Source organism: Mytilus trossulus, chromosome 1 (assembly GCF_036588685.1).
Source record: "Mytilus trossulus isolate FHL-02 chromosome 1, PNRI_Mtr1.1.1.hap1, whole genome shotgun sequence".
NCBI lineage: Eukaryota > Metazoa > Mollusca > Bivalvia > Mytilida > Mytilidae > Mytilus > Mytilus trossulus.
Window position 1 is genome coordinate 88582037 of NC_086373.1, and position 101596 is coordinate 88683632.

The 101596-nt window shown below is 32.0% G+C and overlaps 2 protein-coding genes across 6 annotated transcripts; both read left to right on the forward strand.

Moving 5' to 3' along the window:
• Nucleotides 1–216: 216 nt before the first annotated feature.
• Nucleotides 217–66384, forward strand: LOC134688709 (calcium/calmodulin-dependent protein kinase type 1-like). The gene is made up of 10 exons (XM_063549449.1): nt 217–571; nt 24589–24723; nt 36603–36677; nt 39703–39841; nt 49075–49198; nt 49551–49626; nt 53346–53458; nt 57883–57961; nt 60066–60153; nt 60705–66384. Exons 1-10 carry the CDS (start codon nt 474–476, stop codon nt 60816–60818), a joined length of 1041 nt encoding a protein of 346 aa, XP_063405519.1. The 5' UTR covers nt 217–473; the 3' UTR covers nt 60819–66384.
• A 10884-nt stretch (nt 66385–77268) lies between these two features.
• On the forward strand, nt 77269–98694 carry LOC134688725 (pseudouridylate synthase 7 homolog). Of its 5 annotated transcripts, none has more exons than XM_063549451.1 (18): nt 77269–77357; nt 79356–79605; nt 80176–80275; nt 80514–80615; nt 81421–81553; nt 82573–82690; nt 84011–84088; nt 84492–84557; nt 84886–84948; nt 87662–87787; nt 88306–88367; nt 89260–89414; nt 89681–89828; nt 93071–93175; nt 93235–93264; nt 95186–95255; nt 95821–95972; nt 98565–98694. In XM_063549451.1, the coding sequence occupies exons 2-18, from the start codon at nt 79367–79369 to the stop codon at nt 98690–98692; spliced, it is 1875 nt and encodes a 624-aa protein (XP_063405521.1). In that variant the 5' UTR covers nt 77269–77357; nt 79356–79366; the 3' UTR covers nt 98693–98694. The 5 variants fall into 5 exon arrangements, with proteins under 5 accessions (XP_063405521.1, XP_063405520.1, XP_063405525.1 ...); XM_063549450.1 differs by having other exon boundaries at nt 77296–77357; nt 79350–79605; XM_063549455.1 differs by lacking the exon at nt 93235–93264 and adding an exon at nt 93471–93500 and having other exon boundaries at nt 77296–77357; nt 79350–79605.
• The last annotated feature ends 2902 nt before the right edge of the window (nt 98695–101596 follow it).

Here is a 101596-nt window from a genome sequence, read left to right on the forward strand (position 1 = left end):
TTATGTCAACTCGTTCTTGTACACCGTGTCACCGTGTATTTTCCATTTTACTCATGGAAATTGCGCATATTTAGCACCAATTGAAAATTAAATGTATACAATAATTTCCAACCTGGCTGGCCATCTACCAAAGTGACTACTGTCGTACTGGCTAGCCGTAGAAACGGTAGTAAATGATATGGCTGATTAAGTTAATAAAGTTTAAAATACAAAGAATGCAGATGAAAATCTTTAAATAGAGAAAACATATTGTAGATTGAACAAATAGGACTGATCTCAAACTCGTATAATTACATAATGACAACTGACAATATTATTGATTTTCTTTTATAACATATGCAAACTCGCCTTCCATATTGTGACGTCACGTGATACAGTGAGAAAAGTGTTGAATGAGAAAAGCCTTACAAATACACAAATGACTTGAGAGGGACATACAAATTTCTGTTGACAATTTTTTCCGTAGGGACATAATGCCGTTATTCGGAAAGAAGAATGACGGTGAAAAGAAACACCCAGGGAAAGAATCGGACATTAAAAGGAGATACGAGTTTAAGAAAAAGCTCGGAACGTAAGTCATTACTGAACAGACTCTTTCAATTACACACATCCACCCATGAAAATAATAAACGATAGAAACTATTACACTTAAAATAATTGAAAATTCAACTAATTTTGTGCCTTAATTATTCATTTCAATAATGAAAGTTAAAGTAATTTATTATAAATTGGTGGATAAATATCGTGTAAACGAGCACCTGTTTTCCTGCTCATTGAACCGGAAAATATGTAAACATTTAGACTAGATACAGTATGATGTTTCAGCTCAGTATTTCAACTTGAAAATTGATTTGGATTGATCACTTTTAATGTATCATATAATATTTACATTATATTAAAAAAAATACCCACCACTGTGAAGAATCATATTTAATTTGTCCAGTGATCCAAAATATTACCAAGAATGTGTTTAGTCTTACTATACATATCCTTGATATTTATACAGATGACTGCATTTGTAAAACTCAATAAATGTAAAGGAATGCCGCTATTTTCTCAAAAACTTGCATCATTTTTTTTAATTTATTTCATTTATAACCATATATGTCTGAGTCCCTGTTGAAACATTCCACACTTACTATTTATAAATAAATAATCGTAGGAATTATTGTGTAAAAAGTTGCAACCTCACAAATTGAATAAGGACTTGGTAATAAACTGCCAGTATTAATCATGTATGTGTATGGTCTCAGAAATATAAAGATATTCTCACTATAGGGTAAAAAATGAGAAGGGATGTTAATGATTTTGACCATTGCATGTTCTAGCATTGTCATACATGTATGTTATTATCCCCTAAGGCACATTATATTAACAACTTCATTGATCTTCATTGGTTTCCCTTTTCAAAAGATATTTAAATTTAGGTTTGATCCCTGGTGAGGTCAAACCAAAGTCTTAACATTTTTTGGTTTGATGGACACACCCAAATACAATGTATCATGATCATGAAGTACGAGCCATACCTGCCAACTTTTAAAATGCCCATGGGGGTTTTATGTTCAAAATGGCTCCCATAGTCCCTCAAAACCTTCAAGGGGGCCTTCAAATATTTTAAATGTTGTTTGTTTGCCTTCTTCATACTTTTACAAGCCTGTAGCCATTGTAAAAATAATTGTTTTGTTTAAAATTGTGGACAAAATTGCTCTTTCAAAATTTCCATTTGGGAGCTTCCATGGGGGAAATTCCCCGGAAATAGTGACAGTTGGGCAGGTACATGTATGATATATTGAGCTTCCCTTCATATTTCGAAAGGCTACATGATAAACTGCAAACTTGCTTTCACTATGTAAATGGAAAAGGTTTCATTTCAAATTTTTAATTTAATTTCATTTATCAGTCCAAATTAAAAACAAAGTAAATATCACAAATTGCAAATCACTTATGAAAGAAAGAAGTTACAAGGAATAAGGGTGATATCATTATAGGTTATCACTACAACATTTCAGTACTACTAAGTTTCCTGGAAAGGATATAAGGTTGTATATAAGGATATAATTTTTAGGACTCAGGATATTGACTGTGAGAAAAGATTTTTAATGGTTGTGTTAACTATAATTGTAGTAGTGGTAATTCTAAGAATTTAAATAATAATCATAAATTTTGGTCAACCATGAATCCTATTTACAATTTAAGTTATACATAAAGTGCATGTATCACTTTAAATTTTAAAGGGTATTTCCTAAATGAGACGTTATAATACTTGTTTAGTTTTGTATTTCTGCATATGAGTATATTTGTTATATGATAATTTTAACAGAAAAGACTGTAAACAACAGAATATGAAGAAATCACTCTTCTTACTTCAAGTTATAATGATAACTCTTATTTCATGTAGAGCAAAATGGGGCATTTAGAAATAACTGCACGTTTCTGATAGAATGATCTCAGGCTGGCAGTAGTTTGGAAACTTGTATCAATATTTTGTTGTACATTTAACATGTTTAAGCAATGGAAACAAAAAGGGGCATGATAGTTCAGAGTCATCTTTACCTGACAATAACTCTATAGAAAATTTCCTCAGATGGAAATGTTACATAGATGTCATTTTTTTTGTATAGCTACTTTACATGCATGTCATAACATTTGTCATTGATTATAGGAAGATGTGGTGTGAGTGCCAATGAGACAACTCTCCATCCAAATAACAATTTATAAAAGTAAACCATTTAATATAGGTCAATGTCTTCAACACAGAGCCTTGGCTCACATCGAACAACAAGCTATAAAGGGCCCCACCATAGCAAGGGGCAATAATAAAAAATAGCAGGCGCTGATGAGTATTAATTCATCCAAACGTCGTAATATTGAATAAACAATAAAGGTTTAAACATGTGAAAGCTCTCTCACAGGCAAACAACCAATAACTAAAAATAGAAAGGCATACCAGTCTGCACCAAAAACTTTTTCAACTACTAGTCCAAAGACCAATATTATGACATTTTTTTCATTGGTCCATACAAAGTTTTGCAAAAAACTGACAAGTCCGATTGAAATTTTACTAGTAGTCTGGGGCATCGGACTCGTGGCTAACCATGCAGACTGGCATACACTACAAGCACGGGGACACATTCTACTGCATCCACACAGCACGAGAAACAAAACCTGCAGTAAATAGATAAAGGAAGATGTGGTGTGAGTGCCAATGAGACAACTGTTCATCCAAATAACAAAAAAGTATACATTAATAAGGCATAGTTTTTCATGTAGAATTGATTTTTGGACAAAATCAAAAAATGTTTAAACTGCATTACAAAATTTTGAATAATAAAGTAGAGAATGAAGAAAATGTGAATTGATTATAAAAGCTGTATGAAACAGTAAAGCCGTCCTGAACGTGCATGATATATTTGCCACTGGACATTAAACAACCAACATTCAATCAATCAATGAGACTGTAAAGTAGAATTAAATCTTTAATATAGAGCATTGGCATTGAATCAATTGTCTCAACAATCTGTTCTGACTGCTGTGACATCAGGGGAGTTTATAACCAATAAATGACCAAGATTTTCCTGTTCCAATAAAAGCAACATATAAAACGTGTATGAGATTAATCTACCAGGGACAGATTAAGAGAGAGTGGAAAGGTCTTCATGTAACTTTAATACGGGAGAATATATATACAATGTATAGTACCGTATAATTGGTTTTTAATTATGGATGGTTTTGAATTTTAAAAAAGAGTGACCCCAAAATTTTGTCTGTTTTTAAACAATTTAAAATTTCTATTTGATTTTTGTCGAGCCTTCGACTTTAGTCAAAAAAGCGAGACATAGCGATCCTACATTCCGTCTGCATCGGTGTCGGCGGCGTCCACAAATATCACTCTGTGGTTAAAGTTTTTGAAATTTTAATAACTTTCTTGAAATATCCTGGATTTCAACCAAACTTAGACAGAAGCTTTTTTATGTTCATAAGATAGTATCAAGGAGTAAATTTTGTAAAAATAAAATTCCATTTTTTCCGTATTTTACTTATAAATGGACTTAGTTTTTTCTGCCAGTAAACATTACATTCACTCTGTGGTTAAAGTTTTTAAAATTTTAATAACTCTCTTAAACTATGCTGGAATTGTACCGAACTTGGCCAGAAGCTTGTTTATGACCAGAAGATAGTATCCAGAAGTAAATTTTGTTAAAATAAAATACCATTTTCCCGTATTTTCATATAAATGGACTTTAGTTTTTCTTCCAGTTTACATTACACTTCCAGTCTGCAATTAAAGTTTTAAAAACATTTTTAAGATTCTTAAACTAGCCTGGATTTTTACCAAACTTGGACAGAAGCTTCTGACAACCAAACGATAGTATCAAAAAGAATAATTTTATTGATTTTAATCATCATTTTTGTTGAGTGTGTGATTACAAAAAAAGTAGGCGAGACACTGGGTTCTGCGGAACCCTTACAAATTTTTAATTAAAGGATGCTGATTAGTAAACAGTTAAAAAATTGTAACTTATATTCAAAATATGCCATGGTTGATATTGGATCCCTTTTCATTCAGTAATGGCAGTTAATTTAATTGGTAAATAAAGGCAACAGTAGTATACCGCTGTTCAAAACTCATAAATCCATGGACAAAAAACAAAATCGGGGCAACAAACCAAAACCGAGGGAAACGCATTAAATATAAGAGGAGAACAACGACACAACACCGAAACGCAACAGCACACAGAAACGGACCAAGCAACAGACAATACACTAAAATAAATTATGTAAAAATTGGACCAAAACTCAAATAATGAATAATAAAGAATAAGCATGCATAATTTCAGTCAGTTTTGAGTGCACTTTATAATTGTCATATATATATTTAGCTGATTATATAATTTATCTTCTTGATATCTGATTTTTTGGTAATCTTGTTACATGTATTATAATATTGATAGGATTGTTTAGGTATTTGTCACTGGTAATACAAATGTACATACAAAAGCATATAAATTAGTTATTTGTTTAAAATTAATTCTGACCTTTCATGTCCTTACAAAACAGTGTTTTTTAAAGATCATTGTTTTTCAGGAACGATTGTATTAAATTTTAACACTATGAAATATTGGTTCAACAAATGCTTAAAATTTATAAAAGTCATGTAAGAAATAGTATATAATAAAACATAAAATTGAGAATGGAGATGAAAATGGTGAATGTGTCAAAGAGACAACAACCCTACTAAAATGTATACAAGCATTTGAAGATGTGCTTCTTGTCATATATAGTGTTAAAACTTGAGGGGGAAGTTAATTAATTATTTTTTGAAATACTGAATTTAGTTTTACTGATAAACATACAGGTTCCTTTTTCTTGTAGCTTATACATCTGAAAGTGAATTCAAATATTTTGTTATGCCTATTATGGTTATCCCCTAATAGTATTTAAGACAGAAAATTTCAAACATTTTTGTAGGGTTGAGTCTTTTTGATCTTTGATACAGTTTGTTTACTGGTGTAAGTGAAACCTTTTGTTAAAGGGGGTCTCATTGGGGGGTTCCTATCCCGGATCCCGCTTACTGTTTTGTCAGATTCCTGTATCCCGCTTATACTATGTACCTAAGCAATTCTAAATATTTTTGTTATTTCCCGGGTCCCGCTAGACCTCATTTCCCGTTTTCACGACACAATAATTTGACTTTCACGCGTCACGCTTACAAAATATCGACAATCCCGCGTCACGCTTAGACCCCAATGAGACCCATGTTAAAGTCTAAAGGAAAGGGAGAACACATGAAGCTGATTCTATCCAACTTAACAAATATTTACACTTAATCCTGGTCGTATTTTAAATGAACAAATGTAGTTCTTGTGATGAAATTACCATCCTCTGTCAGATTGCACAAATGTTGCTTTTTCTCGTCCAAAGTGGTTTTAAATTCAATTTTGTCGCACACTAAATCTGATTATATGATGAATAAATCTTGTTCTTATTTGTGTTTATAATCAGGATTTGTTGAAGCTTATGTAGAAACAGGTCCACTTTGACACTGATCAATAATGGGGCATTCTTTATGTAATTTGTGACCATAGGGAAATTATAGTAATGAAAAATCAATGCTAATTACAAGGTACTTCTGACATTGGGAAAATTTACGTCCAGCTTTCTTATTGTTAATGCTTATATATTTGTAATCATACACTTTTCCTGCAGAATACATTTTGATCGGTATTTGTTTATTTCCGATAATCCAGTTTATACAATTCTTTGATGTATCCATTAAATCATGTTTTATACGACCATGTATTGAAAATGAACATGTATTGATACTGATATTGTTCAGTGATATCCATAATTTTGACGTGAAAAGGAAAACATTGGATAAGGTTGTAGATATCAGGAGTTTTGAAATGACATTTGCTATTATTTCATGCTGATTGCAGAAAATGGCTATAAATTTCAAATAATGTCAAATGTCTGACGCTAGTAATTCAAATTGTTTTCCTGATAGTCTTGGATATGCATGTTCTATATCTGACAATGTCTGATGGGAGAAATGGTTTGTTAAATATCTGATTTTAGTGAGTGCAGTAAAGCAGGAAAAAAAATCGTGTTTATTTTCAGGGTTTTGTTTAATTTGAATGCAGAAAAGAATAAAAGGATGAGCATTAATAAAATATAATAGAATTGAGAATAGAAACAGGGAATGAGTCAAACCCACCCAAAGTGCAGAAAACAGCTGAAGGCCATCAATTGGTTTTATTCTAATTCTTTTAACAAAATCATCATTATTGATGTGACAATAAAAGATCTTTGTTATACCCTGAATTGCTTTATATAGTCAAATCAAAGGTACATGTGTAAATTATTCAAAGTGTACTCCATAAAGATAATTAGTAAATAAATGGAAATAAAATAAAAAGATTATTGTTTTATTATTTATTTGACCACAGAGAATTACAGAAAGCACTATACATATACACTGGTATAGAAATAGACTGCTTTCACAGTGTTTGATGATCAAATGAATGAATAATAACTTAATGTTCTATGATCCAAGTATTGATTGAACAGAAACGCTTCTGTACAAGATTTGTTTAGACTCCAAAAGCATCTCCACACCATATGTCTCTTGTTTGCTGATGTGACACTCTTGCTTGCAGCATGATAATAGATTACTGTATGTAATTGCATACTTCATCTTGTAGGATCAACTTGAGTTTCTCATTGAAACACGCTTCTCTTTGTATTCTGACATTTATTTCCAAGAGTACTTTACCTTCAGACTTTACCCATTAAGTGTATAAACATTTCAATTTTTTGATCACTTGCATATGAAAAACAAACATTGGTTTGGTGCTTAGGAGTCAGAACTGTAGGGTTAACACATATTTTTAATCAATTTGAGAATACTGCCCTGAGTAGCTGTGGTACACCATTTTCTTATGTGGGTCATTCATTCCATCTGAAAACCAACAAGTTGTTAGTCTTTTGACTTTTTTTTTTAAATGCCTACAGATATTACTCTTTCTAATTTACAGATGGGCTGCTGCAATCATGTGTCTCCTTACCTATAAACACAAAATCATATTAAATTTATTTAATAAATCTTCAAACTGCAATCTTGCGGCTAGTCAAATATACATTCGTAGATGTTAAACTTATGTACACATCATTCATTTTAACATCTTATTGATACCCTTTCCCTATCATTCATTTTCAGTCAGATGATAAGTATATAACTTGCTTGATACTTAAGTTCAATATTTTATTGCCTCTACCTAATGATCCTTTTACAAATTATTGACATTCATTGGCCCTGAACAAAGTTGTAAACCTTGGAGCTGGTTTTTATTACTCAATTTCTCATTCTTCCATAAATGATGGTCTTTCCATAGAGATTATTTCCCTTATTAGGAGCATAAAATGAGAGTTATTTATGGCCAACTTGATTAACTCTGGGATGTTATAAGAGTATTTGGAATTATTTTAGTTAACAACCTTCTGTCATGACTGTGGGGGAAGACTTTTTGACATATCAAATGAATTTAGTGTCCACTGGTTTATTAAAGTGCATTTACACCAGATACACAAATACAATTCCACTCAATATTGGATTTATAATCACCATATAATTTGGTAAATTACTGGTAAACATGATTGTCTGTTGGTGTTAAAAACTATCATTAGCACCCATGGCTAAATTATATACATTGTGCAAGGAAACACAAAAGTCAGAACAAAACTTTAATTTAATTGTTTATTATAAGTCTGATACTGTGGATTCATTTATATTCGTGGGTATCAATTTTCGAGGATTGCTGAAAACTTGCATTTTCGAGGCTATTTGATTTCGTGGTTTTGCCTATCTCTGTATCAAAGCCTATTGCAAATATGTTATTCGTTGAACATTTTTATTCGTGGTTCACCTCTACCCTTGAAACCCATGAAAATTGGTATCCAACGAATAATAATGAATCCACAGTATGCCAAATTTTAGAAATATGTTGCTTGCTTTCCAAGGTACAGATTTATAACTCTTTCTACTATAATTAATTATATTGGTCCCCTGCATGGCCTACATAACCACCTTTGTCCTTCACAAGGCAAATGTAAAAACCAACCATCTTTTCTTTTTTTAAAATACTCAGATGAATGTTGAGTAAGAAATTGGTCAATAGGTCTTTTTCAGACTGAAATATATCTAAAATCAGTTTACTTCAGGTCTCTTGTCTTTAAATATTGTCCTGTTGTTCTGAAATAAAGGTCATTTAAGTTATACTTCAGATAATCTTGGTAGTTTCACATTGTATTGTCACATTTATGTGTCATATACATGTATCAGAAATATTCTAGGCTGAGATGAGGTCCTTGAAATATAAAGAGGGGAATCATGAGTTTTACTGTGTTACTTTTGAGTAGTATTTTTTCAAAATAACTAACTAAAAACTAAAAGTTTTGTAGAATCATTGATCAAATATGTTTTATTGTTAGTCTCTGTTGCATGAGATGTGCAATTGAAAGAAAATAGAATGACAGTCATAAATATTATATAAGAGTCTGCTGCAGAGATTTCCTGATACTAAAGCCTACCAAGGTTTGTTGTTTACTTTACAAAGAACAGCTTTACTAAAGCTTTGTAGACGTTAATCTAGACACTGATCCAAACAACCCTGTCTCTTCCGTGAGTTATAAATGACTAACAATTTACATTGCTATATCATAAAATGTGAGTGTGATGAAAAGTTGAGTGGCTCTGATCATATACTCTAAGGAGTATGAACCATTACTTAGTGAGAAAATCATTACTTTGTAGTGATCTTCATAGTTATAGACTGACAGAAATGTCACAATGTTTGCATGCTACTCATGTGAAATCTTCAAATTAGTCTGGCCGTACTCTCAAAATAAGATTAGAAAGTGATTTTTTTCTCTCTCCATAGTTATTAGTCTTATTTTCAGTGTATATTATTGAATAAGGAGAACTGGGATAAAAATCAATGAGACATCGCCCCAACAATAAAAGACATAAAACAAAAAAGACTATTGTGACACATTCTGTCATTGACATGCATGTGTTATGTCAAAAGTGATGAATTATGCCTTGTACATTGGAATCAGAAATGTGCATTTTATAGATAATGACATAGAAGGATATGAAATTGAATGTTCCATTTACTTTAGGGGCAACCATCAGTGGAAACCTTAAGAATACTTTGTAGTTAATGGATAACTTTTAAAAAATTTGATATCAACCTGCAAAAATATAAGAAATTTTATAAAACAATACAATATGTTTACAGTAGCATGCATAGTGCGCTTAAAAAAAACAACCAAATGGACAGCTTTTCATGTGAATGCATAATGTTTGTGGGGTACAGGAATTGTGGATTGTGATATCCCTCTAACCATTTAATAAAGTACCCAACAAAATGCAAATTACTTAAACACAGTATATGGTTATCTTACAAATCATTGATTTACACCCCAATAATTTGAAATTATTTTACAAACTACTATGGAAGAGAATAATTCACAGTTTAAACATGTGGAATCCATAAGCAGAAAAGGAAAATTTAAAATAATGATTTATGGTTTTATTTTAGGGGAGAGGGAAGTAACTTCAGTTTTAACATGAAAACAACCAAACATGGCAATTTGTGTTATAAATTTCTTCAGCAGCTAACAAATACAGTTTTCCAAAAACATATACTTGATATGTTTGGGTATTAATTGAATGTTCCTATATTTCATATATTTATAAAGGGAAACCTATTTTTGACAGACAAATAAATGTGAATTGCATTTAACTTGCTATTTCAAAACAAAATAAATTTTATGTTTGAAGAATTATCCTACCATATATTTGATTTCTTAAATGGAATGAAATTGAATCAGTAGTCTATTTATGGGTCAAAAAGCCTTCTTAACAACAACATTGAACAAATTAATCAATTAAGTAAACAGCTTGTGATCACTGAAGATTTGTTTGTCCAAACTCGCCATAGATATGTTATAAATTCTTTATGTATTTATATTAAAGTGTATGGGTACAAAAATATAAAAAGAAAATCTATTCAATGTGTAGTAAAACTAAGTACCTGAATATTGTTTTCCTTTCATAGAAATACTGAACATATATCTATTTATTATTATTAATCAAACTTAGAAGTGCTCGATTGTCATGGTCCTTGTGAATTATGAAATTCAATAAGATCTTAATAAAACTTAGTTAAATAAGAATCCTGGGTGGCTCAAATCAAAGATTAGTAATCAAGGTAATTGGTATGTGCTGCTCCTCTGCTAATACATTGCAAATATAAGTAAAATAAAAGACTGGCTCTGAGTGGAAATAATGTGTCTGGGTGTGAACTAGCATGTTGAAAATGCAGATCAGCATGTAGGTCTAGTGCAAACCCCCTCCCCAAGTTCCAATTTGAGTGGTATCACTTTAATTGTTTGCAAGTAAGGCTTTTATAACATTATATTCAAGCAGTGGCATCATCCATTATTTTGTTCAAATGTTGATATCGACATTACATTTTATATTATATATTCTGAAGTTATGGGATTTGACATATGAGAATCGTTTATAAATTACATTTTTAACTGCTTAACTTAAGCTTGCTATGACATTTGATATTTTAATCCAAATTTTGGTAGAGCGATGGCCTTGCTACCTGGTAAATTGTCTAGTCTCTTCCTTCAATATTTCTGGATATCAATTTATAACCAACATGAATGAAGATTCATATTAAGAATTGTGGTCTACCATTTTCCTTATTTCACAATGACTCGCCCCCTTATTTTCAATATTGTAAATGTCATTGCTATAGAAACATTGTCTTGGAAGAATCTCAACTTCAAACAAAAGAATCAAAATGATAAAAGAAATGAAGTTTATGTAGTAATTTAATTTAATAACTATTATTTAATGACAGAGATTAGTTATTACAGCTACACACCATGAATTATATGTAAGTACTTCCTAGTAAGCATCTGATACAGTATTGTAAAGGAGCCCAAGTGTGTTGAACTGTCATCATCTTGTTATTTGAAGCTGAAGGTCAATCTTCACTGTATGTATAGTCCATCTTCAGTGCCAAAGGTCATGGTTACAAACCCAACCTGGGTCTAAACAGACTTTGAAATTGTTATTTGTGTTTTCTCTAATAAGCACTCTGCAATTAGGAGTAAGAGCAAAAAGTGATCCTCTCTGATTCCAAATAAGGTGTCCAGGTAGGGTGACAAATTGTCTTCCTAAAGACTGTTACCTTATGAACTAGTATTTTAAAAATCAGTGTCAGCATGTCAGTCTCGTTTGAAGCAGGTTTATATTACATTAACATGTTCTTGACCAGAATATGCATTTAATTTGCCGCTGGATATTTAAAAGCCATCTAGCACCATCATGATCATTTGATAGGGAATCATACCATCACTTGTCAATGATCGATGGTCTCATACTTGATATTGCCTTATTATTTGGATCCCATGATTCAGTTAACAAGTTGTGTATATATCTATTACTATGTCCATGGGATCGACATCAGATCTGCTTAATAGGATTGTGTTTCTGTGGTGTAGGTATGCTCAGGGGCGGATCCAGCCATTTTAAAAAGGGGGTGCCCAACCCAGGATAAGGAGGGGGTTCCAACTATATGTCCCCATTCGAATGCATTGATGGGCCAAAAAAAGGGGGGTTCCAACCCCGGGAATCCCCCTCTGGATCCGCCACTGATGCTTTAACAAGCTGACTGTGCAAGGGCTGTATAGCCTGTTAAGGTCGTTAAAAACTTCCATATACAGATGCTTTAGTTATCTAGGTATCCAAGAATGGTTTTACATTGTCTTATCTGGGCCTTTTATAGCTGACTACACGGTATGTGCTTTGCTCATTGTTGAAGGCCATACGGTGATCTATAGTTGTTAATGTTTGTGTCATTTTGGTCTTTTTGTGGATAGTTGTCTCATTGGCAATCATACCACATGTTCTTTTTTATAATGAAACGCCACATCTTCTTAATCCTTACTGAGAGGATTGGTACCTATGTGGTCCAATTAAGTACCCATAAACATTATTCTAATAGGATGGATGCTTGATTGGTCTATGTTGCCCAGAAATTTAAGAAAATAAGAAGATGTTGTATGATTGCCAATGAGACAGCTCTCCTCTAGAGACCAAATGACATGAAAATTGTGAAGAAGATGTTAAGTAATCTCCCAGACATTTTAGTACAGAATTTATTTTATCATAGATTCGATTAGTTGTCAAAATATTTATTATGTTCTTCTAAACAAAATTTAAGATTGCATAAAGAAACTGCATGTTGGTTGCTTTTAATCTTTTAGTTAATGGACTGTCTATGACTTTGTATTGTTCACTTTGCATAGATAACTAGTATATATGTTCTGAAAAAAATTAAGATTGCATATAAAAACTGCATGTTAGTTTGTCTTTTAATCTTTTATTTAATGGACTGCCTATGACTTTGTAGCGTTTTCTTTGCATATTACACACAATTATTGTTGCTGATAATCATGATAATGTTCATGAAACCTGAATGCAGATTCATCTTTGGCTCCTCAATTTCGCCATAATGATTTTTTAAAGTCAGTTATGGAAGTACATTGTAACTGATCTGAGCATGATTGGAGCCAGTCTAAATAGTGAAATATTACTATCAGTACTATTCAATTCAGCTTAGCATAGATTACACGCTTTAAGGTTTAAATATACATCATATAGAAATCAAAATAAATTCTTTAACTTTTGATTTAAATTCATACTTATTGAAAGTACATCAAAGTATTAAATTAATTTATTGACATTATTGTGGAGTTAAGATTTTTAACAGTTCAATTGTTACTAGCTTTAGAAATTAAATGAAATCTGTCAAATGCAAATTTAAACTTTAAACATGGTTATTTAAATGAACATGTAGATACAGCTTAAAGTCACTTTTCATAGATAGAAAGAATTTGTTTAGTAATAAATTAATTATCAGTTAGATTACTGCTGTTATTTACAGTTTCAGGCATTAATCCAAGAAACCATGTTTGAGTTTTTAGTGCGAAATACTTACAAACCTTTTAAATTAGGGAAACAGGTTTTAATAAAAACAATAATTAAAGTGTGCAGTCTGATAAAAACACTAGTCTAATCTTCCGGTTTATCTATGTTTTTTGTAACAGCCCCATTTTTCTACAGCCCTATTTAGTGATCACAGTCTAAAGTAAGATGATTGTTGTCCACAAGTCTGTCCATCTAAACATTGCATTTACAATACAATTAGAATAAATATTTTCTGTAATCAAACTTTGAAATAATTTTGAATATTAGATGACATTATACACCTTCATTTTTTGTGATCATTTTTTTTTTATGAAAACATTGTTTTTTTTACTTAACCTATGCTTTTTTTGGGAGAATGAGAATATTGTTGTCAGTTAGACACACACAAGTTCAGTACTATTTGGGAAATGTCGGGAGGTACATTTTATCAATCTGGTTATAAATCTTCCACTCTACAGCGGCTTCTTAGAGCTTTCATTGGTTGGTCCTGTGGACTTAGCATTGGGACTCTAAATTTTCTTCTTTATCTGAAACTGTCTCAATTTAAAAAGCTTAGAAACATCATTCAATGAATAAGTGCAATTGACAAGTCAACAATTTTTGGAATATGAATTCAGTATGGCAAGTTGCTACAACATCAGATCAACTCATGAAGCATTTTATCTTCTACTCAGTCCTTTGTCCTTCAAACCAAAGGTTATATTATATTGACATATGCTGTAAGCTCTCATCAGACAATAGAAACTGCTTCAGGTAGAAAACATCCACATAGAGATTCAGTGATGTTGTCATTGAAACCTGAGCAAGATATTGTATTCCTGCAAATATATCAGACATGATAACGGCAACATCAATAATAAATCATCCTAGACCATAAAATATTAATACAGCTTGAAAAGACATAAATATCGTCAAGGATTGTCTTTCTCAATTCCATATAAGAGAGATTGTCTTTCTATATCACATAAAATATTTACATTAAAAAAATAAATGTTTTGAAAATTTGTATGAACCTGTCATGCCTATGAAAATTGAAATTTAGTAATATAGTTGTGTTGTTAAAATTAAATTGTATTTTCTTTTTTTTCATTGGAGCACCAACTTTTCCTAATTTGACAGATCTATTTTATCTCTAAATGATTATTCTTCATACTCTGCTGAAGTGAGCACAAACATGTTAAAAATTTTAATTTGTTGTTGTATAATTGTCTTGCTTGGTTCATCCATAGAATTTGAAATTTCCAGTATCTATATTCATAAGGGGGATCAAATAATTAGATAAATAAATATACAACTAGGTTAGATAAATAAATATACAGCTAGGTTAGATGAATAAATATACAGCTAGGTTAGATAAATAAATATACAGCTAGGTTAGATAAATAAATATACAGCTAGGTTCGTATGGCTGTGCCAGATTTATTACTGGATAGCAATGCCCAATATGGAGACTTTCCTTTAGAAGATACATGATTTATTGGAACTGACATACAAGTGGGAGGCTTTCATTCTGTAAAACCTTTCAACCCACTACCTTCATTCATAAAATACAAATATGGCAGTCGATCATCAATAACTTTTTCCATGACAATTGTTTGAAGAGATTTATTAAAAAAACTCACTGTGGATATATAAATATATGAACATAAATACCTTATATATACATTAAAGCTTATAAAGGTTATTACACTTCAATAGAAGTAGATGTGTGGGTATAGGTCAATTCAGCCCCCTAATATAACAAAAAGACATATAGAGGTTGTATCTTCTACAATAGGTATTGTAAAAGAGGGACAAAAGATACCAAAGGGACAGTCAAACTCATAAATCTAAAACAAACTGACAACATCATGGCTAAAAATGAAAAAGACAAACAGACAAACAACAGTACACATGACACAACATAGAAAACTAAAGAACAAACAACACAAACCCCACCAAAAACTAGGGGTGATCTCAGGTGCTCCTGAGGGGTAAGCAGATCCTGCTCCACATGTGGCACCCGTCGTGTTACTTATGTGATAACAAATCAGGTAAATAGTCTAATTCGGTAGGTCACATTAATGAAAGGGAAGGGGATTGTAGTTACAACGTAGGGAACATATCCAATATCATTTGTGAAACGGTTATTCAATAAAGGTCAACCAACTCATGATGGCGTCCATAAAATTTACAAAGGGATGATTTCAACTTCACCATTTGAAACTCTTGGTTTAATAGCTTCCTTGTGAGCAGCAACCCTCTATCAAGAAAATCATGATAGGAAATGCAAGCACGGGAATATTGTATCAATTGGGAGATATATACCCTGTATGCAGGTGCTGCTGGAATGTTGCTACTTAGAAATGGAAAGTTCACATTTGGAAAGCTGAAATCATCTCTGTTGTCGTAAAGTTTTGTTTTCAACCAACCCTGATTGTCAATTTCTAGATGTAAGTCAAAATATGAGGCCGACTTAACTGTATCTGTAGTATCCCTTATCTTTAGTTTGATGGGATAGAGTTCCACATAGTCACCAATTTTTGAATTATTAGTGAAAGAACATCATCTATATAGCGAAAGGTTGAGTTAAAGGATATTGCTAACTTCTTACCTTTCTTCCTAAGAAGTTTCTGCATAAAGTCAGCCTTATAATTTATAAAGAAACAAGTCGGCAAGTAGAGGGGCACAGTTTGTTCCCATTGGAATGACGACAGTCTGTAAAAAAACCACATCCTCCGAATGTAACAAATATGTTGTCAATCAAGAAATCAAGCATCTTGATAATATCTTGTTTTAATCAGAGTGATCCTTTACAAAGTAGAATGTATCCCTCCCTAAGACAAGATACTTGTATCTACGTTGGCCATTCTTTTTTATGAAGCAAAGCAATACTAACTCTTTCAATTTATCTTTTAGTTTGGAAAGTGAAATACTTGTGTAAAGAGTAGAAAAGTCAAATGTTTTAATACTGTTACAAGATGAAAAAGAGTTAGATTGTATGTACTCTAAAAGATCTTTGGAATTTTTGTCTCGCCTTGACGGAGTCAAAAAGCGAGACATAGGTATGCTGTTTCCGGCGTCGGCGACGGCGACAGCATCAACAATGTATTAGTTTGTGATTAGCTCAGTTTTATGGGGAACCACTAGTGGTATGTCAATAATAATTGGTATGCAGATGTATTACCATTGCCACATCTCATTGCCATGGAGATTATTTGGCTCCGCCCCCTCAGGCATGGTCTATTGACTTTGAATGGTTTGCTTACTTTACATGTATTAGTTTGTGATTAGGTCAGTTTATGGAGATCCACTTGTGGTACGTCAATGATAATTGGTATGCAGATGTATTACCATTGCCACATCTCATTGCCATGGAGATTTTTTGACTCCGCCCCTTCAGTCATGGTCTATTGACTTTGAATGGTTTGCTTACTTTACATGTATTACTTTGTGATTTTTATACGACCGCAAAATTTGAAAAAAATTTCGTCGTATATTGCTATCACGTTGGCGTTGTCGTCTGCGTCGTCGTCGTCGTCCGAATACTTTTAGTTTTCGCACTCTAACTTTAGTAAAAGTGAATAGAAATCTATGAAATTTTAACACAAGGTTTATGACCACAAAAGGAAGGTTGGTATTGATTTTGAGAGTTTTGGTCCCAACATTTTAGGAATTAGGGGCCAAAAAGGGCCCAAATAAGCATTTTCTTGGTTTTCGCACTATTACTTTAGTTTAAGTTAATAGAAATCTATGAAATTTTGACACAAGGTTTATGACCACAAAAGAAAGGTTGGGAGTTTTGGTTTCAACATTTTAGGAATTAGGGGCCAAAAAAGGGCCCAAATAAGCATTATTCTTGGTTTTCACACAATAACTTTAGTTAAGGTAAATAGAAATCAATGAAATTTAAACACAATGTTTATGACCACAAAAAGAAGGTTGGTATTGATTTTGGGAGTTAAGGTCCCAACAGTTTAGGAATAAGGGGCCTAAAAGGGACCCAAATAAGCATTTTTCTTGGTTTTCGCACCATAACGTCAGTATAAGTAAATAGAAATCTATGAAATTTAAACACAAGGTTTATGACCATAAAAGGAAGGTTGGTATTGATTTTGGGAGTTTTGGTCCCAACAGTTTAGGAATAAGGGGCCCAAAGGGTCCAAAATTAAACTTTGTTTGATTTCATCAAAATTGAATAATCATGGTTCTTTGATATGCCGAATCTAACTGTGTATGTAGATTCTTAACTTTTGGTCCCGTTTTCTTATTGGTCTACATTAAGGTCCAAAGGGTCCAAAATAAATCTTAGTTTGATTTTGACAAAAAATGAATTGGTTGGGTTCTTTGATATGCTGAATCTAAAAATGTACTTAGATTCTTGATTTTTGGCCCAGTTTTCATGTTGGTCCAAATCGGGGTCCAAAATTAAAACTTTGTTTGATTTCATCAAAAATTGAATAAATGGGGTTCTTTGATATGCCAAATCTAACTGTGTATGTAGATTCTTCATTTTTGGTCATGTTTTCAAATTGGTCTACATTAAAGTCCAAATGGTCCAAAACTAAACTTAGTTTGATTATAAAAAATGAAATCTTGGGGTTCTTTGATATGCTGAATCCAAACATGTACTTAGATTTTTGATTATGGGCCCAGTTTTCAAGTTGGTCCAAATCAGGATCTAAAATTATTATATTAAGTATTGTACAATAGCAAGTCTTTTCAATTGCAAAGTATTGCACAATGGCAAGAAATATCTTATTGCACAATATTGTGAAATAGCAAATTTTTTTTTTAATTAGAGTTATCTTTCTTTGTCCAGAATAGTAAGCAAGAACTATCTAATTGCAAAATATTGTGCAATAGCAAGATTTTTTTTTAATTAGAGTTATCTTTCTTTGTCCAGAATCAACTTAAATCTTTGTTATATACAATATACAATGTATGTTCACTTTTTACTACCAACTGATAAATTAAAATAATCTTTACCATTCAGTGATAACAAGCATTTTTTTTACATCTTAATATTTTATGATGCATTTAAATGAGTAGTTATTGTTGCAAACTCCATTAGAAATTTTAATTGAGATTAGTTTTGGAATAAGGGAAAGGGGGATGTGATTAAAAAAATTGGGTTCAATTTTTCTCATTTGAAATTTCATAAATAAAAAAGAAAATTTCTTCAAACATTTTTTTGAGAGGATTAATATTCAACAGCATAGTGAATTGCTCTAAGAGAAAACAAAAATTTTAAGTTCATTAGAACACATTCATTCTGTGTGAGAAACCTATGCTGTGTCAACTATTTAATCACAATCCATATTTAGAGTTGAACCAGCTTGAATGTTGTGTCCATACTTGCCCCAACCGTTCAGGGTTCAACCTCGGCGGTCGTATAAAGCTACGCCCTGCGAAGCATCTGGTTATAATAAGTCAATGGTATGTGGTATGCAGTTGTATTAGCATTGACACATCTGATTTACATGGAGATTGTTTAACCATGTAACTCAGTCATGGTTCATTGACTTTGAATATTTGCATAACTTGTGTAAGATGTTAAGGTATTGCTATTTTGATTTCAACATTTTCATAATCAAAATTACAAAAAGGCAAGACATATCTCTGCGATAACAGTTTATTAAGTATACACATCTGATTCACACCACCTCTAGAATAGGCAGTTTCACAATAACTTTAAAGCCTGTCTTTGATTGCTGATAAAATAGATGTTAATAATTTAGAAAAAGGTTTCGTGGAGCACTTGGAAGACCCAGCAATATACTGTTGTTTGTAAGGACACTTATGTAGTTTATGTATCCAATACAGTGATGGAAGAATACAGTTTTTCATCTTTGGTTGAAATTCCAAAATATATAAATGTATACTATGGTAATTTCTAATCACTCAGAGTTTAGAAAAGTAGGGACTATACCCAACTTTTGAATTTAACCACCAAAAAAAACATGCATTTAGATGTAACACCTGTGAGTGTTCTTTGTTAACTAGGAAAATATACTGTATGTTCAGAAATTACTGTGTTCATTATTACAAATCACTGATTACAGGTTAGAATGCAAACATTTATAAATGTGATTGCAAAAAAATTTAAAGGGAAGGCATTTCAGAAATAATAAATGGAAGTTTCTATTACATGTATTGTAAACCATATACTGTCTCATGTTTCGCATTACGGTAATAAAAGCATTGCAATAGTTTTAAATGTACAGTAATCCTTATTCATTCTTCAGATTATGCACTGTGTTTTAGACTTAAGCAGGTTCTTTATGAGTCTGCTATAGACTAGCCTTTTATGAGTGTCTTGCATGTTCATCTAAACTAGTTTTTACAAATTTTATGTTTAATGGGTAGTCTTTTTGTTGTGTTAATTTTTAAATGTAGGAAAGGAAATATAAGATGAGATAAATTCATCAACTTTACCAAAAATAAATCATGAATACATTGACATCTTTTTTTACTGTCAAATAACGACAAAAGGTGTGCATACCAATAGTATATTAAAGGATTCTATGTATTATGTAAGTTATTCCAGGTTATAATTTAACAGTGTATAAATACAGACCATTTGATAGACTCTTTACATCGATATTGTTCTGTAATGCTGAAAGAACTCCATTAACATTTAGTAAATGTTTTAAATTACTTTTTAAGTATATTCAGATCTTTTTGTAAAATTTTATGTTTTTTTATGTTTCGGTGTACTGATTTTATGAGAGGGAAAGCCTTTTTGAATACTTTTTGATGGGGTATAAAGTTTATTTATTGTATATGATATGTAAATAATAATCAAGGCTGACAAGCTTTAGCTTTATTGAATATATTTTCTATGTAAATTTGTATATGTCTGCCTCCCATAGCTTTTATCTAATTATTTTATCATGTAACACTAGGTATACTAAAATAGGTTTCAAAATAAAAACAGTTATCAGGATATGGTTTTTTACAAATCTTTAAAGTAATCATATAATTGTATTAGCGATTTATAAATATGTCAAAAGACTTAAATGCCACAATACATTTCCATATTAGTGTTTAAAACAGACATTTAATAATTGAAATGGTATTGTTGTGTTTTTATTAAAGTTAGCACGGAACCATAATTTTCGAAGAAGACCATGAACATTACCAATAATTACAGCACTAATAAGACAAAACTTCTTTCTTATTTAGATAACATGCTATTCAGAAATAAGAGAATGACTCATCCCCAAAATTTGTTAGTAGAAACCCTGTGACCTCTAACATAGATCAGAATGATTGGTTCTTTGTCTGGTCAGAACTAAGTCTTTTAACAAAATCTGATGAGACATGTATGTTAAATTGGTTACTTATTCACATGGAAGATAGCTATTGCAAACAAATCAGTGACGAGAAGTCTCAGAGATTGAAAAAAAAAAAGAATATAGAAATTTCAATTAGACATTCCATTTTAGAAACTCTGTATCTTGAAAAAATGTTTCTATTGTGTCTTAACTATAGATGTTATAAAATTAGGAGATGTGGTATGATTGCCAATAAGACAACTATACACCAAAGGTTTAATAATGTGGATGAAGGCAATCGCAGGCAACCATCGACAATGGGAAAAACCAATACTGTATAGATGGCTATAAAAGGCCCTGACTTAAAACAATTCAATTGAAAAAACCAATAGTCAATTTTATGACAAAAAGTTTAAGAAAAACAGACATGAACCAACAATAGCAACTGAACTTCAGGCTCCTGACTTTGCACAGGCACTTATAGAATGTGTCAGGGTTAAACATGTTTAAAAGTGTCTTCCATCCCCTAACCTAGGTCAGTGGTGCAATGGCACAACACAAAACAGCAATAAACTACAACGGCTCAATTACAGACTCCTGTCTTCAGATAATTAGCTGATTAAAATATTTGAAGGCCCAACCCTCTACTAACATAGTAAATGGTGAAAGTACAGTACACCATAAGAATAGTTTTTCTGTTCTACAGGCTTTTTAACATGTTCAAATCACTTATAAAATGACCTTTTTTTTCATTTCAAAAAGTAAATTTCAAATACCAGTAGTTATATGCGTGACAATAATTTACTGTTTTTAAATGTAATATTATAATTCTTGCTATGTATATATAAAGATTCAGTGATCTTACACAAAAAGTACTGTAAGCTTAAAATTTTCTCATATTGATTGAAAAAGATACATTTACACAAAAAATATGCTTCAAATTTAAATGTCACACATAATTCCATTTTGAATTCAAGTCAGAATAAGTAAGGTTTACATATAGGTTTGTAATTATATGACTGAATGAACATAAGTACTTTTCATCACAAAAAAATAAATATGATTTACACACAAATCTGCACGCAAGAAGACGTTACTAAGCCATCAAAATCTAATAAGAAATTTAATATAACATATTTGGACATGTACTTTTTAACACAAACTGAATGAGTATTAAAAAATTCAGGTTTAATACAAACTAAATGTATATAAAAAAAATCAATTTTATGAATAACAATTTATTTATACTGTTGAAAAAGTCATCCAAAGCTATATCAGTGGTTTTTTTTTACTCTCACTTCAAATACCAGTCTGGCATTTCTGCCTTTAATTAAAGATTAAAAATTAAAATTAATTAAAGAAGCATGGAGGACCATTATGCAGGTTAGGGGAGGGTTGGGATCCCGCTAACATGTTTAACCCCGCCACATTATTAATGAATGTGCCTTTCCCAAGTCAGGAGCCTCAGTAATTCAGTGGTTGTCATTTGTTTTTGTGTCACATATTTGTTTTTCGTTCATTCTTTTATATAATTAAGACTAGTTAGTTTTCTTGTTTGAATTGTTTTACATTGTCATATAGAAGCCTTTTATAGCTGACTATGAAGTATGGGCTTTGCTCATTGTTAAAGACTGTGCAGTGACCTATAGTTGTTAGTGTCCGTGTCATTTTGGTCTCTTGTGGACAGTTGTCTCATTGGCAATCATACCACATCTTCTTTTTCATATTAGGGTTCAACTTCTGCACTCATGATTAAGTTAGGTCAAAATTGAATATATATGATATCCTCGAGTGTATCACTAGGAACTATTGAAGGAGATTAAAGCCACTGATCTATGTGTTTTAGTGTTTTAATTGTATCTTTATGATATTCTTTTTTCAAGTAAATACCTAGTGGGTAATAAAAAATAAGGTTTATATATAAAAATAAGATGTGGTTTGAATGCCAATAAGACAACTCTCTACTAAAGACCAAATGGCGTAGAAGTTTACAACTATAAGTCACTGTACAGTCTTCAACAATGAGCAAAACCATACCGCAAAGTTTTTATAAACGACCCTGAATGATGTTCTATTGGATCATGATTGTGATTAATAAATAGATATGTGCAGTTACTAGATATGTCAAAATACAACTACTACCCAGGTTCATGACATTAGACATTCACATGAAATATTTACCCTTATACCTTAATGAAATAAAGTTATGATAAATAACAAAAAATACCAAGTTCAATTAAAACAATAATATACTGTATCAATTGTAAGACTGCTCTTGTAACGGAAAGAAAGCTCTTAGACGAGCTGATATGAAAGCATTTTCTGCACTGTTATGGAAATACACCCTTTTTAAAAATCGTGGTTGTGGATGTGCCCCTGAAATATACACCACAATGACCACATGTATATCTAAAAATTCAAAGATACAATTGTCCTTTGAAGTGAAATGTTTACAAGCTGCATGTTTGATCAGATTTGTTCTCACTCAGTACCAAGATTGCATGCAGACTGTCATATCTCTAGAATCCAAAGCTAAATTTACCATTGGTATTTCAAGCAGGTGGATTTTTTTCTGATCACATTTAGATATATTTGATTATCTAGACAATTATCAGGTTTTTTCAATGCCAAACTGAATTAAGGTCTTGGAGACAAATTTTCTATAAATAACATAATTGGTAACAGTTATTTTATATGTAAAATGTGAATGAAATATGTACTGATGTGCTGCAGAATAAATGATATCTATGTGATGTAACATATGGGCAAAAGAAAAAAATATAGTAGGTTTAATTAAAGATAAGGAATCTCTCATCACAAAATAACTTAACTTCAAAAGATGGCTATAATAGGAAGATTGTAGCTACATTTAGTCCATCGGTAATGGTATGATCAACATCATACAGTCAGTAGAAGACACTATTTGAAATTAAAATCAATACCAAGTTGTGAACTAGCGCGTGTTAAATTTCAAGGAAAGAAATGATCTCTCTTCTGGAATAATGGAGTAAAAGTTTAGTGATCCTTCCTCTGGGGACTCTTCTTTTCATTTCTGATCATATTCATGTTTCATGTATAAAATTTTCCATACTGATGCAGTCAACGGTAATATATGTAGGAGGAAATGAATAATTAGATTGAGCTTGACATCTTCTGTGGGTGTGGGGAATATTTCTAACTTGTTGCAAGTAGTTTTCACAAATTTGAAATATAATTTATAATTTTATTAGGCAGTATGTCCATTTAAGTTTTATGAGTAAAGTAACCTTCCCTATTGTGCTGTGTATACTGTCAGATGAGATTCTATATATGATTTCTTGTTTTCCTGCCCTAATGCAGTGGTCTCTGTCCACACAGGCTTCTCCTGACCATTAAAAATTGGCCATCATGCATGATATAGCAGTTTCCAGAACAGGCATTAAACATCAACAAACGGTCAATCAGTTGAATGTTCTGCTTCAGCATTTCTGATTGTCCAAAGCTGTTATAGTTTTCCTATAAAACATCAAAGGAATGTAGTGTAAAAAAAGAAAAAAGAGTTTGATGATATATGATTTTTAGGCTTTTATCATGTTTGTTATCTGGATTGTTTTCATGAAACATGGTCACATCACTGATATGTGTAAATGTTAAAGTCTGATATGGTAAGGATATTAAAAAGTGTTTAAAAAAGATACAACACAATGATAACATTTTGTACCACTTTAATTGAAATGTAATAAGTCATCTTTCATTATCATTCTTCTTCCTGTTTTTCAGTGGTGCCTTCTCAGAAGTATTCTTAGTAGAAGATAAAACTCACGCTGGAACGTTACAAGCCGTCAAATGTATTGATAGGAAAGGTTTACTGGGCAAAGAAGACTCACTGGAGAATGAAATCAGAGTTCTACAGAGGTATTGTATAGATTCTTACAAGTAACATGTGCCAATATTGGTTGATTATTGTCAGCTTAATGTCCAAAGGCAAATATTTCATTTATTGTAAGGATTTTAAATAGTACAAAAGCAATTCTTGTCCAAAATATGGAGTTGGCTTGAACACTTACGGTCATCATAATCAGCTAGAAAGGACAGAAGAATAAGATAGGGACAGTAAAGCGGAAGGTTTACAATAAATGCCCTTAAAATCTAAGAAAATTCAAAACTGTTATATCAGTACCACATTTTTACTTAATTTTATATATGTCTTACTGACACAGCATTACATTAAATTAGTAGTGAGGTTTCAGGTTTTTGCACAAATAGAACATCATAATTAAATGTTTGCTTCCGAATTATCCAAAATGAATAAGTACAATTTTTGTATGTATCTTACAATGGCAGATTTGCTTGGTACCAGCATAGCAGCAAACATTATCTAAAAGTAGATAGCCAAGATAAATACATAAAAATGATATTACCAGAATTATTATTTTTATTTGTATTATAATAATTAAGGTGTGTGAAAGACTCTAGGGGACATTTGTCACTGGGCTTCCATCTTTGTGCTGACACTTATCTATTATAACAGTCTTTCAGATGATTCAGTCTACCATGGCAAATATAATTACTTTCTGTCCAACTGGTAATTGCTGTTTATTTCAATTTGCTGAATAAACAGAGACCCTGTTGATCCCAGTTTGTGATAACATTGAACAGAGAGCTTTCTGGAAGCTATTACAAAAGTGGCAATCTTACAAGGAGTAGTAGAATCAAGCATTCACATAGTACTTCAGTTGTGACACTAAACTTTCAGTCAATAACTGCAAACTCAAGGTGAAAAAGGAAGTAATCAAACCATTAAGATTATAATGATGCATCATGCTTTTAAAATGAGGTAGAAATTAGTTGAGTTGAACTTAAACTATGTTGTTCTAGAACATACTGTCCAACTTGTTTTCCAATCCTCAGAGCTGATTTGCAGACTTAAAATCCTATTTCACATAACTAAATCATCCTTTGAAAAACATATCAAAGATGTTTTTATTTTAAAAGGTCTCCGTGGAATAAAACATGAAGCCATTACTGATATTACAGATGGGAAAAAATAATAAATATGACCATATCCAGAAATCAACGCCACTTTGCTTATTTTGCCCATATTTCAAGAAAAACAAACTCACGAAAACCTCAAAATATTCACTAAATTCACGTTCTGATTGTTTTGATTTTGACCCCCTGACAACTTGACAGAAATATCAGAGTGATTATAAACAAGGACTCTGTGATGGCAACTTTTAATATCCGTGTTTTAAAGATTTTAAGGATATCAAGCCAGTCCAGTTCAAACTATTATCACATGGTACAATTCTCATTTACATATTATGAATATGAATTTGCAAAAGTACAATGTCCTACTTATTTCTGGCTATGCTTAATTTGACAAGGAAAATAGGTATTATGGTTCTTTCCATTGAGAGTTTTCCCTGATAGTCAATTTTAATACCCCAGCTCTGAAAAAAGGATGTGTTCCTGTTTAACATCTGTCCCTTCATTCTTCTGTCAATCTGTTCACATCACATCTTTGTCATTTTTTTTTCTTCAGAAATAACTCTGGGCCTCCTTAAATTTGGTATTAAGCTTCATTTGAGCATGCTATACTCAATGATGCTTTTCACTTTCATCTCTTATCCACTTTCTGTTTACTGAATACTCATATATTCCACTATTGACACATGTTACTCATTCAAAAATCATTGATAAGGATACTTACAATATTGGATTGGTAGAATAAGAGTTATCTCTCTTCTCAACAATATTAGAAAAAAATATTGTGGCATTTACCATTCTTTCTTGAACAAAGAAGCATTTACAGCATGAGGAAGTAGAATTGTACAATTTATGTCATAAAACATTCATTTGTTTCTAAAACAAATTGAGACATCTATTTCAATTTCATCACTTGAATTTCTGAAATTGGTTTTCACAATATGATCCAAAGACAATCTACTAGTTAATGAACAAAATAACAAATTGAGAAAGAATTTTGTTAAATTATAAATTCTCCATGTTTTGAAGTTGTTTTCCAAAAAACTGGTAAAATTTTTTTTTTTTTCCCTCAGAAAGCTTTGTTTATCAATCAATAAAGTTGATTATTTCTTGTAAATATCATTTCCATTTTAATTTGTTTGCTCTGACAAAATACTGATTCTGAATAGTTCCTATTCTTTTCGAATTTAACAATTCATATAACTACTGTATTATATTTACATCAACAGTATTATACTGTGGATTCATTTTTATTCGTTGGATACCAATTTTCGTGGGTTTCGTGGGTACAGGTTAACCACGAAATCAAATGTTCAACGAATTACAAATATCATGTAGGCTTTGTATACTTTGTATACAGAGATTGCTAAACCACGAAATCTAATATCCACGAAACTGCAAATTTTCTTCAATCCATGAAAATTGATACCCACGAAAATAAATAAATCCACAGTACATAGATAATAGGTTATATGTTTTATCATTTATATTTCATATTAGTATTGTGTCATCCCCTTGCCTTTAGGTATACTATGTCTTCTATCAGAGTTATCAATATAAAAAAGAAGATGTGGTATGATTGTCACTGTATGGCCTTCAACAATGAGCAAAGCCCATACCGCATTGTCAGCTATAAAAGGCCCCCATAAGACAATTTAAAACAATTCAAATGAGAAAACTAACGGCCTTATTTATGTACAAAAAATGAACAAAAAACAAATATGTAACACATAAACAAAAGACAACCACTGAATTTACAGGCTCAAGTATATATTTGAATCTCATTTGTCCTAAATGCATAAAAAATCAGGTATAGAAAAGAGTTTCATCAAGTTTCTAAAACAATATAAAGAATTCATATTTATCGGTAATCATTTGCCTTTTATGTCAATAGTCTTTATAAGATAGTCGTAGTTATGTCTTTGTTTTGCAGATATCAATGATTACCAAGATGTTATTTACAGATTTGTTTATTCACATTTCAGTGTAATTGATCATTGTCAATACCTCGTCTAAAACTTAAGATTTGATGTGACAAAATCGTTGATTTGTACAGACTTCACGAAAAGTACTGGCAGTGCTTGTCAAAAAAAGTATTGACACAGATCATTCTCCTTTTGCTTATTTTGCCTATAACGTGTATTGATTAAAATTTTCTTTGCAATAAATAAGTCTAACACAAATAAGTCAGTCTATATTAAGGAGAAAAATACAGACATAGGACAAATGTAGTCACTCTAAAATATGAACAAAAAATATAAAAAACATCTAATAAATAGTTTTACCAGAATATGTATGTTCCATCCATGCAGAAGATTTTTTGTAAACAAAAGAAATAATACACCAGTTTACAAACATCTGATTTATGGAAGTGTTTGTTGCTTTGTAAAATTAAAGCTATTTATACTATATATTGTTGGATAATGGTACAGCTTTTTTTTTTTTGGACTGTAAAATTAATTTCCAAGTAACTTTACCATTTTAGGTGATATATCTATTCTCATTTAAAATTTAATAGATGTAATTGTTCCTAAATGAGAAGAAACATGTTTCCTATATTATGGATAGAAATTCCATAAAAAAAATTAACTACCATGTGTTTAGTATCCCCATGGAGACTAACTGTGCTCCCTTTACTGCCTATTTATAAGTAATATCACAGTTAATGGAAAAACTTCATTAAGACCATTTAGATTATATATTTTTTTAGCAGTAAAGATTTATTTCTGCATCTTCTAATAATGGCAATAAAATTTATCAATCTAAGCATACTCTCAGGGGCGGATCCAGCCATTTAAAAAAGGGGGGGGGGGGGGGGTTCCAACTATATGCTCCCATTCAAATGCATTGATTGTCTAAAAACAAGGGTGGGGTTCCGACCCCCAGGACCCCCTGGATCCACCACTGACTCTCACTAAATCAAACATAAACAGTGATACAGTGTTCTTTTTATCATACTTCTGCAACTCACACTGCAAAAAAATATGGTAATGATCTTCTTTCTCTCCGTCGGAAACATATCAATACTCAAAGACTGTTTTATATAAAGCTTTCATACTTGGTAGGATAATTTGTCATCTTATACTACTGACCTCAAAATTTGTCAGTTTGATTTGACAACTTTCTTAAGAGTTTAAGCCTTTGAATATTTTAGCATTCCTCTCAAACTATTCAAAATGTGGCAAAACTTAAAACGAAATATTTCAGTTGAACTAAGCAATTCAAAGATTGATTTGTTATGGGAGATTTTCAAATTCTGGGTAAATTAATTTTTGTAGGGTTTTCCTGAAACATATGTTATGACTTTTTCAATGGAATGACCTTTTCAACAAATATTATGAAATAAGGAAACAAGTTCTTTTGCTGACTCAACTCTGTATTCCATAGTGCATAGAATTGGATTGAAGTTTGATATTTCAATGATTTGACATTCACATTTTTACTTAATTTTATATTAATCTCCTCTACCCATGTCATGAAATCTTCCATGATATATGAGTTTTATCATCAAATGTAAAAATAAAATGGCCTTTACCTCCCTATTGGATCTAATATATCATTCACATTACTTTATGATTGGGTAGAGTTGTATTTAATTTATTAGTCCCGTAAACGGAAGGATGTTTGTTTGCCTTGGAAACCATTACTTCATGTGATATTTATTGAACAGGATGTGATCAAAACTTGATTTATCTGTAAACGAAATCTGAATTTAAAAAATTCATATAAAAAACTAATACTTTAAAAATACCAATTTGCTTCTCAATTGATGCATATATTTATGAATGATTGCCAAAATGATGAAAGATTTTTCCATAGTAGTCCAAAGAATAAGATAGTGAACAGATTTAGGACACTTTTAATCAGAGGAATATATCATTCCAAGCCACTCCAAAAGATGGGTGTATACTTGTTGACCTGTCAACTCCTTGTCTACAATACATTTCTGTTGCATTTTTAACTCAGTAGCTACAGGTAATAGGATTTCAATATATGGCTTCCAGCCTCATCTGATTATGTCATACACTTTGCCATGTCAGTCCTTCAATGTGTACTTCCTTTTGTGGAAAATTTGTATCTTTAAAAATGATTTTCAGTGTTTGACATAACTTTCAAACATAGCTAATTAATATATGGCAACTTCCTTTATCTGGTTATGCCATGCCATTGTTACAAATCATAGCTTATCAATATATGGCAACTACCTTCATCTGGTTATGCCATGCCATCACAACAATTCATAGCTGATTAATATATGGCAACAACCTTCATCTGGTTATGCCATGCCATCACAAAAAATCACAGCTTATCAATATATGGCAACTGCCTTCATCTGGTTATGCCATGTCATCACTACAAATCATAGCTTATCAATATATATTAACTACCTTCATCTGGTTATGCCATGCCATCACTACAAATCATAGCTTATCAATATATGGCAACTACCTTCATCTGGTTATGCCATGCCATCACTACAAATCATAGCTTATCAAAATATGACAACTACCTTCATCTGGTTATGCCATGCCATCACTACAACTCATAGCTTATCAATATATGGCAACTGCCTTTATCTGGTTATACCATGTCATCACTACAAATCATAGCTTATCATTATATGGCAAAGTTCTGCCTTCTTCTGGTTATGCCATGCCATCACAACAAATCATAGCTTATCAACAAATGGCAACTGCCTTCATCTGGTTATGCCATTTCATCACTACAAATCATAGCTTATCAACATATGGCAACTACCTTCATCTGGTTATGCCATGCCATCACTACAAATCATAGCTTATCAATATATGGCAACTACCTTCATCTGGTTATGCCATGCCATCACTACAAATCATAGCTTATCAAAATATGACAACTACCTTCATCTGGTTATGCCATGCCATCACTACAACTCATAGCTTATCAATATATGGCAACTGCCTTTATCTGGTTATACCATGTCATCACTACAAATCATAGCTTATCATTATATGGCAAAGTTCTGCCTTCTTCTGGTTATGCCATGCCATCACAACAAATCATAGCTTATCAACAAATGGCAACTGCCTTCATCTGGTTATGCCATTTCATCACTACAAATCATAGCTTATCAACATATGGCAACTACCTTCATCTGGTTATGCCATGCCATCACTACAAATCATACCTTATCAATATATGGCAACTACCTTCATCTGGTTATGCCATATCATCACTACAAATCATAGCTTATCAATATATGGCAACTGCCTTCATCTGGTTATGCCATTCCATCACTACAAATCATAGCTCATTAATATATGGCAACTGCCTTCATCTGGTTATGCCATGCCATCACAACAAATCATAGCTTATCAATATATGGCAACTACCTTCATCTGGTTATGCCATGCCATCACTACAAATCATAGCTTATTAATATATGGCAACTGCCTTCATCTGGTTATGCCATGCCATCACTACAAATCATAGCTTATCAATATATGGCAACTACCGTCATCTGGTTATGCCATGCCATCACTACAAATCATAGCTTATCAATATATGGCAACTACCTTCATCTGGTTATGCCATGCCATCACTACAAATCATAGCTTATCAATATATGGCAACTACCTTCATCTGGTTATGCCATGCCATCACTACAAATCATAGCTTATCAAAATATGACATCTACCTTCATCTGGTTATGCCATGCCATCACTACAAATCATAGTTATCAATATATGGCAACTGCCTTCATCTGGTTGGTTATGCCATTCCATGTAACATTTTTCAATTGTTTTGATGTTCGACTTCCTCATTGTCAAAAAGCCCCAAAAGGAAATTATCAAAGGAAATAAAGAGATTAGTGTCCATAATTCTATTTACATGTTCCAATACAAAAAGAATAATAACCATTTGGTGATGTAATGAAAAGAAAATTGGATCAAGAAAATCTTAAATATGAAGATCTTTAGCAACATTAAAGATATTAGTGAAAGTAACAGGGCCGAAAATTTATACACAACTTGTTCCACACATTTCAAGAGCATTTTATAAAACTGCATTTGATTAGGATTTCATTTGAATTCACCAATCAAACAACTTAAAAAGACTTGTAAATAATTGCTTCTTGTAATTGTGTTTTGCTAAAAACTTAAAACTTGCATCCAGATTAAAAATTCATTTTCTCTTTGTGAAACAATGTTTTGTTTCAATTTCAAGCACAAACTAGTGTTTGATTAGATTGTTTTTTCCTTGGGTTGAACAAATAAATTGATTGAAAATTCTCAAGGCCAGAGTAAAAGGAATGGGAAAACTAAAAATTAGATTATAATACATAACAGTTGACAATCAAGTGGAAATTCTCTTTTTTCTTTCATTTTCCATTAAGACAGAATTCTCATATTAAATGTTGGCTTCATTCCTGATCTTCAAAAGAAATTTGAAAATGTGTTAAGTTTAATATTCATTATATATTAATTTACACTGACTGGTTAAAACAGAACTAATGACAGTCATTGTTTGGTACTTTCTCAGTTTTTAGATGATTGTTAGAAATTATGGTACTTCTTTATAAGAAAATTAGATATGCTCTCTGCTGCTTGTGAAAAAGATGTAGTTAATAATAAAAAAATATGCAATATGCACCCAATATTAAAATAAGGAGTAGGAATGCAGTTTTCCTGCCACAGGTCAGTTGTTCTCTTCTCCAAAATCTGTTTCCTCCCATCAGTTAAAATTGACTGCCAGAATATTACCAATAGTACTGAAAGTGGCATTAAAACACCAGCAATCAATCAGTCAATCAACAAAGGACAAAACCCATACCATATGATAAGCTATATAGGCTCCTCCATGGCAAAATGTCAAACAATTCAAAAGAGAAAAACAATTTCATGATTTATTCTGAAACTAATACGTGGACAGCAACCAACCACATCTTCTGAATTAGTTACTGGCTACTAACTGTGTACAGACAATTAAAAAATGTGGTTTAAAATCAAGTTCTAATCAAGCTAATTTTAAAAGGGGCTTCTGACAATTTGTGCCAATTCAAAAACATTGATCATCGATGAGCTGTGAAGAAAGAATTAATTTTCTTTGTCTATCGTGATTATTAATATAAATCTCTATGCTAAGATTGTGTTTAGTTGTCTTTCGTGATTATTAATATAAATCTCTATGCTAAGATTGTGTTTAGTGGGTGTTGATATATAGGTCTCAAACTGTTGTTCCATCTGCTCTTTCATCACATATTTTCACATATTTTCTTATAAATTGTTTACACAGCTGTCCATACTATATACTGTTATAAGGTAGCACAGTAGTATTTGCATTCCAGAATTTAGGTTGCTCTTTTCTGTACCTTAGTTAATTCAATGTATCTGGACAGTGAGATTGGACAAAAAATATAGTAATTACTGAACATGCTTTCCAAAACTGAGGGATGAATCAGGTGGAGAAAAATATAAAATATAATTTTTGAGATTTTTTTTAAATTTTGTAATCCCTGCACGATAAAAGGCCTAAAAGTACTAGTGGCAGTAGGTTATTAAAATAGACAAAAAAAGTAAACGGTTATGCTACACATTCAAATACATTTCTGAATAGTAAAATGAAAGTATTTCAGTTAAGTGTGAATGAAGAATTTTTGTCAGTGTTAGAAAGCTATTATTATCCCTTATGGGCCAGGAAATACTACTGTACCACCTATAACTTATACTGTTTTTATTTGTAAACCTTTATGAGTAGCTGTAATATGTTTCTCAGCTGTGAAAATTTGATTCTGAGGAAAACCCAAAGTGAAGGGAAGGGTAGTACTGAATTTTAGTATATATTTAAACTCGTAGATGTTTGGGGCATATAAATGTTGTAAATATGCCACACAGCCTTATGTTTGACCTTTGAATAAAATAGTTACTCTTATCAACTTTCCGTTCTAGGATATAATTTTTTACGAATCTTCATAGTAAATAAAAGTGGCACAGTTTTAGCTTAGTTGTAAAGGTAGTTTCTATGGGGAATTGCATTGTCTATATTTACACAAGTGTGAACCTCTTACAAATTGACACTTTTCCATGATTATGTAAACTTTTTTGTGTGGTGTCTTTTTCATCCATTTAGGAGATAACTGTATTGTATTTTAAGCTCCGACAGCATCAATTGGGGATTTGATGGTCGCAAATTAAGTTTACTGGCGACGCGTTAGCGGAGACAGTAAACGGGTATTTGCGACCATCAAATCCCCAATTGATGCCGTCGGAGCTTAAAATACAATATTGTTATCTCCATTCTAATGAAACCGACAGAAAACAACGTTAAAACATGCATTTAAAATCTGTCATATACCATCTACGCATGCACGTACTTCCCATGGCATCCATTGTCAATTGATGCCATGTAAATAAGTGACGTTATCCAATCAAAATGAACGTAACAAACGTTGTTGCATTAGAATTCTTGTTTACCTAACCTAAAAATATGATGCTTGATGTCAGTGCACAGATAAAAGATATATTTTTGTTTTAAAAAATACCAATATTTGAGATATATTATTTAATGCTGTTTTTTGAATTTCTAAATTCAGATTTAAATAAGAATTGTCTAAGCTTATGACACACAATGTCACATAGTTTAAAACAAACTTTTGAAAGGAAGAAAGAAGAATAGAGAAATACAATGTTAGCAGTTTTAGTTGTGTTGGATAGGATTCTATACCACGCCTGAACAATGATTGTGTCAGATATTTTCCTGTAAATAATCATTGATAAAACCTAGTTAACTTAGTTACTCGCTGCATGAGAGGCTGTATGAGACGGATGTCAAAACTGTGTCAGACAGTGTTGTTCTAGTTTCTTCGGCAAAAAGCAATATTATCAAAATTATTTCAGGAAATGTATAAGGCTTTGACATTGTATCTAATTTACAAGACACAAGTATCAACAAAATTTATATAGTCAGCACAAATTGAAAATTTAATAATCAGTCAGAAAAGTCATTAGATCAATAATAATCTTATATGTTATATTTTCTCCAAATTGAATAAAAAAGAAGTTTTGTTTTATTAGAATTACAAAGATATTTTTTGTAACATGAAATCACTAATATCAAGTTAAAAGTGTCCAATCAGAAGTTAGATATATTGATTTATATGGCTTCTGTTGTGTTATTTTATAGGTCTTCTGAAGCTGATAATGAACTGGTATCTATTTTTCATTAGTCATTTTATGGAACCAGATAAAAAATTACTATTGTACTGGAATATAAATTAGCAAAACAATTATTTATTTGTTATGTGAGAAGAAAACAGATATTTGTTTGTGCTTTTGGTATTGATTAAAAGCAGTAGGACAATATAAAAACCATGAAAGAATTCTAAATAAATATGTGTACAATATTGAAGAAATATGGCCTAGCCAGTCCAATGTTTCTTCTGATTACTCTGTTAACCACTTTATGGACCCTGGCAAATAAATTTATTGTTTTATTTGTCCTTAGTTCATCCTTCATATTTTTGTGATATTTGCCACTGGGCATTAGATAAACAACAAGCAAAGAAACAAATATGTCATGCATTGTTTTGTGAGATATTACCCTAAATATATTTGAAAAATGTGCCACATGACATTGAACAAACAACAATCAATGAACCAAATATGTCATGCATTGTTTTGTTAGATATTACCCTAAATATATTTGAAATGTTTGCCACTGGACATTAAGTTAACTGCAATCAATTAGATAATTCAGTTTAAGTGTGATTTCTTCCTAATTACATTAGGCAAATAATCAATCATCTAAATACTTTATGTAATTTCTTGTGTTTCAAATTGGTAAATTCATATAATTTATGGATCAAAATTTACAGTAACTGTTGATAGAAATCATTCAAAAATACAGAAATATTATATAACAATGGAACCTGATACCATAAGTATCTTAAGTGGATACAGAGTCAAAATAACTCATTATAATTATATTTAATTGCACTGTAGGGAAATTGAATCCATTTGTATAAATGCTTCAATAATCAGTACTATATTGCACAGGATTAATGCACACAAATATTGAGTATTACTACCATAAATTCAGAAATTATTGCGATGTTTTTATTAACGTGATAAATGTGACAGTCTCAGGTCGTGTTGCATCATAATTTCAGTAGTGATTTTCCGTCACAAAATGTTTGCAATGGTATTAATTAGAACTTTCATATTACCAGTACTCAGTATTTCTCAATACTAAACGCATTAATTTCTGAATTTATAGTTTTATACTCATCTATATAAAAAAAAGAAAATGTGATATGATTTGCCAACTAGACAACTCTGCACAAGAGACCAAAATGACACAGAAATTAACAACTCTAGGTCACCAAACAGCCTTCAACAGTGAGCAAAGCCCATATCGCATAGTCAGCTATAAATGGGATTAAACATGTAATGTCAAAATTAAGGTTTTTTTAGTATCCATAGACATTATTGCAATAGGCTATTTTCAATATATTTTAAAATTGGTAAACTTAATAATATAGGGTTATTGCATGAATATTGGGGAATATTGTCCCAAGTAGAATTTTATATTGCATGAGCTTGCGAGTGCAATATATGTTCTACGAGGGACAATATTCCCCAATATTCATGCAATAACCCTTTTATTGTATAGCAATATAATATTTGAAAGTATAAATTGGTATAAACTAACGTTTTGTCGTTGATGACGTCATGAATTTTGAAGATTTATTGCACGCTAACTTTTGGTTACTTTCTGTGGAAAATATTATATTGCTATACAATAATATTATTTATTTTTAATTTCAGGTTGGATCACCCAAACATTGTAAAACTGCTTGATGTTTTTGAAGACAAATCACATGTATACTTAATTATGGAATTGTAAGTACATGTATTATATATCCCACATCAGTAGTGGGGAACTTTTAAGTCATAAGTGACCAAGTGTCAGATCAAGATTGATGCATTAGAAAATTTGTGCATATAACCAAACAATAAAGTTTTGCCAAAATCCTTGTTCTCACTTTTGTTGCAATGAGTTTCGGTTAAGTGTATTCTGGTGAGCTGATATTGAATCTACACTTAGTAAATGATGACTTATGTGTTACAAAATAAGGGCTGTTAAACTGTATGAAAATTTTCTTATTTTTTATGTAGTATGATTGCCAGTGAGACAACTTATAACAATATCTTCCACAGTTCAAAATGAAGTATATGTAAGCAATTTTAGGAAAACGTGCGACATTCAAATTAAAAATTTATTCATTTGCCATAATTTTGCATTTAATAGGGAAGTAAGATTTTTTTTACAATGCCAAAACCATAGCCCTGGATATAGACGTCAGACACAGTTCCTTTATTGAGATGAAGTAGAGAGGCACAACATTGCATTGCTAATAGCATTTATTGTTTGATGTTCTTTTTTTATGTCTATGAATGCACAGGAATATGTGAACTGAATTGAAACTTCACTGGGATGAGAAGTTTTCTGTTCAGATGATTTAGCAAAATTATTCGAAAATCATGACAATCAGTCAATGTGTAACATTTTAGTCCTCTGAGATAAATTATAAATGATATTAGGAAGAAACTTGTAGCACAAGTGTATGGTAATTGGATAATATTAGATTTTATAGTGGCCAATATTCTTGTAAGCCGATATTATGTCAGAATTATTTACTGATAATATGTGAGTTAGATATTTTTGTGCAATAAATCCAGTATTTATGGAAGAGTTTGTAGAAAAGTTGACGTCAGAATTATTGAATTCTTTTTCCTTCAGTTTTACACACAATTTAGCAAAAACTTAGTAGGATAAAATCATGGTTTTATTTGTCATCAAGCTTTAAGCAAACTAGTAAACTTAATGTATTGCTTATCCATACCTTATTTGGTTTTTCCCTTAAATCATTTTTATTTTTTCAAAATGATATTCAAAACACCTTTGAAATCATGACTAGGTATTGAGTCATTGCTTTATTCAAATAAAAGTTTGATTTTTTTATGTGCTCTTTGGTTTATGCTAATTAACAAATGTCTATTGCCAATTGCCCTTTTGGTCTGACATTTATATACTTCAAGTGTTCTTTCACATGCAAATGTACAAAACATACTAAAGCACTACACAACAAGTGTACATTTTTTGGCTATACATGTATATTTCATATAAAACTACTCTTTTTCATAAAAAAATTTGTATAGGCTTTTAATCAACTTAGTTCCAATGTAAACAGAATTGATACAAGTTTATTTGCTTATTTTGTAAAATGTTTATTGTGAAGTGTTCATATTTTTTTATGATATGAAAACTAATATTATAAATACTGGTAGTGACAACATCAAACGTTCGCTGTAGGATAAATTCTTTTTTTTCCACATTTATTATATATATAAACTGAGTGCCAATTGAAACATTTTTTATTTAAAAAAAATCATATAATTTTTATTTTATTTATATTAGAACTTTGTATAGTTGGTTGAAAATGAGTTTTAAGACAATTGTCGACATTCAGATTTTTGAGTGATTTTTGAAACAAATGCAAGGTTAGGGTTATTTTGAATGGACATCATCCGATTCTCCGCTTTTCAACATACGCACAATGTTCATAATTTTGTCATTTAAAGCTTGGCTATTGTCATGAATTTTCCCACCCTTATTGATAAGAAACTGCAATAAACATCTGAGAAAATGCCAGGACTTTCTCAGGCAACCAGCGACATGCAGTTTTGGGCATGATCCAATGAAGCCTTTCACAGCATATAATAATTGGAAGACTGAACTTGTAGCATCCACAATAACCCAAATCATCTACAAATTCTACCAAAATTGATCATATAAAGATAAGCCACATCCCGGGATACAAAAAGCAAGAAATGCTCAGCAAGAACGATACATTTGGTCTTTTACGTATCCGATATTGACTCTGATGGTTGTCCAAAGGTCACGAGAGTTTAATGGTGGTCAAGGTAGAACCTTTGGAGCAATTTCAGTAAAGCACCATTTGCACAGAAATTGTTAAAGAGCACCACAGTCTTTCCTTAGTGACATCAAAACGGTCGTCTGGCGTAAAAATTGAATCCTGAAGACCAAAATCATTCATTATGTACCAAGAAGCATCAGTGGTGGTAACATAGACATTTGGCACCCGCCTCAGCCAAAAGTCATGCTTTTCGCCAGATTTTGGTCTGATCAACCAAATTTTGTATCAGATTTGACATGGTTTAGACGATGAAAACCATAACCAATAAATTAAAGTCAGCTTAAGTTTGCTTTGCGGGACAAGTAGAATAACATTCCACTGGATCACATCAAATGTCCGGGATGATCAATTCCACGGCGCTGTCGAGGTTGTGCTGCACCACGGGGTTGTAACATTTTTTTATAGAACTGCGAGTTGATGAATCGACATTGGATGTTTCGTTTACCTATCGCGCCTGAAAGATGACAGTAAAACATTTTTTTTATATCAATCTATTGTTTATATTATTTATTTTCAAGAACAATTTATTTTTAAAGATTATCATTTCTAATATTAATTTTATTTTTGAAAAACCAAGTGTTGCGTTTTCATTGGCACTCAGTATATATATTTCAACCGAATTATAATGTTAAAAATTATACTACATTCACATCAAGAATAACACAAAAATATGAGAAAATAAAAAAATACACTTGAGATAATTATTTGCCTTTAAACATAGGGTTTGTAAACATCCATAAATGCCTTCAAAATAATCAACAACAAAATATTGTTATATGATTTAAATAGTAAAAAAAGCCAAGATTACAAATACTTTTTATTTTTCATAACACTTTGGTTAATCTTGGACTTTGACAAACCTTAGCCAGTATTGTAGATCAATGAAGAAATTCCAGATTTCTTTTTATTGTTTAATTATTTTACAGAGTGACTGGTGGTGAGTTGTTTGACAGAATTGTAGAAAAAGGAAGTTATACAGAAAAAGATGCTAGTGATTTGATACGTCAGATTCTGGAAGCTGTGGATTATATGCATGATAGAGGAGTTGTACATCGAGATTTAAAGGTACTAAAAAAATGCAACAGACAGAAAAAAAATAGAAAAAAGATATAAACTCAAAAGATCATGAAAAGATGTGAATAGTCAGTCTGAAAGAGAGGTACAAATTAGGGAAGGAGCAAAAATAAGAGAGATAGCCTGAAAGAAAGATAGGTTTAAACAAAATCAACAGATATAGGCCATAAGAAAATGTAGATAATAATATGGTGTTTATTGTTTTTATACGACCGCAAATTTTGAAAAAATTTTCGTCGTATATTGCTATCACGTTGGCGTCGTCGTCGTCGTCGTCGTCGTCGTCCGAATACTTTTAGTTTTCGCACTCTAACTTTAGTAAAAGTGAATAGAAATCTATGAAATTTTAACACAAGGTTTATGACCATAAAAGGAAGGCTGGTATTGATTTTGGGAGTTTTGGTCCCAACATTTTAGGAATTAGGGGCCAAAAAGGGCCCAAATAAGCATTTTCTTGGTTTTCGCACTATAACTTTAGTGTAAGTTTATAGAAATCTATGAAATTTTGACACAAGGTTTATGACCACAAAAGAAAGGTTGGGATTGATTTTGGGAGTTTTGGTTTCAACAGTTTAGGAATTAGGGGCCAAAAAAGGGCCCAAATAAGCATTATTCTTGGTTTTCGCACAATAACTTTAGTTAAAGTAAATAGAAATCAATGAAATTTAAACACAATGTTTATGACCACAAAAGGAAGATTGGTATTGATTTTGGGAGTTTCGGTCCCAACAGTTTAGGAATTAGGGGCCAAAAAGGGACCCAAATAAGCATTTTTCTTGGTTTTCGCACCATAGCGTTAGTATAATTGAATAGAAATCTATGAAATTTAAACACAAGGTTTATGACTATAAAAGGAAGGTTGGTATTGATTTTGGGAGTTTTGGTCCCAACAGTTAAGGAAAAAGGGGCCCAAAGGGTCCAAAATTAAACTTTGTTTGATTTCATCAAAATTGAATAATTGGGGTTCTTTAATATGCCAAATCTAACTGTGTATGTAGATTCTTAATTTTTGGTCCCATTTTCAAATTGGTCTACATTAAGGTCCAAAGGGTCCAAAATTAAACTTAGTTTGATTTTAACAAAAATTGAAACCTTGGGGTTCTTTGATATGCTGAATCTAAAAATGTACTTAGATTTTTTATTATTGGCCCAGTTTTCAAGTTGGCCCAAATCGAGGTCTAAACATTGTTTGATTTCATCAAAAATTGAATAATTGGGGTTCTTTGATATGCCAAATCTAACTGTGTATGTAGATTCTTAATTTTTGGTCCAGTTTTAAAATTGGTCTAAATTAAAGTGCAAAGGGTCCAAAATTAAACTAAGTTTGATTTTAACAAAAATTAAATTCTTGGGCCTCTTTGATATGCTGAATCTAAACATGTACTTGGATTTTTGATTATGGGCCCAGTTTTCAAGTTGGTTCAAATCAGGATCTAAAATTATTATATTAAGTATTGTACAAAAGCAAGTCTTTTCAATTGCACAGTATTGTGCAATGGCAAGAAATATCTAATTTCACAATATTGTGAAATAGCAAATTTTTTTTTAATTAAGAGTTATCTTTCTTTGTCCAGTATAGTAAGCAAGAAATATCTGCAAGATTTTTTTTTAATTGGAGTTATCTTTCTTTGTCCAGAATCAACTTAAATCTTTGTTGTATACAATATACAATGTATATTCACTTTTTCTACCAACTGATAAATTTAAATAATCTTTACCATACATGTGATTCTTCCGGCGGGAGTCAAAATCTCCCGCTTTTAAGACCCTCTTCCGTCCCTCCCGTTTAAATTTGAAATCTTCCGCTTTTTGAAAATGTCAACCTCGAAAAAATTTCAGTAGAAATTTTTGTTTACAAAAGTGGTACTGACAGAGAAAAAGTCCGAGAAACTCGAAATTCATATCGGAAAAGTCCGAGAAAAACGGAAGTTTCCTTTAACTGTTTTGATGTCAAAAGGTAAATAGCCTCGAGTTATCTATGAAGGTGTTAAGGATTAGACTGTGTATACAGCAATAAAAGAGTATTGGTAATTACCTGGTGATCAACTAGCAAGTTTAAGACACATGCCTTGATGATTAAAAGTGAAATACTGACAATGGATTAATTAAAGTTGTATAAACTGTAAAACAACGACTTTTTTGTGATGCTGTTAAAAACATTGAACAGTTGTATTACTTAACCTCACGACAAATATCTTAATGAACTGAGACATGATATGTATGTCTACTACACTTGTTGCAAAGCTGACTATGGTGACTCTAATGACTTGACCTAACATATGGAGACAACAAACCCACCAGAAAGCTCACAACTCTATCAATTCAACACCACAGTTCAGTTAGTGGTACCAAAATTAACAATGATTCTTAAGCAGAGATACTTTTTACCACCTATATATGAAGGCTGATCACTTTATCTTGAACTTTATATATATATAAATAAATAAATATTTAAAAACACCTGATCTTCTATTTCTATCAAGTAAAAATGGCTATGGAGTTATAAAATCATTAACAAAAAAGGAAAATATGCAGTTTAAACACCAAAAAACCATTGTGTACGTCGATAAAAATGTCGATAAAAAATCTCCAGTTATGAGGCCCAAACTCCAGCTGAAAATTTCCAAATCTCCAGTTGTGACTTGACAACTCTGTCACATGTCTGCTTTACCATTCAGTGATAACAAGCAGTTTTTTTACATCTTAATATTTTATGATGTATTTAAATGAGTAGTAATTGTTGCAAACTTCATTAGAATATTTTAATTGAAATTAGTTTTGGAATAAGGGAAAGGGGGATGTGAATAAAAAATTGGGTTCATTTTTTCTCATTTGAAATTTCATAAATAAAAAGAAAATTTCTTCAAACATTTTTTTGAGAGGATTAATATTCAACAGCATAGTGAATTGCTTTAAGAGAAAACAAAAATTTTAAGTTCATTTGAATACATTCATTCTGTGTCAGAAACCTATGCTGTGTCAACTATTTAATCACAATCCAAATTTAGAGCGGAATCCAGCTTGAATGTTGTGTCCATACTTGCCCCAACTGTTCAGGGTTCAACCTCTGCGGTCGTATAAAGCTACGCCCTGCGGAGCATCTGGTTATCACCTGACTTTCTCACTTATTATGAGTAATAAAATCATTGCAATGTCTACATGTCCTTCAGACATGATCATCTTGACCTCATTTTATGGATCAGTCATGAAAACTCAGTTTTAGTTGAAGTTGATAAATCCATTTTATGAATCTATCGTAGTGTCTGTCTGGCATGGTTCATCTGACCTTGAATTTATTTTTACTGGTCTTTGATCATGCCAAGTTTATGTGATATCTGTAGTACAACCTTTAACATGAAGAATTTCAACATAAAATTCAATTAAGATCAGAAAAGCTGATGAAACCTTTCAGTGTGTGCACTCTTGTCATATAAAATGACAACCTGATGTTTGTAATATGTGCCACTGTACATTAAATAATAATCCATCACTTTGTTCATTATCATTTGATGAATGTGGAAAGTATGTCTATATAATAGGTAAACAGTTCAGACATAAAGATCATCTTAACTCCAATATCTTTCCTAATAAGAAGAACAATATGAGGAAGTCTTGATCAGTATTATTCTAGATAATTGTTATTCAAAGTATCTGATTTGTCTAGACATTATTATTGTTTTTGGTTACCAATTTAAAAGAAGAAAAGGAGCTACCAAAGCATAAACAAAAGATTTTTTTTTTTTAAATCAGAAATTGACCCATAATTGCAACCTTAGGGAAGGTCTATGTCAAAATGGTTTTTTTTAACAAAGATCAAAAATTAAAATGTCTTTTTTAATGAGGTTAGAGAAAATCCTTTTTTTTTAACCTCTTGGCCACAATTATTTTGCTTATTTATAATGTTGTTGAAATGAACAAGGAAATGGGTAATGAAGGAAGTAATTTTGTGGTGGGAGAAATAATTGAGTTCTAATATGCTGATATGTGTTAGGGCTAATTATGTTTTGCATGTTCTGTATTTTTATTCTATTTAAAACATTACAAAAAATTAAACTGATTCTTTAAAATATTTTGAATCATACTTAGGAGTTCTAGTACATTATATATCTTTTATAACATTAAAATGTATTTGGACAAAGTAAATTATACTTGAAAAAAGAAAAACTTATTACCAGAAAATAGAATTGTAGCATTGCATTCTAACAATCAAGTTCAGAATTAAATCAGAATCCCTGGCTTCCTGTTCAATATAACTTCAAGATATCATTATAACTAATCTGGTTTTATTACTCTGATTCCTTGGAGACAAAAATAAATTTCAATCAACACTTTATTATTGAGTAAGCTTGACATCTTTGCCTTATAAGATAAAATGGGCAGACCACGTCTTTTGAGATACATATTAAGTGTGAATAAACTTGTTTTCCAATGTCTGTTCAATCAGTCATCTTTTGATTTATTGTACAACCAACTCTAATAATTTCAAAAGTCTGAATAACACTGCTTTATGTTATTATTTCTCAAAGGGAATGAATATTAAAATATACTATATATCATGTTATGGTTCTGTTTTGAAGCTATTTTAATCTGAACTCCAACTTACTAGGCTTCCTTTCATCAGGTACATTTCAGCTTTTTCCATTCCTTTGGTGTTGATGGTCATAAACTGTAGGAAAAAAAATCCTCTGCTTTAGAACTAAGAAGGTTTGGTACAAATTTTGACAAAATTATCCTTTTTAAGTGTCTAGTTTGACAGTTGAATTGATTCTTTCTTTTCTGGCATGAATTGGAAAGATGCCCTCATGCCATACAGTTTATTATACCATTTCTTTCATAACCTGTATCTTTGCTTCATTTTTAACCGGATTTTTGTGACAAAAATGTTGGTTATTGATATGGGGATGCTCGGCGGGCGGGCGGGCGGTTGGGCGGACGGGCGGTCGGTCAGGTGGGCGGCAATCAAATGTTGTCCGTGCATTAACTCATGAACCGTTCAACCAAAGCTTATAAAATTTAAATATGTTGTTACTGACAACTAAATGAAGGTCAAGTTCAATAATGGCGATTTTAACTTTTACCGTTAAGGAGTTATGGTTCTTGAAAGATTGAAAAATGGTGTTTCCAGTCGTGTCCGTGCATTTACGCATGAACTGTTCTACCAAAGCTTCCCAAATTTTAATATGTTGTTACTGGTGACAAAATGGAGGTCAAGTTCAATAATGACGATTTTGACTTTAACTGTTCAGGAGTTATGGTTCTTGAAAGATTGAAAAATGGCGTTTCCAGTTGTGTCCGTGCATTTTCTCATGAACCATTCAACCAAAGCATTTCAAATTTTAATATGTTTTTATTGATGACAAAATAGAGGTTAAGTGTTTAGGAGTTATGGTTCTTGAAAGATCGTAAAATGGTGTTTCCATTTACGTTGTTGCATTTACTCATGAACCATTCAATCTAAGCTTTTCAAATTTTAATATGTTGATACTGATGATAAATAGAGGTCAAATTTGATTTTCACTTTCACCAATCATCAGTAATGGTTTTTGTGATATTGCCAGGACACAAATAAATGCTAATAAATCTGGTTTGCTGTCGTTGTGACAGCCTCTTGTCTGTTTCTTTAAATGTCTGCTTATTTTTTTTTCTTCTTCCCAGAATTGGATTTCATAAGGTGATTTCTGCATTTTTCATAGCTTTAAAATGCCTTTTAAAACAGCAATATAAAAAAGAAGATGTGGTATGATTGCCAATGAGACAACTATCCACAAAAGACCAAAATGACACAAACATTAACAACTATAGGTCACCGTAGGGCCTTCAACCATGAGCAAAGCCCATACTGCATAGTCAGCTATAAAAGGCCCCGATAAGACAATGTAAAACAATTTAAACGAGAAAACTAACGGCCTTATTTATGTAAAAAAATGAACGAAAAACAAATATATAACACATAAACAAAAGACAACCACTGAATTACAGGCTCCTGACTTGGGACAGGCACATACATAAATAATGTGGTGTGGTTAAACATGTTAGCTGGAATGCATTCTTTGGAATAGAAGAAAAATTTATCAGAATTATGTGAAGATCCCAGTTGAGCCATTAGTTAATGTTAATTCAAAAAGTTAGGCTATTCGATATAGTAATTGACATTTAAAACATGGTCCCTCAAGTCTTAATTTCAACTGTTCAAAAATTCTAAACTTTATACAATATAATCTATTCAAAGAACAAATGGGAACGGTTAGACCTCATTTATTTCATGTTAATCTGATCATATACATTAATCTCGTAGTGACATAATCAATTCAGTCAAATGTTATTGCTGAAAGTTATATTTTTATGTTTTAATCAGAAAAAAAAATATTTGGCTATACTCTTTAGAGAATTTTAAAAAGATCGTAGAAACACTACAGCTTGAGTCTTACATTAGTCATAAAGAATAATAATACTGTTTTTGTGTCTCATGAAGAGTTTGACTCCTGACATTAGAAAGACATCAATAAAGGTTTCAAGATGATATTAAAATAAACTTATAATGGTTTAAAGATGATATTGAAAAAAATGATAATGGCCTCAAGATCATTTAATTTTTTTTTATTAAAGATGTCAAGATGACATGTTTTTGTCGAGCCTGCGACTTTAGTCGCAGAAAGCTCGACATAGGGATAGTGATCCAGCGGCGGTGTTAGCTCACTTCTTAAAAGCTTTATATTTTAGAAGGTGGAAGACTTAGATGCTTCATACTTTGTATGTGGATGCTTCATGTTACGAAGTTTCTGTCAGTCACATGTCCAATGTCCTTGACCTCGTTTTCATGGTTCAGTGACTACTCGAAAAAAAAGTGAAGAATTTTTTGTAATGTTAAATTCTCTCTTATTATAAGTAATAGGATAACTGTATTTGGTATGTGCGTACCTTGCAAGGTCCTCATGCCTGTCAGACAGTTTTCATTTGACCTCGACCTCATTTCATGGATCAGTGAACAAGGTTAAGTTTTGGTGGTCAAGTCCATATCTCAGATACTATAAGCAATAGGTGTAGTATATTTGGTGTATGGAAGGACTGTAAGGTGTACATGTCCAACTGGCAGGTGTCATCTGACCTTGACCTCATTTTCATGGTTCAGTGGTTATAGTTAAGTTTTTGTGTTTTGGTCTGTTTTTCTTATACTGTATGCAATAGGTCTACTATATTTGGTGTCGTGAATGATTGTAAGGTGTTCATGTCTAGCTGACAGGTATCATATGACCTTGACCTCATATTCATGGTTCAGTGGTCAAAGTTAAGTTTTTGAATTTTGTCTTTTTTCTAATACTATATGCAATATGTCAACTTTATTTGGTGTATGGAAATATTTTATGATCTATATGTCAGTGGCGCAGGTTTTATTTGACCTTGACCTCATTTTCATGGTTCATTGCTCTGTGTTAAGTTTTTGTGTTTTTGTCTGTTTTTTTAGCTCACCTGGCCCGAAGGGCCAAGTGAGCTTTTCTCATCACTTTGCGTCCGGCGTCTGTCGTCGTCCGGCGTCGTCGTCGTCGTCCGTCGTCGTCCTGCGTCCGGCGTTAACTTTTACAAAAATCTTCTCCTCTGAAACTACTAGGCCAAATTAAACCAAACTTGGCCACAATCATCATTGGGGTATCTAGTTTAAAAATTGTGTCCGGTGTCCCGGTCAACCAACCAAGATGGCCGCCATGGCTAAAAATAGAACATAGGGGTAAAATGCAGTTTTTGGCTTATAACTCAAAAACCAAAGCATTTAGAGCAATTCTGACATGGGTAAAATTGTTTATCAGGTCAAGATCTATCTGCCCTGAAAATTTCAGATGAATCGAACAACCTGTTGTTGGGTTGCTACCCCTAAATTGGTAATTTTAAGAAAATTTTGCTGTTTTTGGTTATTATCTTGAAAAATATTATAGATAGAGATAAACTGTAAACAGCAATAATGTTCAGCAAAATAAGATATACAAATAAGTCAACATGACCGAAATGGTCAAATGACCCCTTTAGGAGTTATTGCCCTTTATAGTCAATTTTTAACCATTTTTCGTAAATCTTAGTTATCTTTTACAAAAATCTTCTCCTCTGAAACTACTGCGCCATATTACACCAAACTTGGCCACAATCATCATTGGGGTATCTAGTTTAAAAATTGTGTCCGTTGACCTGGTCAACCTACCAAGATGGCTGCCATGGCTAAAAATAGAACATGGGATAAAATGCAGTTTTTGGCTTATAACTCAAAAACAAAAGCATTAAGAGCAAAACTGGCATGGGTTAAATTGTTTATCAGGTCAAGATCTATCTGCCCTGAAAATTTCAGACGAATCGATAGTCAATTTTTAACAATTTTCATAAAAATTGTAAATTTTTACTAACACTTTCAACTGAAACTACTGGGCCAATCATTATAGATGGGGATATATGTACGCAGCAAGAATGTTCAGTAAAGCTAGATCTACAAATATATCACCATCACCAAAACACAATTTTGTCACGAATCCATCTGTGTCCTTTGTTGAATATTCACATATACAAATGTACCAAGGTGAGCGACACAGGCTCTTTAGAGCCTCTAGTTTAAACTATAAGCAATAGGTCATCTATATTTGTTGTATGGAAGAATTGTTAGCTGTACATGTCTGCCTGGCATGGTTCATCAGACCTTGACCTCATTTTCAAGGTTTAAAGGTCAATGTTTAGTTTTCTTGGTTATTTAAATTTATGTGACAGTTGTAATAAAGCTTTATATTTAGGACTATCAACATAATATCAATGATTCGCAAAGAAGGCGAGACATTTCAGTGTGTGCACTCTTGTTTTTAAAAGATGACACCTTAAAAGGTCATCATGAAATGTGTTTATGAATGATTCATCAAAAAACAAATAGCCATTCTTATTACAGCTGATTTCAGTCAGTATGTAGCTAATGGTAATATCTTTGGTTAGCTTGCTTGTTAGCTGAAGCGTGAAGTCATTGCTAGGTAAGGTATACTACCCTCCTTTTAAAGTCGCTTAGTCCTACAGAGAGATAGATTGGTTATCTGTTGGGCTAGTCTACTATTAAAGGAGGGTAGTATACCTTACCTAACAATGACTTCAAGGTTCAGCTAACAAGCAAGCTAACCAAAGATATTACCATTAGCTACATACTGACTGAAATCAGCTGTAGAAGTTCTGTGATCTCTATACCAATAAATATTTATATCTTTTAGCCTGAAAACCTATTGTATCACAGTGCTGATGAAGACTCCAAAATAATGATCAGTGATTTTGGTTTATCAAAGACAGAAGAATCGGGAACCATGGCAACCGCCTGTGGAACACCAGGATATGTGGGTTAGTAAGGTGGCTGTATGTAAGAAATAAAAAATTGCATAACAAGGCCACTCAATGAATGTTACTCCAGAAATCTGCCATGAACACTAAAACTGTATATTCCTGTTATATGATTTTGCTTGATCTTTAAAGCATAAGGACAGATTTAAAGAAAGAGAGTATTATAAAAACTTATATGAATTAAGTTCTACAGCAAACATTTCACTCATATACTTACATCTGAAGGGGTGGAAAGGTGAGACTAACTATGGTAAATGATAAATATAAAATACTTCATTTTCAATCTTTTGCAATTTTACAAATTTGAGTGAGAAAATTACAGATTTTGGACTTATTTTGTTTCTATTTACAGCTCCTGAGGTATTAGCACAGTTACCTTATGGTAAAGAGGTGGATTGCTGGTCAATAGGAGTAATAGCTTATATTTTGTGAGTATAAATAAAATTGATATAAGAAGATGCAGTATGAGGTCCAACTCTCTCATCCAAGTCACAATTTGTAAAAGTAAGCCATTATAGGTCAAAGAACGGTCTTCAACACAGAGCCTTGGCTCACACCAAACAGCAAGCTATAAAGGGCCCCCCAAAAAAGACTAGTGTAAAATCCTTCAAACAATAACAATAGATAAAAACTCAGTCAAAGTTACTGGTACTGGAATGTTTGATTCATTAATTCTTTTTCCATGCTGATTCTCAATATATCTTGCAGATTTAGCGCTAAGCAATTTTTTTTAGGGAGTCTGAAATATTTCTTACTTTCAGAGGTATTCCATTCAATTATACCAGTACTGTGTGCCTTACAATATGACTTACTGTTTATGTAGGTGACCACAAACACTATCTAATATAAACAAAGGTTGACCAAACTACCATATGAAACTCTTTACAAACATGAATAGAAATATAAAAATAAGGAGAAATGGTATTATTGTGAATGAGACAACTATTTAACAAAGTTCAAATGAAGTTGATGTAAGCAATTATAGGCAAAAATGTTTTAATATTGAAGCAATAATAAAGTACTTCAAACATTTATAACTAGCAGTTTTAATATCAAAACAATAACAAGTGTTAATCTGTAGTTATTGGTTATCACAGTTTAACCTTAACATTAAACAAGTATGTGTTAATATAAGGGGGCAATAGTCTACAGTATGCCATCTTAAAAAGTGAGCTGGTATTTTTGTTATTACCAGTATTTTGTACAAAACGACCATTTTCACAAAATTTCTACTGGATTTGTATCTGAATTAATTTGTTCTATTGAATGCAGAGTTATATAAAAATTAGTTGAAACTGAAAAAGTTTCTGCTTTTAATGATGAAAATTTTATGAAACTGGACTCATTAAGGAATTAGTCAATCATTATATATAAATATAATGTAGTATTGATATTAATGTTAGAAATAGAACAGGATGAGCAACAAAATGATTTATGTATATGTTTGATTTTTTATTAGTGATATTCATTTACAACATGTTTAAAGAATTGATAATTATTGCAATAAGATTCTCTGAAGAAACGTAAAGTTGTTTTGCCTAACACTGATAATTATTTCAATGAGATTCTCTGAAGAAAAGTTGTTTTGCCTAACATTGATGAGTATCACATTTATATCCTCTGAGAAATGTGAGTTAAGTGGGCCTCACATTAAAAATTATAACATTAATTTAAATTCTATGAAGAAAGTAAATTTTCCCAACATTGATAATTGTCAAATCCAGATTATCTAAAGAACATTACAGTAAGTTTGTCCTGCATTTTTAATTATCACATTTAGATTCTCAAAAGAAGGTGAAATAAGTTTGCCCCACATGGATTATTATCACATTTGGATTATCTAAATATAAAAAAGAAGATGTGGTATGATTGCCAATGAGATAATTCTCCACAAGAGACCAAATGACACAGAAATTAACAACTATAGGTCATTGTATGGCCTTCAACAATGAGCAAAGCCCATACTGCATAGTCTGCTATAAAAGTTTGCCCCACATTGATTTTTATCTCATTTAGATTTTCAAAAAAAATGAAATTGGTTTGACACAAACTCATAACTGTCACATTTATTTTCTCATCAGAATGGCAAAATTGGTTTGCCAAATAACGAAAGATAATAAAAATCTAAAAATAATTCATTGCTTCAGTCACTATATAAGGGTGCAATCAACAGTTTCTTTCTATGACGTCATATTTTGAGGGACCATTTATAATTGACCCTTAGTGGTGTTAATGTTAATAAAGATACTTGTATAAAACTAAATATCATTAGAATCAGAATTTTCTCTAGTTATACGACCGCAAAATTTGAAAACATTTTCGTCGTATATTGCTATCACGTTGGCGTCGTCATCTGCGTCGTCGTAGTCGTCGTCCGAATACTTTTAGTTTTCGCACTCTAACTTTAGTAAAAGTGAATAGAAATCTATGAAATTTTAACACAAGGTTTATGACCACAAAAGGAAGGTTGGGATTGATTTTGGGAGTTTTGATCCCAGCATTTTAGGAATTAGGGGCCAAAAAGGGCTCAAATAAGCATTTTCTTGGTTTTCGCACAGTAACTTTAGTTTAAGTAAATAGAAATCTATGAAATTTTGACACAAGGTTTATGACCACAAAAGTAAGGTTGGGATTGATTTTGGGAGTTTTGGTTCTAACAGTTTAGGAATTAGGGGCCCAAAAAAGGCCAAAATAAGCATTATTCTTGGTTTTTGCACAATAACTTTAGTTTAAGTAAATAGAAATCTATGAAATTTAAACACAAGGTTTATGACAATAAAAGGAAGGTTGGTATTGATTTTGGGAGTTTTGGTCCCAACAGTTTAGGAATTTGGGGCCCAAAGGGTCCAAAATTAAACTTTGTTTGATTTCATCAAAAAATGAATAATTGGGGTTCTTTGATATGCCAAATCTAACTGTGTATGTAGATTCTTAATTTTTGGTCCCGTTTTCAAATTGGTTTACATTAAGGTCCAAAGGGTCCAACCTTAAACTTTGTTTGATTTTGACAAAAATTGAATCCTTGGGGTTCTTTAATATTCTGAATCTAAAAATGTACTTAGATTTTTAAATATTGGCCCAGTTTTCAAGTTGGTCCAAATTGGGGTCCAAAATTAAACTTTGTTTGATTTCATCAAAAATTGAATAAATGGGGTTCTTTGATATTCCAAATCTAACTGTGTTTGTAGATTCTTAATTTTTGGTCCAGTTTTCAAATTGGTCTACATTAAGGTCCAAAGGGTCCAAATCGTAATGTGACATAAACCTATGTTGTGTCAACTATTTAATCACAATCCACATTTAAAGCTGTATCAAACTTAAAAGTTGTGTCCATACTTGTCCCATCTGTTCAGGGTTCTACATCTGCGGTCGTATAATGCTGCGCCCTGCGAAGCAACTGGTTTATAATGAAATAAAAATAAATTGTACTTTTAATAGTATCAAAAAGTTTTATCCAGAGAAAATGGGAAAAACATTGCCTAATCTATGCATAAAAAACATGAAATCAGGCCATATGCACACACATGTAGACATGATACATGCACATTTTTCATAATCAAAACTGTATGAATTTTATAGGTTTTTACCTGGTCTTTCTAAAAATTTATGCTTCAGGGTACATTCCCCTGCTCCGAAAAGAGCTACAGTGGGTGCAAATAAGTTTTGCACTTTTCACTGCCAAAAAAACAGGATGTTTACAGTTTGTCTCCCCTCAAAACATGTGTATTTAATCTAATTTTTAAAAATATTTTTAATCATTCAACCTGTTTTAATTAAAGCTAATTAACTTATTTTTACAATCAAATACAAAAAACATGACACTTTTTCACCAATTATGTTGATAAAAAGGGACTTCCCTCCATGTCTATTTTTAGTCCGGGAATAACCCCTAGTTTTTCATACGAAACTGTTTATAGCACCCTAAACAATAATGCTCATTTGCATATAAGAAGCATACTATAACCTGGTTTAATTTCTCTTCCTCAATAGTATTGTTACATATAATACATTCTCTTTCATTTACATCTTTATTTTCATAATACTTGTTGTGTTTTGATTTTGAACAGAGTAAACTGCCATCACGTTTTTAAAACTACAATAAAGTATAGCTTGCATTAATTATATCTTGATTAATATTTATTTACAGATTGTGTGGGTATCCACCATTTTATGATGAAAATGATTCAGTCCTATTTCAACAGATATTAAAAGCAGAATATGAATTTGATTCACCGTACTGGGATGACATATCAGAATCAGGTATAAAATCATAAACATACAACATAATTACAAATAAAACTAAGAAATCAGAAATAAAATCAGGTATAAAATCATAAACATACAACATAATTACAAATAAAACTAAGACATCTGAAATAAAATCAGGTATAAAATCATAAACATACAACATAATTACAAATAAAACTAAAACATCAGAATCAGGTACAATATCATAAAAATACAACATTACTATAAATATAACTAAAACATCAGAATCAGGTATAAAATCATAAACATACAACATTATAACAAATAAAACTAAGACATCAGAAATAAAATCAGATATAATATCATAAAAATACATCATTATCACAAATAAAACTAAGACATCAGAAATAAAATCAGGTATAAAATCATAAACATACAACATAACTACAAATAAAACTAAGACATCAGAAATAAAATCAGGTATAAAATCATAAACCTACAACATAATTACAACTAAAACTAAGACATCAGAAATAAAATCAGGTATAAAATCATAAACATACAACATAACTACAAATAAAACTAAAACATCAGAATCAGGTATAATATCATAAAAATACAACATTATCACAAATACAACTAAAACATCAGAATCAGGTATTATATATCATAAAAATACAACATTATCACAAATACAACTAAAACATCAGAATCAGGTATAATATCATAAAAATACAACATTATCACAAATACAACTAGAACATTAGAATCAGGTATAATATCATAAAAATACAACAATGACATTATCACAAATAAAACTAAGACATCAGAAACAAAATCAGGTATAAAATCATAAACATACAATGTTATCACAAATAAAGCTGAGACATTAATTCACCTTTATACTGGGATGACATATCAGAATCAGGTATTAATTTATATCAAAATTTCCTCACTGCGTTTACTGACCGTGCAAAGTCTGTATAGCCAGTCAAGGTTGTTTAAAACTACCATCGTCAACACTGCGTTGGAGACCTATTGGTGACCTTCAGATGTTTTCTGCTCTTTGGGCCAGTTGTTGTCTCTGAATTTTTCCCCATTTCAATTCTCAATGAACAGCTTAACATATCACAAATAAAACTAAAACATCATGATATAGGGTGTCACAATGTAGCTCTGGCCTCATGGTCATAAAACTTTCGAGCATGATTTTTGTGCTCACAGCACTGAGCAAAGTTTTATGCCTTCAAGGCCTGGTCAGCTTGGAGGCAGAATAATGTTTTCTAGGTAAGGTGACATGCAGACTGTTACCTTGTGAACTATCATGTTAAAAACCAGACTGGTGTAAGTCTAGTACAAGCTGGGTTAATATTCACATCTCGTTCTGAATATGCATACCAATTTTCTGCTGGATGATAAGCAGCCATCATTCATCATCATCAAACTGGCACCCCTAGTGTTGACAGGCAGTGATAGTTGTAGATGAACTTCTAAGCCATATTTATTTACTTGATCACAAATGACATCAGGACACTTTTCTGTGTCTTTTCTTCATTCATCTGACATTACAGGTCATGTTTCGTTTTATGTCAAAAGATAATGATTTGAGGTTGATATACCTTATGTTAGAGGAATCCTAGCTCATCTATAGCAAAGGGAAGAATATTGTATCAATTTTAGTGCTTTCAATAAGATAATGGAAGCAGTATTGATGATTAATGAAGGTGATGATTTATGAAGGTAGTTTCTAACAGATTTTCCCAGACTTTCCCAGAGGATATTTGTGATTGATGTTTCATACAATCCAGTTGTTGTGCAAAAATATCCAATTTCATATTTATATTTTCTCTTACTATGTATTTTCCTTCAGGTTTCTGTTTTGATAAAAATTGTTTTATTTGCCTCTTTTATATACTATTATGTTTATTCTCAAGCAGATTTCAAGCAATACATGTAAGTCATTAGTTGTGTGTCTTTGCAGGATTGAACTATACACAGTTTGTTATGCCATTTACTAAAAAAAATGAAGTTTACCTGAAATTGTTGCATATTCAAAGATACTGCTAATTTGTGCATGCTGAGTTTGTTATTTTAGACAAAAGTTGTTTTTCATTGATTTTTTTTTTCTTTTCAAATTAGTGAAGTTGAGGGTGGATGGGTATGGTAATGTTTGCTAGTGTTATCCATATGAAGTTTGTCTACATGCTTCAAACTAAGCTATGACCCTTTAAAATCACCTCTTAACATTTCTTCTTGGAAAATCTGCATAGATTGGAGTAATATTAAGGAGTATGTTTTGATGATCCTGAGAATTAATTATTTTGGAAGTTTTTGGCCCTGTTGGACAAAATTGCAACTATATTGTAAACATTCTAAATCAATAAGTCACAAATATTGCAACCTTCCCATTTGAGACTTCCTCACATTTTTTTTTGAACTGAAACATTAAAAAAAATTGGTCTTATATTGGTATCACGACATCGTCAGTGTTGTCAGAAGACAGATGGTTCCAGATAATATCTTTAGTATCAGAATATAGAAATCAATAAAATTATGTATTAAGAAATGATGATTGTCTTGAGATGTGTAGCTGTAAATTTATTTTTATACGACCACAAAATTTTTTAGGGGCCAAATAAGGGGCCCAAAATAAGCATTTTTGTAGTTATGTAGTTTTCAAACAATAACTTATGTTTAAGTGTATGAATCTCTTTGAAATTATACCACAAGTTTCCATTTCATGAAGGGATGGTTCATTCTGACTTTGGGGGTTATCGCTCAACATTTTTAAAATGAAGGGCAAAAGGGGAAAACTAAATGGACAATTAAGACAATTTAAAAGCAGTGTAAGGGAGGTAATTAAAAAACATTTAACATACAATGTTGGGTATGTTCTGATTAACCCTCCTTATGCTTCTTGTAAATTATGTGTTAAAAAATGTCATGTTTCGGACTAATTGCAAAAAAAAGGGGGGGGGGGGGGGTAGCAATTTTCATTTTTTTCCCAAATTTCTCAAATTTTTTTTAAAGTTTGAAGAAGAAATCTTAAATTGCACAATATTGCGCAATAGTTTTGTAAGATCTTGACATTTGTTTTGTGTCAGAAACTCATATTATGTAAAAAATTTGATCACAATCCAAATTCAGAGCTATATCAAGCTTGAATGTTGTGTCCATACTTTCCCCAACTGTTCAGGGTTCAACCTCTGCTGTCATATAAAGCTGTGCCCTACGGAGCATCTGGTTTTAATTTCAAAATGGTTGAACATTTAACTGTTTGAAATATCATAGTACAAACTGGGAAAAAAATGTACAGTTATGACATGCATCACACATTTTGGTAATTAGTTAAAATTGTTAATTTTATGCTGCTTAAAGTTCACAAATGACCACAAAACTGAGCCACATTTAACATGAGACAATATATGAAAAGGCATGTATTAAGCTGCATCTTGGAAATAATTTCACAGATTTAATTGCTTTTATGCATGAATGATTACATCTTCAAAAATGATTCACAGACTTGAGTAATGCTAACATTGTGTATGGCCAATTAGATCCAGGATGGCTACCACAATGACCATAATTTAACAAAGCACAGTATGAGAAAAACATTTGTATAACAGCTTGTTTTTTAAAGAATGTTCTCTCATTAGAGTGTTTACAGAATAAAACAAAATCAAAGTGGTCCTTAAATTCTTTTTAATTGGATATCTGTACCTTAAAATAATATTAAGATGGGTTATCAAGTGTACATTTAAATCTAAGATGGTCCTTTGAAATAAAAACTGACAGTATACACTATGCATATAGAGTTTAATGGTTTAAACATGAGAAATCCTTGATTGCTCAGAAACCTTAACAAACTGGTGACTCCAACAGATGCATCGATGATATTACACACTTTTAGGTATGACTTTTAACATATTTTTATGCCCCACCTACGATAGTAGAGGGGCATTATGTTTTCTGGTCTGTGCCTCCGTTCGTTCGTCTGTTCGTTCGTCCCACTTCAGGTTAAAGTTTTTGGTTAAGGTAGTTTTGATGAAGTTGAAGTCCAATCCACTTGAAACTCAGTGCACATGTTCCCCATGATATGATCTTTCTAATTTTAATGCCAAATTATAGTTTTGACCCCAATTTCATGGTCGACTGAACATAGAAAATGAAAGTGCGAAGTTCAGGTTAAAGTTTTTGGTCAAGGTAGTTTTTGATGAAGTTAAAGTCACATCTACTTGAAACTTAGTACACATGTTCCCTATGATATGATCTTTCTAATTTAATTCCGAAATTAAAGTTTTGACCCCAATTTCACGGTCCACTGAACATGGAAAATTATAGTGCAAGTGGGGCATCCATGTACTATGGACACATTCTTGTTTCTTGTCTTATGGCTGGAATAATTGTTAGCAATAACTTTGGCCAATATGTGTATCAACAGATATCATAATATTTTGTGTTGTTTTATTTTTCAGCAAAAGAATTTATAAGAAATTTAATGTGTAAGGATGCTAAGAAGAGATTTACTTGCAAGTCAGCTATAGCATTTCCATGGTATGTATAACATGTTTGTTTTCTCTCACCTCTATGAAGATGTGAAGGTAGGTTGTTTCCAGGGGCAGTATTAACAATTTGTTAAAGTTGTGATAAGTTCAGTGTGAAAAAAAATACTAATGGTTATTTTATGATATTTAATTTGCTGTTATATAAGAAACCATTCATTTTATTTCCATTAAACTATTTGGACCTGCCCCCTCGGTCATGGTTTATTGACTTTGAAACTTTTGTGTAGTTTACATGTTAACCTTGGCTTGCACTTCCATTTAAATGTATCTTTACACAAATATGGTCCAACCAAAGACATTCATATCCACACAACTAATCAGGAAATTATCTAATACCAGCTTAGACAATCATATCTGGTTTTTATACGACCGCAAATTTTGAAAAAATTTTCGTCGTATATTGCTATCACGTTGGCTTCGTCGTCTGCGTCGTCGTCGTCGGCGGCGTCCGAATACTTTTAGTTTTCGCACTCTAACTTTAGTAAAAGTGAATAGAAATCTATGAAATTTTAACACAAGGTATATGACCATAAAAGGAAGGTTGGTATTGATTTTGGGAGTTTTGGTCCCAACATTTTAGGAATTAGGGGCCAAAAAGGGCCCAAATAAGCATTTTCTTGGTTTTCGCACTATAACTTTAGTTTGAGTTAATAGAAATCTATGAAATTTTGACACAAGGTTTATGACCACAAAAGAAAGGTTGGGATTGATTTTGGGAGTTTTGGTTTCAACAGTTTAGGAATTAGGGGCCAAAAAAGGGCCCAAATAAGCATTATTCTTGGTTTTCGCACAATAACTTTGGTTTAAGTTAATAGAAATCAATGAGATTTAAATACAGTTGTTTATGACCACAAAAGGAAGGTTGGTATTGATTTTGGGAGTTTAGGTCCCAACAGGTTAGGAATTAGGGGCCAAAAAGGGACCCTTATAAGCATTTTTCTTGGTTTTCGCACCATAAGGTTAGTATAAGTGAATAGAAATCTATGAAATTCAAACACAAGGTTTATGATCATAAAAGGAAGGTTGGTATTGATTTTGGGAGTTTTGGTCCCGACAGTTTAGGAAAAAGGGGCCCAAAGGGTCCAAAATTAAACTTTGTTTGATTTCATCAAAATTGAATAAATGGGGTTCGTTGATATGCCAAATCTAACTGTGTATGTAGATTCTTCATTTTTGGTCCCGTTTTTAAATTGGCCTACATTAAGGTCCAAAGGCTCCATTATTAAACTAAGTTTGATTTTAACAAAAATTAAATTCTTGGGCCTCTTTGATATGCTGAATCTAAACATGTACTTAGATTTTTGATTATGGGCCCAGTTTTCAAGTTGGTCCAAATCAGGATCTAAAATTATTATATTAAGTATTGTGCAATAGCAAGTCTTTTCAATTGCACAGTATTGTGCAATGGCAAGAAATATCTAATTTCACAATATTGTGAAATAGCAAATTTTTTTTTTAATTAGAGTTATCTTTCTTTGTCTAGAATAGTAAGCAAGAAATATCTTATTGCAAGAATTTTTTTTAATTGGAGTTATCTTTCTTTGTCCAGAATCAACTTAAATCTTTGTTATATACAATATACAATGTATATTCACTTTTTACTACCAACTGATAAATTTAAATGATCTTTACCATTCAGTGATAACAAGCAGTTTTTTTACATCTTAATATTTTATGATGTATTTAAATGAGTAGTTATTGTTGCAAACTCCATTAGAATATTTTAATTGAGATTAGTTTTGGAATAAGGAAAAGGGGGATGTGATTAAAAAATTGGGTTCAATTTTTCTCATTTGAAATTTCATAAATAAAAAGAAAATTTCTTCAAACATTTTTTTGAGAGGATTAATATTCAACAACATAGTGAATTGCTCTAAGAGAAAACAAAAATTTTAAGTTCATTAGAACACATTCATTCTGTGTCAGAAACCTATGCTGTGTCAACTATTTAATCACAATCCAAATTTAGAGCTGAATCCAGCTTGAATGTTTAGTCCATACTTGCCCCAACCGTTCAGGGTTCAACCTCTGCGGTCGTATAAAGCTACGCCCTGCGGAGCATCTGGTTCTTATACAGTTATTTTACATTTCAGGATATCTGGAAATACAGCCTTAGACAAAGATATCCATGCTTCTGTTAGTGAAAATATTAAGAAGAATTTTGCAAAGACCAAGTGGAAGGTAAATATTATTAAAAGTAGATGTGAGTTATAGATTAATGAGACAGGAATCTGAGGAAAACAACAAAATAAAAAACATCTGGAGGTTAAGATATTTTTGTATTGATCAGCAATGTCTTGGGAGGATGAAGGATGTAATATTCAGAATACTGGCACACATTGAAAAAGTTTGAGTGAAATTCACAGCTAGGTTGTAGATCAGTTGTTAATTTGTTACATAACGACATCTGAAATAGGACTGTTCTTGGGTTATGCTTGTTTACAAATGGAAAAGTTGCTGATTTTTGTTTGTTTCCGTTCTCTCACAAAAGTTAGCATCAACCAATGTTAAGAAAATTATACATGATACTTATTACCACAAAACTCAGATCCAGTACAAATTTGAGTAGTGTTTCTTTTCTGAATTATCAATTTCATTATTTGAAGCTTCATTTTTCTCTGAACTTGAGATTAAATAACATCCTAAATGTAACTCTTATTCTTAAAGAACTACATTTACATCACATACACATACAATATGTAATAATTTTTCAAATGATTCTTTGTTATTAGCAAGCCTTTAACGCAACAGCTGTGATTAGACAGATGAAGAAATTAGCAATGAATAAGGAGGACCATTCTCAATCACCACACAGACCAACAGCATCGGCCAGTCTCCACACTTAGTTGTCTCCCTTTAAGACTGTGGCATATTTTCATGTTTAACAAGACTGCAGTCCGATGTGTTATTCCAGTGAAGTTTGGATCACAATCTGCAGGTGTCTGGGACCATATGATAAGTCATGTGACTGTCTTTATTGCTTTGGTGCAGATATGATGAGTTATGTTGACGTATTGGTAATGCATACATGTACTGTGTATTTATCATATTTATTTATGACCTGTTTAAGTTAATATTAAAAAAATCCATTTAAAAATTATGTATAAGTTTCCAGATTTTAAGAACAATTTGCTTTAGATTATTTTAAGTGTCTTTCAGCATTTGAAAGAAAAATGTGTTGGGTCTGCCATTTTGTTTAAACAGAGTTCTGAACCAGAAATAACCATTGATTGTTAATTGGCATATATGAACACAGCCTGCATATAAAAAACACAGGTCAATATAAGTTAAATGGGGGCAGAAACAGAACTTCGTCCTCTAGAAATTGTTGTTTAAGTCTCCTGATAGAGACATAGACTTGTTTGTTTGCTCATGTTGTTTCCCCCATGACTTTTATTACCTTATCTTGCTTGCAGGTTTCTTCTTTTAAGTTGTTAAAAGTTAGTTATATACCCCTACATGTCTATACAATGTTTAGATGACTATGTATATGCGATGGTTGACCCTTAATTTGTATTCAGTGGTTAGATGATCCATATGTGTATACAATGGTTGACCCTACATGTATATTCTTCAATGGTTAGATGACCCTACATGTGGATACAATATGTAGATGAACCTACATGTGTATGTTATTGTTTACCCTACATGTGTATACAATGGTTAGATGACCCTACATGTGTTTGTTATGGTTTACCCTACATGTGTATACAATGGTTAGATGACCCATATGTGTATACATATTTAGATGACCCTACATGTGTTTGTTATGGTTTACCCTACATGTGTATACAATGATTAGATGACCCACATGTGTATACATATTTAGATGACCCTACTTGTGTATACTATGGTTGAACCTACATGTGTATATAAATCTTCAGTCCAGTATTAAATCTGTGTAGGTTTATACATTCCCATTGCTTGGACAAAACCTCACAAGACCAGTATTTCATAAATGGTTTTAAGAAATAAAGGGGTCTAAGGAACTGAAAGGGATTTATGTCTAAAATTTAACTTATAGTCAGAATACCATACTATTGTTCAATCGAATTTCTCCCAAGTAAATACTTTTGTATTGGAATCATCAAAGCATTGATGTAGCTAAATTAATTTTTAAGATGCATGTATTTTTCAGTAATTTATTGCATGTTTTACAGCTTTTTACAATACTGTCCATGTCAACATTATTAAATCATGCTCAACTTCCCCAATATCTACTTGCTGCTTGTGTATCCTGCTGCATAAATTTAGTGTAGGCCATTTTTCAACATCATATTATAGAAGTAAACATTTATTACTTGAAAGTAAAAAAACATTTCAGTTTTGCAGATGTGTTGTACAGTGTAAATAAAATAAAAAATGGCCCTTTTCTGTCTCTTATATGTCTATTGTCTTGAACCAGTAACATTGACATTTCAGTATTGTGTATCTCATTTTACACTTGACGAGTGATTGCTCATGATTATTTTTAGTGTATATCTTCTTAGAGATTTTATTCCAATCACTAAATATCTGTTTTTACTGTGACCAACAAATGCTCCCTTAGTGTAAACACTGCACACGTTAGATGTAGGGTAAGAGGGGTCCTGATCCCAATTTCCTGGGCTTAAAAACATGAAATCCAGAGGGCCCAAATTTTAAATAAATTTAAAATCCGACATCCTGAAATTCGAAAAAAAAGAATTCCCCAGATCCCAAAACGATCAATCCCGAAATCCTAAGCTTAAAAACACCGGATCCAGGAGTCCCAATTAAGGTCCAATCCCCTCTCATGTTAAAGTAAATAAAAAACATTGTTTTTTTTTTAGATACATGAATTATGAATTAACAGTGTTGAAACATCAGATATGTAAACAGAATCTAGTAATGTTTGCTCATTCATAAGCACTCTTCATGAAATATAAACAAGAATAACCCCACCTACATAGATTTAATATATATCTGTAAAATGTTTACAATTTTTATTTATAACAAGGGACAGCTTTACAGCACTTGCCAAAGCGTGATATTTACAATTTCAATCAGGATCTTATCTGTTACCGGTAATAATAAACCTGTTTTTTTTTAGTTTTTTTTAAATTGAATGACAGAATTTTATAAGTTTAGAGTACTATTATATCATTTGCACCAGTGTGTAGAGAGAGAGGAAAGTCATTCAAAATATTTTTAATAAATTTTCATTAATGTTTAGAAAAAAACAGAAATTTGGAACAATTTTTTCATTGTTTATATGGGATGTAACTTTGCAGTTGTATAATCATTTAAAAAAAATAAAGAAAAGTCTTCTATAATTGCTGGAAAATTACCAAAATAGTTATACCCACTGTCATTGTCTCTATTATTTAAAAGTTTTGGAGAGAGTTGAAATCCTTAGTAGTTGTATGTCTGTGTATCATGTAGAAGGTATTGGTGTCATGAGTGTTGTTTCAAGGGGAGATGATGATTAAGTGTTTATTTTTTTTCAATTGCATATAATTTATTCATCTCAGTATCACAGTTTCAACTGCATTATTTGAATTTAGAATCAAAAGTCATATTTATCATAACGTATGCATGGTTTTAAATTATTTATGTTGTTTACTGTGAAATGTTGAACCCCTTGAGAAGAGGTGGTGAATATTTTCCTTTAGTGGTTCTAACGAATTTAACATTGTACCGTTATGCATTTTGTAATATATTTTTGAATTGTCATTTATGCTATTCAGATTTTTGCTGTTGATGTAAATGGCTTCTTACATACAGGTTGTTAACTTTTTGGTTCTGAAAACAAAATGTAATTTGGTTTTAGGTTGAATTTTATCAAAAATATGTAAATTATTTCTGGAAAAAAAGTCCTTACAGCCACATGACTACGCAAAAGCAAAGGATTATTGAATTAATTTATCTATATTATTATTTTTTAATTTTCAATGACGTAATACAAAAATTGCGAAATTAAGTCAAAATTGATGAACAAATTGCTTGAGTTCCCTAAATATGACAAACATGCTTTTTAACACTGAAACTCAAATGTTTGTATTGGTTATGTTTAGAGTTACTGGAGTGGGGTTTCATTTAAAACTAGATAAATTAAACAACAAAATTATTGTACATTTGACATTTGAGCCATCAACAGATTTCTTTCTTGTACATTATAGCAATCCAAAAGTTTTATTTTTATTTGATATTAGAGCTATTGAAATTATACCATACCATTAAAAATCTTTCAACAGTTTTCACAATGACAATAGATAGATAAAATTAAATTTTTAAATTAAATTAGATTTAATCATATTAATAGTATAACTTTTAGAAAAAATACATTTTAAAGGCAGCAAAAATATTCCCATGTTTTGAATTTACTTAATTTATAATTTCCATATCATTAAACTGAAGCTTAAGCATGACTAGTCTAATATTTATCTGGAAAAAGAGATGTCCGTCATAATAAAAGTTTTGTCCACAATACAAGTGTATTTACTTGTAGACATGTTCTAATCTTATAACACTTAACTTCTTCAACACCTATGTTATGTAGTAGTATGTTGAGCAAACAATATATTATTTTAAAATTAAGGAGTAATTTTTTTAAACATTCCAAGTCCCATGAATAAATTATAACTGAATAATGTATATTCCGATGTTTTTTGTATGACTATGTGGAAAAAATGATTACTCTGGATCATTTTAATGTGCTTTATGTAATAAATTATTACTTTGTTTAAGTATGTAGGGAACCATGACACTTTTTTTCTTTAGAGTACATTATGTAGTTAACAAGTAACTAAGTGTATTAAAATTATTATAATGTGTGGGAATAACAAAAAATGTTCTGAATAATTAATGCATTTTGAGATAAGTACTTCATGATGAAATTTGAAGGAAAATTTCTTCAGATTGATGTACAGAAACTTGTACTTTTAATATTTTGGCATACACTTTTAGGCTTTTCTTGTTAAAATAAGAATTTTATGGTCATCACTGTTAATTTTATTTACTTTAAGATAAATGTGAAAATAGTCATCATTTAGTAATAATGTTTTAATTTTTTCAGTTTTTCAACTTGATTCTTGTAAAAATAATAAATGCAGTCAGTTATGCAATTTTGTTTGGCAGGGATTTTAAAAAGTATTGGATATGTTATCTGGTTGGCTGTTTTCAAGTCTTTTTTTCTTAAATTGGTAAAATAAATTCTGTTTTAAAAGAGCTTATATTCTCTGTTACTTTGCATGATTTGTTTCTCATCAAAGAAATGACAATTCCATATATATCATAATGACATTAGTTTGTTTTGTATGACTTATGGTCATAAATAATGAGGTTTTTAGAGCAAGTGAATTAACAAATTATACGTAGTATGATATGTATTGATAATAATTATGGGTATATTTTAAAGTTTTTTTCTTGATCTTAAAATAATACGTTAGATTAGAATGGCGTAGATTAAAATAAGTACAAACATAGGTTATATTTATATATTTATTGATGAGACATAGTAATTTGTGTAAGCAATTAGGAGTTCTGGATACAGATTTGGGCTCAGTCTGTCTAGTTTAAATGTACTATACTATGGACTCACTGGGACTCACATTTTCAAAAAGTAATGAGTCCCAGCTCACCCCAAAATTTCCTAGTGAAAACCCTGTGTTTATTTAGAGAGATGATTTGATTTAAGTTTTATTTCAGGTACCAATTGTGGTAAAAGGATATCTGTATTTAATGCTATACAAAACCAGGTGAAGTTAGTTGTCCAGAATTTCATGTAAATTGCATTTTAACTGTTATAACTGTTTGAAGATCCATTACTTAAGTAGTCTAATATATGAATTTCTATACTTGAGCAGAGCTATGTAGAACTTTACCTGCATGCAAGGCACAACTACATTTTGATTATTTTTTCCCCTATTTTATTATACAGTTGTGTATTAAAACCAGTAAAAGCAAACTCAACCAAAAAATTTAGAATGTGTAGATTCATGCAAATCTATGTTAATACTAAAGAAATATTTTTTTGTTTCTGTTTTATATTAGAAATTATAATTATTTAGTGATGGTTTATTTATTGAACTATTCTTATGTAACATGTATAAAGTTCATTTCATTTAATGATTCAAATTAAATATTTATTAATGCTACAACCATCTATGTTTAATAATAGGTAGAACAGATCTGAATAAAAAGAAATGAAATATATCAAATCATACGGATCATATATCATTACTGCTTAAGAATGGAGTTTTAAAGTTTTGCATATAAAAATGACTGGATCACAATCAGTTTAGGCTTTCCATGTTGATTTTTTTTCTTGTTGATGTTGTTATTTTGGACTTTTTTTGTCTTAAAAGTCTATTAAAATTTGTACTTTACTTTATTTTTTCTAAATGTATGTTTATATTTCTGCACTTTTCAACATAAATACTTTAAATTGTTTATTCATCTTCAAAATATACTCCGAAGATAGAACATGCATTTAAAAATACCTACATAGTGCATGTAATATCAGTACTTTCATCACTTAGAGATGGGTTGCTCAATGCAGTTGACATATAACAAACCTGTCTGCCCACTTTTCATTGGCCTATATGATGCCTGACCCTTTCTTCAAACAATACAATTCAAAATACTGAAAAGTGCCATCTATAAGTTACAATTCTGTCAATCGGCATATCCTCGCTGGGCTTCTAAAATGTTGTATTTGACTTTTTTGGCTAAAAATACTTATTGACACCAATGGTCAAAGGAAATCTTTGGTACTACAAAATACAGTTAGACCAACCAAAATGTGTGAAATAAGACATATTGCAAAATTGCCAATGTCAGTTGTTAGTAAAGTTTGCTTCCAAAATGTTGTATGAAAACTTGACAATTGTTGTAAAATGGCTTTGGGAAAAAAATAATTGTACATTTCTTTATTTCTGTGAAAATAGTTTAAGTTCTTGGATAATCCAGAAATGTCAAAGTTTTTATTTCACTGCTATTTACAAAAATGTTCAAGTTCACATACAACATTTTGGAAGCATGCATTTTGCCAAAATTTTCAAAGCCTGCATGGGAGATATTTTTTATTAAAAAATTTGTAATTTATAACATTTTAGAAGCCCAGCGACGATATGTTTGAAGTACAAATTTTATGTAAAGGAATGCTGCTATGTATATTGTTGCAAGAGTATACTTATTCTATGATACCGAAAAACTTCATTAGGAATGCTCAAACACTTGAAAGCCAGGTATGTTTTTGATTATTGTTTGAATTGTTTGAATTTGTCATTAAGAGGCCTTTTATAGGTTACAATGTGGTATGATTGAGTTTTGCTCATTGTTTAAGCCCATACTGTGACCTTTAGTTGTTAGTTTCTATGTTGTTTGGTCTCTGGGGGAGAATTTCGTCATTGGCAGTCATGCAGAATTAATTCAACCATTCAATTCAGAATGTGGTGAAAATTTTAGCTGACTGCTTGAAAATATCTGACTATCCATTACAAGTTGTAATTTCTGGCCCGTCTAAGGACCCATAGTGTGTAAGTAAAATCCACACAGGGTGAGGACAAAGACTGATTCCCTATGGATTTTACTAATCCTCAACATCTTTGTAGGAGGTTAGAAGAGAACTGTAAAATTAATTTATTGCAAACAAGACCTTTCCTGTTAACAGAAGTATAAATATAAGCAATAGAACAAAAAACATTAATCAATGACATTTAAAATGAAGTCATGAACTCCTTATGAAATCTGCTGATATAGATCCATAGGGGGTTACCACATGAAGGTTTTAACCCAATCAAAGTCATAATTTATCTTAGATGCAATGATATAAATGACCGACTTTCTGTAATATCTAGTTTTAATAAAATTTAGGACTCCATGGGGAAAAAAATAATTTTAATGATTTATTAGTCTTTTCCTTGAAATAATAGCATATTTAACCTGCCAAATTTCCAACAAGAATCTGTATGGTTACTCAAGACAAAGATTCAATTATAATATTGATAACTTGGTTCTGTTAACAGCAGGCCACAACCACAACAATTACACTGCTACATAAATGCCTCAAATTGAAAATCTTATTTTACAAAATCACTGTACTGGTCTCCAATGAAGTTTGTAAATAAAAGCAACAGTAGTATACCTCTGACCAAAAGTCGTAAATCGATTGAGAGAAAACAAATCTGTGTCACAAAGTAAAATCGAGGAAACACACCAGCTATTAGAGGAATACAAAGAAACACTGAATTGCCACAATAATACAAACGACAATGCCATATAAAAGCACAATACTCTGATCTGAAAGTCCTATTCAATTTACGAATTTGTGAACTATCCTCTTTTATGCCGTAAAAATTACAACTGCATATCATGGAGAATATTCCTTAAAGATGATTATTCAGGGTACTATAAGTATTGCAGTTGCTATCATTATTTTCTTGATAGCCAGAGGACAGCTTCATACAAGGAAGGCATCGAATATCTGAGGGTTCTCTTCAAAAGCAATGCAGACATCATCAATATTTGGATGACATATACAAATTATTCGTCTTACCGATGCACACATGAATGTATGTTCTCATTGTCATTGCTACAATCATTAACTTCCATCATTTATATCAGCATCACCCCAAGATATTTATCACCAGATTTTTATCATGAGTGCAGATTATAACAATTGCAGAGCAAGAATTGCTTACTACTCCAGAACACTAGAGTACACCACTATTTCTTATGGGGTTGATGTTTCTTCATTTTCTTTTTTGGAGGTAGTGTATCTATCCGATTGGTAGCTGCTTAGACCATTAATACATTGGCATGATCCCTATATAAGAGGCATCAGTAGTTTACCAACGTTTAAATCCGAATATTTAGGAAGATATAAATCAAAGCAAAAAACACAAACACAGAGAATTGTAATAACTCTAGAAATGACCGACACTTGGTCTTTACATCTTCTACTATGCCTGTATACCTTTACAATGTGAATCCACACTCAGCTAAAACGTCAAATGTCTAAGCAAGTTCAAATTTTGTTCAATCCAGTGAAGATGTCAATGCCATAGAAACATGGATAATGCAGTTGTCTGATTAATCAGCTTGATAGTCCAAGTTAATTCAGCTCCGTAGAACTAATTATGTTATGACCTTGTTTTAAATTTTCCATGTGTAAGCAGCACATATCGGCATAATGCCTTTACATAATGCTTATGGATTATTTTAACAACACAATGCATGTTTCTAGTTTAAAAACTTTACTTTTGATCTAGAAGTCATGTATTATATATTAGGGTTGTTTATGACTCTTTCAATTAGAACTAATGATGTAATGACCTTGTTTTAAATTTTCCATGTGTAAGTATAAGTTATTAGGGTTGTTAAGGACTCTTTCGATTAGTTTTTAAGGAACCATATATAAAATGCCTCTACTCACATATAAGACACATCTTCAGTAGTTTTGTTGTGTTTTGTACATTTTAAAATTTGTGGTTTTGATATCATAAGGATTTGTACACTATGGTGCTATAAAAATCAATGGTTTTGATAGCTGATTTTATATCTAGACTATGTATGATTGACAGCTTGACATATTTGGTATAGGCGGTGTTATTATAATTTGAATCGTGTACAATTATAATTGACCCATCTGTAAAGTGATACTTGCTAGTGATGCTCTTTGTTTCGTTGTTGTTTTCCCCTTATACAGCGACCACATTGTCCAATCATATGTTCGAAATCTTTATCCTTTCTAGGCCAATAGAACCGGTCTTTTAACAATAATAGTGGTTTTGGTTTTCTTTTTCTGGATGTCCTATATCGTTATGCATAGCTTCCAATACAGTTGATGCATGAGTAATAGGCAGAACACATTGCTTCCTCATTACTCCATCTATGGTGTTTCTCTGTATAGGATATTTTTAATCAATCTAAGAAATTGGCGCATAAATGGTCATAATTCCTCAATTCTATGTTTTCTGTATGGGCGGACAAATTCAATCCATAGTCTGATGTCTGAATCCATAGTTTGTGCTTTTTGCTAGTCAATAATTTTCTCTAGATAGTTACCTCTGTCTTACATCTGTTGCTGCAATGATCTGTACCAGCAGGAAGACGACTTAGACCATCTGCGTCTGTATTTACCATACTTGTCTGTATGTCAAAATCAAATTCTGATAATGCAGCTAGCCATCTATGTCCTGTTGTATCATGCTTTACAGATGTTTGTACAGAAGTAAGAGAGTTGTTATCAGTGATGATGGTAGATTTCCTTCCATAAAGGTAATCCTTGAATTTATCTGACACTGCCCATTTCAGTGTCAAAAATTCCCTCTTGTTGTAGCATAGTTCTGTTCAGCTCTAGATAAATTGCATCAATAGATTATCACTCTTTTGAGTCCATTCTGTTCTCCATATAAAACAGCACCAAAAGCGTCTCCAGCTGCGTCTGTTTGAAGTTCGTATGGTTTAGAACCATCTGCGTAGCCAAGTACAGTGATGGTATTGAGTATTTTCTCCAGTGGTTCAAATAAAGGCAACAGTAGTATACCGCTGTTCAAAACTCATAAATCCATGGACAAAAAACAAAATCGGGGCAACAAACCAAAACCGAGGGAAACGCATTAAATATAAGAGGAGAACAACGACACAACACCGAAACGCAACAGCACACAGAAACGGACCAAGCAACAGACAATACACCACGAGAATAACAAATATAACATCAAAACCAAATACATGAACATCAAATGCGTTTCCTTGTTCATTCATTAATTTCCATAATTTCTTTGTTTTTAGTCTTGATTTTTCGTCCCTTCTTTGTTGGTATAGGCATTAGCTCGGTTGATAATTTTGATTTCTGACTAAACTGATGAATGAAGCGACGGTAATATCCAAAAGATCCTAAAAATCGACAAATGTCTTCTTGAGTAGAGTGTTACTACTTTTGTCTTTTGTTGATCTGTTTGAATTCCTTTTTCAGATACTATGTGATCAACATATTACCTTTCGCTTGAGGAATCCGCAATTTCCTGGTGCTAATTTCAAATTTGTTTCTCTAACTTTGCCAAAAAAGAATTTCATGTTGTGTAAATGTTCGTTGTAGGATTTTCAAAAAATGAGGATATCGTCGATTAAAATATAACACATCTTTAACTTTAAATTCAAATCGCCTAAGATCTCCTCCATGAGTCTTTAAGTTGCTGGTGAATTTCTTAGTCCAAACGGAAGACGGTTATACTCATAAAAACCAATTGTCCTACATTTCCTTAAGTTCTTCTCTTATCTCGACTTGATAAGATCCTGACTGCATGTCGACAATAGAAAAGAGCTTGCTGCCAGCTAAACAATATAATAATTCCTCTATCCTTGGTAAAGCTTAACTATCTTTTTGTGTTTTTAAATCCATTTGGCGGTAATCAATGCATAGTCTGAGAGAGCCATCTTTTTTGTACGACATATGTTGCATATGGTAAATGAGATGGTCTTATGATTCCATTATTGAGAATTGTTGTAAGTTAGAACGAACTTCATCATACATTGAGGTTGGAATTCTACGGTATCTCAGTTTAAATGGTCTTTCATTTTCATAAGTTAAATCTATTTGGTGTTGCATCCTATCGGTGTGTCCTACAGCACCATCATCTTTTGGAATGAATTCATCATATCTTTTTCCTCTTACAATTGTCCAACTGTCAATCACTTTTCATGATATCCTTGACTTTTTTCTATAATGGTTACCATATCAACAGTGTTTTCATCCTTAGGTATACCTTCAATAGCGACTGGTGTAAGTTCTCAAACTATAGCTTTAGGTGGAATGGCTATTGTACTAGCTATTACATTTGTTATCTTTATCTTCAATAACCTTGTTGTTGGTATGTCTGTGTGGGTGTATTGCTGGCTCTATATTTAAATCTTTTATATGATGATCAGATACTAATGTTGCTTGTAGTAAACAAGCTGTAAGCTTAAACGGTATTTCCTTAAGCCAATACCCTTCAATAATTTTCTCGGTTTTCGGAGGTATTATTTGTAGTTTTGCAAATCTTACTAAAGCTGTTTTTTTCTTAGTACGTGTTTTCTCTTGTAATAATATAGTCCGGAATGTAAGATACCAATGTATGGTTAACTGTGCATTCTGTAAAAATCTATTTCCATGCTATTGTTTAAGTTCTGACATCAAAGTGTCGATTATATTAGTTCCAAGTAGTAAAGGTGCATTCTGGTTATATTGACTATCTGGTATAACAGGTATAGGATAAGTTCTGTTAATGTTGTTTTAGTTGTTATTCTTGCTTTAATAAATCCTAAATATGGTAATTGAGTTTCTCCTGCACATTCAATATTCAGAAGTGCATGTTTTTCATGAAGTTTTAATGAGTAAGGAAGATGGTCTTTGTAATAAGAGTATATGCTAAAGTTGAAACTGTTGAAATTGCAAATTATGATAGTACAAGGATGAAGTCCATATGTTCTTCTTCTTCTTCTTCCAGTTAAGCGGTCGCAATCAACTGTCTGATTATTCTGCCACTGTGTGTTGCGCATGAAAGTCCAAAGAAAATTTAAACATATTTACATTACGTGAAAGTTAAAATCCTATATACAGGTGCTCATTAAAAACAAGTGTTACTGTCTATTTTGTAAGCCGAGCCTTGAAGCATTCAAGACTCGGAGCGGTGGTAGTGGAAAGTGGTAAGGCATTCCATTCCCGTATAGATTTTGGGTAGAGTGACATTTTCCTTATATCCGTTCTACAAAGAGGAACCTGGAAACATCCAGTCCTAGTTGTTCTTGATGCTCGGCTTGTTGGAATTAGCCTAGATGTTGCATCTATATTTACTAGGCAGTTAGTAATTTTGTACATCATGCACATCCTTGTTGTTGATCTCCTCTCTTCTAGTTGTTGCCATTCGAGTTGCTTTATCATGGCATCTACTGATGATGTGTTACGGTATTGGTTGGTAACATACCTAGCCCCTCTGCGTTGTACCATCTAAATTTTTTTCTTGTTGTTTTGTTGATGGGGGTCCCAGACTGCACATGCATATTCTAGTGTTGGTCTGACTAATGACTTGTATGCATTTTCTTTTAGTTGTTTGTTATTGACATTAAGATTTCTTTTTAAAAACCCAATAGTTTTATTTGCTTTTTGGCAGATGTTATGTACATGGGTACTCCAATTTAAATCTGAGCTGATTGTAACTCCGAGATATTTTGCGTCTGATACTCTCTCCAGTATGTGGCCATGAAGGATATAATCTTTTGTGATTGGCTTTCTTTTCTTGCTGATGGTCATGACATTGCATTTGTCTGCGTTGAACTTCATGAGCCATCGTTGTTCCCAGTCTGATAATTTGTTTAGATCCTCCTGCAGTGTTGTGGTATCTGCATCTGATGTTATTGTTAGATAAATTATTGTGTCATCGGCAAACAATCGTGTTCTGGATCGGACCCCCTCTGGCATATCATTAATGTAGTAGAGGAAGAGTGCTGGTCCAAGGACTGAACCCTGTGGTACACCTGATTCTACATCAATGAAGCCAGAGCTTACACCTTCAACCACTACTGACTGTTGTCTACCACTTAGGAAGCTCTGGATCCATCTGTTGGTTTTTCCATCAATCCCGTATTGCCTTAGTTTATGGATCAGTAGTGAATGGCTAACTTTGTCAAAAGCCTTGGAGAAGTCCATGATTAAGCAATCAGTTTGCTTTCCTTCGTCCAGGTTTTGTGTGATATCATCTATGAACTCGATGAGTTGAGTTTCACATGATAATTTTTTGCGGAAGCCATGCTGCATAGGATGTAGGATATTATGTTTATCCGAGTGAGCCATGATGTTGCTGGTAATTATGTGTTCCATGATTTTGCAGGCTATACAAGTTAAAGATACTGGGCGGTAGTTTTCTGCTTTGTATTTTTGGCCTTTTTTAAAGATAGGACAGACGTTGGCTGATTTCCAGTCTATTGGTAATTCTCCAGACTCATATGACTGTTGAAAGATGATGCTTAGTATTGGTGCTATTTCGGTGGCTAATTCGTTTATGACCTTAGATGTAATTTGGTCTGGGCCAGCTGCCTTGTGTGGATTGAGGTTTTTCAGTATTTTCAATATTCCATTTTCTGTGATTTTAATTTCTGGCATAGATGGATAATTTTTGTTTAAAGATCCGCATCTGTCTTGGAATTCCTGATTTGAGAAGCTTGTGTTTTCAGTAAAAGCAGACTGGAACTGTTGGTTTAGTATATTTGCTTTATCTAAAGGATCTGAGTGTAGTAGGCCATCCTTTTTTAGTGGTGAGACTTCATTTCCATCACTTCGTTTGTGCTTTATGAATGTCCAGAATCTCTTCATACAGCCACGATTTTCTATGATGTTATCTTCTGGTGGTGTTACGATGGATTCCACATACTTCCAGTATGACCTCCTCAGTCCTTGTTGTACCTGGCGTTTTATTGTTTTGTATTTCTCAGAGTCTTTCTTGTCATGAGATTTCTTCTTTTTCTTATACAGCCGATCTCTCTTTCTGATGAGTCGTTTGAGATCTCTGGATATCCATGGTGGGCTGTCCTTGGTTCTAGCCTGTTTGTGCGGGATATTCAAATTAACGCTTTTCTCTAAACTTGTTTTAAATACTAACCATATGTCATTGATGTTACTTTTGCTGGTTGTCATTGTTACAATTTCGTTCTTAATATTATTTATATCTTCCCTCATCTTATCCCAATTTGCCTTGCTGTATAGAGGAATCTTTCTTGCTGCTTGCTTTTTTCTTGAAGGGATGACACTTATTTCAGCAAAGACGATGTCATGATCAGATACCCCTGGAAGTATTTCGACCCTTGTAAAACTATTAGGATGATTTGTTATTAGCAAGTCAAGTGTGTTTGTCTGCCTTGTTGGTTCTTCAACAATCTGTAAGAGACCATTATCATCCAGTATATCTCCGAATCTTTGATGTATTCCAACATGTTGTGTGTTGTCTTTTAGGCATTTTGCTTTCCAGTCCCACCCCGGAAGGTTGAAATCCCCACCAGAAACTATGAAGCAATTCTTAATACTTGCTGTTTGATCAATGCTTCTTTTGTATTCCAAATAACCTGGTTCATTTGCTGTCTTTGGATTGTAAAATGATGATATATACATATTTTTCTGGCCAGCCAATTCTATTTTACACCAGATAATTTCACAATCTGTGTCGAGCTCTGGAACCGGTGAACTGATATATGTATGTTTAGCATTGAATCAACAGAAGGGTCTTTTTCATTCGATTTTATTCATTGGACTTTCTATGTAGTAGCTACTAGATTTCAAACTGTATTTTGATAGAATTTTTTCTACTCTGTTGATAGTCTTTTCCTTTTTGGTCTGAAAGTGCTCTTTGTCGGCGCAGAATTTCGCATTCTATGGTTCCTGAATTTCGAACAATATTCATGAAGAAGGTAAGTAGATTTTTGTCTAATGTGATGGCAATAGGTTCTGCTCCTACCAGGGTATAGACAGCCATATTTGATGTATTATTTGGAAGCCCTTGAGTTTGTCGGAGGATTTTTCTCACTGCCAGTTCTAGCATATCCTTTTCTTTTGCAAGTAAAATAATCAACTCAATTCCGTAGATGCTTCCGAAGTTGGTACTGCATATGTTCTCCATAGCTTGTATGCGACCATGGGTGAGAATCCCCTTCTGACATGTAACCCAGCTCCAGGTTTAAAAGGTTGTATATTGTTGCCCTATCGGTTCTTATTCTTTTTGAGATATTTGCACGGTTTTGTTCGTTTCTTTTGATACCTAGATGTTTGGTTTCATTGGTTATATTGCTGAATTGCTGTCATTGTCTTCTGAGTCAAATTCACATCCTCATTAATTATTCTTGTTAAACAAGATAATCAAATAATAAAAAAAACTTCGATTATCAAATAATCATGAAATGTTTGGTCTGATAATCAAATTATCTTCTTCTTCTTCGGAAGTCCACCCTATTTGCAGGGTCACCGCATTAAAAATATCCTAGTTTTAGGTTAATTTTTTAAAATGCGTAGTTATTTATAAAATAAATAATAAATAATAAATAAAATTGTTAGGCTTTAATATGTACTTAGTTTTAGTAAAACAAAATAATAAGGATAAAAGGTAAAAACTTGTATTTACACTGTACATAGCATACTGTCACAAGATTAAAACACTATTTAGATTTAAAATTTAAAAAATGGATAAAACCTAAAGTTAATAAGAATATAGGAGTCCACTTATTAAAAGATAAAAATATGTTTATGGTTCATCTATGGCAGTGATGATAAAAAGTTTATCGAACGAGGTTCCTCATTATATGTTTATATAAAATCTAAAAAACCATTAATTCATGTTGTAGATTTATTTTAAAATGTATTATAATTTTGTTATACTTATAACGTTGAGGCTCATATTAGATTTAAAATTTAACATTATCGTCTAGCAACAGATTTAATTCTCTGTTTATTGAATTTTTATATGGTTGGAATGGAACAATCATATATGTCATTAATAATCATGACGATAAGTCAATAATTATACCCATTCTCATGACCGATACTAGCTAAATTTTAGATGATGTGATGTTCATCAGTAGGGAGTCGAGTACTATTGTTCATTATCCTTCACTGAATTCCAGAACTCTTACATAATATGCAGAGTGTAATTGTTATGTATATTTCACAATAATTCAGCTCTCTTGGTGTGTAATGCAAATACCCAGTCTTTGCAGATTCTTTCTATATCTCCTAATTGAGCTTTTGGTATCCGAAGGTTAGTGGAACTGTCAATTAACAATTGGAGTAGATCGACATCAGATTTAATGATGTTATTGTAGTTGATTTGATTTTCTATCAACAAATTTTTGAGTCTAATATGGTGAATTTTCCTGACTGAGTTAAGGCTTTTGCAGTTCATAAGAAAATGTTTATAGTCTTCTGTTTCTTCTGTACAAAGTTTGCACTGTGGAGATTTTGTTGAATCAAAGCGGTTGTTTATACTTTGAGTTTTATACGTTCCAGTGAGTATTCTGGATTTAATTATGCCTTTAGCAACATCTCTCTTGTTGTCTCTGACACTGCTCCAACACTTATTAGGATTTCGGAAATTCCATTTGCCTATTTCCATATGATTTAATGATGATTTTGTTTTAGCTATCTCAGACCATTTTGTTTTCCATGTTGAGTCTATCATATCGTGGGTCAATCTTTTCCAGTTTTTGTTTGGATTTAAGACTATCTCATGCGCAGAGGGCAATCCATATGCCTTGAGAATATGATCCACTTTATCATTAATATAAAATCGGCCAAGTAACAATAAAAATTATTTGATCAACACTTTAAGGTGAAAACTGAAAGTAACGTCATATCCGCCATCATCAAAGTGAAACAATACGTGAAACTTGAAAAACCTGTAAGCAGCTGTTTTTAATGAAAGGAACTCAAATATACACACATTAATCGTTTTAATATTCATTCTTGATTATTTATTCCCCATTGTGATATACATAACGGCTGGATTTCTCCCCCAGATCGTTTATGTAATGACAACTAACCATTTTGTTCAAAAATGTCTGTGTGTTTACTTTAAAATTGTATTGTGAATAAATACACCAACAATCTTGTTCCCCAGGAAAATTTTAAGGCTGAAGCGATCTTAATATATAAGATCATTTGAACACATGCATTTATATTGATTATTACATTTATTAGATTTATTAGTCACTCTGGATTTTGAGAATCATTATTTTCATCACTGCTGAAGATGTTTAACAAATTAAGGTTCAAGAATACAACAACATTTTCATAATATGATTTAAAAAGATATGTATACAAATCAGCAGCTGATTACTTACCTTTGTTTGCCACAATATAGCATTTTCTCACTAAGGTGACGTAAAGCAAAAATCAACCAATGTTGGGTAACACGAATGACTGAATAACACTTGAAATTTTATATTGAATATTAACACATGTTGGTGACTTTACAACATTGATTATTGAAAAATAAAGTATTATCGATGTATTTTATAACTTAAAAATGATTTACAGAAAGCAGATAAGTTTATAAAGATCATTTTAAATTTAGTGAGTACATAGAACATGGTGGCCATTGTGATTTCTGTGGTCGCCATATTGAATGTACACACTAAATTTTAAGTTTTTTGTGAACTTATCTGCTTTCTGTAAATCTTTTATAAGTTATAAAATGCATCGATAATATACTATTATTTAATAATCAAATGTTTAAAAGTCACCAATATGTGCTGACCTTTTTGGGGACGTCTGGATCGGGTGTTTTAGGGCTAAAGATTTCAGGATCCAGGATTTCTATTTTTCCGATTTCCGGATGTCAGGATTTTTTTTCAAATTCTGGACTTCAGGATTTCATGTTTTTAAGCATGGGATTTAGGGATCAGGACCCCTCCAACCCCCCTCTTTTTATGTTTACCCCCATGATATTCTGCATTGGCTCACACCGAACAGCAACCTAAAAAGTGCCCTAAAGATTGAAACTGTAAAACCAGCGGTCTAATCTATAAAAAAAAAAAAACGAGAAACATCTATGAACCACATCAATACATGACAACCACTGACAATGACTGAACATCAGATTCCTGACTTACATTGTAGGACAGGTGCAAGCTTTTCTCTCCAAATATATCCTGGCTAGTTAGATTAAATACCATTTTTTTCCTAACACTAAGTACGATGAGAAATTCATGAGGGTGATAATGCACTTTAAAGTCGGGCGTCAAACATCGGTTTTTGGCTACTTTTAGCTTTAATTTGGTTAAAATTTTACTGTGATTTGTCCAAATATCCTTATCTTGATTGGTATTTGTCTCAAATAATTATCTTTACTGTTATTTTTGGAGAAAAAAGTAGCTAGATTGGTCAAATTCAGCTGATTTTTTTTTATCGTCTAAAAGAAAGTGTACATTTTATTGTCATGCACTAAAAATTACCGTTAACGTCATTCGGCATCAATTTTTACTGTTATACTTTATGAAGGTACCCCCATTTCTACCGTCATTCATATGGAGGGGGGTTAGGCGGTGTTCTGATCCTGAAATCCTGGGGTTAAAAAAACACAAAATCCTGAGGTCCAGAATTTAACAAATTTGAATCCTGTCATCCTGAAATTCAAAAAAGAATTCCCTGATCCTGAAAGGGTCAATCCCGAAATCCCAAGCTTATAAACACCCGATCATCGAGTCAGGATAAAGCTCCTATCCCTCCTCATTTGGATAAATGAATTTTATCCACCAAGCAGAAAGTATCTTAAACATCAGAATAGATCCATGCTTATTGTACTAGTAATTCCCTTATCAAGAGCCTCAATCCTTTATACATTGTAGCTGATTATTCAACAGAAATTTATATGTACTCTTTTTGCTTTGAGTTTTAGATAATAAGTAAATGGAGCCAGAGGCCAAAAAAGCCAGACTTGAGACTGATGCTATCACAACATGTAGAGTGGATAATCAATATGATGATATATCATGTGACAGTACTCCAGTAACCAAGGAAACAGATAATAAAGATGTCAGTAGTTCAAATAATCAGACAGAAGATGTCAAATTTGTTAAAGAAACAGATGTAGGCATACTCTGCTATATTAATGATTTACCTGGTTGCCATGGAGTTATTAAACAAAGGTATGTTCTGCAAAGAATATTTTTTTTGCCATAACTCCTTTGTATAAAAAAGGAAAAATATTTCGTAGGTAATTACAATTGTTTCACATGCAGCAGTGGTCTCCCCAGGCCGTTTAAGTGCCATTGTAATTTGCCGCGGTGGTATTTGGGCAGACCGCAGCGCTATCGTATCAAAATTAGAACTATTGTTTTGAGTTTGCAGCAATATACATGTATAAGTTCGACTAAACCACAATGGTACTACCAAACAAGATGGTCATGCTGAAGTGCCATGGTTTGAAACTGAAGTTCATATTTTACCTTGTCATGGTGCAATGGTGGCATTTTGACGCTATCCTGTTGATAGCTTCGCTGAAGTGCATTGGTGGTAATGAAGTGTGAAGGACTACATGTACATAAACTTTATTGTCAATATTTTCAGCACTGTTTCAAAATTTTTTAGTAAATAGTTGACTGTATGCTCCAAAATTGATGAGAAAGAATGTACTTATCTGTTTATAAAATTCTTTTTATTTCAGTTTTAGCCCTTATTTTATATACATGTAATCCATTAATTTGTTGATTTTACAGGTACTCTGATTTCATTGTGAATGAAGTGGATGTTGACGGTAAGGTTGTGGAATTAACAAAAACAGAAGTGGATAAAATATCAGAAGAAGAAAAGGTGCAGGTTAGTCTTTTTAATACCGTTAATTTCTTATTTCTCTAAAAAAAAAAAAAAAAACTTCAGTAAGCTATATTTCTTTGAAGCACTAAATTATGATTTTTTTCTCACTTTATACCTAACTACAACATAGCTTATCTTTCCAATCAGACATTTTCCTATTGCAAAATTGGAAAAAATATAGTCAGAATATGCTTTCATAATTTTGATACTCATTATCATTTGAATTGTATTTTTAATATAGAATGAAGAAGAGGAAAGTTTCAAGTTACCAGAAGATGTAATGAAGACATTGCTAGCCTTATCCTCTGAATCTGAGATGGAACCTGCTTTTATACATATGGAAGTAAGTGTTGATATAGACATAGTCGGGAACATGTTGTTCAGTGGTGGTCGTTTGTTGGTGTGGTACATAGGTGGGTTTTTTTGTTTCACGTTTTTTATATAGATTACACCATAGGTTGTTACGTTTGAATTGTTTTGTACTAGTGATTTTTGAGCCCTTTATAGCTTGCTGTTTGATGTGATACAAGGCTCTATGACTATCTATGACTATGATAAAGGCAGTAATTTGACCTATGATTGTTAACTTTTTATACATTGTGACTTTGAAGGGAGTAGTATCATCATTGCTAATACCACATCTTCATAATTATATTGAGAGATCTATACCACAAACTTGACAAAACAGAGGATTCTGATCATGTTCTGTTTAAATTATATTTATAACATATCAAATCTGTAACAACTAATAGACTGCTGCCCTTGCATTTTATAAAGTTTGAATAAATGAATTTGCTTAGCAATTTAATTTCAATACTAAAAAAAATCACCAAAATGACTAAAATGCAATTACTAAAGTTATCCATTCTGATTCATAGAACAGGCTGTTTAAAAATTCAAAGAAAGTTGAGCAAAAATTATTTAAAGCACATGTTTAATGTTATCATGTGTTTTTTTAGAGAATTAGATTTCACAATTAATTAAAAAATGTACTAAAGGCAGTTTACAAGCAGTAAATGGACATTCGCGGGGGGCACTTCATTTGAATTTTAGTGAACAGTTGTGTCATAGGTAATCATACCACATCTCCTTATTTTTATATGGCAATAAATTAAGTATTGAAAGTTTTTTTAAACTTTTTTTTCTAGAACATGGATGACAAGGAGCTTAGAACCAAGTATCATCAGACAATCAAATCTAAGTTTCCTGGTTTAGATAGTTCTACTGTTACTCAAGATGACAAAAAAGTCATTAAAGTTGTCAAGAAGGCTAATACTAAGAGTAAGTTTGATTAGGTGTAATAAATAGAAGATGCATTTTGAATGTAGAATCATGCTCTCCGGTTACAAATGCAAGAAAAAACAGTATTCACAGAGATTTCTCTGACTAAGTGTTTTGGTTATATGCTGTGAGATTTGAGAGTGCAATATCTTCCAAAGATCATTTTTATATAAAATTGAGAATGGAAATGGGGAATGTGTCAAAAGACAACAACCCAACCAGACAACAGCAGAAGGTCACCAACAGGTCTTCAATGTAGTGAGAAATTCCTGCACCCGGAGGCGTCCTTCAGCTGGCCCCAAAACAAATATATATACTAGTTCAGTGATAATGAACGCCATATTAAACTCCAATTGTACATGTTTGCTAAACAAAAACATCTCAATATCATGTATCATATCATATATCAATTACATGTATAATGTTTTATATGAAATAAAAGACTATATTTAGTAGGTAAGAACTGTATATACATTCACTGTTTCATTTCAATGTGAAATATAGATTCTACCACTGCATCAAGTGTGATACGATACTTATCCACTCAAGACAGTTAAATTTTCAAATTTATAACTTGAGGCTCGCTGCACATTTTAAATATTTAAAATTTGAAAACTGTGGCCTTTTTTCATGCTGTCACAATAGGAAATTTAAAGCAAAGCAAGAAATTTCGTCATAATCAGATTTAAACCACTGAAGAACTGAGATAAAAAAAAACACACATTGATTAAATTTTTGTTTACAATGGGTGCAGAAAGGGATAAATTGTCGAAGAATTAGAGAACATGTTTTACGAAATCATAATGTAATGGTTTGTGTATGTGAATGTTAAGCTTCCTATCAAGGGCTCTTGATTGAGACTAAAATATTCGTATCCATATTTTTATAGCAGCAGAATAAAAAAAAAATGTCATCCAAACAAAATGAAAAGGTTTTCCAAACATCAAAGAAAGGTTAAAAGACCTATTCATTGTGTATTAATTAATAGTCTTTTTCATTTCAATCTAAATCCCTTGCAGTGAAAAACAGATGGAAAAATGAGTGGCCAGCTGGTCGAGGAAATTACTGTCAGTTTGTTCTGTACAAAGAAAACCGAGATACAATGTCAGCTATAAATGATATGTCAAGATTTCTCAGGTTAGATAATACTTATTTATGGAAAAAGTATGGATTGGAATTTGATAGATTTGTATATTTTAAATATTAAAATTCTTTCAGTAGTTTTGTCAAGAATAATAAAGTTCCTCAACAATGGCTAAGTTACTATGCAAATGTACAGGAAAGACCTGAATTTTTTAGGTTATGAGTCAGAGGAAATAAAGAACACAAATCATGTTGGGTATAATTTTTTTATACCAAAGTGTGTCATTATGATTGCTCTTTGGGTACCATTACTTCTGTTGTTTGGTCAATATACACTAAACATTATGGTTTATATGGCTAGATATATTATGAACTCATTGTCATTTAAGCTTGTACAGTTTATATTTCATGTTTTGGGTTGTTTTTCTTGTGAATTGCCTTCATTGCAATTGTTTAATATAAAAATCACTGTACTGATTTTGCCCATATTGGGTTCTCTATTGGAAGTAAGATTTATATGCTGTTTGATTTAAAATCATAAACAAATCCTTGCATTATCTAATAATCTTGTTAGTACTTACTAAGAAGTATTCAAGTATGCATTTAGAAAAGAATTTAAATACAGAGTTATGTCCCCTAAAGTCATTCGTTTCATTTAAAAAAAATGTGCATAATTTTTGTTGAATGTATATTTATTTTTTAGTATAGCATACACAATTTTGTTATTATAAGTGTTGTTATCCATTATGATTGGTTAAATGCCATCAGGTTATAATATTGGACACGTTTATATTTTAACAAATAACTGAGCTTAATAACCATTTGTTATGATTGGGAAAGTAGAGGACCATAGAACAAAATTAATGTGTTAAAACTAGGAGTTATTAAATTTTAAAGAACTTTTTTCCCTTTTTCACAAGAAGAGGCCATCATGCAAGGATTTTCTATGCTTATTTACAGAAAATTGTACCCTTCAAATTTAACCACATATGTGAAAACTTTGTGGTTAAATGATGAGATCTAAGTAGAAGTCAAAACTTTGAAATTCTCTAATAGATAATTTATCCTAAAACCTCTAAAAGGACTTATTGAAGCTTATCTCTGCATTGCAAGTATTCTTGTTTTTGATCTTTCTATAGTGTTCAAGTGACAGTTAAATAAGGATTTCTATATTTGATAAAATCTACATTATTTATTTCCATTAATAGAGTGCTTAATTTTGTAGTGTACAGTATAAATAATATATGGAAAAAACTAAACATGAGGTGATTCCTAATGTATAGGTAAGGTATGTATGCTTTTTTTTTTTATATATATATATATATAAATACATTTCTATTTTTAAGGTAATAAATAGTATTTATTTATTTTTAGTGTGAACAGAAACTTATTCCAGTATGCAGGTACTAAAGACAAGAGAGCCAAAACTTCTCAAGAAATAACAGTGTATAGGTATATAACTCTTTTATTTCTCTAATATTTAAAAAGACTATAAAGATTATAAACAGTGTACTGATCAGATTCACAAATACACAGTTTAATATATTCTCTAATGATTTTAACTCTTTGGTGAAATACTCTTTTTAACATAAAAAGGGTTTCAAAAATAAGTTGTGATAATTTTAGAAACATGTGTTTTCTAAATATTCAGTTTTATTACAGTCTATTCATTTAACAATACACCAACAAATATTGTCAGGAGCTTGAGGTAAATAAGTGCAGGATGGGGAAAATATAATTACTGGAAAGATTAACTTTTCCTTTAATTCAAAACTATATCTCATTCAGATTACAGTTATCAATTTTATGAATAGAATATTGAAGTTTTAAAAACCGTTTCTATTCTTGTTTACAGAATGTTTGCAGAGAGACTAGAAGAATTAAACACAAGAATGAAGTATATGCATTTTGGAAATTACAGGTGAGAAGGAAAGACATTAATTAGTGCAGATTAGAATAAAAAAATGAAGGCCTTATATCTATTACAAGTTAAAATCTTCCTTGCATTTCTACAGTTAAGACAACAAGCCATATTTGTTCACCAACAGATGAAATGAGGACATGGTCAGTGTCAGAAAGACATTACTTCATAATTAATTGAAGTTTTGAAATTATATTTACTCGAGAATCTAAGGTTCTCTAGCATTTTGGTGCATTTGTTACAGATATACCACAACTAATTTATTGTAATAACAATGGACCATAAAATATATAGCAACCAAGTAATCATCTGCTAATTTGTTTTACAGATATGTAAATGAACCACTCAGGTTAGGTAAATGTCAAGGCAACAAGTTTACTATTGTACTGAGGTAAGATTTTTTTAAAAATGGTCCAAATTTTTTTTTTTTCTCTCAAGACAGATATTGTTAACCATCAAGGCCAATGGGTGTGTGTTCAACCTATGTTATCATAGCACAGTTTAAGCCTTAAAACTATTATTTTTCTTAACAACATTATCAGAGGTGGATTTAGGGGGGGCCAACCCCCCCCCCTTTGTTGGAAAAAATTTGGTTGCTTATTTAGGAAATCACTGAAGCGTGACTTGAGCGGGCCCCCTCTTAGGCATTCAGTGGGCCCCCACTTATGAAAATTTCTGGATCTGCCACTGATTATAGTAAAACCATTAACTTTTCATCATTTTCCCTTTTTAGCTCACCTGGCCCAAAGGGCCAAGTGAGCTTTTCCCATCACTTGGTGTCCGGCGTCGTCGTCCGGCGTCGTCGTTAGCTTTTAGAAAAATCTTCTCCTCTGAAACTACTGGGCCAAATTAAACCAACACTGGCCACAATCATCATTGGGGTATCTAGTTTAAAAAATGTGTGGTGTAACCCGGTCAACCATCCAAGATGGCCGCCAGGGCTAAAAATAGAACATAGGGGTAAAATGTAGTTTTTGGCTTATAACTCAAAAACCAAAGCATTTGGAGCAAATCTGACATGGGGGTAAAATTGTTTATAAGGTCAAGATCTATCTGCCCTGAAATTTTCAGACGAATCGAACAACCTGTTGTTGGGTTGCTGCCCCTGAATTTGTAATTTTAAGGAAATTTTGATGTTTTTGGTTATCTTGAATATTATTATAGATAGAGATAAACTGTAAAACAGCCATAATGTTCAGCAAAGTAAGATTTACAAATAAGTTAACATGTCCAAAATGGTCAGTTGACCCCTTCAGGAGTTATTGCCCTTTATAGTCAATTTTTATCTATTTTTCGTAAATCTTAGTTATCTTTTACAAAAATCTTCTCCTCTGCAACTGCTGGGCAAAATTAAACCAAACTTGGCCACAATCATCATTGGGGTATCTAGTTAAAAAAATGTGTGGCGTGACCCTGTCAACTAACCAAGATGGCTGCCACGGCTAAAAATAGAACATAGGGGTAAAATGCAGTTTTTGGCTTATAACTCAAAAACCAAAGCATTTAGAGCAAATCTGGCATGAGTTAAATTGTTCATAAGGTGAAGATCTATCTGTCCTGAAATTTTCAGACGAATCGAACAACCCGTTGTTGGGTTGCTGCCCCTGAATTTGTAATTTTAAGGAAATTTTGATGTTTTTGGTTATCTTGAATATTATTATAGATAGAGATAAACTGTAAACAGCAATAATGTTCAGCAAAGTAAGATTTACAAATAAGTTGACATGACGGATGGTCAGTTGCCTCCTTCAGGAGTTATTGCCCTTTATAGTCAATTTTTAACAATTTTTCGTAAATCTTAGTTATCTTTTACAAAAATCTTCTCCTCTGAAACTACTTGGCCAAATTAATCTAAACTTGGCAACAATCATCATTGGGGTATCTGGTTTATAAAATGTGTGGCCCGACCCCGTCAACCAACCAAGATGGCCGCCAGGGCTAAAAATAGAACAGGGGTGAAATGCTGTTTTTGGCTTATAACTCAAAAACCAAAGCATTTAGAGCAAATCTGACATGGGGGTATAATTGATTATCAGATCAAGATCTATCTGCCCTGTAATTTTCAGACAAATCGGAAAACCTGTTGTTGGGTTGCTGCCCCTGAATTGGTAATTTTAAGGAAATTTTGCTGTTTTTGTTTATTTTGAATATTATTATAGATAAAGATAAACTGTAAACAGCAATAATGTTCAGCAAAGTAAGATTTACAAATAAGTCAACGTGACCGAAATGGTCAATTGACCCCCTAAGGAGTTATTGTCCTTTTTTAGTCAATATTTAACAATTTTCATAAAATTTGTAAATTTTTATTAACATATTCCACTGAAACTACTGGGCCAAGATCATTATAGACAGAGATAATTGTAAGCAGCAAGACTGTTAAGTAAAGTAAGATGTACAAACACATCACCATCACCAAAACACAATATTGTCATGAATCCATCTGCTTCCTTTGTTTAATATTCACATAGACCAAGGTGAGCGACACAGGCTCTTTTGAGCCTCTAGTTTCGTCTTGCCTTGACCTAGTTGTATGTAATGATGATTATTTGTGCTGTTTCCTGCCTCTGCAGCATCATTAAATGTTGATACAGGAAAATATTGTATTCATAGAGATTTTATGATGACACAATGGCATACCTGCCAACTTATCAAAATGCCCATGGGGGTTTTATGTGCAAGATGGCTCTTGTAGTCCTATAAAACCTTCAAAGGGGCATTCAAAGGTATTTTAATGTTGTTTTTTGGCTTCTTCATACCTTTAAAGGACTATGGCAATTATAAAACTACTGTTTTGTTTAAAATTGTAGAAAAAAATGCTCTTACAAAATTTCCATTTGAGAGCTTTCATGGGGGAAATCCCCTGCAAACAGTGGCAGTTGGCTGGTATGCAATGGTAATCACATAGAATGTGCAAATAGTTTGTATGTCATATACATAAATATTGATATAAGGTGCACACTCTTCTTAAATTGGTAGAGGTGGATTTATATATAAATGTATAGTTGTATAGTAATAAAACTGTGCTTAAAATTTGATCTTTGGTCTGTTTTGGCACATACTATTTATCATTATGTTCACTATAGTTTGTATGATTTTTATAGGAATGTAACTGGAGATGATGAAACATTAGATAAATCAATGATGTCGCTAAAAGAAAAAGGATTTATCAATTATTTTGGTATGCAGAGATTTGGTACAACATCAATACCTACACACCACATAGGAAGGTAAACCATTGTATATTGCATTTGTGTATCCTTAGTTGATAAATCTTTTAAAAAGTTTCTATAAAATTTATTCTAACATTACATGTCTTTGCTTTAACATTTGTTTTTTTCCCACTTAAGTTTGCAGAATAAAGTTACTATCAAAAATGATTACAAGTGACATATAAAGGTTTTAGGTCCACTCTGAATACCTTCCTGTGCTTAAAAAAAGTAATCTGCTTATTATGACTATTACTTCAAGATAAACTATTGGACTGGAGTTACCCTTTGTTCATTTATAACTGCATAATTCCCTTCCTCTAGTCTTAGCTAGCAACTTACCTCTTTTTTGTTGTTATAGACAACATTTTTTTAAAAGATCTTAAAAACATACAAGTTTTGTTTTATTATGGATTAGTGGGAATATGATTTTGTATGCTTTGTTTTTGTTGTTATTCCCAATAAGGTTAAAGGTTACACAAGTTTAACAGATTATTTGACAACAAATTTTTAAGAAATATGTGGTATGTCTTTTACAGAGCTGTATTGAAAAATGATTATGAAGAGGCTGTGAATCTAATTTTAAAACCTAGACCTGGTGGTAAGTATTACATATGTTTAACAGATAATAGATACTAGTTAGGGGGTCACAACAGTATAGTGTCATAGATATAGGAAGATGTGGTGTGAGTGCCAATGAGACAACTCTCCATCCAAATAACAATTTAAAAAGTAAACCATTATAGGTTAAAGTACGGCCTTCAACACGGAGCCTTGGCTCACACCTAACAACAAGCTATAAAGGGCCCCAAAATTACTAGTGTAAAACCATTCAAACGGGAAAACCAACGGTCTAATCTATATAAACAAAACGAGAAACGAGAAACACGTATATATTACATAAACAAACGACAACTACTGTACATCAGATTCCTGACTTAGGACAGGTGCAAACATTTGCAGTTGGATTAAACGTTTTAATGGATCCAAACCTTCTCCCTTTTTCTGAAACAATAGCATAACATCACAAAATAGAAAATGCCTTGTTGTCATAACATAGTTTGTGTTATGGTAAATTTTAATGGATAAGTAAAAAAAGTACTGTGGATTCATTTATTTTCCTGGATTGCTGAAAACTTGCATATTTGTGTATAGTTGATTTCGTAGTATATTACAATATTATATAATATATTATTCGTTTAACATTTTAATTCAATTCATGGTTCACCTGTACCCACAAAACTCATAAAAATTGGTATCCAACAAATTATTATGAATCCACAGTAGCTTATTTCCATCTGGAATTGCTATTTGTCATATTGTATAAGGTAGAACCTACAAGTTTTGATACATGAGTTTGAAAGATTTGATTGGACAATGGTATCATATAATTTTTTATTTCAACAATGTTATAAGGCTATTTACTCCTTCATAAGTACTGAACCTCATCTTGTAGGGTAAAATGGTTTGCATAAATTTTTTTTCTTTCTCAGAAACTGGAAGAATAGTAGAATGTCGTCAATGTTGGGAAAGAAATAAAGATCCAGTTGAAGCTCTGATAGGATTACCAAATCAGAATGCTATAGAGAAAACTATCCTCAAAGAACTCAAGTCTAACAAACATAACTTTTGTAATGCTTTTCAAAAGGTAAACAAGAACTGTATAATACACAAATTAGCTCATGAACAACTTAATGATATATGTTGTCTTAATAGGCAGCAATACTGTATTAGGATTTTGTATTATAAGGTTTACATGTATTGTACATATATTCAATACAAGTGATAAAAATAACCTTGGACAAATTGAACTACAAGTTTATTAAGTTAATAATGATATCATCATACATGAATTGATAACTGCAGGTGAATAAATAATTCTGATCATGAAATAAATGTATTTTAATGTTGCAGATAGCTAGGAATACAAAGTTAATGTATTTACATGCCTATCAGAGTTATCTATGGAATTCTGTCACCTCACAAAGAATTAAACAACATGGGTTACAACCAGTCATAGGAGATCTTGTTCTTACAGAGGAAATCCAGGAGCTACAGGAAGGTAAGGGGAGATAATAAAATAACATGGGTACCCACTCAGTCATTGGGGATCTTGTACTCACAGAGGAAATTCAGGAATTACAGGAAGGTAAGGGGAGATAATAAAATAACATGGGTACACAATCAGTCATTGGGGATCTTGTACTCACAGAGGAAATTCAGGAATTACAGGAAGGTAAGGGGAGATAATAAAATAACATGGGTACACAATCAGTCATGGGGGATCTTGTACTCACAGAGGAAATATAGGAGTTACATGAAGAATTAATGGGTGATAATGAAATAACATGGGTACACCATCAGTCATGAGGGATCTTGTACTCACAGAGGAAATCTAGGAGTTACAGGAAGAGGTAATGGAAGATAATAAAATAACATGGGTACACAATCAGTCATGCGGGATATTGTACTCACAGAAAAATCCAGAAGTTACAAGAAAATAAGTGTTGTAGTTGTAAAGAGAAAAAAGTTATCTTGATAAGTACTAGATATGAGCAGCGTAAGTTCAACACTTTATTGTTAAATGGCCATGTTAACATATTTGATTTAATGTATTGTGTGAATATTGCAACATTTATTGTTTCAACTCAACTTGTGTCAATTTGAAGAAAGCTGATTTTGAGTAACAAAAGACAAGAAAAGATATTAGAAATGACCCCAATTATTGGACTTCTCTACAATTGAACCAATCAACAATTGACTTGTTTTTATACGACCGCAAATTTTGAAAAAATTTTCGTCGTATATTGCTATCACGTTGGCGTCGTCGTCGTCGTCGTCGTCGTCCGAATACTTTTAGTTTTCGCACTCTAACTTTAGTAAAAGTGAATAGAAATCTATGAAATTTTAACACAAGGTTTATGACCATAAAAGGAAGGCTGGTATTGATTTTGGGAGTTTTGGTCCCAACATTTTAGGAATTAGGGGCCAAAAAGGGCCCAAATAAGCATTTTCTTGGTTTTCGCACTATAACTTTAGTTTAAGTTAATAGAAATCTATGAAATTTTGACACAAGGTTTATGACCACAAAAGAAAGGTTGGGATTGATTTTGGGAGTTTTGGTTTCAACAGTTTAGGAATTAGGGGCCAAAAAAGGGCCCAAATAAGCATTATTCTTGGTTTTCGCACAATAACTTTAGTTAAAGTAAATAGAAACCAATGAAATTTAAACACAATGTTTATGACCACAAAAGGAAGGTTGGTATTGGGAGTTTCGGTCCCAACAGTTTAGGAATTAGGGGCCAAAAAGGGACCCAAATAAGCATTTTTCTTGGTTTTCGTACCGTAGCGTTAGTATAAGTAAATAGAAATCTATGAAATTTAAACACAAGGTTTATGACTATTAAAGGAAGGTTGGTATTGATTTTGGGAGTTTTGGTCCCAACAGTTAAGGAAAAAGGGGCCCAAAGGGTCCAAAATTAAATTTTGTTTGATTTCATCAAACTTGAATAATTGGAGTTCTTTTATATGCCGAATCTAACTGTGTATGTAGATTCTTAATTTTTGGTCCCGTTTTCAAATTGGTCTACATTAAGGTCCAAAGGGTCCAAAATTAAACTTAGTTTGATTTTAACAAAAATTGAAACCTTTGGGTTCTTTGATATGCTGAATCTAAAAATGTACTTAGATTTTTGATTATTGGCCCAGTTTTCAAGTTGGCCCAAATCGAGGTCCAAAATTAAACATTGTTTGATTTCATCAAAAATTGAATAATTGGGGTTCTTTGATATGCCAAATCTAACTGTGTATGTAGATTCTTAATTTTTGGTCCAGTTTTAAAATTGGTCTAAATTAAAGTGCAAAGGGTCCAAAATTAAACTAAGTTTGATTTTAACAAAAATTAAATTCTTTGGCCTCTTTGATATGCTGAATCTAAACATGTACATAGATTTTTGATTATGGGCCCAGTTTTCAAGTTGGTCCAAATCAGGATCTAAAATTATTATATTAAGTATTGTGCAATAGCAAGTCTTTTCAATTGCACAGTATTGTGCAATGGCAAGAAATATCTAATTTCACAATATTGTGAAATAGCAAATTTTTTTTTAATTAAGAGTTATCTTTCTTAGTCCAGTATAGTAAGCAAGAAATATCTGTAAGAATTTTTTTTAATTGGAGTTATCTTTCTTTGTCCAGAATCAACTTAAATCTTTGTTATATACAATATACAATGTATATTCACTTTTTACTACCAACTGATAAATTTAAATAATCTTTACCATTCAGTGATAAAAAGCAGTTTTTTTACATCTTAATATTTTATGATGTATTTAAATGAGTAGTAATTTTTGCAAACTCCATTAGAATATTTTAATTGAAATTAGTTTTGGAATAAGGGAAAGGGGGATGTGATTAAAAAATTGGGTTAAATTTTTCTCATTTGAAATTTCATAAATAAAAAGAAAATTTCTTCAAACATTTTTTTGAGAGGATTAATATTCAACAGCATAGTGAATTGCTCTAAGAGAAAACAAAAATTTTAAGTTCATTTGAATACATTCATTCTGTGTCAGAAACCTATGCTGTGTCAACTATTTAATCACAATCCAAATTTAGAGCGGAATCCAGCTTAAGGTGGTACCTAACACTTTCACTAAAATTAATTTGGCTCGATTAATTTTCATAAAATTTTGTCAAAGTATTTACTTGAACACCTTAACAAAAATATTTAAAGTTTTAAAAATTTTGAACCAACCGTTTTGTCAGAAAAATTACACTGGTTATATAGCAATTTGACAAACACCAATTTTGATCATTGAGAAGCTTAATATTCCTTTTACAACACAACGTAATTAAAACGTTTAGCTGACTTTACAGAGTTATCTCCCTGTAGTGTTAGGTACCACCTTAAATGTTGTGTCCATACTTGCCCCAACCGTTCAGGGTTCAACCTCTGCGGTCGTATAAAGCTACGCCCTGCGGAGCATCTGGTTATAATTGAAAGACAATCAAAAGAAATATATTGGCTCAGTAGCCTAATGCAGTACCTTTACAGTTTGTAAGTCAGCCACCAAGTTGACACATTAATAACCTCTATGACGAATTGAATAGTCCTTATAACTCTCAACCTTAACTTACATGCCACATTACTGATCTTTTTCATGTCAATTTCAAGTTTTTGGAACCCCTTGTTTCAATTCATGTGTATTATGATAATATCAAGCTATCACTATTGCATTTAAAAACTACATCTATAGAATACCATTCCTGAGAGAAATTTCATATTTTGATACTTCAATATAGGTGAAGACAATGACAATAAAGACATTAGGATAGTACAGCCAATTGTCCTTGATGAGAAGAATGTGTCACAATACAGCATATTGGACGTGGTTTTACCGTTACCAGGTCATGATGTCACATATCCACCAAATGAAGGTAGGTATTGATGGTTTTACCATTACCAGGTCATGATGTCACATACCCACCAAATGAAGGTAGGTATTGATGGTTTTACCATTACCAGGTCATGATGTCACATACCCACCAAATGAAGGTAGGTATTGATGGTTTTACCATTACCAGGTCATGATGTCACATACCCACCAAATGAAGGTAGGTATTGATGGTTTTACCATTACCAGGTCATGATGTCACATACCCACCAAATGAAGGTAGGTATTGATGGTTTTACCATTACCAGGTCATGATGTCACATACCCACCAAATGAAGGTAGGTATTGACGGTTTTACCATTACCAGGTCATGATGTCACATACCCACCAAATGAAGGTAGGTATTGACGGTTTTACCATTACCAGGTCATGATGTCACATACCCACCAAATGAAGGTAGGTATTGACGGTTTTACCATTACCAGGTCATGATGTCACATACCCACCAAAATGAAGGTAGGTATTGACGGTTTTACCATTACCAGGTCATGATGTCACATACCCACCAAATGAAGGTAGGTATTGACGGTTTCACCATTACCAGGTCATGATGTCACATACCCACCAAATGAAGGTAGGTATTGACGGTTTTACCATTACCAGGTCATGATGTCACATACCCACCAAATGAAGGTAGGTATTGATGGTTTTACCATTACCAGGTCATGATGTCACATACCCACCAAATGAAGGTAGGTATTGACGGTTTTACCATTACCAGGTCATGATGTCACATACCCACCAAATGAAGGTAGGTATTGATGGTTCTACCATTACCAGGTCATGATGTCACATACCCACCAAATGAAGGTAGGTATTGATGGTTTTACCATTACCAGGTCATGATGTCACATACCCACCAAATGAAGGTAGGTATTGATGGTTCTACCATTACCAGGTCATGATGTCACATACCCACCAAATGAAGGTAGGTATTGATGGTTTTACCATTACCAGGTCATGATGTCACATACCCACCAAATGAAGGTAGGTATTGATGGTTTTACCATTACCAGGTCATGATGTCACATACCCACCAAATGAAGGTAGGTATTGACGGTTTTACCATTACCAGGTCATGATGTCACATACCCACCAAATGAAGGTAGGTATTGATAATTGATTGTTTGATTCTTAGGGATAAAATGATTGACAAATCAAATCCTAACATTTATCATGTAAAAGCTTTTTTTCACTAGATTTATCATGATAAGAATATCTAGAAATCTTCATCATGGTCCATAATTTTAGTTGAATCAACAAAAATTCAGGTCAAAGGAATATATGTTCAATTCATAGTGTTCCAAATTTTAAGGTTTAATATTAATACAATTTTTAATTTTTAGTTCTCATTGCAAATTTGGATGCCAAAAATCTTTATCTTTTGAGGGCTGACAAGCACTTTTATTGAAATCTTCTTCTCATATGTTAACTTATATATTCAACTTGTTTAAGTTTTGATTTTCTGTTAAATAAACAAAGATGTAGGCTATTGATGTGTAAATGTCAATGTAACCTCAATCAATAAACACTATAAAATCAAGCTAGAGGCTCCAAAGAGTCTATATTACTCATAATATATCTATCCATAATATTGACTAGTACTGTACTTTGGCCTGCAATGGTTTACTTTTACAAATTGTGACTTGGATGGAGATTTGTTTCATTGGCACTCATACAACATATTCTTATATCTAGATAAACTGATACAAAATGTAACCTATATGACTGTTGAAAAACAAAACAAAAATAAGAATGAAAATGTATTGTCACTTGCAACCATTTGGGTCTCCAAATTAAAATAAAATCTTTTAAGCCCATGACCATAATTGGGTCCATATTTTGTCAACTGGAACAGGACATTGCTCTAAGTCTAGACAAGTTGGTTATGAATTAAAACCACTCACAGTCATTATTATCATATCTATAAACTTTATATCATTATATCTTAATTTATTTTCAGTCAGAAAATGGTATGAAACATTATTAGCAGAAGATGGATTAACTCTTGACAGTTTTAAGCACAAGATCAAGTAAGAATTCATAAGAAATGTTACATGGTTAAAGTAAAATTCAAGTAAAATTCTAAATTTAGAGCACAAGTTTTTTTCTTAACAAAATAGTGTAAATGTTGACTTAACAAAAAGTGTTTTCTATAACTACTGTTCAATTTTTAAGTAAGGCAGTTTTTTACTGAACAAAATCATTAAGACAATTATCATCTAATAAATTTTAAGAGTGGTATAAAGGGAAAAGCTTGCAGCAAACCTATTTCAGATTGATGAATCAGCTGTTATTAAAGATGGGGCAAGCTTTCTCATGTTTGCTAGGAAAAAAGCAACTTTGTCACCTTGAAACAAATAATAATGCAAATTCTCAATCAGGCCCCTTCAAGATTCAAAATGGCAACATGTTTATTTGCTCTTTTCCACAGGAGTACTGTAAAAGCATAAGAACATTTTAGTAGGAATAATTGTTGCATCTTAAAATGTATATACTGACTCCTTCTACCACTAAAGAGATAATAATAATGGATCTTTGTCTTTCCTTCCTTTATAGAAAATATCACCCTACAAATATCATTCCCATTTTTTTCAGATCATTATCATTACCTGGAGCCTACAGAAAAATAGTGATCAAGCCTGGTGACGTTGTATGGAAGCTGTACAGATATAATGATGTCAATGTTGAATTGGCTTTGAGTGATCTGGATAAACTGCAGAAAAAAGCAGAGCCTTCATATGAACAAGGTAATATTTTAGTGTAAACAACTATCTATCATAGACCAAAGAATGGAGATATTTTGTATTGTATATTTTCAACTCATTGGTCTTTAAATGCATTCTTCTTCAGGTCATCTGTTTTTATTATATGCCATTCTTAGGCAAGACATTAGGTTTACTGTAGCCTATCTGTTTGTTCATTCATTTGTCCATCCATCTATCTGTCAACACTTCTTAGGATAACGCATGTTTGCTTGCACCAATTAAAGAAACTAGTTTTCAATTTAATTCTAATGTTGTGTTAAAAACTTCCAAAATAACAGGACTTGAACCCTCGGATTAGAGGTAGTTTTTCACATACTCCATTGTGCTTGGATTGCTTTCTTCATAATTTAAAACTTTTATTAGCTCACCTGGCCCGAAGGGCCAAGTGAGCTTTTCTCATCACTTGGCGTCTGGCGTCCGTCGTCATCGTTAACATTTTACATTTTGAACTTCTTCTAGAGAACCACTGAATGGAATAAAACCAAACTTGGCATGAATGTTCCTTATGAGGTGCTGACCAAGTGTTGTTACTTTGTAGCCGATCCATCATACAAGATGGCCGCCAGCGAGGGACTTAGTTTAACATAGGACCCTATGGGAAATGCATACAAATGACTTCTTCTAGAGAATCACTGAATGGAATAAAACCAAACATGGCAGGAATGTTCCTTATGAGGTGCTGACCAAGTGTTGTTACTTTGAAGCCGATCCATCATCCAAGATGGCCGCCAGCGAGGGACTTAGTTTAACATAGGACCCTATGGGAAATGCATTCAAATGACTTCTTCTAGAGAACCACTGAATGGAATAAAACTAAACATGGCATGAATGTTCCTTATGAGGTGCTGACCAAGTGTTGTTACTTTGTAGCCTATCCATCATCCAAGATGGCTGCTAGCGGGGGACTTAGTTTAACATAGGACCCTATGGGAAATGCATACAAATGACTTCTTCTAGAGAACCACTGAATGGAATAAAACCAAACATGGCATGAATGTTCCTTATGAGGTGCTGACCAAGTGTTGTTACTTTATAGTCGATCCATCATACAAGATGGCCTCCAGCAGGGGACTTGTTTAACATAGGACTCTATGGGAAATGCATACAAATGACTTCTTCTAGAGAACCACTGAATGGAATAAAACTAAACATGGCATGAATGTTTCTTATGAGGTGCTGACCAAGTGTTGTTACTTTGTAGCCGATCCATCATCCAAGATGGCCGCCAGCAGGGGACTTAGTTTAACATAGGACCCTAAGGGAAATGCATACAAATGACTTGTTCTAGAGAACCACTGAATGGAATAAAACTAAACATGGCATGAATGTTCCTTATGAGGTGCTGACCAAGTGTTGTTACTTTGTAGCCGATCCATCATCCAAGATGACCACCAGCGGGGGATTTAATTTAACATAGAACCCTATGGGAAATGCATACAAATGACTTCTTCTAGAGAATCACTGAATGGAATAAAACTAAACATGGCATGAATGTTCCTTATGAGGTGCTGACCAAGAGTTGTTACTTTGTAGCCGATCCGTCATCCAAGATGGCCGCCAGCGGGGGACTTGTTTAACATAGGACCCTATGGGAAATGCATGCATACAAATGACTTCTTCTAGAGAACCACTGAATGGAATGAAACTAAACATGGCATGAATAAACCTTATGATGTGTTGACCAAGTGTTTCTACTATGTAGCAGATCCATTATCCAAGATGGCCACCAGCAGGGGCTTAGTTTAACATAGGACCCTATGGGAATTACATACAAATTTCATCTTTTTGACTGTCCCTTTGGTATCTTTTGTCCCTCTTTTAGAGAACTATTGATATGAATGAAACCAAACATAGCATAAATGTTCCATTCCAGATGAGGGGCTGGCAAGGTGTTTTTACTTTGTAGCCAAGTTTTATCTTTTTTTATATGATTTCAAAAACCCAGGTAGAGTCAGTTGAGCGATACAGGCTCTTGAGAGCCTCTAGTTGGGATTGTGATGAAAGGAAGTTCCATTTGATTTTGGAAATTTTCTGGATTGTTTTGAGTTTATACTGGACTTAAACTGTCAGATTTAACTTTCAACTTTCCCAAATTGTCATTCCAGAGTTATGGGACTTTGACTGACAGATTTTAACAACATTTTCCACATGTCATGCACTAGCTCTAGTATGCTTTGATCAAATTACTTAATTCTACCCTGTTGTTGGGATAGGTGAATTTAGATTTAATTTGATTTAGCAATGTTGTCTTGTTAGTTGTTCAAGAGTTATTTAATACAATATTTATACACCTGAGGATATCCTCATTTATTTTTTTTTATTGCCATTTTACTAACTTTTGTATAAATACCTTTTTTCACTGTTTTTTTGTGGTCTTTATTATGTTAAGAAATATGCATGCAAATAAATTTAAGTGAACAGGTATTCAAATTGCTTTTTATTTAGGAAGTATATACTGCATAATATACTTTTCACAAGATAAATTTCAATTCATCCTGTCAAATTATTAAATTCAGTATTTAGTCTGAAAATGCATGTAGCTTTATTATATGTTTTCCTATTTTTCTATTTTAGATGGACAGTTTAAAGCTTTGAAAATAGAAATGACCTTGCCATCATCTTGTTATGCTACCATGGCATTGAGAGAAGTTCTAAAAATAGACACCTCAGCATCCTATCAGTCAACATTAAATGTTACATAGTCTTTGGTTTTTATTGTTTATTGATCTTTTAGAATCAGCAGTATCTGGCAATATTCCAGGTCAACATCTGAAAATATTTGCTGTCTTACATTAAAGATCTTGCCCTGTTCATCTTACTAGATTTTGGGGTTATTATCTCTACAGGGTCTAACTATCAGTATGAACATGTGACAAAATATGAATGATTGTAATTATTATTATTATGATCTATATACCTTTGTTACCTCCAATGTAAGAGTTTTTGACAGAATTTATAATTTCACAAATAACCAGTGCATCAGTACTTGCATTGTTTCAATCAAACATTGCAATTGTAAATGTTCAGTTGATAATTTTTATCTGGTATATAGTCCACGTCTTTGACCTCATTGTGGTTCAATCATTCAACTTCAATGATCACATTATATAAAACCTAGTTGTTTAACAAAAAACAAATTTACATGAAATAGATGCGAAACATTGGAATGCTTATTTTGCAGTGGCTGTGTAAGCTTAATCTCTCAGAGTGTAGAAGACCTGGATACTTCATATCTTGAATACATATGCCTTGCATCCAGTTAATTTATGGCATATTTTTGTTTTCCTTGAACTCAATTTCACGGTTTCATTATCACAATAAAAGGATAACTAAATTTGGTAATTAAAATCATATCTATTGGACATGGTCACATAACATTGACATCATTTTATGGTTCAGTGATTTAGATTGTTGTCATGGTTAATAGGTCTCTAGGGTCACTTTCTATGTTGGCTTGATTTTTTGCTTGATTGTAAGTTGTACATTTCATTCGAAATTTACCTAATTTTTATGGTTCCATGGTCTTTGTTATATTTTTGTGATGAGGTCTGTTCTCAGATACCATAAGCATTAGGGGAACTATATTGAGTGTCACTGGAATTATTTATATGTCTGTTTGCAGTGTCCATCTGACCTTGATTTCATTTGAATGGTTTATTGGTCAATACATATAAAGATTTAGCCATTAGATCTGATTCTCAAAAGGTTAAGGTGGTACCAAACACTACAGGGAGATAACTCTGTAAAATCAGCTAAACGTTTTGATCATGTAGTGTTGTTAAAGGAATATTAAGCTTCTCAATTATAAAAAAATTAGTGTTTGGCAAACTGCTATATTACCAGTGTAATTTTTCTGATACAACCTTTGGTTCAAATTTTTTGAAATTTTTATATTTTTGTCAAAGGGTCAAAGTGAATACTTTGTCAAAATTTTATGAAAATTAAACGAGCCAAATTAATTTTAATGGAAGTGTTGGGTACAACCTTTAGTGGAGTGGCAGAGAGGACAATTTCAGAAATTTAAATTACATAGATACCTCATTGGAAAGCTGAAATCCTGTACTTTTTGAAAATATGTGTCGTAAATATCAAATCTGGTACAATAATATAAACAAGAGGCTGTCACAACAACAGCAAACCGGATTTATTAGCTTTTATTTGTGTCCTGGTAATATCACAAGAACCATTACTGATGATTGGTGAAAGTTAAAATTGTCAATATCAAATTTGACCTCTATTTTGTCATCAGTATCAACATATCAAAATTTGAAAAGCTTAGATTGAATGGTTTGTGAGTAAATGCAACAACGTGAATGGAAACACCATTTTACGATCTTTCAAGAACCATAACTCCTGAACGGTAAAAGTCAAAATCGTCATTACTGAACTTGACCTCTATTTTGTCATCAGTAACAACATATTAAAATTTGAAAAGCTTTGGTTGAATGGTTCATGAGAAAATGCACGGACACAACTGGAAACACCATTTTTCAATCTTTCAAGAACCATATCTCCTGAACGGTAAAAGTCAATATCGTCATTATTGAACTTGACCTCCATTTTGTCACCAGTAACAACATATTAAAATTTGGGAAGCTTTGGTAGAACTGTTCATGCGTAAATGCACGGACACGACTGGAAATGCCATTTTTCAATCTTTCAAGAACCATAACTCCTGAACGGTAAAAGTCAAAATTGCCATTATTGAACTTGACCTTCATTTAGTTGTCAGTAACAACATATTAAAATTTTAAAAGCCTTGGTTGAACGGTTCTTGAGTTAATGCACGGACAACATTTGATTGTCGCCCGCCCGCCTGCCCGCCCTGCCGCCCGCCCGCTGAGCATCCCCAATTTAATAACCGACATTTTTGTCACAAAAATCCGGTTAAAAATCAAGGTCAAAGGTCATCACTTAAAAAAATCCTACTTTCATCTAGAGAAACAATACCATTGATATTTTTCAAAATTAATAATCTATTCAATAAATTATGGAGAAACGCATTAGTTCATACAAAATCTGTTTCATATTTGCACATGACGTCAGAACGGTTTATTTCACTTTTTTAAAGGTAGTCCGTGGTATACAAATTTTAATGCCTAATGGAACACAGGAACATATCAACCTTGACAATTGACATCGACAAATAGCATTTCTTGAATACTTTAAGAGTTAAAAAGTTTTTCAATTAAAGAGTATCTGAAATGCATAGTTAATAAATCGAACAAAATATGCAGTCATGAAAAATTTTGTTTCAGTTTTCAAGGATTCGTCGTGTCACTGAGTTTTCTTAAAATGAATTCAAACTATCTCAATACAAGATAACTTTTTATATAATATAGTAATTGGAGTGTGATATATTACTCAATTAGTGCACCATGTTGTAAAACAAATTACTAAAATTGAGACATGACAGTTATGGTATCATGAATTTATGAGTTTATTTTCATACCAAATGAAACATCAAAAACATTATAGCAAATTAAAAGAAAGTTATCAAATATTACAACAAGAACTATTTTCATGATATTTCATCTGTGTCATAAGCTATGTTGGCTGATACTGCCTGGACATTGTTACAAGTACCTACATTTTGACAAAAACAT

What these genes read in the sequence shown, in the direction of transcription:
- LOC134688725 (XM_063549451.1), top strand. Translation starts at nt 79,367, where the DNA reads ATGGAGCCAGAGGCCAAAAAAGCCAGACTTGAGACTGATGCTATCACA. An exon ending in ATGCATTTTGGAAATTACAG is followed by an intron (nt 84,558 to 84,885) that starts GTGAGAAGGAAA and finishes TTTGTTTTACAG; the next exon opens with ATATGTAAATGAACCACTCA. An exon ending in TTTGTAATGCTTTTCAAAAG is followed by an intron (nt 89,415 to 89,680) that starts GTAAACAAGAAC and finishes TTAATGTTGCAG; the next exon opens with ATAGCTAGGAATACAAAGTT.
- LOC134688709 (XM_063549449.1), top strand. Translation starts at nt 474, where the DNA reads ATGCCGTTATTCGGAAAGAAGAATGACGGTGAAAAGAAACACCCAGGG. An exon ending in GGATGACATATCAGAATCAG is followed by an intron (nt 53,459 to 57,882) that starts GTATAAAATCAT and finishes TTTATTTTTCAG; the next exon opens with CAAAAGAATTTATAAGAAAT. An exon ending in TCAGCTATAGCATTTCCATG is followed by an intron (nt 57,962 to 60,065) that starts GTATGTATAACA and finishes TTTACATTTCAG; the next exon opens with GATATCTGGAAATACAGCCT.